The 144,179-nt window shown below is 41.5% G+C and overlaps 2 protein-coding genes across 5 annotated transcripts; one reads left to right on the top strand and one right to left on the bottom strand.

The window, feature by feature from the left end:
* The first annotated feature begins 37,592 nt into the window (after positions 1-37,592).
* Positions 37,593-92,478, top strand: SLC2A12 (solute carrier family 2 member 12). Its single transcript, XM_036248579.1, is given in 6 exon segments — positions 37,593-37,854; positions 57,945-59,285; positions 76,595-76,717; positions 84,838-84,970; positions 92,288-92,388; positions 92,391-92,478. Coding segments are annotated over 6 exon segments (1,836 nt in total). The 5' UTR covers positions 37,593-37,739; the 3' UTR covers positions 92,414-92,478.
* TBPL1 (TATA-box binding protein like 1) lies at positions 92,411-121,891 on the bottom strand. Of its 4 annotated transcripts, none has more exons than XM_036248583.1 (7): positions 107,831-107,850; positions 103,028-103,203; positions 100,976-101,058; positions 100,756-100,819; positions 98,953-99,056; positions 98,769-98,863; positions 92,411-96,521 (listed from the first exon to the last, which is right to left on the bottom strand). In XM_036248583.1, exons 2-7 carry the CDS (start codon positions 103,160-103,162, stop codon positions 96,442-96,444), a joined length of 561 nt encoding a protein of 186 aa, XP_036104476.1. In that variant the 5' UTR covers positions 103,163-103,203; positions 107,831-107,850; the 3' UTR covers positions 92,411-96,441. The 4 variants fall into 4 exon arrangements, with proteins under 4 accessions (XP_036104476.1, XP_036104475.1, XP_036104474.1 ...); XM_036248582.1 differs by lacking the exon at positions 107,831-107,850 and adding an exon at positions 104,489-104,618; XM_036248581.1 differs by lacking the exon at positions 107,831-107,850 and adding an exon at positions 104,041-104,145.
* Between the last annotated feature and the right edge of the window lie 22,288 nt (positions 121,892-144,179).

Raw genomic sequence — 144,179 nt, 5'->3', positions numbered from 1 at the left:
CATATGAGGTTGGTACTAATTTACATCAAGTGAACAGTGAATGGGTTTAGTATCTGAGCAACAGGATATTGTGACCTTGCAAATGAGTATGAAATTTCCTTCTCAGTTGTCAAGAAATACCAATTGTGTAATTAGAAATTATCTGTGGTTTAGATCAAACTGATTTATTCATCAAAGAAAATTTATTGAACACCTACTACATGCAGATACTATGCTATAAATTAGTGAAGAAATGTAAAATTAGTCTCTGTCCAAAAGGAACATGTGCTCTGGTGATATCACAGTGTTTATTTTTACTCCCTAGTTTAATATCCCATCCACTGAGGAGACTCTGACACTTCCTCTCTCTGCTTCTTATTAAAATTCTTAGGAAACAAGAAATATATTTCTATATATGAAAATACACAACACTGAAAATGAAGACTCTAGGAGAAATTTCCCTTAACTTCAATGCATAACCTGGACTAAAACCCCTAGCTCACACTATGACACAGGAAACTGAACAACCCTAATACCCCCCAAACCATCTGCCCAGAAATGTGAGGCCCAGACTGAAGAGAAAATCAGACATCCCTCCTTCTCCTCTGTGGCTGCTGCCTTTTAGACCCAGAGTGCCATTCCCACCTCCCGCCTCCATGTCCACGTTCCTCTTAGTACCTTTCTTCTTCTGCCCATGTAGGGACTGCACGTGGAGGGGACAGATGCACAGGAAGGAGGGGATGCCTGGAATCTAAGGACGTGTGATTTCCGTAACTAAAGCGTTAGAGACAGAGAGCCAGCTCTGGAGGGAATCATTTTTCATATTCTCTTTGTGACGAAGGTCAGAAAACTGGTAGAAAGGGTACAATAAAATCCCAAGGGTTTCACAGAAGAAAGCTAGACTAATGTAATTCGTTAGCTGCTAGAATTTGGACTAGATGTAACCTATTAAAATAGTTACCGATCTAAAGAGAAAATTTAGCCAGCACCCAGTTGTCAGAAAGTGAAACCAAGGGCATCTATCCCGCCCACTTGGCAACTTCTGAATCTGGCTCTGGATCATGGGACTATGAAGACACAGGCCAAGAAATGAGAAAACAAGGTATTTCCATCACCTATTAATGCATAACAACCAACCACCAAGTCTTAGTGACATAGCACCGTGAATGCTCAGTTTCATGGCTCTGTGGATCAGCTAAGGATCGGCTGATCTAGACTAAACCTGACTGAATATATTTCTCCATCGAGGTGAATATTTTTTAGCAATACTCTAATCTACTATCTACACAAGCAAAAGCATGGGGTTTTGAAAATGTATTATAGAACAAGAGACCCAGAATATCAAAGACAGGAAAAAGAAGGAGAAACCTCTAAAAATGATTTATTGAAGAAAAATGGAAACTTCCAATAAGATTCAAAATGACACGGCCTATGTGAAATAAAGCCAGAATGTTAAAGAGAAAAAGCTGAATTAAAAAACAACAACAAATGTATGCCAAGACAGTGAAACATTTTAAATGAGCTTAAAAATGCAGAAACAATGAAAACTTTACATTTGAAGTAATAAGGAAGAAACTTGATATTGAACAATATTTAACCAGCGATGTGTAAGTGCCTCTTTACAATGTAGAGAAGGTGGTAGAGAATAGACATTCATGATATAAATTTAAGGGTTCCCTGAAAAACATTCAAGTAGTTGAAACAAGAAATAAATATACACATTTTGAAAAAAATAAATGTTTCCTGGGTTGCATCAATGCCCTTCAGCCGAAGGCGCCAGGAAGACTCCTGCGGTTTGCAAGGCTGGTTCTGTGGACCTGGCCCAGCAGGGGAGAACACACACCGCGCACAACTGTGCACGGAGGATGTGACACCGGACGGAGGATGTGGGCTTGTGTTACGTGATCCTCAGGGAAGTTCAGTGAAGGAAGGTTTTACTCTGGAGATGATGCTGTCACGCACACACAAAGATTAGGCTACAGCTGGGTAGTTGTCAGTTTCTTAGGGCTGCCATAACGAAGTACCACAGACTGGATGGCTTCAACAACAGAAGAGACTTCTCACAGTTCTGGAGGCTAGAAGGTCAGGGTGAAGGTGTCAGCAGGGCTGCCCCTCTGATGGCACCAGGGAAGGCTCTGTTTAGACCTCTCTCTTGGCTTCTAGATAGTTCCTTGGCTGTGGCATTCTTGGCATACTGATCTTCACATGGCATTCTTCCTCCGTAGTTATGTCTGTGTCCAAGTTCCCCCTCTCTCTAAGGACACTGGTCACATTGACTTAGGAGTCAACCCTCCTTCAGCATGACCCCATTTCAATTTAACTATATCTGTGTGCAGTTACCCATTTCCAAACAAGGTCACGTTCTGAGGTATCGGGGCTAAGACTTCAGTATATGTATGCGTGGGGATGGGCACAATTCAATCCATAGCAGGCATCTTACGGAATCTTGTCCAGAAACAGGGACTAGAATGAAGCAGAAGTTGTCATCGGTAACGAAGCGTTGGCCACGACTCCTGGTCAGGCGAGGGAGATGGGTGGTCATTTTTGTAAGGTGGAGGACATTTATGTTTTCGTCTGTGCTCAGGCATGAACGCTGAGTGGATTTGTCGTTGTCCGCTGTCACAGTCGCAGTCGCCGATGGCCTTGTCTGGTGTAATGTTCTGTGAAGCTACTGTGATCGGCAGCTGCAAGTGTGGGCAAAAGCAAGACCTAACTGATAGTGCCAGGTCAGCTCCCTGCCACCAGCAGGCTGCCTCTCTCATGCTTGGTCTAGCACTTTGATCGAGGGCACATGAAACTAGGTCACAGGACATTAACTTGTGATTTCCAGATCTTCTCCATGGCCAAAATGTTGCTGAGTAGAAGCTTTTGCAGAGAACGTAGTCCCTATTTCTATAATTGACCTATTTTAAGACTTCAGATTGAGCTTTTACATAACTCTCCTTTGAGCAGTGCGAAGTTCTCTTTCGTTAAAAAAAAAAAGAAGAAGAAGCCAACTTTACCCTAGTTCAAGACTTGCCAATAGAAAGTCAAAGTAGAAAGTGTACTTTCAAAATATATGAAGTAGTCAATTCTCTGTTATACAGAGAAAGGCTAATTCTATTCCACAGACAGTGAGGGTAGAGAGCTGTGCTTACATGTTCCTTGGATATATGGCACTTTCGAAAGCTCCATATATTTTTATTCAAGAAGTTCTGAATTACTGTGACTGTGAGAATTGTTTCTTTTGAGAGTTTCAGCAAGGGTAAAGGAGTAAATGCTGGGTTTGGTCATAGCTGAGAAACTTTTCAATCAAAGCTGTGCCAAGATTTATCAGTAGCCAAAGGATATATAAATCTAGTCTAAATTGGAATGAGGGAATGAGGTTTTGTTTTTTGTTTTTTACTAAGTGCTGAATTAACCACTTCATTATGTTTCTGCAATAGATTGGACAAAAATATAATTTCTGATGGAAATTCTCTGGCTTGATCATGAGATATATCAACATGGAATAATGGCAACATTTAAGGATTAAAGAACATTTGCAATCAAGACATTGTTTCTAGAGTAAAGGCATTGTTTTGTTGAGTTGTACTTAGTATTTCCTTAAAATACGTACCTAGGCTGAACTTTATTAAACTCTAAAAGTCACTTATATCATATTCCTATCATATCATTGCTGATTAAAAACCTGGGATTCTTTAGTAAGATGTAGAATGATGGCTTGTCTGTTAAACCAAATCCCCTTCCTCCCTCACTCCTTACTCCCCATTCCAGTAAGAAAACTTTGTAAGGGTTTTGAGAAAACAAACTGTTTTATAATCTTCAACTATGTACTTCTATGGCTAATAAATTTAAATTCTAAAGAACAACAAAGCAAGAGTCTATAAATCCTACTCTTAATCACCCTCTTCAGGGCAAATCTTAAACATTTTATCAACATTTGATATATGATCTCAGAATTGATAGATTCATTTTGCCTTTGGTCTAAATAAAATACAATAGAGATGGTTAATATTCTGCAGTAAAAGACTTAAAATCATAACATAGTCTACAGGTTAACATATGCAGTTTGGGGCTTTATGTTGTGGATATTGAGGACAAGGATCAGGAGCACGATGCAGCCGAAAGAACAGACCCTTGGTTCAGATTAGGCTTTTATTCTTCACAGGTTCTATGGATTTAAATACTTTTCCAAATACTCAGGTTTCTCATCCATAAAGTGGGGATAAAAAGACAGCTTGTGAGGATCCAATGGGCCAGTGAAGTCCAGACATAATTTCTTCTTTTCTTCTGCGTTTATGTGAGTGTGGATTAGTTATGCTAATTTTCTAACGGAAAACACTTATGCGGTGCTCATTGCACTAGGCACTAGGAAACGTAATATATTTCATTCACGTGGTCAAAGATCGTATAAAGGAAGGTGACCAAGAGGCCCCTTCATTCTCACCTTTTCGGCCCCTTTCTGCCCTTCCCATCTGCCTCGCCAGCTTTCTGCCATAGCTCTCCTGTGTTATCTCTCCCTGTTCAGACTGAGCCTCCTCCAACTTACCAGCCCAACCCGGGTCCTGTGGAGCTCGTGTGTTCTTGGCCTTTGACTAATCGTTCTTAAATTTTGGCCCAGTAAACTTAAAAAAATAATAATAAAGTGGACCATAATAAAGCAATTTTTAGTTCAAAAAGAGGATTTCTTTTTAAAGCTACACTAGTATCAGCACCATTGATGCTTTGTGAAGTATATTTTAACACCAAAAAAAAAAAAGTTGGAAGGACATAATCTCAGAATAAAGAACCGTCCTTTAAAAATGAGTGACTTTACCTTCATGAACAACTCTCTAGATAGTTTTTATTTTGTTGTATCTGATAAAAATTTGGGTCCAGAGGCTGGCTTTAAAAATAGCTTTCTGCTTTTCTTCTCTCCCTTCTCCTTCTTCTCCATTTTTTCTTTCCTTCCACGCTGTTATAAAAATGTAACTGGCTCTTGTTATATTTCTTGAAGTCCTACCTAGTGACAGGAATTAATTTAAAAAGTCAAATTCATGGTAAAAAAAAAAAAATAGCTAAAGATGTTACCACTTCTTTTTAAATATGTCTATCTACATTTTGGCTCAAATAATAAAGATATTTTAAAGGCTCCTGAAACTCAACATTTCAGAGGTAGGAAAGGATTGGTTTGACTTACAAGTTCAAAGATGTCATTAAGAAGCCAGAATCTCTCTTATTATTTGAATTGTATAAATGTGGCTCCCCTTCACAATCACAAGATTGTGGCAAATGATACCTGGGGGAACTATTTCTTCATCCACGTTCAGAAAGAAAGCCTTCGCACAGTTTATTTATAGTCATACTTTGATTTTGGCTGTTCGATGTTTACTTTCAAAGCAGAACTCTTTTGAGAGTCATATTGAGTCAGACATTCTTACAGCAGGCAGCTGCCTGCACCACCAGAAGGTCCGCTTCAAAGGAAAACATTAAGAATTGACTGTTTCATAAAAGGCCAGAGTCCCATCTTTCCAAAAAAGACTTCTCCTGTGTCATCACAGAATCACTGAGTTCCATCTTTAATGATGCATGAGTGAAAGGAAGAGTTAAACTTTGTTACCTTTCTTCTCCTTCATCAATGCTGAATTTTAAACCACTCCACCAAAGATGCCTATTATTTGATTAACAAATGCTATTTTAACAAGGTGACAGAATAACTTTTGGGATACTCACTTGCATTTTCTTTTTATTCTGTAGGAAACCTGATGAATGAGAGTTGGTTTTTCCCCTTTCACAGCCTAAGAAACTAGGTTCTGACTGTGTGCTGGTGGCTGTAGGGATACTGCTATTGCACAACAGAAAACGAAAGGCACTCAGAATAAGCCCTCCCCTGACCACTGGCCCTTTCTTCTGGGATTACAGCCCAAGGAGGGCGAAGGCACCAGAACTGCCCAGACGAGGCTGCAGGCAATGTTAGCTCCGGAGCCCAAGGAGGAGCGGGTTGTTTGGGATTCATGAGGACTCAGAGGACATAAGACATCCTTTATGGGTGGCTCGCCCTTTACAGAGGAATTGAATACTGATGTCAAGGGGAGTGCATTTACTTCTCTTCTGGATGTTTCCCCCCATGTGGAGAGACTTCCACAGGAGTCAAATACCTGACCTCTTCCACCATAGCTCTCAGTCCTCCCAGGAGAGGAGAAGCAACGCTCTGATGAATAAGGTGGGAGAAAGACCCGCACATCCAAGGTCTTCTCCATCTTTCTCTTATTCACGCTGTCGTTGGTCTTCCAGGTTCTGCCCAGTGGAGGAGGACTGAATTTGCCTCCAGCAGCCTTGGCTGGGTGAGTGAACCCGTCTAGCTCTAGGGCTTACTGTTCGCAAACCACTCGGCAGTTCTCCCCAACATAGTTTTCATGGTATCTAAAGTGGTATTTTGATCTCCCTCTGTATTATTCCTGCATTTCACTCTCTCAGTTGGTTTTCAAATCAAGCAGAGGAAGAGAGGGGATGCTATGCATTAACCCCTTCAGATACCAACTAAGAATCATGGCCTTGGATATTGAGGTAACAGGCCTTCCTGTCTATTTTGAATAACCAGTCAAGCATTCATTCATTTATTCAACAAAGTTTAGTAACTGCCCACGATGCGCTAGGCATAGTTTTTAGCAGTGGGAATATGGCAGGTGGGAGTCTCAACCATGGTAATGATGTAGTGAACACTGGAAGTCTTTTCTATGTTTGGGGACACAGTGTGAGTCTTCAGATCCTTGATAACACCCCCAAAACATTCCTGATGTATTTAATTTAGAATAAATAATATAATCTTTTTCACATGTAAGTACTGTAGATCAAATTCATAACGGCTACTAATAATTTAAATTTCTTTTGCAAGGTTAGCTGTTATTGAGAGATTTGAAGGGTGAAATAGGAAGGGTAAAGACAGGGTCTTCCCTTGAACTATATGTCAGTTATATGGACAGTGTAAAAGTTGACAATCTTTTTGCACAAAACTACAGTATTATCTGGGGAGAAAAAAAACTTAACTTGCAATAAATTAGGTTCAAAGAGAGGAAGGCTGAATGTCTAAAAAAATAAAAATAGCCCAGCCGGTGTGGCTCAGTGGTTGAATGTCGACACACACACCAAGAGATTGCCAGTTTGATTCCCAGTCAGGGCACATGCCCAGGCTATGGGCCAAATTCCCAGTGGGGCCATGCGGGAGGCAGCCGATCGATGTTCTCTCTCACTGATGTTTCTATCTCTCTCCCTCTCCCATCCTCTCTCTCTAAGAAAAAAAAAAGTAAAAAAAATAAAAGGCAAAATGTAGTTCTTTATTCTCTCCATACAAAAATAATTTATTATTATACAGAGAAATAAATCCAAATGTGTTAATTTTATGATTGTGAATATTACTTAATATAACAGATAAAAGTGTCTTTCTCGTGGCCTTTGAAAAATGTATTGCAGATCCTATAACTTACTCATTTCAGAATCTCCAAGGAAAAAGATTTGAACTCTAAAATGTTAAATATTATTATTGTTGTCACTATTAACTCCTGTCTTTGACTAGGGCCAAATGCTAAAAGCATTTAAAAATTTTTCTATTTTCTCCATAAAGTTTGCTGAATCCAAAACTGGAATGTGAGAAATAGGTTTAGTCTAGCTTCGGTTTTTTGGTATGCGAAAGAAAAAAGATATATCACAATGCCAATTCTCTCCATGCTCTTACCACAGAGTATCAGGTTTGATTTACGTAGTAGCTGTTGCAATACTTGTTCCTTTACAAGTAGCTCTGGCTCTCAGCAAAGTCGTGAAGTGGGCAGACATCTTTTGGCCCATCCAATTCAATCTTCTAATGGCCTGGGCCCCAATTTATCCCCTGTTTCATTGTGGTCCCCCCAATTCCCTAGTGGGGAATTTCAAATTTAGGTTAGTGGCTCTTCCCAAGTAAATTTCAGTCTAAGGAAGTGCAGAAAAGAAATGCAAATGAGATAGGAAAAGACTCTCATATAATTCTGTGTCTATGTCTGTGTTATGATGGCACACTGTGCCATAGTGTGTTTGTTTACACGTCTGGTTCTCCCACCAGACTAGGAAATGTGCGGCTTAGGCTCCCTCTTATTCACATCGGTGTCCTTTGTGCCTAGCTCTGGTGGGTCACGGCACACAGCAGGTGATCGATTTGTTTTGGTTGAATTAACAATGAATGAATGTTTTCATATTTGGATAGTTAGGCAATGTATGTGCTATTTTTATTTATCTAAATTTCTCCCTCAGGACTGCATTTGAACATCAAGAGGGAAAAAATCATGACTGCAGAAGAATATGCTACTTTAACATAGATAATAAAGACACTGAACTTGTTAATGATTTTGCTTTTCTTGGTTTGATCATCAATTCAAATAGACACTGCAGCCAAGAAATTAAGAGAAGGCTGATACTCAGAAGGGCAGAAATAAAAAAATTAATAAAGGTCAAATAGAGCAAAGACTTGTCATTACAGACCAAGGCTAAGATCATCCACACCCTCGCATCCCCGTTTACCAAGGACAGATGTGAAAGTTGGACAGAGAAGAAGATAAAAGCAAAAAAATTAATTCATTTGAAATATGGTGTTGGGGGAGATCTCTACAGATACCCTGGACTGCCAGAAAGACAAACAAGAAGGTCCTAGAGCAAATTAAGCCTGAAACATCACTCAAGGCAAAAATGATCTGAAGCTGTCCTATTGTGAACACATCATGAGAAGACAGGTTCTTTGGAAAAATAGAAGGCAACAGGAATAGAGGAAAACCAAATATGAGATGGAGTGACTCCACAGAAAAAGCCATAGACATGAGTCTACAGGAGCTGGGCCGAGCTGTTGAGAACTGGACATGATGGACATCACTCGTTTATAGGGTCACTGGGAGTCAGAGCTGACTCAACAGTACATAACACACACAACTCCAATTTCACCTTTCCTCCAAAGGTACATTTGAAAATTGGATCCGAGTGAGCAAAATGGAAATGTAGCTTCCATGGGGCGCAAGCAGAAAACTTTATTCTTTCTCTTCACTGACCTTTCAAATCTGCCCCGTGGAGGTATTTCTTCTCTGCCTGTTGGATCAAATCTAGGGCAGACATCACAAATCTTGTAATAATTCTCAGGACATAAAACAGACCTCCAGTTATTTGTAGTCTTGGTAACAGCTTTATTTCAATACCAATATAGCTGGTTCCATGGATATAGTAAGAATTCCAACTCTATTAAGCAGAGGTGTCTTCCTCACTCAGCTCAGACCACCTTAGGGGAACTTGCATGGTCAGTTTCCTTTCTATTTCCTTGAGCGTCTTTCCTCTCTGGACCAGCGGATTAGGGGCTGTAACCCAGGATATGTTATGGAGGCTCCGAGATGACATTTTTCTTTGCGTGCACCTGTCCCTGACATGAGCGATGCACTCCCTAACTGAACTGTTGTGACAACTCCCACCCTTCAGCATCAGACCCAGTGGGGTTCCTCTGCCCTGAAGCTAATTGGATTACCTCGTTAAGCTGCTCTCCTGTGTGAGGTTCCTTCCAGATCCATCCAGTTACCATCCTCACTGTCCACTTGGTCCATGGTATGCTCAAGCACAAACCTTCTTTCCTTTTTTGTCTTCACTTGTGGCTTTAGCTTAGTCTTTAAGCTTTGGCTTTAGAGGCATGACTCAAACACATCCCCGAACTCCAGGAAACACTCACCAAGCTTTCCACGCGTGTCTCTGAAGTCCTTTTCACTAGGCTTCAGTAGAGAGGAAGCAGCCCTCCTGCTTTCCCGATGGAAAGAGTCTCAGCTGGTCAGCGTTTTTTCAAAGGAACTCCCTCTTCCACCTTAACCTCTTACATCCTTTGGTGAACGTTGGGATAGGACAGGAAAACAGCTCCTTTGCGGCACCTCCCTTGGGAACGTGAGAACATTTCCACCTATTATTTTCAACTCAGCCCTTTGAGGCTACAGTCAAAATTGAGAGCAAAAGTGTCCTATATTAACACCTTATAAAAACACAAAAGGCACCTATTATTTCAAACCCAGACTCCTTTTAAAATAAAGGGGTTTCTGGTTGAAGATGTTGGATGAGCCCTGGCCAGTCTGGTTCAGTGGTTAGAGCGTCGGCCTGCGGTCCAGAGAGACCCGGGTTCAGTTCCTGCTAAGGGCGTGGACCTCGTTGCAGTTTGTCCCCAGCCCTGGTTGGTTGTGCGGGTGGCAGCCACTCGATGTGTCCCTTTCATGTCAATGTCTCTCTCTCTCTCTCCCTCTCACTCTATCTGAACAAAAAATGGAAAAATGTCCTCGGGTGAGGATTAAAAAAAAGAAAAGAAAAGAAAATGTTGGATGAGCATATGTGTTACAAGTAAAGAAATACACAAGGGAAGCAACCGCACAGGCAATGCGTGGATTAGAGAGTTTGGCTGATTTCTGGAATACAGAAAGAAGACTGGGGCATATCGTACTGAATGACAAGACACGATCCAGCACCTTCAGGAGAAGCTGCCATATAGGAGGCAGCTGTCTCCTCTTAAGCTGCAGGGAGGCCCCGATCTTGGCATCGGCCCATTCATAGCAGAAGTCGCACGCATCGGAAGGCTTTCTGCGGCGCAGTGCTGCTGGTGGCTGCTTTCCCATCTGTCTGCACACTCAACTAGCAGCCGCCCCTATTGTCTTCAGTTCTGGGGAGAACGACAGAGGTGGTAGCTGGAGAAAAGGAGTGACCTATTACTCTGCATTTAGGGCTCCGAGAGTGAACACTGTCACAGCAGAGTAAAGCCTTAGCCTTTTTTGTCCACAAAATTTGCATAAGAGTTCCCTGAAGGGCTTTCACCCACATGTAAACGCTGTCATTCACACACACACACACACACACACACACACACACACGTGCTTTCCCCCAGACAGTATGCCAATTTCAGATCTTCTCTGGGAGAACAGATCTATGCAGGGGCTTTGGAAACCATGCCAACCATCCCCATTAATTAGTCTAGTCGTTCATGTAGAAACAGGAAAGGACAACCAAGACTCACTAGACCATCGCCCTAGAGATGTGGGAAAACACCAGAGGCTGCATGGGTGGAAGTTGGGAGGACCCTGGTCTCTTACATTCTGCAGAAAGATGTGCTTGGGCTGGGGAGCAGCTGACCTCATGGTTGGGTTGGGCTCCAACAGAGAAGTTCTGATTTCTGCTGCTCTTTGACAGTGAGTATGACAGTGGTCTTGAATGTGAGTATGACAGTGGTCTTGAATGTGAAAAACAAACATTTGGCCTGGAGTACCAAGGAGCCTGAGCTTGGGTGCCAGTCATTTAGGAATCTCCTGGGAAATGCCAGCTGTCCACATCTGAAAAATTTGAGGGTGCCTGCTACTGTGAGAAGTTGAATTTGGGTAGCAGCCCTCCAAAGGAGGCAGGCAGAACACTTGAGTACATAGACAGTTTCGGCTCTGCCCCCTGAGAGGCGGGGAACCATCAGTCTCAGCTAGCCTGTTGCTAGGTAACCAAAAGCAATTTCCCAAAATTAATCATCTAAAGAGAAGGACCAAGAGGAATAAACAGAATGACTAATTATGAAGACATCAAAGTTTTCCCAGGGAACCCAAGAGAATTAAAAAATAGAGAAGATAGTGTGCCCACCACACTCCCACAATATCTGTCTATCTACCTGCCTTTTTAGAGAAGAAAGGCTCACCTGTCAAAACAGACTCACTTGAATAATAGATCTCATCCAGCACCAAACTTTACTGGTAATTCAAAGACTACACGAAGAACCAGGCACAGATGTGGCCTGTCTTTTGGAAGGAGACCAAATCTGTCAAACTCAGCTTTTTGAAATGTCTTTTTCACCCGCATTAGAGTGCATTTTGTTTTCAGATTAACAATTGCTTTCTGAACAATGTTATATGTGCCAGTCACACTACATAACTCCATACATTCCAGGCTGATTTACAGTAAGCACTCTTGACCTGATACTTTTTTCTTCCTCAGATTTATTTTAAGTTGTGCTGAAGTTGATCCTCAACGTTTTTTTGTGTGTGTTTTTTTCAAGAGGGTAAAGTGTAGAAAATTTTTTGAGGTATGCATGCAGGTCTGAAAATGTCTTTATTTTGCTTTCATGTTGGAATAATGGTGTGGGTTGTTATATAACTCTAGGCTGTTTTCTCTCTCTCTCTCTCTCTCTCTCTCTCTCTCTCTCTCTCTGATCAAGGTCAACTATGGCCCCCTGTGTCCCCTCAGTGAGGCCACATTCCTGCTATTAACCTTTCCCTCCCCAGTGATCATCCTTCCTCTTTGACATCAGACCTTGTCCTTTATCTGTTAAAGATTATTATTCCAGCTATTGTCCCCTTGCTCTCCTGTATTACTTAATTTTTGCTCTTCTCTCCTAGATCACTGCCACCAGCATATAAATATGTGAAGGGACCAACGTTCAGCCACCCTGAAGCTGCTCTTTTGGAATATTGATTTTAAGCTGTTAATTAAGAAGACTCAGAAGGAAAATTTGACCCTCCCTTCTTTCTTGCCCAAGAGATTCAGACAGAGAAACCTGCTTCAGGAAGGAGTTTAAAATGTTGCCTTTGCCTAATTTGAATTAAGTATAGTACACAATAGGGTTGCAGGCAGGCCTTGTTAGCCTGATACCCCCATTCTGTTGTGTCTGAGTTGCTTAGCAAGGGTTTCCTGCCTTGTGTATGCTCCTCTTTCTCAGCTATCACCCTTTCTACTTCTGAAATCTAATACCCTATCCTGCCTCACTTTTTCTCCTTTGTCCAAAAACATTGCCTTGCCATCTTTGGAACTTTTATAGAATTAGCACACCTATGTGAATTCCATGCATGTAGTAAACTTTGATTTTCTCCTGTTCATGTCTCTGTTAATTTGGTTATTAGCCCAGCCAGAAACACTTAGAAGGTAGGAGGAAAAGAATATATATATATATTTTTTAGCTCTTCCACATATAACTTTTCACATGTTAAATAATCTTTTTCCTGATTCTGCATTCTTGTCCAATGCCTGCTCCATTCACTATTTCTCTCAATAGAAAACCTCCTCCAGTATGTCAACTATTTTTCACTAAAACTAGAAAACATTAATTAATTTTTTAAAAAACCCATGCCTCCATAGTGTTGTCTATAGTTTCTGACTCTGGTTTATCTCTACCCATTCTCTTCTGAACCCACTCTGAATGGCTTCTACTCCCATCATTCCAGCAAAATCATTCTTGCCAAGGTCACAATGTTCCCATGCTGTGAAATACAATGGGGGTGGGGCGGGAGTTGGGAGAGATTATCAGTCCTCATCTTTCTTGATTCATTAACAGATAAAATATAGTTTTAACACTGTTGACCACTCCCTCTTCTTAGAAACACATCCTTCATTAGACTTCCAGGGCATCACAACATTCTGATTTTTCTCCTACTTCACTGGTCTCTTATTCTCAGTAAGAACAAGCAAAGAAAGAAGAAAAAATCTTTCAGAGCATAGATTAAAGGGAAAAGATTATTTAATGAAAATGTGTGTAGTCAATGGAGTACTATGCAAGAAAGGAAGGTCTCTTATCCTTTGAGACGACATGGAGGGACCTGGAAAGTATTATCCTAAGTGAAGCAAGCCAAGCAGAGAAAGACAACTATCACATGATCTCACTTATTTGTGGAATATAATGAACATAACAGTTTGAGGAATAGGGTAGACCCAGAGACGTGGAAGTAGGGTACAAACTGACAACCCTCAGAAGAAGGGTTGCGGTGGGGAGGGAAGAGATAAACCACAGAACTTATATGCATGTACGCATAACCCATGGACACAGACAACAAAGCTGGGTACGGGGTGGGAGGGATGGGGAGGAAGGTGCCAATGGGAAAAAAAGGAGAAACATCTGTAACAAAAATAAATTAATAAAAAATTAAAAAATAATAATAAAATAAAATAATAAAGAATTTGGGGGGGGGGAAGAAACTGTGTTTAGAGTGTGGGTGTTATTAAGAGAGCTCAATGCAGCAGACAGATCCCCACCTTCTGGTGTTTATTCTCTGGTATAATCCCCTCCCCTTGAGTGTGGGCTGAGCTTTTGACTTCTTCTAGTGAACTGACTTTGGCAAAAGTGATGGAATGTCACTTTTGTGATTACATTACATTATAAAAGATCCTTTCTTGCCAAAGACTAATGCTAGGGATTCTCTCTCCCCAACTGTCTTAGAAGAAGAGGACAGCCATGTTGGAAGGTCCACGTGGCAAGTATCTGAGGGTGGCCTCTAGGAGCTGGGGTGGCTTCTAGCTAACAACCAATAAACCAGGGGCTCTCAGTCCTATAGCTGCAAGGAAAATAATTCTGCCAAGCTTGAAAGCAAATTCTTCCCCACTCAGCCTCCAGATGAGACTGCAGACCAGTTGACACCTTGATTGTAGCCTTTTAATACCCTGAGCAGAGGATCCAGTTGAACTGTGCCCAGATTCATGACCCGTGGAAACCATAAGATAGCAAATGTGCTTTGCTTTAAACTTCATTTGTGGTCATTCATTATGCAGCAATAGATATCTGAGCAATGGAAGTTCCAGAAACAGAAACTAGAGAAAATAAAGGGGAGGAAATAATAAATGAAACAACACAAGAATATTTCTAAAATATAAAGAAATTCAAATTGAAAACTGCTGAGAGTGAGTATTAGGTGGGGAAAAAAAATATTCATACCAAGATAAAAATTTCAGGATATCAGATTTTGGGAGAGGGGGAAGAATACCACAACTTCTCTAAAAGGAATGAAAATTAGGTGGCCATCCTCTTGCTGGATGGCTTCAGAGTTCTAAGGAAAGGTTGTTTAACCTAGAGTTATATACCAACCTACACCATTACTCCAGCATGAAAAAAAAAAAAAAAAAAAAAAACTACAGGTATTCTCAGATATGCATAGCTCAGGTTTTCTACTAGTCATCCTTCTAAAAAAATATTGAATGTATATTTTAGGAAACATTAAAAAATGAATTCAAGGAAGAAGAAAGTATGAGGTCAAGAGAGAGGAGATTAACCCATGAGGATGATTATGCAGTGAACCTGGAAAGCAACGTGTTCAACTTCAAACAAGAAGCCAAAGAAGGTCAGTGGCTTCACCTTGAGAAATATTATTAAGATGCTAATGACCTTAATGAAAGATAAAGGCATATGCTTTTTTAAGGAAAATACAAAGGCAAACAGAAACTAAAAGAAAAAACAATCATGGACTTCTGGTCAAGATAGTGGCGTAGGTAAACACGGTATCCCCTCCTCCCAAAACCACATCAAAATTACAACTAAACTGCAGAACAACCATCATTCAGAAGCACCTGAAATTGAGCTGACTGGAAGTCCTACAACTACAAAATTAAAGCAGCAGCCACATGGAGACTGGTAGGGGAGCGGAGGTGCAGATGGGCTGGTCCCACACCCACGTGTGGTGGATAAACATCAGGAGTAGACTTAGGCTGGGAAGGTCCCTCTGAGGAATGAGGGGTCCCCGTCCCACACCAGGCTTTCCATTCAGGGTTCCAGTGCCAGGAAGAGAAGTCCCCATCACTGATGGCTGTAAAACCAGTGGGAACTGAGGCTGAGGCTTCTGGAGCCCCAGGACCCTCTTAAAGGGCCCGCACACAGACTTACTCAGACTCTCACCCTCCAGGCTCCAACATGGGTGAGGCAGCTTGAAAGACAGCAGAGACATACAAGGAAGAACTGAGCTGTTCGCCATTGGGGCAAGAGCCAGAGGGGCAGCTTTCTCCTGGACAGATTTGTTGTCAGAGGCCTTTTATCATTTGGTGAGCCCTTCCCTGGGGCAGCAGACTGCCTCCATATCTGGGACCCCAGCAACCTGGCTCACATTGTTTGCCCTGCCCTGGTGATTCCCTGAGACCCTGTCACACCCAACTTTTGGGCCCACCCACACTGTTTCCAATAGCTTTACTATAGGATTGACGTGTCTTAGCTCCTGCTGCACATTTTCCTAAAATCTCTCAAACAAGCAGCATCTGGTCTCTGCAAGCCCTATATCTCTCATTAAGTGGCTTCAGGCCTGGCACTAGAAGCAGACAGCCTTGGTTCACAGCTAGGCTTTTCCTGGGTACCTCCAAGCCCAGCACAAGAAGCAGCCATCAGCTAATCGCTTTGTAGGTTATGCCTGGTGGCCCTGGGTAGAACATAGGCAGTGGCTGACCTGGGCCCAGAGCCAGCACATCCAGTGTACAACTGCAGACCATGTCGAAGCACCACCATCTAACCACCTCCACAAGTGACACACTCAATGAGAGGACTCAGTGGATACCAGAGCCCTGCTAAAGTAAGTTTTGCTCTGTGTGGTGGGCCCTGCACAGCTGATCCTCCAAGGTAGTCAAAGGCCCGTGATCAGTGGGCACAGCCAGTCCTTGCAGCTGATCAGCCTGAGTAAATCCCTCCCATTAATATGCCAACATCAATCAAGACTCAATTACAACAGAAGGGTGTACAGTCCACAGAGGGGTGCACCTCGAGGGACAAACTGGAGTGATCAGGGAGGCTGTGCCACTGGATCCTACAGGACACCTACAATAATAGGCCACCCTATGAAGCCTAGGAGACGTGGCAACTCTACCTAATACACAGAAACAAACACAGGGAGGCTGCCAAAATGAGGAGACAAAGAAACATGTCCCAAATGAAAAGAAAAAAACAAAATTCCAGGAGAAGAACTAAACAAAATGGAGATAAAATCAGATACAGGGGACAAAACACTGGTTATAAGGATGCTCAAGGAACTTAGTGAGAACTTCAAGGAACATAATGAGAACTTCAAGGTACTTAAGGAGAGCTCCAAGGAATTTGGTGAGAGCATCAACATAGAAAAGGACCAGTCGCGTCCTGGCCGGTTTGGCTCAGTGGTTAGAAAGTCGGCCTGTGGACCAAAGAGTCCTGGGTTCGGTTCCCGCTAGAGGCATATATCAAAAAAGAAAGAAAGAAAGAAAGAAAGAAAGAAAGAAAGAAAGAAAGAAAGAAAGAAAGAAAGAAAAGGACCAGTCAGAGATGAAGAATGCACTAACTGAAATTAATAATAATTTATAGAGAATCAATAGTAGAGTAAGTAAAGCCAAGAAGCAAACCATTGATTTGGAATAAAAGAAAGCAAAAAACACCCAATCAGAACAGCAAAAAGAAAAAAAAATTAAAAACTGAGGATAGTGTAAGGAGCCTCTGGGACAACTTCAAGCATGCCAACATTTGCACCATGGGGGTGCCAGAAGGAGAAGAGAGAGAGCAAGAAATTGAAAACCTATTTGGAAAAATAATGACAGAAAAACTTCTTAACTTGGTGAAGGAAACAGACATACAAGTCTAGGAAGCACAGAGCATCATAAAGAAGATGAACTCAAAGAGGTCCACACCAAGACACATCATCATCAAAATGTCAAAAGTTAAAGGCAAAGAAAGAATCTTAAAAGCAGCAAGAGAAAAGTAGTTAGTTATCTACAAAGGAGCTCCCCTAAGACTATCAGCTGATTTCTCAAAAGAAACTTTGCAGGCTAGAAAGGAGTGGCAAGAGATATTCAAAGTGATGAAAGCAACGACCTACAACCAAGATTACTCTATCCTGCAAAGCTATCATTTAAAATCGATGGACATATAAAGAATTTCCCAGACAAGATAAAGCTAAAGGAGCTTATCACCAACAAACCAGTATCACATGAAATGTTGAAGGGTCTTCTTGAAGGAGAAGAACAAAAATATGAACAATAAAATGGCAATTAATACATATGTATCAACAATTTAATCTACAAAGAAAATCAGCAAGCAGAACAGAAACAGACTCACAGATACAGAGAAATTTTTGTTGTTTTCCAGATGGGAGGGGGTTGGGGGATGAGTGAAAAAGATAAAGGAATTAAGAAGTACAAATTGGTTGTTAGACTGATGAACCAAAGAATTTATATGCAAAGAACTTATATGGACACAGACAATAGTGTAGGGAAGGCAGGAGGGGATTGGGATTGGGGAGGAGGAAGGTCACTGGGGGGGGGGGGAAGGGGGACATCTGTAATACATTCAACAATAAAATTAAAAATTTTTGAAAAAAAAGAAAAAAGAATCATGTATAAGGAAGTAAAGGTTCAAATATGAAACAATCTAAACTATGGTATAATTTTGAGTAATTGATAGAGTGTAAAACAATAAATTATTTGATATTAATATTTGGGCATTTTTTCTTCTAGTGTTGTTATCACTGTAATTGGTTAGTTATTAATATTAATAAAGGGAAGTCAGACCTTCTCTTTCCTCTCTTTCCCCCTCCCTACTGGATTGAGCGTAATGGGGAAGGGATAGAACAAAGGGGAGGCAGACACATGCTCAGTACAATGAAAATGGTTAAGGAGAAGTGCTTGCCTGTCAGTCTAACCTGAGAAAAAGATCATTGATTGGGGTTGGGGGAGGGAACCTCTGAAAGTGCACAAAATCTTGGAAAGTTAGTTGGTTAGTTCGAAGAAACTCCTGGTTAAAATCCCCAAAGTATTTCCTCTCTCTGTTCTGTCTTGCTCCATGACCTGCCTTTGTGAGTTCTCCATCCATGGTCACGTGACCTTAGCTGCCTCATGGAGGCTCCACACGCAGGACCCTGGGCTGGGCTGGACTTTAATATGGAGCAGAAACTCCGGCCAGTGGCCTTTGTTTGGCCCTGCTGAAGACACATTGGACTCTTTCCGAGGCGGGAGGAGGGAAATGGGACCTTGGAAACCCAGGGGCTTTATTTCTACTCTAATGAATATTACTCATCCGCCTATGTAAGTCTCAGGAAATTCTTTCCCTCCCGAGTGGCAAGAACTCCACGGCCCGGCTAGCAGCGAACAGGGTCAGTGACACATGGGCCCATCCCTTCATCGGATTCTGTGGTGAACAGCGCATTCACAGTCCTCCTGTTGCGAATGCGGTGCCTGAACACCAGCTGCTAAAAACAACCTATAGACAAAGCATGAGCCCATTAATTAGAGCAAGGCACTAAACACGTACGTGCTAAAATATTGAGGATGTAAAAACTAAGTGTGAAAAGCTGGGAGGTGCCGCGGTGAGCACGGGAGGCATCTGGGAAAGTCCAGTGGAAGACTTGGAAAGAGCTGTACGCACTGGGAGGAGCCCCGAAGGCCGCAGGTCTGTGCCCTGAAGGAGCCGGTGGGAAGGTAAACCCATTCTGCACTGCTCATCACCTCTCTGTGTGAGACGGACAGTCTGGGGCATCTCTTTCTAATTTCCACAAGGACTGGGTGGGGAGAGGAGTAGCCTCTCTGGGTGAACCTAGAACCAATCTCTCTCAGATTCTGCCAGCCTTGCCCCAAATGCTCAAGATACTGTGAATGTGTGTGTGTGTGTGGGGGGGTGCTTCTCTAGGTGTGGACATCACAAAGCCCCCATTCCCTCCTCATTTCTGGAGGGAGGGCTCTCAGAAACCTTCCTCCCCTACAGTTGCTGGGGTCTTTTCAGCTCAGTCCACTGGCTCTTCCTTTTAGGCAGCTTAATTCCCCTCAATCAGCCCAGGCCTCGGCAAGACAAAAGCCAGGAGGAGGGGTGTCTCTGGGTGCCTGGCAACAGCTCCTTCCTGCGGGGCCACACAAAAGCGCAGGGGCTGCTGGAAGCACAAAGGCCTGGCTATCTTCTGGGCTAGGGGAGGTAAACACACCCTAGCAGCAAGATTAAAACACAAACGGATATTTTCAAAGGACGATCTTACATCATTCTTCTCTCCCTCCCGCCACCCCACACAATGTTGAAGTCTCTGAAGACGATGTCCGACTCAGGTCTGTTTCCCGGGAGGCTGGCTCCCCACCCAAAGCCGCTCATCGGGGAGAGGGCTCTTCCCTAGATGTCCTCAGTTTTACACGCCGTGCTGCCAGGCTTAGCTGGGTCTCAGTCTGCTGAAATCCCAATTACTCTCCTCAAGTCCAGACAGCAGTGTTTGGCTCAAGGGCGGCTGGCGAGGAGGAGAGTCCATTTGTGACCAAAATGAGCTCTGATTTTGGGTTAGGGGACTGTGCCCTTTTCTTCCACACTATCCTTCCTCCCGTTTTGAGGACATTTGCCATGTGGAGTAAAAGGGGAAAGGAAAGGAAGCAGCTCCGCCCAGTTTCCTGCTGTCTGTGGTGTTTCTGTTCCCTGAACCCTCCCTGGTGGCCCAGGATCACCCATCACTGTGACCAACCTGAGTTTCCGCTGTACCGTGAGAAAAGCAAGCACAGTGTCTCTGGTCTCCCTAAACCCTCGGTGGCTCTGCATCTGCCCTGAGGCTGAGCAGGGCTCCTCGTCTTCACTGGAGCCACTGGGAGCCTCCTGCATGTTGCAATAGCTTCACCTGGGTTCCAGGCCACTCCTTGGGGGCCAACTAAGAGCCATGTCTCTTCCATGGGTACCAGACCAAAGGGTACTCTCTGTGCCTCAGCATCCAGCTCCCAGGAAGCTGGGGAAGGGGGAAGGGTACCCACATCAAGTTCCCCAAAGCCTGCAGGAGGCAGGCAAGGCTTTATGTGGTGGTGGTAAATTCCCATTGATCACAGCAGGCACAGAAGTCAACTTATCCAGGCCTGGCTCCTACACTCATTGAAGTGACCAATAGCTTCCTGGTCCCTCCCCTCCCCCCTTTCTTCACCTACTTCAATGGATGAGAGCAATTGGGGTGGGGGAGGGAATACACAGAGTTAGTGAGGGTGAGTGTGCAGCAGGGTGAGGCACACAGCTTTGCTTGTGTCCACGCCTGTTTTACATGAGCACGTTCCTAGCTGCAAGTGTCGAAACCTCCTGGGCCAGCTCCTTCTGTACCAAATACACTAATCTGAGTATAAATACAGACCCAGCCTTTTCGACATCCTTCAGTTGTGCACTTAGGGAGCAGAGGGGCCTGCAGAGTCCTCTGGTTTTCAGTGGGTCCTCAGTCCTCCTCTAAAGCTCTTGGATGTTCCGGAGTAATGTCTGAAGAAAGGTTGTTCTGAGCAGTCCCTATTGTGCCCCACCCCCGCCCCACCCCAAATTAATATATTGAAGTCCCAACCCAAGGACTTCAGAATGTGGCCTTATTGGAAACAATCTTCACAGATGTAGTTAGCTAAGAAGAGGTTATACTGGAGTAGGATGGACCCCTAATCCAATAGGATTAGTATCTTTAGAGAAAGAGGGCATTTGGACACAGTCGCACACAGGGAGAACACCATGAAGACTGGAATTATGCTGCCGCAGCCACGCACTGCCAGGAGCTGGAGAGGGGTCTGGAGAGAGCCTTCCTAGCTCTTCAGAGGAAGCATGGCCCCCTGATACCTTCATGTCTCACTTCTGACATTGAGAACTGACAATAAATGATTGTTTAAGCCACTCGGTTTGTGGTATTTTGTGAAGGCAGCCCTAAAAACTAATGCACCTGGAATATTTCATCAGTGGACATTATTTCTGGCCTTGGATATCTGTGCTGTGGCACCATCTACTTCATATTCCCACTTCTCGCAGCCTGGGACCTAGTCACTTATTTTCTGACTGATGTCTACCATAGGCTTCTTCCACCACCAATTCCAACAGTTGAGCCTGATACTCCAGCAGCATGGTCAGGTTGGAAGACATTTGGGGCTGCCCTTGTGTTTCTGGAAGAGGTTAATTTTTCAAAGAAATTCAGAATCTGAGATACAGGTCTTAAAGATCTCCATCTGTACCCTTCCCTTTCATGATGCTCTCCTGGAGTATGTTGCAAAATAAATATCTTCAATAAACTCAAACAAGGCTTTCTTTGTGTTCTCTTTCCAACATTTTTGTTGTACATCTAGCCTAATGTCTGCCCAGGAGTATTGAAGCATTTTATAGTTTGTGTGTTTTTAAAACATTATTTCAAAATTCACTGGTTTTCTCCAAGTCAATAGTGACTTTGATCAAAGTTCTCACATAGTCTTGTTGATCAATTCTCCAAAAAGGGCAAGGCCTTGTCAAAAAAATCAGTGGAATCCAATATAATGGGCTGTAATCAGCCATGGATTGTACAAGAATTCAAATGAATTCTGGAACTATTCCTCACATGTAGTTATTATGAATTTTTTTTTACATTGTGGTATGTAAGAAATGTCACATTTTTTTGAATTTCTACAAATCAAAGCCTCAGTTGGCCAGAAAAAAAAATGTTCTCAGTCATTTGGGGGCTCTTTCTTTCCCAGGTTTAGTAAATGATGTGGAGGTCACAATGTTGAAAAGGACCTTCTGCTCCCTGGTCCGCAATGGTCACTGTGGATCCCTCTACTTTACAAGCCCCATAGTCCCTTGATGGGGTGATTTTGCTGCTTTGGGGTCATACTTGAACCCAAGGGTCTTTGCTGAAGTGGTAGTCATGGGGCTTCGTACCCAAGCCCCTGTAAGTGCATCAGATAGTCATTGTGACCAGGCCCTGGGATGTCTCTGGGACCCCCTGCAAGCTCAGAATGTGGTCTTACTTGGAAATAGGCATTTGTTTGTTTTTGTTTTTTAATTATCTTTATTGTTGAGAGTATTACAGATATCCCCCATTTTCTCCCTCATTGACCCATCGGGAAATAGCTTTTTTGCAGATGTAATTAGTTAAGATGATGTCGTACTGGAGTTAGATGGGCCCTAATTCTATATCACTGGCATCCTTATAAGAAGAGCAGAAAGGATACAGACATAAAAGGAGAACACCAAGTGACAATGAAGGAAAAGGTTGACGTGATGCGTTTACAAGCCAAGGAATGCCAAGAATGGCCAGCAACCACCAGGCACTACAAAAGGCAAAGAAGAGTTCTTCCCTGGAGCCCTTACAGAGAGCATGTCAACACCTTGATTTCAGATTTCTAACCTCCAGAACTATGAGAAAATGAATGTCTATAGTTTTAAGATACTCAGATTGTGATACCTTGTTAAAGCAGCCTTCAGAAACTAATGTAAGTCCCAAGCACTCTTCCACCTTCCCACTGGCTGTTAGATAATTGAACACAAACCTCCTCCATCAGCCTGGACTTTGGCAAAACCAAAGGCAGGAGGCAGCTTGTTTTTTTAGGGTCAGGTCACTGCTGCCTTCAACCTGCTGCTCACTGGTCCAGAGGCAGTACACTTTAAGCCCTACTTCCCTGTGGGAGTCCAGGTGGGGATGGGCCGGGGTGAGGGACGCAGTCAGCATCTCCATAATTTATATATGTGGAATTCACACAGTATTTGTAAATCTGGTGGGGAAAACTGTTCTTGGGTGAGTCTTTCCATTTGAATTTTTTCATCACCAGATATATTTGGGGCCCACATATCTGGTGTCATCCCACACCCGTGAAGGGCTCAGACTCAAAATAAGCACAAAATATGGTTGCAGCCCCTCAAAAGAGCTATCGCAGGTCTGTGCGTATTGCTCACAGGAAAGGGACAGAGTTACTCCTTCTTTTCTCAGGTTCAGAGCCTGTTTCATTAGATAGATGCTTTTGGGGGTGTCTGTTTTCCTTTAGCCTGAGGTTCCTTGTTAGGTTCCAAGCAGGGAATGGAGATGTAGAGAATGTGAGGTGCAGGAAAAGAGAGGGGTGAAGAACTACAGCCTGTCAGGCTCCCTGGCACTCAGAGGGCTGCTCAGCCATCATACTTTATAAAGGAGGGGAAAGACAGCCAGGGGGACCCCAGGCAGCTGCTGCTCCCCTATCAGCTTTTGTCCTGAACACAAGCACAGATTATTGCTCCAACTCCCCACAATGTAGCTGTGACCAGCTGCAACCTTTTGCCAAATCTGCAGACAGTGTAGACACCAAGAATAACAACTCAGAGGCACAGGACTGGCCTTACATTGTCTTCATTGCCCTCCATCTGCCTGCCTCTGGGTCCAGGAGCCAACTCTTCTCTACACTTGAGCCTCCAGCTGGAATTCTCTAAGCACATATTTGCCTCTATAATCACATGTGAGCTTTAATATGACTTTTTTCTTTGATATGACTTTTTCCTTAATTCAAGCTAGTCTTGTCCAGTCTATTAGCCCCATGACCCACTTGTCTCCTTTCCACCAGACCCTTCCACCTTTGCACCTTCCTTAAGGAAGGTCCACTCCCTTCCTTAACCATTAGGCCCTTAGGACTTCAGATTCTGATCAGTATCAGTCCTAGGAACAAAGCCTCAAGCCTATTGTCCACAGAAATAGAGTTTCAGTCAAACTAAAGGTAACATCTCGACTTCAGCTGTATTTCTGCCCCAGGCCCATGAAAATGGAATGACCTTACCGACTGCAACCTCATGAAACCAGACAGAATGACGCCATTGCTGACATTAGGACCTGATGCAGTGATCAACTACTCCCTACCCTCATCCTAACCAATCAGTAGAGCCCATGACCCCAACTCCCCTAGTTACCATGATTAATAATTTTTCCTATATATGCTGGCCCATGCGGGCCATCAGAGAGCCAGGTTTTAGTATGCTATCTCACCTGTGTCTCCAGGCTTGGCACCGTTTCCTTAAATAAACCTTCGCTTTTTATGCAGGAAACTCCTGTTTGTATTTTATTGGGCTTTGATGTGTGCAGACAAATGAATGCCCTTTAATTTGGCAATACCTCTCCTCCCTGAACCTTTCTCCCCCCAAATCTAAAAAAGAAACAGATTTCCCTATCACCTCACCCAATCTCATTCCTGACCTCAATGTTTGCATATTTTGGTTTCTAGATCTGCTTTTTCTCAGGATGATTGTGGTAATTTCTACTTGCTTCTTGGAGTTGCACCTGCATTCCAGAGGGGTTAACCTTCTTTCTTAGCCTCCGAAAGAGAACGGTATCCACACAGCAGACCAGCATGGGCACAGTTCCCCAGGACAGAGGGATTTAGTCTGGCGCTATAGCACCTGCCAGACATCCCGAGACCAGTTCAGATTGAGCTTAGTCAAATGTAGTCCAGTTGTTTTTATTTTTTAGACTTTTTTTTTTAAATAGTAAGTTTAGATTCACAGTAAAGTTGAGCAGAAAGTGTAGAGATTTTCTATATTCTCCCTGCCTTTACTACCAACATCCCCCACCAGAGTGGTACAATTATTACAACTGATGAACCTACATTGACTCATCATAATCACCAGAGTCCATAGTTTACATTAAGGTTCACTCTTGGTGGTGTACATTCTACAGTTTTAGATAAATGTGTAAAGACATATATTCACCATTATCATGTACAGAGCGGTTTCACTGCCCTAAAATTCCTCTATGCTCTACATATTCATTCCTCCCATCCCCCGTCCCCAGACAACCACTGATCTTTTTACTGTCTCCATAGTTTTGCCTTTTCCAGAATGCCTACATTGGAGTCATACAGAATATAGCCTTTTAACGTTGGATTATTTTGCTGAGTTTATGTATTTAGGGTCTTTTCATGAGTTGATAACTCTAGTTGCTTTTTCACAATTTTTCCAGTATGAAATGGATATTGGGCTGCCTGCTCTCCTATAAACTTCAGGTCTCAAGTTCCAACTCTTGGCAAATCCCCTCCCTTCTTCCTATCTATCATCATTCTACTTTAGAACAAGAATTCAGAAATGAGAAGCCTGTCACAGGAGATGCACAATAATGTGGTGTTTGAAGTTAAACATGAGTTTAAATATTTCCTGGTGGAAAATAACTATTATTCAGTTGTTTGGTGTAACACTAAAGCCTATCGTGATGTGTGACAGACATTATCCACACACCAAATCTATAGTTCCTTGCCTTTAATGAATATATTTAAAGAATATATACATTATTCAGTACTCTGGAAAATGCAGACTTTGCAACCATTTAAGCTTATGGTGACACATTTAGATATCAACTTTAAAATGTGTCAAAAGATACAGAAGTTTTCAAGAGTTTTTCAAATTCTTTTAAGGTGTACTTGAACAAAAATTGTTGAGAGCCACCAGCTAGAAGCAATTTAGTGAAGGAACAAGGTCAGCTTTGTATTTTACACATCAGTTACTCTTCAGGTCCTCACTGTTCAACAACTCAGTACACTCATTACCCAGAATAATACATAAAATATTCCATCTGTTCCTACCCTATGCTAACCAAGGCAGGGAAATGTGTAATACATAGTACAATAATGGTTAAAATAAAATTTCCTTCAAAATATCCATCAAAAAATTCATGCATCATCTAATTCCCTGACCATGGCAAATATGGTCATTTATACATTTTTAATTGCTCGCTATGGTATTTAAATGTTTTAGCATGTAGAGAAGGAAATAGAATGTACCTCAGAGAATAAGGCAAGAGAAAACTACATGTACTAGAATATGATGTGAATCTTTGTCCTGTTCCTCACCCGACCTCTGACCTGGGACTTGCCAGTCCCCTGTCGGGGGTGAGGCAAAGTGAATGTGTCATTTGCAGGGCCTGGCAGCCCCACATCAGGTTCAGCAGCACAGGTAATTCGGAGTTAACAAATGTGTTTTTTAAAATCATCTTAATAATCAAAGATAACACAAAGTTAATAATTCTACCATATAATAGTTAATGGCTTCCTCTGTAGTTCAGTTATTTTACTTAATAATGAGCATGCATAGGAAAAGCACTCCTTATACACCCGGAACAAGTAAAATAATACTGAATGTTAACTGTAATTGAAAAATCAAAGACATAAATGTAAATTATTTTTTAGAAAAAGAAAAAACTCTCCTGAGCCCTAGAAATGCTTAGGGTGATAACACCTTTCCACCTGAAAAATTCCATTAAGATTTCGTCCCACACCAAATACCCTTCCATGCCCAGCGTCACTTCAAGTGCTAGATTCTGCCTCAGATCTTAGTGTAAGATGATGAAACAAGAATTTTGGAGAGGAGACCATTTATGACTGAAAAGCAAACTGTCCTCACTAAATAGGATTTGGGATTTGGGAAACTGAAAATATGGTCATTGGATATAGAAAGAAGTTTCCATCAAAGTTTCAATCTTTGAGATTCACATTCAGAAAGGAAAGATATGAGAGTCAAAGGAAGGTCAAGCACAAGTGCAATGGATGTAGTCAGACAGGACGCCTTGTTCCTTGTTCTATCCCTATCACCTTGCACTATACTAGGCACATAGTAAACATGCAATACATATTTGTATGGATGGATGGCTGAGTTTTTGAATCAATTACTCCAGGATCCAAGGACACCTGGTCAGGCATAGGCACAACACAAACAAGTATGACCAGAGCCACAAAACTGAACAGAACAGGTGACAAAAGCAACACCCAGAATTGATGTGGTGCTTTGTCCTCTCTTTTCCCCATGGACATTGGCAGCCACTTAACTGCCATCCCCTCAGTCACTTGCAACTGGGAACCTGCTCTTTCTTCTCTCTCTCAAAAGGGGGCAGCAGAGAAGAGCAAACTCAGATCTGAGGCCTGCTGTGAAATGCCACCTCATTACGCAAATACCTTAATGCAGATTCCCCAAACTGTGCCTTTCTAAAAGTGAGTGAATTTGGGAGGAGGGGATTTAAAATTTTAAAAGTTAGGAGAAATCTACATTTTCTTGGAGATTAAAATGTTTTTTGGTGACTTCAGCACAGCGTACAATAGGGAGACTTTCTCAAACTTTTTAAGTGATGAAAGAATTCTCATTTTTTAACTTCTCAGAATGCCTATCAGCATCTCAAAGAACACCAAATCTCTGTAGAACAAAAATTAGAACGTGATGTCGCAGCAAATTCGTTCTCTTCTTAATACCTAAATCAATTCTCTCAGCTTTAAGGTATCAGCTCTATTTGTCAATAGAAAGACCAGGACTGCAACATTGACCCTGCCATTTCACGAGTAGCCTCTGGTATAGAGCAAGGGCAGAACAAACTCTGGGATGACTTTGACCATCCAACGTGGAGTCACTGTCAGCCATGACAGTTGTGTCAAGAGCTATGTCAAGACTGAGGTAATGGGATGCAAGAGGAGCACTTTTAAGAGGGGCCCAGAACATCTGAAAACACAAGTTTTGGCACATGGGTAAGGACCCCATCTGAACACTAACATGAGTAGGACCTCCACCCCTTATGGGCTATGAGAACTCAGAGCTCCGACCACTCAACACTGGAGCTTGGCTGTACCACGGGTCACACTTGAAGCCCTGTCGGACTCCACTCCACCAGACATGCACGGCCACTGCAGCCACCTGGTTTGAGATGAATGTCCACCTCTCTGCTGTGAGGCCGCCAGTGACCCAGACTTGGAGCCAGAGGCTCTCTCTGCGGGGTTCTATCTCCTAAGCAACTTGTCTCTGTGTAACCTGCCTGTGATTCTACTGGCTTATTGGATGGGTCTCCCCTGATAAACTGGCATTGTGGAAAGACATAAACGTGTGTGAGTGACTCCCTTTGGGAATGCTCCCTTGCCCATGATACGTCCCTAAAGATGAAGGTTGAAAAATATATCCTTTATACTTGGAACTTTCCCTTTTCACCTCTCCTGGTAGGTAAGGCCAGCCCCCCAAGTTTTCATCTGAGAGAAAAAGATCTCACCAGGGGCCTCCAGTTGAGCATGTGGCTCTGTGAAATGCTGAGTCAGGTCATGCTATTGTAAAGGCTGGAGCCTCATGGACCTTTCTGGCTTATCACTGCTGTATCAGTTGCCAGTCTACTGTCATATGCTGCTTCCGTCCTTATTTAGAAAGAGAGAGCATGATTTCAATGGATAAACAAATAGGCTGAGCATTGATTCTGTTGTTGCCATTGCTGTCCCGATGATGAATAAATCATATTTACATAGCACCTTAACGGTTTTTAAAATGCTTTCAAATACTTTTTCTGATTTTCTTCTTAACTAAAATCCTTTAAGAGAGTTTATGTTAGGGAATGTTTGGACTCCGGCCAACACTAGCAAAAATGAACTTGTTGCTTGGCTTTGAAGTGATTTATAGAACTGAAGGAAAAAAATAAGAGCAGTCTTGGGAAGAGCAAGGAGGGTTCTGGAGAAATGGGTCATAGGATGGTATTTTCTGGGTTTTGCCATGAGGAGAGACTCACGTTCCAGAGACTGAACATCTGAATGTCATGGCAGGCAGTTATAAGCCTACCCGTTGCCCAGGAGATGGTCCACCATAAAACAGCATGTAATTTTCCTAAAAGGAAATAATAAAAATATTGCCAAAAGAAGGGAGCTTGGCTGCTTGGCCAGAAAATTAGTAGCTTTAGGCAAAGCAAATGTTAGAGATGAGGAAACTGAGGGATGATTTGAATTGTCCAAAGCCATGTGGATAATAAACAGAAAATTCAACATTAGAATTTATATTATCTTACTCTTGAATCAGTATTTTTTTCTATTATTACCTTATACTTCTATGGATTTCCTTAAATAAAGCAATAACAAAAGCTATCATTTATAGAGAATCACTGTTCTAAATATCTACTGTATTAACTCATCTAATCCTCATAAGAACCTACGAGATGGATGCTATTAGTATCCCATTTTAGACATGAAGACAGGGAGGCATAAGGAGGTTCCAGAGCTAGTAAGTGGTACAGTCAGAATTAAAATTAAGAATAATCCTAGAACCTACTTTTCAAAATCATGCTATAACAACACAAGATTAGTTTCGAGTTTGATTGCTTACATCCTCTTCTCCACCCTTTTCTCCGACATTTCTTTCAGCAAATATTTTGTGTGCTACTCAAGGTTTCAGACACCATGCTCGACTCTAGAGGAGGTGCAGAGAACAAGGTGGTCACAAAGTCCCCTCACAGAGTTTACAGTCTGGGAGGGAGAACAGGTTAGTAAATTATTACAGTGCTCTGTGCCATGGATACTTGGCCCAGCCTTGGGGAACAGAAGTCAGAGAAGGCTGAAGCACCCGGCAAGGGCAATGGATTACGAGGGGGAAGGGATGGAGAAGATCGTACAATCCAACTTCTCAAGTATCAAAGGGCAAGTATAAAACATAGTCAAGCCTCATAAACAGAAAACAAAAATCAAGACCATTCTCAGGGGGCCACAGAATTCTCCCTCTCTGCTTCGCTGTGATTTTCTGTTCTCTGCTCTCTGTATGTCTGGCTCTCTCTTGTTTCACATGCCTCCTTTGCTCCCTCTACCATAACTCTGGCTTACACACACGTTGGTCTGCCACGGCCCTGGCTGCAGGCCTCAATTCATATGTTCTGTTAACCCAGACATTCACCATGATGTAGATTCGGTGGAGTGGCCCTCTCTACCTCCATTCCACCCTCCTTCTCATTAGGGAGATGAGAAAGCTACATGTCCCAGACTTCTTGCAGTTGGGCTCTAAACATCAGTTAGATGCACCTGCAAGAAGGTGGATATGATGGGGCAGCAATTTCCTCTGCCTCTCCGGAGAGCTTCTGCTAGCCTAGGGGACTGGGCACTGAACTGTGCTACAACCAGTCAGTAACTTCATTCAGAGAAAAGGGATCCGAAAAAGATCCCTGGTCTGTCCTACTGGCTTTCTGACCAAGAGTGGTCTGCTTTAGTTAGCTGTGCTGGGGGTGAGGTTGGGCAACCACAGGGGATGAGGGTGTTCAAGTCAGGAAAGGGTAGGAGATGGGTCTGGAGAGGTCAGCTCAACCCAGACCATGCAGAGCAATTGAAAGCTGGTGAAAGGTATAAAACCACTAGAAGCCATTTAAGGGACTACAGTTAAAAAAAAAAATCTTCTTGGCTGCAGTATGGAAAATGGGCTTTAGGAAGCAAGAATGTAGGCCAGGAGTCCTGTCAGAGGCCATCGCATGTGTCCACATGGGAGGTGGGGAGGTGGGGAGGTGGCCTGAAGTTACAGTGTGGCCCTGAGGATGAAGGCAATAGATGGGCAGATTTATAGTTAGCACGGTCGTCTGGAAAGAGCTCTCATTTCCTAAACATATTCAAAGGGTCAGATCCAAGTTCTTTAGGACCCGAAGTTTGTAAAAATTCGTGGGGGCATCCATTTTAACAAATAAGAATACAAAATTAAGAATGAAAGTGAATATTTATTTAGATAAATTACAAGTGTTGAAAGCTGTCAGGTATTATAAACATTACACAATCCAGGGATGGCTTGATACACCTCTATAATATTTTTCCCCTCCCCTCTTCATACACAATGTTGTTGTGTTTTTTTAAAATAGGTGTTGATTCTAGAGTGAGAGGAAGGGAAAGGGAGAGAGTGGAAGAAACATCAACATGAAAGAGAAACATCAATCACTCTCATACACCCCAACCGGGGATTGAACCGGTGACCTGGGTATATGCCGGGAATTAAAATGGCGACCTTCTGGTGCATGAGATGATGCTCAACCAAGTAAGCCACACTGGCCAGGGTCACGTTGTTGTTTGTGTGTGTGACATTATTTTCTATAGAGAGACTAGAAAGAACCCAGTCTGTCCTTTAGCATGGCCCTCCTCCATGGTCCACGCACTCTTGGCTCTGGGAGCCACAGGATAGATTCATCCTGAGAGACAGCCTCTAGCCCTGCACCTTTTTATTATTGTGTCACGTGAGTGGTAATGTGGAACATCTGCTGCGTGAGCTAGCACAGTGGGTAGCGGGAGCATTTCTGGAAGACCTACCTTTACCAGGAGAACCAGCACCAATGAACCATGCACTGAAGTGCCTGTGAGCCATCTAAATAAAACCCAAACCGAATATTTTCCCAACGTAGCTGCTCCTTAACCAGACCCCAAGTATTTCATAACCACTCCTATGTTACCTGACACAAGGAAAATGTGACAAAGAAGATGTCAGTGTCAGGGTGCAAAGAGTTAATGGTCTTAACTGATTGCAGTAAAATATTTTGCTCTTGCAAACTTTACCAAAATGTATGATCACGTGAATGCATTGCTGGGCCCCTCCCGGGCGTTGGAAGGGCCAGTGTGAGTGAGGGGCCCTGAAGCTGAAATAGTGTTAGCTTTGCCATTAACCTGCCTCTGCACACATAAGAAGGACTCCACTAGTTGAGTTCAGAAACCAGCTCCAACTGGGAGACTTTGCAGTCAAATATAATTCCTCAAGTCCTGCTCTGAGCTGGTCCAGCCACCTCTGGGCACAGACCTCACAACATGTATCTAGTAACCTTGAACACTGGACATGGCAGCCAGAATCCGGCCACCATCGTTGCTGGAATGAGGCTCTCGAATCCTGCTACTTTGTGCTGCCAGCTCCTGGTGCAAAATCCGGGTGTGTGATCTGCTTGGCAGAGCCTGGTCCTCGGTGTAGAGGAAGACAGAAAAGAGACCTTTGCAACTTCTGTGTGGGAGACAGTCAGTCACCTATGCAGTGCCCTCATCATTGACCAGAACATAAGGAGACATGAAATGAAGGTAGATCAGAGCTCCCAAGCCAATAAAGGCTGCTGTTGTCATACAGAATTGAGCAACTCTTTCTGACATCATGGTATAAAAGAAAGAATAGGCTTGGTCACTGAATAAATTTTTTTGTGACTGCCTCCAGTCAAACAGTATGGTAATAGTATTAAAGATTAAAAAGTTAGAAGTAATTTATCTGGAAAAATAGCTGGTCAAATGGAGAAGGGTGCTCATTTCATAAAGTATAGCTAAGCAATATAAAAGCAGACTTAGAAATGATAGACAAGACAGCGCAATTTAAAGGAAGATTATAATGTGAGCAGCCCTCTTAGTCGGCCAAATGCACCTTTGTGCAAATTAGAAAAAGCTGCTCCTTCTTCATGATTTTTACTATTATTCTCTGGAAAGAGTGCTTTATAAGCACACAGACCTCTGCTGTCTCTGCATGGGGATGGCCCGCCTGTACTTGTGCAGTGGATAAATTGCACAACAGTATATAGTAGCCCTACATTTGAGGAACATTTTTTCAGAATTATATTTCAATACACAATATTATAACATTAAGAAAATTTTTCAAGAAAATACTTTTTACACATAATTAAGATTGATCTAAATTCCTTAACGTGACCTAAGATGATTATTCCAACATATTATTTATTTTTAAATTTTCAAAGTTCCCTTTTAAGTCTCTACCAATATGCACATAGATCTTAAGAAATTGTGGTAATGGCAGTCGGCACGCTATTTGCTACTCTGATTTTCCCATTTAAAATAATAGAAATAACGTGTTCTTACATTGCTGTCTTTCAGTGATGTATCATGTAGTTTTATATCAAGTGGACATATCAATGAGTTTAAGCATACTTCTGTCATCTGAGAAACTTTAATCAGTGTTATGATTGGTATTATTCTACACATGGAAGAAAAGGGTTATATTTAGAGAAAAAAAAACTTTTAGAGAAAGGAGTTATTTAGACAGTATAAACAGGTAAAATAATAAATATCCTTTCAAAAGTCATACCAGGATGAGTACATTATTGGAATATGCTTAATAAATAGTTTAATTTGTATCTGTATATTTTTGTTTAAGATCCTAGTCCCCCATTTGTGTTTATACTGTAATAAACCATTTTAGAATAAAAATTCCAGAGGTACATTTTACATAACACAGAGCAATGGGATATACCACAGAGAAGCAACAGGGAATAGCGAAAAACATATGGATTTTGGAATCAGATGGACATAGACTGCTGTGCTTTGAAATGCTACGTTCTGCAAAAAGACTTGTACAATAATGCGTATAACAGCTTTATTTATAATAGCCCAAATAAAACAGTCCAGGTGTCCATGAATAGGAAAACGGGTAAAGAAACCATGATCTATTCACTGATGGAATACTATTTAGATTTAAGTAGAATGAACTATTAATACACACAAAATCATGGCTGAATCTCAAAATTACGCTCAGTGAAAGAAGCTTACACAAGAGCACACGCTGGGATTCCATTGTATGACGAGCTAGGACAGGCAGAGGTGCCACGTGGAAACTCATCAGGACACTGGTGCTTCTAGCGGTGACGGTGAAAATTTACTCAGAAGACACATAGAGAAACTTTCTGGAATGACAGTCATATTCTGTAACTTAATAGGGATTTGGATGGTATATAGATATGTGCTTTTCTGAACCCATATCATCCCCTTTGGATTTGTGCACTTCATTGTACATAAAATGTCTCAAAGGAAAAAGAAGAACCTAAACAAATATTGAACTCCAGTTGATGATACACACACCAAAGTATTTCAATTGACTTTGACAGCATAAAAAGTAAGATGGATCAATGGATGGATAGAGGGGTTGCTGTACAGATGGCTGGGTGAAGAGCATGCATAGTAAAATGTTGATTATAGAATCTAAGTTTTCCTTAAGATTGAAAATGTTCATGCTAAACATTGGAAAGCGGATTTTGATCTGAGACATGTTCCATAAACTTCTAAGTTTCAATTTCTGCAAAATGGAAGTAACAGTATTTACTTTACAAAGTTGTGAAGTTTAAGAAAAATTGCCACCAAAATAGGCCTGGGACACAAAGGTTCACATGCTGTGTGATGCTGCTTGCTTTCTCTGTCATCCCCTCTCACCTGTCTTGTCAATTTATAAGTGATGATAGGTATTTCTGGATTTGCTAGATTGCCTATGAACAAGTGGTCTAAGATGGTATGTAGCAAAATTAACGGGGTAATGGGCAATGAACTATCTGCTGATTATATATCACTTGAGTGGAGGACTAGCTTTTTTTTTTTAATCCTCACCCGAGGGCATTTTTTCGTGTTTTGTTTTGTTCAGATAGAGTGGGAGGGAGAGAGCGCGAGAGAAAGGGAGAAATATCGACGTGAAAGGGACACCCAGGGTCGGGGACAAACTGTGACCGAGGTATGTGCCCTTAGCGGGAACCGAACCCGGGTCTCTCTGGACAGCAGGCTGACGCTCTAACCGCTGAGCCAAACCGGCCAGGGTGAGGAATACCTTTTAATGATGGTAGTGGCTCAGACTCCATGGAGGAGGGACAGCCTGTGGTGACACTTATTCTAAAGGAATTGACAGGAAGGAGAGAGAAAGAACAAAGCATCGTTAGCAATCCTCATATGGGTTTTGATATTAAAAAACTAAATAGCCCTGGCCGGTTTGGCTCAGCGGTTAGAGCGTCGGCCTGCGGTTCAGAGAGACCCGGGTTCGGTTCCCACTAAGGGCACGTACCTCGGTTGCAGTTTGTCCCCGGCCCTGGTTGGGTCGTGCGAGTGGCAACCACTCAATGTGTCCCTTTCACGTCAATGTTTCTCTCTCTCTCTCCCTCCCACTCTATCTGATCAAAAAGCAAAAAAAATGTCCTCGGAAGAAGATTTAAAAAAAACAACAACTAAATAGTTCTTCAGCTCACTAATGGCTCCATTGTGAGGGCTCATTTACTTAAATATTTATTGATGGTCTGCTACCTGCCTGGCATTGTGCTCAGAGATGGGGAGAGAGACGGATGAGTGCATGAGACAGACATGTGCCTACCCTCTCAGAGCTTACATCCTGGTAATGCGGATTTAAAGGGACCAGTTTTTTAGCCAGCAAATATTTACTGAGTATTTATTTCGTGCCCAGCACTTGGAATATCATAATAAGTCAAATAGACATAGTCCACACACTCATGAATCTTACTATCTAGCAGATCAGGCAGATTTAATAAAATCTTTGTGTGTAACTATAATAAATACATTATAAGTGTGTAAAATAATGTGAAGGGGAAGTGTAGGGTTCTTAAGCAGATTTAGGCAGGAGATTTAGGCAGGCTCTAGGCTGGGTAAAAATAATTTTCTCCCTAAACTTTTTTTCTGAGTTAAGAGAGTAAAGTCAGCACAGAGCAGAGATTGGGATGGGCAGTGGCCCATGTCAAGCCAACAATGGAACTGGTGCACCAAGAGGCGTTGTGGTCAGCCTCAGTTTGCTTAGTCCTTTGATTTCTTGTTGGCTTATGACTTAGGAGTTCCTGTATGGTTGAGCTATAAACAGTGAAGTGGGAACTGTTGAATTACTTTTAGCCATTATAAGGAATTCTGGAATTAGGTTTATCTTTTGCCTAGTCAAAGATTATAGCAAACACCCCAATAGTTCCATGGTGCCAAAAAGCTGCTGGAGACACAGAGCTGGAATTAAAAACAAAGCAATTATACAACTGATTCATTGCAAGAATATGTCCCCCTGCTGAGGTCATTGGTTCTGAACAGAAGGAAGATAGAAGCCAAGAAAATATGGAGAACTAATGAGAAATATGGCTCACAGATAAAAACTGCAACTCCTACAATCATAACAAATCCTGAACACAAATAAAAATAAAGCATCATTGCATTACACATTCTTTAGTAGGGACAAGCTGATCTGTGGGACTCTGAGCTACTCACCTCTTCATCAGGAGGGGGCTGGGCTATTTTTGGAGACTTCCATTTTTCAGTACTATTAGCAGACATACAAAAAGTGCATAATAAATACTAGTTGAATTATTCCAGGTTTGTTTTCATCTGCTACTTGATTCCCTGAAGGATAATGAAGATATAGAAATATATAGTGATGAACAAAGAAAATGCACAAATAATGAATTAATTTAGAGCTATGCTACGATCCAGCCGAAGTACTGAAAATGAGTCCTGTGAGGGTTAGCATCTGCCTCTACAAACACGAATTTGTCCAGAGGAATGACTGGTCTAAAAGCCCTACTTCATGGCATCTTCTTGAGGTCCAGGTGGGCTGAACGTGAAGGAAATCAAGAAAACTGGAGAAGGACAAAGCTGGGAATTCAGGATATAGGAGAGTTATAGTATTAGACTACCTGGCTTCATGGTCTCAGCTCCAACGCTGATGAACTGGGAGACTTTAGGCAAGTTGCTCAGCCTTCATTTCCTCTTCTGTAAGATGGTATCTACCCCACAAGTTTTTCTCGAAAGAATCACTTGAATTCATGCCCTTATCACCATTTTTGGCACATTACAGGTGCTCCATAAATTTTAGTTATCACTCCTAATGATTTTCTAAAATAATTCTAATTTCCGCACAAGATTTTTCAATAAATATGATTTGCTGAATACATAGGTGAAGGCAAACTGTCATACAACTCTGTAAGGCCTTTTCTATAAATATACTCACAAATTAGGGCAGAAAAGTTCTCTTTCTCCTGGCTTGATCTTGTTTCAGATTATATGACCATCACACTCACACCATGGGACACTTAGTCTGGCCTGAGTGGGAAATACTCTCCTCCTACAATCAGGCTATCACACAGCCTGGCAGAGATTTAGGGTTGGTTCCTCTCTTAAAGAGAACTGTGCATGAATAAACTGGATTACTTCGCTATAATCCCAGGGGATAAGACATCCAATGAATCTATGCATTCTGTCCCACAGGCCTTGGATAGGAAGAGTACATAAGGTATTCACCTAGAGTAAAATCAGGTTGAAACAATAAAGATGTTTTATGCTTTGTGTAAACTGGTCAATGTCATGACTCTTGGAATAACAACAGTCTTGCTGACAATTTGACACACTTTCCCTTCTGGTATGTGTTGGCATAAATTGTTCCTCTCTCTGCAAGATTAACTGATACCATCTGTGAGTATTCTGGGCCCTCACTCTCAGCCTGCCTTTGAATCTACTTGTTTGTTTTCTGTACCTCTTTTCAAAGATGCAGGAATCAAGCCCTACCCTTCGTTAAAGTCCAAACGCAATGTTAGGGGCTCTGTTTCTTCCCAAGCCTTTTAACCCCTCGTGCCCGGCTCTGCATCTCAACGCAAAAACAGACCTCGGGGACATGGCCCTCCCACTGCCTGTGATAGGCTGCTTGGAATAGCAACAGCCTGTGTCACCGAAAAGGGCAAAGCCTTCGGAAATAGAAACAAAGTTGGTCAGAAATCACTTTGGCTCTGCCTGAAGTTTGTTCCTCACCTTCTTTAGCATGCGACCATGGGGAAAGTGACCACTGTTGTCACGCGGGGGAGTCGGGGTGGTCTGGTGCGCAGGGAAGGGCTGTAACTTCTACCATGGTACCTGTTGAAAACGCAGAGGGCCCCAGTCCGCTGAACCCGAAGGGGAGACCCGCTCAGACTGATGGCAGCGACAGAGCCAGCGGCGGCCGGCATCCTCCCTGGGCCAGAGGTAAAGTGAGGCAGATGGGCTGAACTCACCTCTCACCCGTGTGCGTGCGTGTGTGTTTGTGTGTGTGTGTGTGTGTGTGTGTACGCGCGCGCGGAGTGCTAGGTGCGCGGAGAGACGGGGACAGGATCTGGTGGGAGGAGTGACGAGGAGCTATAATGTGAAGATCGAAGTCCCACAAATTGCTAAGCTGGGTCCCATCGATTGTGCTGACAATGTAATGCGTAAATCTTTCTTCATTTTGCGACGACTCTCCGCCGAGATAGTCACATGTGTAAACACACGTGCACACACACACTTTATCCCTTGTCACAAATGGACAATGTGTAACAAGTGGACATTATAACCACCATTTTTTAAATCATCGTTTTAAGTAGGCTTCATGAAATTATTGGTTACATAATCAATGAACACAACTTTGTTTTTAAGTTCCCAGCATGTTTGTAATGAATTGGAGCTTTATTCTATTTGGAGCCGAAAACGACTCCTTCCTTGCTCCTGTTTTCTTTAAACACAGGCTTTTGAACTGAGGTTTAATACTTTTTCTTCCGAAGGTGAAATGTGCAGAATTTTTAATTCATTTCAGTTATCTTTGCTGCATCAAGCACTTTTCATCACTTCCACATTACAAATCCCACCAACACATTGCACTTGTAGCTGCTTCTATCTATTCATTCAATTTGTTCTCAATGAATAAAGACAAATGTAATATGAAATGAGGTCAAACACAAACAATTCTCTCCTTTCTATTGCTTTCCTCAGCTCTGCTTCCCTTAACCATGTAACACATTCTCAGGTCATACATTGGAATTTCATGAATAATCCAAAACACCAAATGATACTAAAAAGCATTCATCTTGGAATGGATCTATATACTTACTTTTGCACAGTGGGTTTGCCTGTTCTTGAAATTCAATCCACAGCCTCTCTCATGGAGGCAAGGAGTGGTACCTCCTGGGGAGCTGGGAAGCTGTATTTCTTCCTTGTCCTGCTCCTTGTCCAGCCTTCTCTTGATTTCCCACTTTGTCAGGAATGAATATCTGGGGTCACCTTTCAGTATGGCCCAGCCCTCTCTTAAGCAGATCTTTCTCTAAGTGTGTTCTCTAGCTCCTGAGTCTGAGTCTAAGGGAAACTTGCATTTGAGGGTAAAGGGAAAGAGTTACAAAGTTCTCTCTGAACTTCTGCAGGATTGAGCCGAAAGGCAAGCTGAGGCAGGGACGTCACCAAAATGGTGAGCTAAAACAGTGGCGGTGATGATGCCACAAAGAAGATGAAAAGAAACTGTTTCCTGGAGGGACCTCCACGGTAACAATCAAAAATTGACTATTTAATTTTGATATGGTTTTGAAAGCCCAGTGTACTCTGAAGAGGTTAAATCACACAGGTTCACAGTTAACCCGAGGGAAGGGAAGATGTGTGTATTTGCAAAAGTTACATATATGCACAAAATTTAAAGTGCAACTGTTTATGTTGTTGAAAATAAATGATAAATGAATAAATATTATAAATTATCTCTTAAATAAAAAATTATCTCTAAAAATAAAATATTATAAGTTATGTAGAAGAAGAAGCCTAAATGATTCCCTAAAAGTTTAAGCAGATCCAGCTTTGATTTGTGCTGTATACAGTTTATATTTAGATGAATCCAAACATTTAATTATGACTTTTGTAATTTTTCCAAATTGTAAACATCTCTTGGTACCCAAAGGCAATTATACATGTGTATGTATATAGTGAATGCATAGTACAAACTCACTCTGTGGTTTTGACAAGTTATTTAACCTCGGATATTAGGATTATATTTTAGACTGATGAAGATGTTGAGGTTCAGTGAAATAATATTTGACAAATATTCCTTTGACTTTATATTTTTAAACTTCCACAGTTTCATTCAGGGCATTTAAAAATATGCTTCATAGCCCTGGCCTGTTTGGCTCAGAGGTTAGAACTTCGGCCCGCGGACCGGAGAGTCCTGGGTTCGGTTCCCGCTAAGGGCATGTACCTAGGTTGCAGTTTGTCCCCGGCCCCGGTTGGGGTCGTGTGGGTGGTAACCACTCGATGGCTCTCTCTCACGTTGATGTTTCTCTCTCTCACTTCTTCCGTCTCTCCCTCCCACTCAATTTGAAGATAAATGCAAAAAAATAAGTGTCCTCTGGTAAGGATAAAAAAAATATATGTTTCATAATTATCATATTATTCCTGCATTTGAAGGTAGCAAGTTTTTCTCTAGTTCTAGATGGAACAATTAAAGCACAAAGAGGAATGAGTTATAAGCTCAGGAGAAGGTAATTAAATCATATGAGATACTGAAAAATTAAACAAAACAGAAGTCCTAAGCTCTGTGACTGCACCCCCTTAACACTATCACACACAGTGAAAAATGTTGGCAGCTCTTCCTTGATCAACCCTCTTAAACTGGAAAGAATGCTTTGTTTCAATGACTAGAAATTAATAAACTTAAATTCATTTTCAAAAATTTATGACTCAAAGTGGGTACACTTTTAATAAAATCTTCAGTGTTCATAGAGATGTCATAATTGACTTTATAGGGCAGAGTTGAGCTCAATTTGAAATCCTGGTGCCTAGAGCCAACAACAGATATAGGTGAAGTGAGAAGCGTGGCCTATTGGAACATCTCACCCAGGAAGGTCATGAGGCCAGAAGATGTGTAGTTGGCCCAGGTTCACGGGGTAACTGGTGCAAAGCGACCCTGGCCACCTCTGGCCTAAGCCTAATGCCTGCCCCTCTATCTCAGACACTGGCTCTCCCATCTAATTTCATGATTCAAGCACTTGGCTAGGGTGAAGGTTTCCTTAAGCCCCTCTTACCCCACCAGCACTGCTTTTTCTTCTTGGATCTTTCCTAAAGTTCAGAAACCAAGAACGATATTCACTGTATAAGTGCACGTTCTCAGTACTGCAGGTCCAGCTGCCGATGTACTAGAACCCAGATCACTAGAACTGGACTCACTGATCCAGCAGAAAGGGCTGCACTTCCTGTTCTCTATGACCCTTCTAAATCCCAGATGCCACAGTCTGAGTTTTAATAAATGCACACTTCTGCTAATCCGATAAATATTCTCAGGTATTCTCAAATACTTTTAAAGCTGTGAACTTGCTACAGATGGAAGCTGAGTAGGTGGTCATTACATAGGACAGGTAGCCATGGACCACTCTAGTGTAAAGAAGGGGGTGGAGAAAGGACGGCCCTGGTTCCAGGCTCCCTTGACTGAGGGTTAATACAATTCAAGAAAGAATATCCAAAGAGACAAAAATCTACTCCCTCCCAGATCCCTCCCATTCCTTATGGCCCTGAGCAGGAAGGCTGGTTGGGGATCACTCTGAGCAAACCACAGGTCCATGACTACTCTGGTAGGCAGGTCATGATTTTATGGTTGGGGTATATTTACTGGGCCCCTACTGAGTATTGGGTTCCCAGATTCGGCTAAACCTGTCCCCCTTGAATTCGGCGAGGCCCAGCTTTCTCAGGCTTCCTTGGGCGGCCCAAGGGAAAGTCCACTGCAAGACTGAGGAGACTTTGGGGAATAAGCTTACCCCCAGGGAAGAGAGAGTCAGGCCAGCCAACTTGACCTAACAAGTGTGAGTGGAACAGTTCCAACAACAGACGGATCCCTTTGGGAAGACCCAGGTCGGGGCCATTCCCAATGGTCCAGGCTTTCCATGTGTTAAACAGGGAAGTGACAAAACCCATGACAAAAATGACTGTGTTTTAAAAATATGTATTTAGCCCAGCTGGTGTGGCTCAGTGGTTGAGCGTTGACCCATGCACCAAGAGGTTGCCGGTTTGATTCCCAGTCAGGGCACATGCCCAGATTGTGGACCAAATCCCCAGGGTGGGGCATGCAGGAGGTGGCCAGTCGATGTTCTCTCTCATCAATGTTTCTCTCTCTCTCTCCCTCTCCCGTCCTCTCTCTAAAATCAATAAAGGAAAATAATTTTTAAATGTGTATTTAGCAAATGAATGTCTGATAACAACAACAACAATTTTTGTGTAGCTAGACATTCCTGAGGACGTGACAGTATTTATAGACATGTGAATCTATGAGGGGCTCAGACTCTTTTTTTTTAAATCCTCGCCTGAGAATATTTTTTTCCATTTATCTTCAGAAAGAGTGAGAGAGGGGAGAGGGGGAGAGACATCAGTGTGAGAGAGAGACATCGATTGGTTGACTCCTGCACAGGGCCAGGGACTGAACCGCAGGTCTACGCTCTAACCCCTGAGCCAAACTGGCCAGGGCAGACTCTTTTGTGTGGAAATGAGACCAGATTTAAAGATAACCATCTCCCCTTTCACTTCAGTCACTCACCTCTCTCTGACTGTACGTTTAATCTCACTTGGAAATCACATCAAAAGTCTAAACTTGAGGCTTTTTGTGACTGTAAGGCCTGGGCTAATGGCTTCTCCAAGATCTAGGAGAGGAGAAGGCTCTAAACCAGTGGTTCTCAACCTTCCTAATGCCGCAACCCTTTAATACAGTTCTTCGTGTTGTGATGACCCCCAACCATAAAATTATTTTTGTTGCTACTTCATAACTGTAATTTTGCTACTGTTGTGTCTTAGTTGACCCCTATGAAAGGGTCGTTGCCACCCACAGTTTGAGAACCGCTGCTAAACAAACGTGGTAAGAACTGTTTCAGGACAAACTCTGGATGGTGTTTGCCTCACCCAGATCTTTCTCTCTTTCTCTCTCTGTCTCTGTGTGTGTGTGTGTGTGTCTCTCTCTCTCACCCTCTCTGAGAATGAGTGGCATTTATTTGCACGGAATTAAACCCCCAAGTTTCCAAGGTCTCCTCTCCCTCCATCCTGACATGAAAGAAACCCAGCTGTGTCCTCAGCAGGGCTGGGATTAAAGCCCTTGCCCAGCGGTTTTGTTCCATATTTGCACAGTCCAGCCCAGCATCAGGCTGGCTTAGCTTGTGTTCCCAGCTGCAGTCCATCAGCCCATTGCCTGTGGGGTCCACATGGCATGGGCCATGCAGCTTCTGGGATGAACTGCCGCTGCCTATTGCTGCCCTGGTTGCAAGCCTCATGGGATCCCTTAGAGTTTAGGAGATGCATGTCCCTAGGGGAAGGAGAGGGGGCGGGGGAGGGGACAGGCATTGGCATGCTCCTGGGAGGGAAATGTGCTGGCTCACCCAGATCTTAAGGAGCTCTTGTTCCCCTTTAAGATCATGTCACCCAAAAAGGCAGTGGGTTGCCACTTGCCAGAGATCTCTTGGCTGCCACAGCAGCAGCAGCAGACAAACATTGTTGGGAACCGGTGATGGCTGGTTCTGGCAAATGTGGGCAAAAGCAGGCCAAGGAGCCACCAAGCAGTGCTGCTGACCTGGATTGACTGAAACTAGCTGGCAGGCACCAGTGTGCACGAACTGGCTTTACAGTCAATGTCTATCCTGATAGGTCAGTGTCCCCATTCCAGTCGTTAACTATTTTAAACAGTATTCTCCTCTCAGTTTGGCTGCCAGCACAGGCTGAGTCCTGGAGATCCCAGGAACATGACTGATGGTAGCCGATAGCACCCAAACGTGAGCCCTCGAGACATATTCTTTGTAAATTCTCAAGGGATTACTTTCTAGCGGTCTAGATCTTATAGTACTGGTAAAAACAGAACTCAAAATACAATGAGTCCACCCTGGAGCTGCCTGAGGAAAGTTCAATTTACAGGTATATATCAGAGGTAAATCAGCCGATTTAAAATGCAATGTTTAATTGATATAGCTGTGCGGGATTACATTTTCCATTCAAACATAGTTAGCTCTTCAATCTGGTTTCGTGGCTAGCATTTTTTCAGCAGGAGGAACCCAAGCACTCTTCAGCATCAGGGTTGAAGGAGTTCTGAAGCCATGGACCGCCCTCCAGTGGAGTGCACTTAAGGTGGGCTTCTAAGAGCTGAGCACCTGTTCACTCAGATTATGAGCAGGAACTGGCTCTCTAAGGTTCTTAAATTGAGCAGAATCTGGGCTCCCTCATTCACTTTTGTTTCTCATGAACAGTCTTCCCCAAGAGGATGCGTCATTGAATAAAATAAGGGAGTGAAAGCCATGTAAACATACACCCCTCTGTGGTGGTGAGAAAGAGGAAACGTTGGAATGGGCTTATTTGCAAGTAATTATTTGACCTGTGGGGGCAGAAAAATAAATGTTCCTCTTACCTTTCTAAATTCGGGCTGGATTAAAAAATCAACATGAAACAGATTAACAGGAGAAAAATGATCACATTCATTACATATGTACATACAGGGGCTCCATAAAAATATGAGACTGGGGGACCCACGAGGTAGTTGAGGCTTACCTGCCATCTTCAGCTAAGGAGGGAGAGGTGTTGTGGTTTGGGACGTCTAGGCCAGGGAGGTAATTCACACGGAGATGAACAGCAAATGTTCGGTAGACACACGTTTGCCGGGCCACACTTACCGGCGCGGCACACAGAAGACTTGATCAGAGGGGTCTTGCTGGGTTCCTCCCTGTCCATCCACCTAGTTCCTATCAAGCTGTTGTCTTGAGGGCAGCTCTGGTCCAGGATCAGGTCCTCTCTCTCAGTTCGTTCAGGCAGTTAGGGAGAATGCCAAGGATTTTTTCCTGGGTGTTCCCTTTTTATTTATTTATTTAGTTAGTTTTTAATGCTCACCCAAGGATATTTTCTCATCTATCTCCAGACAGAGTGGGAGGGAGAGAGAGAGAAACACTGATGTGAGAGAGACTCATCAATTGGTTGCCTCTCACATGATCCTGATCAGGGCCGGGGGCCAAACCACAACCGACGTGTATGCCCTTGACGGGAATCAAACCTGAGACTCTCTGGTCCTTGGGAAGATGTTCAAACCACTGAGCCAAACCAGCCAGGGCCTGAGTCTTTCTTTTCTTAAAAATAACCAGCTTAAAGTAATCAATATTACAGAAGGCATACTTTGGGGCACCAAACCCCTTTCTCCCTCAAACCAAAGACCAGATAAGAATAATTTCTCATCCTGTCTTCCCTCAAAAAGTACTCAATTTCAGTTAAAGGCACACAATCTGAACCCCCCTCCAATACCTCCCAGATAAAACTTTGAGTCAAGTATATTACCTTTACAGTAAGTCATACATTTGTGTGGTTTTTTTTCTATTTTATTTTGGCTCAGTTGTATCATTTTCCTCCCTAGGTCACAGTACATTCATTTACGCGTTAGCAAACTGGCTACGTCTCAGTGATATACTGATTTTTCTATACAACTTCAGTAGAAGTAATAATAAGACTAAAGTAACTTATGTTATTCTAATTTTAGGAGGTTTGATTCTTCTTGAACAATGACTCATTTTATACTGTTCTGCCGAAATATCAGGGAGAAAAATACCGTCTTTTATTTAACTTATAAGAGTGTTTTGTTTTTTTTCTTAAGTAAATCAACTGTGATTTACCTTTAAACTGTTAAATTGTGTTTCCCTTGGAAGTAACTGTTTCTCAAAAACACTTATGACTCAGGTCTGCTTGGCATTGCTAGGCTCTGGGAGTGTTGGTAATGCTTGTATTATTTTACCCAAAATGTTTTGCTCCCGCACACACCTGCTGCCACACTTTGTGGAAGTTGGACTCAGGAGCTATGCGCAATGCTAACTTAGTAACCTGCCTGAAATGCTATCTCAGCTGGCGATGTGCATGACTTTTTAAGAATAGGGGGAAGTTTGAAATTAGAATTCATTTGTACAGTGAGAGAGTATTCCCAAGCTGATGACATGTTTCATTTCCACTGGGAAACAAAACTGTACAAACCCCAAGACAAAAATCACAGGAAAAATGTTTCATGCTGCAGGCCCAATCACGTAGGTACTGCCAAACCAAAGGAATTCAAGTACGAGAGACTATTTCACAGTTTTATTTCCGTGTTATGGAGATTTCTACCCCATCATCGCGACCAAAAAAATCTTCGCTGAGTGATTGTGGGCCAAAAACTTCCATTACTATTTTCATTTCTTATCTTTACATAATCCAGTGAGGCAAGATTACCCCCAGTTCGCATACAAGGAAACTGAGGCACAGAGGGCAACAGCTAACGTTTGTCAGGCGCTGACTACCAGGCACCAGGAACCCTTCTATCTCATCTATTCTCACCATGACTTTATAAAGTAGTTAATCTTATTACCTTTATTTTAGGAAAGAGCACACAAGGAACAGAATGATTAAGAGACACATCAGCCCAGCTGGTGTGGCTCAGGGGTCTGAGCCTCGTTCCAGGGACTGAGAGGTCCTGGTTCGATTCCCGGTCAGGGCACATGCTCGGGTTGTGGGCTGGATCCCCAGTGGGGGCATGCAGGAGGCAACCAATGGATGTTTCTCTCTCACATTGATGTTTCTCTCTCTCTCTCCCTTCCTCTCTCTCTAAAAATTCAGTAAAAATATATTTTAACAAGAGAGAGACACACACCAGAGTCTAGCTGGAAACTCATCGGGAATTCTGGTTCCAGACTGCACCTTCACCATCAAGTCCAGGTGCCTCCTAGGCAGAAGCCAAGTTACTTGCTCCAAGAAGCACAAATAACAGGTGGCAACCCAGAAATCGGAACCTCAGTATCCTAAATCCAATCTAGGGTTTTGCCCACTTGACCAACCATTTAGCACCTGATGCCTTTACCTCCTGCCCTGTTCTGTGATCTGATCTGTGAATTTGGGTACCCAGTTATACTCATTTCAGAACTTTATTGCATTCTGAAGAAGCTAGTTTCTTCACTTTGCATGTAGCATGTCTTCTTCTAAAAGTTTACAAGTTCCCAGACAGAATATGTGTTCTTGGATCTATCAGAGTTCTGATTGCATATGCTTGGAAACTACTGTTCAATCCATAAGAAGGAAGCATGATGCCCTTTCTCTGCATTTCTATCAGGTATCACATACATACAGGCCACCAACTTGTGCCACCAAATCCAGATGTAACCTAGAAAATGTCTCAACACAGTTTTCACAGTGACTACCCTGCTGATTGCCCTGTCCACCCAGATGAACCTGTCTGCCATCTGTGCCCAAGACAGTGCTGGCCCATAGTACATGCTGAATTGTTAAACGAGTAAATGAGTGAAGAAGTGTTTGCTGAGCTGAACTAAGGAGCAATTCAGCAACACTTATTGAAAGACACACTGCTGGATACTTCAGGGTAAAAAACAAAAATCTAAGCTGTTATTCATGTCTGTAGACTTTACCAACTCATCAGAAAGGTAAGAATCTAAATAACGACAAGACAATTATTTAACATATTTTGAGTGTCTACTAGGATTCAGACATGGCGCTAGACCCTGGGTCCTATGGTGAACAAGAAGCATCCATTCAATGCAGATGCTTATTAGCAATTGGTGGAGAGAAACAGGAGACCAGGACACCTACGCTGGAGGAGGTGGCCAGACACAGTACCATAGCAGTGCACAGGGGCAGCTCAGCCAGTTTTCCAAGGGTCCTGGAAGACAGTGCTGCTAAACTGAGTCAAGAAAGTATAACTGAGGCCACTAGGTTTACAGAGAGCATTCTAAGCAGGGAAATTAGCTTGTATACAAGTTTGGAGAAGAGAAAATGGCACCTTCAGGGAAATGCAAATAATTTTGTATGATGAGAGCACAGAGTTCAAAGAAGGGAAAGAAGGTGACAAAGAAATCTGAAGATGTAAGCACAGGGACAATAGCATGAACCTTTGTGTATTAAGTATGAGAGGAAGAATTCAAGTTTAAGAGAAATCAAGAAATTTTCTGAAAGTGATGGTAGTATTGACAGAATTAGAGTCTTGGAAAACCTCACTTGCATGTCTCCAAACCCTCCAGTTCTATGGGCTCAGCATTCTTTTACCATTTAAATAAAAATAGCTCCAGTCCCCCATAAGGTTAAATTCACATGCCGCCTTGCTCCCCACTCCTCCTCCTATCCTCAAACACAACCAGTATACTTCAGGGGACGTGTGGTTCTTCTGATGGCTTCTTACACCAACTTCCTGTTTCCACTGGATTCCTGCCCTTCACTTCCTGCAACTGGTCATTCCCCTGATCTGAATCCATATGTGGATCACAGTCCTTTTCCTTCATAGACTCAAATCCCATTCATGCAAGTTCTTTGTAGATTTTTACTGATGATTTAAATAGGGCTCTAGTGCAGTTAAGTATTAGCTGCCCCCCCCCCCCCCTTTTGTGATACGTGCCCCTAGCGGGAACCAAACCCGGGACTCTCTGGTCCGCAGGCCAATGCTCAACCACTGAGCCAAACTGGCCAGGGCAATCTGGGCCCATTTTTAAAAGCCTCTTGTCAAATCCACCATAAGGAATTCCTTGTAAATCAACTTTTCAAAAAATCCACAGACCTCTTGCCCTATTGTTCCTTGGTGTTCTCTCCCCATCCTCCTCCACCCCCACCCCCATCTCTGCTTGACAACCTGTCCTGACCTTTTCTCTTACTTCTGGACCTTTTTAGCCTCTCTCCCCTCAAAATTCTGCCTTTATATTGTATAAAACATCTTGTTTTTTTCTCCTTCTCTCTCCCTCTTTCCCGTAGTCTGCCGGGATATTACAACATGGGCACCCAGGTGGCCATCCAGGTTTTATTTTTAGTAGATAAAATGCTCTTCCTAAGAGCCTTACAGCCACAGGCTTTAAAATTATTTATTTCATTTTCCTACATAAAGAATTTAAAAAGGCTAAGGGTTATTCTCAACATTTTTTTAGTACATGGACTCCTTTTAAAATAGAAAAACAAAGTCAAATAATAGTCTTTGCAGTTTTATGTTTATTGATCAGAAAATATAAAATGACAGAAAGTTAGTATGTACTCACTAGCACTTTGAATTTTTTTTTTTAAAAAAGATCACATTTACATGTTTAAAATCTTCAGGTACAAATACATGTGTTACTTACTACTTTTTCCAACAGTCAATAATCACTGATGGCAAGAAGATCCTTTTTAAAGACCTTGTCAATTTACAAATGACCATAGCTCACCACATCTCTCTCATACTGAGAACTTCAACCCTAAATGTTATGTCTATAGGCAAGTGGCTGTTGGCGTGTTCTCTAGATTCATCCTTTCTATCTATCTATTGAAAATCCCCACAAGATTTGAAAAAATTACAAGAGCATTAAAGTCAGACATATCTGCCAATGAGTTCGGACATAACACTACATAAAATACAAACATGGGGGTAATGCATAAATAGGGCAGTGAACGTGAGATTTCCACTGCGCACCCCGCATTGGAAGAGTTTTCACCAGCCAGAGAAAGAGAAGATGTCTCCATTGACTCTAGAGCTGCTTCTTTAGAGGGTCGGAAGTTTTTGGTCCATAGAGCAGTTCTTCCCATCCTGTCTTGTCATCATTACTTCTCTTTCTATATCTCTTCTGGGGCTACACTTTCTAAGGGTTCAGCAACTTTGGGCTAGAAAGGAAAGACAGCACTCATTGCATTTTGGGGCATGAAATCAGTGTGAGAAGGGGCAAAGCCTAGAGGAGCCACTGGAATGGTACATTCTAGAAGTTGTAGTTTTGTATGCACTGTTTTTGACAAGCAAAGACCTATAGGCTGCTTTAAGTAATGCAGAAATAATATCCTTTATTTGTAGTCAGGGGACCAAAAAAAAAAAATTTCTTTCTGAATCTAATGAAGCCACACCAGAAAAGTAACTTACAGATGTCAGAAACTTGGCTAGCAACCGTGCACATCAATTGCTCCTCCAGGTCTAACCAAGAGGAGTTTGTGAACTGCAACTGGGTGGCTAGAATGAGGTCAGACGCCAACCTAACAGCTGTTGGGACTCCCTTCTGATTTTCTGCCTGTCCTACCTGGGAAACTAAAAGATTCAGATACTCGCTTCTCCGTCTTTCTTGCAGCCAAGTTTGACCACGGATCCTGTGGATTCTGGTCAATTAGACATTAGGGTGACTTTGCAGGAAAGAAAAAAGTTTTCTTCAGTCCACTTAAGGTCCCATGCTGGCTCTGAAAATCAACCAACAAGAACTGATTTACAGGAGAAAAGCATCTAAGCTTCATGAGTTACGGTAGTCTTCATAAGGATATGAAGACCCAAAGAAATTGTCGACCTGAGTATTTTTATTCCAGGTTTGATGTAGAACTATGATAGGTGAGGGAGTATGAGATAAGTGTAGAAAACTGGGAGAAACGTAAAAAGACCTGTTTGGATTTCTCTTGGTGTCTTTTTGGAATGAGTTGTTACTTCTCTCCTGGGATAAGGGGAGCGCTTCTCACAGGGTTTTATGACCTACTCCAGGGGTGTGTGTGAGGGAAAGGCCAGAGGGACCCTCCTGCTTCTGTCATTTCTTAAACTTCTTCAGTTTAAAATATTCATTGTGCTAAGGTGTCAGATTGTGGAGCAGTGTGTCCTGAACCTCATCATCTTCCAAGGTGCTTCTGGAAATTCTTTCCTGATAAAAGGAAAGAGGTCTTGCCCTCAGCCTTCTCCCATTGTCTGTTGCCTTTGAATCTGGTTGTGAGTGGATCTTACGCCACCCGGACACTATGCGGCCACCTGGAAGTTAGGATGGCAAGTGTGGACAAAGCCCACCCTCTGAGGAGGCAGGGACAGAAGGATGGACAGAATTCTTGGAGACACCAAACTCAACTTTGTTTTCTTGCTAATTGAACAATAAATGCCACAATGTTTTAAGCCCTTGTTCATCAGGCTGGGGGTTTCTTGCAGACAAACATTTCACCACGGACTTGTGGGGACTGGGTGAAGAGAATGCAGCAGATCTGGTTTTTGGCAAGTGTGTTTCAAATACAAAGGCAATACAGGCATTCTAAGATTTCTTTTTATGGGAAACATAAACTTTGTAAAGCCTGTGATTTCTGTTCTCTATAGTTTTAAAACATTGACTTTGTAAAAAGACATGTAGGTCAACATCTAATGATAAGAGTAAACAGAGGTGAAGCCGGAGGTAGCTAAGAACAAAAATGCAAACAGACCTATACAAGACCCACAAAGAGTGCGAGGAGGCTAAAAATGCAAGAGAAGAATTATTATCTGAAACTGTGATGTGGATGATAAACATGGGAAGTTATTCTCCATGCATATATAAAGGACAAGGAAATAGAGCGAAGAGAAGAAATATATATATATCTAACATAAGGAATTATTCTTAATTAAGTTGGGAGAAAAAATACTCCAAAATACTAGAAGAAATCTTTTTTGAGTAGAACTCAACTCATTGCAGAAAAACTTAGAAGAAACAAGCACTTTCTCCTCGTTTAAGTTCCACACTGAAGGAGGAAAAGAAGGAAGAGAAAAGAACGAGCAGAAGGGGAGAAAAGACTAGAAGTCGGAATTGTAATCAGGCAGGAGAGTTAAAAACAAAATAAAATGCAGGGCCGTGCTCATAGGCAAATTTAAACAATGTCTCCTGTTTAAGCGCCCCTAGCCAATAAAATCTGGAGAAAATTTGTTCCAGGAAAACGTGGGTGTGAACGTACGACTAAATCAAACCTAGGGTTGGAAAAATTAAAAAGAAAGAAAGCCCACTTCCTATATTTTTGTCTGAGAAAGGTCAAACAATGGTAGGTACAGAGAGACACCAAATTCTCTTGGTCTGATTTTCATTGTACGATAAAGAAAGAATTGACATACAAGGGAGGAGGGGAAAGTGGTCCAATAGAGGATCATATCCAATATTTACTATGCCACGGGGTACCACACACGCACGGGGACAGTGGCAGCATCTGGGACCTTTGCGAGCTGTTGGAAACACCACACCTCGTCTCTCCATGGGAAGTGTCCTCTGGGGGCTGTGAGGAAGCTTTCTGGCTACTTCTTCCCTCCTCCTTCCCGTGGCATCCAACACTTCTGCTGAGCTCTCGAGTCAGGTACAGTGTGGGTGCCCCCCCCCCAATGCGGTCACTTCTGCTCTCAAGGAACTCCCGAGGCAGGAAGCAGACGTAACTAAGTATAGGCCGAGGTGCTGCAAGACCGCGTGAAAAGGCAAGAGAGAGCAGAGACTGATGCTAACCAAAGACAGGGAGTCCGGGCAGGTCTTGCAGAGGAAGACCTGTCTCAGCTGGATCTTCCAAAAGAAGTCGGATTTCCCTAGACTCCGAAATAAGGGGAAGGGCACGCCGTGAGGGGGAACAACGTCAAGAGAAGCACAAGTCTGGAAAAGGTGCACAGCGTTTTCCAGAAACAGCTTGTGGTCTGGGTGGGCTGGAGGATCGGTACCTGGAGACCGCAGTGGGACCTGAACACCTGGTCCACTGAAAGGGGTCTGCTAAGCGCTAAGTCTGGGCCGATGCACTGGGCTGACATTTAATAACATACAAATATACGAGTGACAGTGAAACACTTTATGGTCTGTGCAAGCTTTTCATACTAGCAGGCTAATAATAACAGTGCTGAAGGCTTTATGGAAATGCTAACAGTGTGCTGTTTAAATGCTAGGCATTTATGTAAACATCAAGTTCTATATGCTAACCATTACATAATGGTAGGCATTAACTTAGTCTGCTGACAAGACTGTGCAGAGGAGGAGACCAAGGGGCAGGATTCTGGAGTGCCGTTAGCATTCATTTATCTATTCACGCAAACACGTATTGATCATTTACCTTGTGCCGAAGATTAGAGATGGCAATGCAGATATAACTGAAGCAGAGTTCTTGGCCTCAGGAAACATTCAGTCTAATGGGGGAGGACAAACAGCTAAATGAATGAGTGCCTTAAAAAGTGACAGGTGCCCTAAAACACACACCTTTCATGCACAGTGGAAGCACAGAGGGGCCGGGGTGGAGCAGCAGAATAAGGCAGAGCAAGGTGGTTGGCACAGAAGAGGTGGCACCTGAGATGACTCCTGAAAGATGGGTTGTTATTCAGGGAGAAGGAGCAGAGAAAGGGAAGGCCGCAAGGACATTTTGGGGCTACTGCAAGTTTTTCTCAAGCAAACCAAGAAATAAGGGGGTCTTTGAAATCTGTGAGGCATTCACAGTTGGTCAAGCTGTATAATTTCCTGGCTGCCTGCCAAAACAACCTGGGTATGCATGCTTTTCATTCTGCTGTAGGATTTAGTCAGCCGGCAAGTGTTTATTGTGTGTGCATTGTGGCCATACGTTGTAATAGACATACGGGAAGAAAGGGAAAAAGAAAGCAGGCAGAAACTCAAATATTGTGGAAAAAAAAATCTGAGTGTTTCGGTGCATTGCAGTTAGTTGTGGTTTCATCTGAGTCACCACGAGCTGGGCAGACAATGCAGCTATTGTAGTAGTGGCTGCAGTCCCATGGCCTTTGGGGGCTGCCTGTCCTTTGTGCCCTCGCTGAGGGTCTCAGTGCTCTTGTTTACAAAAAACCTCCTGGCTGCGATCGCATCTTTGAAAGGAACATTTTTATTTCATTACCTTATTAAACAATCCTCATTGCATCATCTGACTGCTGGTCCAGCAAAGCAGCAACGCAGGCAGTGGGCATGACCCAGCGGCCTCTGGGACCAGCTGGCAGCCTCCAGATAGTTGCCACTTCTGTGATGTCCACAAACGTTAAAGTTTCCTTATGGTGCTTTTGGAGAAGGCAGGGGTGTCAAAGCAGGGCCCCTGTAGAGCAAGGCTACAAGCAAGGCCTGGGAAAGCTAAACTCCACCAGGAATATTAAGTGCAGACTGTTTGACTTCAGGGTTGGGTGTTTTGTTTTTGCTTTTTGAAAAGGCACTAATTGTGATTCCTCACCCTGCTCGCTCCTTCAGCCCTGGCTGCTTCTCCTGTCCGCCCAGCGGCTCCAAACTCTCCCGTCCTGTTCAGGCAAATAGAAATCTCACCTTCCTGCCTCCTCCTTTGTCTTTCCTCTTGTTCCCTGACAGAGTTCTTGGAAAAGTTCTCTTTACTTTCTGGCGTCCATAGGATAGCATCTTGCTTTATCATCATCAACCAAAAAGTAGACATAGGGAAAAGCCCACTCTTTGCATCTCTCTTCATTGTCTTATGTGGTAAAATAGCACCAGGAAAATGTCCTGTGATGGAAGTAAGGGGGAAGAGAAAACTTTCCTCTGCTTCAAGGTTCTTTTGGCCAGTCTGATAATCAGAGACACGAGGCAGATTAGCAAGAGAAAATAACCAGATTTAGTTACGTACATCTGTACGGGAACTCCGCATACACGAAAGCAGCAGAGATAGAAAGGGAAACTGAGGCAGGTGTATACGGCATGCTGAGCTGGGGATGAGGTGAGGTGCCTGGGGCTTCCGAAGGCATTGGCAGGGAGAGGGCATGTTCACAGTCTGCCCTGACATGTAGGTGAGAAAAAAGTTATTTCTGGTGATAACTCTTATAATGGGCCAAACTCTTTATTTCAATTCTTCCGGGTAGTTAAGGGAAGAGCAGTTTCTCTTGAGCCCACAGAGTCTTGGTTGCCTTTAGCTCAAAATAATCTACATACCACTGAGTCACATCTTGGAGTGGCTCATTCTGCACTGCTGCCAAGTCCTAAGGGGTCGTAGGGCTGCACTCTTGGGAGCATTAGGGACTAGGTCTCCACGCTGAACTGGAATTAAAACCCCGAATGGCCCAGCAGCTTGAGGACTGTCATAGAAATTCAGCACTAACAAGTAGCAGTCATCAGATGAGCCGGGAAGCAAGTTTGGGGAAGTAGCCCTGAAAACATACAATGGGGAAGGTATACTCATTGATTAAAATTCAGACAGAGAAGATCTTAGCTCAATTCTGAAGCATAAAACCCACGTTGGCATGCCCTCTCATTTGCATATAGGGTACAACTGTTTAAGCTTTTAAAGGCAAATTCCCTAGACAGATTAGATAGATAAAGTGAGATGTATATACATATATATATATATACATGTATATATACACATACACACACACATACATATATATTATAATTTTGTGAAAACATTTTTAACATTTTTTTTTATTTTATTTTCTAGATAGAATGGAAGGGAGGGAGGGAGGCAGGGAGGGAGAGAGAAAGAGAGAAACATCAATGTGGGAGAGACACATCGACTGGTTGCCTCCCACAAGACCCCAACTAGGGCCAGGGATGAACCGTAACCGAGGTATGTGCCCTTGACCAGAATCGAACCTGCAACTGTTTTGTCTGAGGGCCGACACTCTAACCGCTGAGTCAAACCGGCCAGGACTAACCAATTCTTATAGAAATAATTTGTCATATCTCTGAAGAATTATACTCAATACTAGCTGCTGGCTCTCAAGAGGGACATTGACAAACTGGTTGGCTTCCGACCCTTTGCACACACCCGTTTGCCAGTGTCCTGTGAGCCCTGGCTAAGAGAATGAGGCATATGAAGTTAAATCCAGAAAGCAGAAGAAAAAGCTGGATCCTTTTCCTCTTGGAAGACATTTCCCCCAGACTATAAAAAGCTGGCTGGCCCCACCCCTCACCCCACTGGTCCCCAACCCGCCACCTCAGACTCTCTCTAAAGTAACAGAGCATCAAAGGAAGGGACTCTGGTGTTTCTCGGGGTCTTTCCTTTTGTGGGGAAGCACTGGTTCCCAACTAACAAAGGGAGAACTAGGAAGGGGAAGGGGACAATCCCGGCACCCATTGCCCTATGTCCTTGACTCAGTATCCCCATGCTGACCTCTGTCACACTGAATTCCCTTCTGGGGTGTCTCACTCAGTCTGTCTCATGAGTGTTTCATTCTCCAAATCACTTCTTTCTCCAATCTGAATATTAGAGACCAAGAGCTAAAACATATATGCTGATCAACACATCAAACATAAATAAAATGAAGAATAACAAGTAGAAATACAAAGGAATGTAAGAATATCCTTAACCAAATGTGAGAATTTGACCCAATTCTTCTTGTGGTTGAGGGATTTGTTGAGGCTTTTAAGATCACGTGGGAAAAGAATATGTGGAAACTGAGGGCATAAGTGAAGCTACCAGAGAGTACTTTAAAGTCATTTTGTATGTAAAAATCAAAACAGTACACAATAAATAGTAGATAATAGGGACTCATTAGAATGTTAAGTTTCTTCAGGGGCAAGAACCACGTCTGTTTTGTTTCATTGGTATATAGGTACCCCCAAGTACCTAGAAAATGCCTGCCGTGTAATGTTGCAAATATTCATTTGTTTTCATGATTTGCTGGTGATTGAAATCCAATTCAGTGGTTTGTGTTTGAAGTGTTCATAAATTACTTTTATGATTTAATTATGGCTTATTGCATTGTTATTTGTTCCATCTAAATAGTCAATTCTTCTAAATTTTTTGGAGTCTCCCACTTTTTTATATCCTACCAGAATCCTGGAGCTGTAAAGTACCTTGGATATTTGTGGTGGAAGAGATTTAGATCACTTGTATTTGTCCTGCTTCTTTCACTAGAGCTGAACAGCATTTTTAACCCCACACTCAACTCCTGCTTCGTCAGGGTCAAATAGCCTCAGCTCAGCCTGCGATCACTGTGCCCAAGCACACGTTTCTACTTCCTTTACACAAATCTCCTTTCTGCTTCTTCTCCATCTCCTTTACTGTTGCCTTCTCTTCTAAATGTTGCTGTACCCTAGGTCTGAGGTCTAGTCTACTTCTCCTTTTTCTCGATTCTGTCTCCCTAAGTGATCTCATTCATTCCCATGGCTCGAAATACCGGACGCATGCTCCTGAATCCCAGATACGTATTTCCAGCCTTGACCTACCTCTGAAGCTGCAAATCTGTATACTCAATCCCCAACTTGGGTAAAACAAACAAAATGTTTTTGTAAGTCTAAAATGGAACTTTCGATTTCCGCTGCTCCTCTTACCCCCACTCATAGTCAATGCTCTTTCCAGTCGCAACCAACTACTTACTCAACCCATGGAGCCATCTCGGGTTCCTCACCCTCCAACTTCAGTTCATGAGGACGTGTAATCTTTTTTTTTTTAACCTCCAAATTAACTCTTGAATCCATTTGCCTTCAGTTCCACTCCTCACACCAAAGTCTAAGCTAGATGGTCGAGGACTAAGGCAGCACCTGGTTGGTTCCCTGATGCTCTCTTTGCCCTTGAAGAACTCGTCTGCCCACAGCAGCAGAAATCAGGGTCACTGCCCTCTTACCAGTCAGTGGGCATTGACCCCATTATACTTGGGATACAAAGTTGTCACTGTGACCCGCCAGGCCTACATGAAGTGTCCCCTCTGTACTTAGTCATGCTCACTGATGCCCTGTCCCGGCTCCCTCTCCAAGTTCATACTACGCCCCACACCAGATGTATTGGCTGCCTGACAGGTGAGGAACATGACCTCAGGCCTTGGAAACTGCTGTTTCCTGTGCCTGCAATGCCCTTCCCTCAGCTACTTGTTTTGTTTGTTTCTGTTTCAGCAAGTTAGAAACATAACAAACACCTGTGTACCTACCACCAAAAATTAATAACTGTTAACATTTTGCCACTTTCCTTGGATTTTAACATAATAATAATAGAACAATTGATGTCCCTTTTGAGCTTTTGCCCTTATGTTTCATCCTTTCCTCCTTACTCACAGCCGGTAATGGACATGTTGGTTCCTTCCTCTGCGTCCATGTCTCCCTTCCTTCTTTCTGATACAGCCTTGACTTTGTTAAGGTACTCACACCTACTCCACCCGGTCCCGCGCCTTCATATGCTTCAGCAAAAGCCAATGGTGGCCCAACCGTGGCCAAGGAGACTGTGCCCCACTCCCCCCAGGGTACACAGTGGGAAGCTGGTAGCCCTTCCTGAGGCTCCCACCCTCTCAATCCGGCCCTCAAGCATTTGCCTTTAGAGAACCAGGGTGGAACCAGAAAAGCCAGGCTATCAAATTTCTGATCCAGCACCAAGGCAGGAGCTAAAGGTGTTCTTGTTCAGTCTTTGTCATCTGTCACATGCTTATGTTGCATAACTGTTGGTTCAAAACTTAAAACATTAACATCACAAATAGAAGGAACTGACTTCCGAAATGTCTCCACTCTTCTCCCAAAAACAAAAGAAAAATGGAATTTCCTTTTCTAGCTAACCATTATTTTTTGGTTAGCATATTATTGTACTGTACTTATGTGGGTGTCTATACTTAGTGCTATTAAAAATGTACTTATACAAGGTTAAGTCTCCATTCAGACATAAAATGTTGAAAATAACGATTCAGAACTGAACCCTCTGTTTCTCCTCTCTGTTTGTAGGTTGCAGCATGTTGACTGTCCTGTCATCTGTCACGGCTGCTGTCAGTGGCCTCCTCATGGGCTATGAACTTGGGATCATTTCCGGAGCTCTTCTTCAGCTAGCAACCTTGTTAGCCCTGTCGTGCCCGGAGCAGGAAATGGTTGTGAGCTCCCTCCTCATTGGAGCCTTGCTCACCTCTCTCATGGGAGGGGTCCTAATCGACAGGTATGGAAGAAAGGCTGCCATCATCTTGTCATCCTGCTTACTTGTACTTGGAAGCCTAGTCTTGATACTCAGTTTATCTTACACGGTTCTTATAGTGGGACGCATTGCTATAGGGGTTTCCATTTCGCTCTCTTCAATTGCCACTTGTGTTTACATCGCCGAGATTGCCCCACAAAACAGAAGGGGTCTTCTTGTGTCACTGAACGAGTTGATGATTGTCATTGGCATTCTTTTTGCCTATATTTCAAATTATGCATTTGCCAATGCTTCCCACGGCTGGAAGTATATGTTCGGCCTTGTTATTCCCTTGGGAGTTTTGCAAGCGACTGGAATGTACTTTCTTCCTCCAAGTCCCCGGTTTCTGGTGATGAAAGGACAGGAGGAAGCTGCTGGCAAGGTTCTCGGAAGGTTGAGAGCCACCTCAGATACAACGGAGGAACTCACTCTAATAAAATCTTCCCTGAAAGATGAATATCAGTATAGTTTTTGGGATCTGTTTCGTTCGAAGGACAACATGAGAACCAGAATAATGATAGGCCTAACACTGGTGTTTTTTGTTCAAATCACTGGCCAGCCAAACATATTATCCTATGCATCAACTGTTTTGAAATCTGTTGGCTTCCAAAGTGATGAGGCAGCTAGCCTAGCTTCCACAGGGGTTGGGGTTGTCAAGGTCATCAGCACTATCCCAGCCACGCTTCTTGTAGACCATGTTGGGGGCAAAACCTTCCTCTGTGTTGGCTCTTCTGTGATGGCAGTTTCATTGGTGACCATGGGCATTGTGAATCTCAACATCCATATGAACTTCACCAATATCTGCAGAAGCTATAGTCTTACCAACCTGTCCTTGGATGAATCTGTGTTTTATGGATCAAAAAATGTGTCAGCCAGTAACGAAACTCTTAGAGAGCCCTTTAAGGGGATCATTCCCCACAGCAGAAGCTCACTAATGCCCAGGAGAAATGATGTGGATAAAAGAGGGGAGATGACCTCAGGATCCTTCCTAAATGCTGGACTGAGCCCAACCGAATACCAGAAAGTCACAGATCTGGAGGAAGTTCCACCTTTTTGGAAATGGCTGTCCTTAGCCAGCTTGCTTGTTTATGTCGCTGCTTTTTCAATTGGTCTAGGACCAAGTAAGTATATTATTTTTTATTCTTTCCTCCTCATTCCTTATAAATGCTAGTGAATTGCTTTTGACCAGTGAGAGCATCCCACTGCTGTAGTATTTCATACATAGAACTACTACTGGGAGCAGAACAGGGATAATATTGGCAGAAAGTATGCCTGGATTACACCTGCTTAGTGAAATGTGCAGGGCCATTATTCCCCCGAAGAGTAAGTTTGCCATTATTTGTCACATGAGGATACTTTAACACTAGCTCATTGGAGATGAATCAGATCTTGAAAGATATTTATTGCTCAAGAGAATATATTGTTTTCTGAAAGCAAAGTTTACTGGGATAACATTTTTTTTTTACATATCATTCAAGAGTTTCTTCATAGGTGAAAGGAAGAAAAAGATCAAGATTTTCTTAAAGACAATAGTGGATGCATTCCAGTAATAATGAAGAAGAAGGCAATTATGAGATGAGAAAGAAGATGTATTATTTCTTTAAGTATATTTTATCACTACAGTAACCTCCCAGGGTCTTTACTCTCCTCTATTAAACAGGAGAATGGGAGTCAAGTTACTCCTATTAAACAGAGTACATACAATTTACAGAGAGTTAGCTACAGGATGCTTTATTTTATGTAGCCAGTCTACTCCAATGACAAACTTTAAACCCTTCTCTGGAGCAAACACTCTAGGGTTTGCTAGACTAGGTTGTTTGTTGAAGTTCCCTAGTCTTTTAGTCTCAGCCCAAAAGTCTAAACTTCTTTGTAGAGAAGTTGTAAAATGTCTTCTTTATATCTCCCTGGAAAATAGAGTGCTTAAGTTCTACCAGCCTCAACTCTTTCTCAATCCCCCCCCACTCTCTCAATTGGTATTAAAACCTTTGTTAAAAAGAATCAAGTTCCAAACAAACTTGCTCAAATAAAGGGCCACGTTGGAAGTTGGAAGTTAGGAATAGTAAGAAGACATGGGCTGTGTTGAAGGAAAGGAAATCTCAGGATAAATGTGGGTTTCTGGCTCCAGGAACTGGATGATGTTTCTGGAAAGAAAGTAATTTTAGAGCTGTGTTAGTCATCCACTGTTAACTCATTGACTGTTTATTCAAGTGATATGTATGGGGTAACTAATTTTTAATAAGTTTTAGTAACCAACAACTATGCTCAATGCTGGTGAACAAGACAGATAATGTCCTTTGCCTTTAAAGAGATTACAGTTGAATAGACTGACCCATGTACTTCTGCATCTTCCTTCTGGTCAGCAATCTTCCTTCGGCCTACTTAATCTCAGTTACTAATACCTCGACTTGCACATGGCTGATATGGTCTCTCCTCCAACTCTACTTCTTCATCTTTCAGTCTACACTCACTTCTAAGTAAGATCAGTCTCTAGGTACTGATTCCCTAAAATGCCAGAGTGAGAGAGGGGATCCCATTGACTCTACTTTTTGCTGCGCCAAGTACTAGGTCTAATCAGTAATGGCAAGATTGGGCCACATGGTCCAAAACACTGATGACCAGAGCTGGTCCTTTCTCTGGCACTTTAAGTAGAAAGATTTCCCCATAAGGGACTGTGCAGGGGCAGGTAGAGGAAAAGGCACATGACCATCAGCCTCAGCTCTCTGATTTGTTTCTGAACCTAGACCCTGCTTTTAAAAGACTTAACAATCATAAATGCCATTAATGAACAGTTTACAGGAAATAGGTTTCTACCATTGTTTCAGGATTTAATTATCTTAGGTATGTACCTGTTGGACACTTACCTTAGCCATTCTGGCTGCTATAACAAAGTATCAAATATTGTGTGGTTTAGACAGCAAATGTGTTGTTGTTTTTTTTTTTCTCACAGTTTGGAGGCTGGGAAGTCCACAATCAAGGGGCTGGAAAATTTTGCTTCCTAGTTTGTAGGTGCCACCTTCTTGCTGTGTCCTCACATGGTAAGGAGAAAGGAGAGAGAGAGAGAGAGAGAGAGAGAGAGAGAGAGAGAGAGAGAGAACACTAGTTCTTTTGTGTCTCTTCTTATAAGGGCTCTAATCCCATGATGGGGACTTCACTTTGATGATCTAATTACCTTCCAAAAACCCCATCTCCAAATGCCATCACATTGGGGATTCAGGTTTCAACATATAGAGGGGCATAAACATGAAGTCTATGTAAAACTTACGTATATGATTACACTGATACATAAAGCTAATGAAATCTGAGCAAGGATTTTACATTTTTATTTTCAGAAACTCTTTAAACTCTATGAGAAGGCAAGATATGAGTGCTGTCTTGTACCCAGAAACAGCTTAATCTTGTTTGTGAACTTTTCTGTATTAATTAGTACAAGAAATGTTACTCTTTTGATAAAATTACAGATAGTAACTGTTGCTTCATTGATTCCCAATGCCACATCGTTTTTCCTGTATATTCATCATAAAACTAAAAACATTTCTTTTTTGTATCAATTTTCTTGATCCAATTATTTGAAAGACCAAGAATCAACTCACAATCTAAGAAAAAGGTTAACAAAAAGAAAAGGATGCCCTCTTCGTTTTAATTCAGAGAAACTTTCAGGTTGGCAGGGACTGTGACAAGTTGCATATTATAAACGTGAGAGACACTGATCTGTAACTTCCAGAACCAAGTTATTCATGGTAAGAGTCTTTCTAAGCTCGTGCTACCCTTCTATCATTCGTTTTGGGGTAACTTTGAAAAATGTAGCAAATCCTTGATCACTAACATATCACTTGATACATTATTATATTACAGTAAGAGTTCCCTTTTTCAGAAAACGCAATCTGATTTTGAAAAAAAAATATTGAAGGCTGTTGTATTTACCCTTTAGAATTACTTAAATAGTATTCTATATGAATTTTTAAAATAAAATTTAAGCTTTAGAGTCAACTAATATGTATTGGTACCTATTATGTCAAATACTGTGTTAGAAAGTTTTCATATACTTTGGAAGCCTGTGACGGGTATTCGCCAGATTTTACAAATGATGACACTGAATCTCAGAGAAGTTAATTGACTTGCTCAAAAAATGAAAACATCTCTTGTCTTCTGAAATTCAGTGTTAATCCCCAGTCCAAGATAAGAATAGGCGGTCTTATGTTGGTCTTGATGTAAAGATTAATTATTTTTAGTTCAGTGCTCTCCATGAAGATGCATTAGACGTAAGAATGAATGAAAATAGTATATCACTGTCCATCACATGAGACTGTTCAATGGGCCACCCTGCATTTTATTCAAGATAGCAACAGTATCTCTTTTTCTGAAACTCTGCTAGGTAAGTAAGCATATAATTTTTATAAGTCTGGGCTACAGAAAAAAGAGAAGGATAATGATAAGAAGTTTTGGATGTGCATTTACTTGAATAACTGAACTTGATTAAAATAATGTTTAATGTGTATATTGGTTAGAATTCAAACTCCACTATAACAAAGACCAAAAAACAGTGGTTTAAGCAACATAGGAGTTTCTTTCTGTCTCTCACTTAAAACTGAAGATGGGTAGTTCTGGGTTCTATGGGGGGTCCCAGGGTCAGGCACTTAAATCCTGTAGATAATGTCCCCAGATATCATTGTAGCTAGTGTTTTAATACTGTTCTCAGTCTATCAAGATGGCTATTTAAAATATGAATATGCATTTTAAAATTTCATCATCCTTTTCTGACAGCTAATGGTCCCTTGAGAACAAGTGAAATGTACAAAGTACAGTCAATTAAAGGAAAGCTGGGTGTAGAAAGGCCTGGACAATAAGACCATGTGAGCAATTCTATCAGGGAAGCGAAAGCAATGTGAGTGATACTGGATAAGGAATTTCTTTCAGGGCTTAGACCTAACATGGTTGTAGGAGATGCTGAGAAAGCAAAGGTCTGGAAGGGACGATTAGAGGAAAAGGAGAAAGACACTACTCGGGGCCACGAAGGGAAGCTGGTGAAGATGTCTGTGGAAGGCTGTTGCTTCTGCATCAGGCTGCAGCCTGAAGTCTCCGTAGGTCAGCAGGGCAGACGGGAGGAAAAGCTGGATTCCCAGCAGGGGGGCAAGGACAACAGACCTTGCTAGGACAAAATGGAATCCATGAGATGAAACTGGAGCCCACATTTGTCTCTCATCACCTCAACTCCGATGATGCAGGCCACCTGTAGAAAAACTGGTGTCCTTCTCCACAGGGACCTGACAGTGTGGCTAGCCTAGCAGTTGAAGAAGCTGGAGGAGATCTGGTCACACTAGCTGTCCCCTCACACCAACAAGGAGAACCAGCAGCTCACTACAATGTGCACAAGCTGCAGTGATGTCTAGGGCCCTGTCCCACCCTCCCCCCTCTCCCCAACATAGGGCTGAAGTGTCACTTGGGCCTTTCAAGCCTCATGCAAATTTCTCTTCCTGCCAACCCTAACCCAGGACTATACAGGGAAGGGGATTCTGGGAAATGTAGTACCAGCTTGGCTAAGTTGATACAATACAAAACTGCCAGAGTGAATATGGAAAGAAGTATTTCAGAAGGTCAAGGGCCCTGTGTTCTGTCTTCAATTGCTGTGACAGACATTTCTTTCTTCTCATGAAAACATCAGTTATTAAAATATATGGTTAACTTACATTCCATCTAATTCTAAAACAGAGGTGAGGTCATTTTGTTAATGTCTCTTGGCTTTTCTTTAGCTATAAGACCAAAAAACAAAACAAAACAACAACACTCTTGTGCTAATGCATTATGAAAGCTTTCATATTTATTTTCTCAGGAATGTTAATTATCTCCTTTGAGCTGATGACTCTCACTTATCTCCAGTTCTGTCAGCTCCCATGACTTCTAGTTCCTTTTTCCCAATGAGCACTGGACTTTTCCATTTTGATGCTTCAATGTCAGCCAGACACATGAAGCCCAATGCTGAATTCTGATTCCCCTCTCACCGGGGGAACTTCCTTTCCTTTTCTTGGGGCTGTCACGCACTCAGGTTTGATGCTCTAGGACCTTTTCCTAATCCAGTCAATGACCAAATGCTCTTGGATTTTCTCTCACAAATGGCTCCGGTGTTTATCTTTTCCTCCCCATTTCTGCTCTCCTTCCCTGTCCCTTATGGTCATTCTTAGATGCTAGGAGATTATGGTTCTCTCCTGTTCCAGGCCTTTCTCACGTCCATCCATCCTCCATGCTAGTATTTTTTAAATATAATTTTCCCCAGTGTTCACACACCCTCCATGGTGTCCTACTTTCCACTACATCAGAGAAGGCAAATGTTTTGAAGATCAAAAGGAGATTAGAAATGATCTAGTCCAACATTTTCCTTTTATCGAAAAGAAACAAGAAACACCAGGAGATTGAGATCACACAGATTTAGAAATATAACCCCAGGCTTTGGAAACCTAATTTCATGCTTTCTGTAATACTATGTCAACCAGCTTTGAGAAAAAAAAATGCATGATTTTCAAGACTCTCGGTCATCTCACCCAACTATTTGCACAACTCCAGGGGACACCATTTACACGGTAGTTTATGGAGTTGGCCCCAGGGCCACCATTCATACAGAAGTACATGTAGACTCCACATAGACTACAGAATGAATGATGGCCCGGATGTCGTGCAGTGAGGCGTTGGTACCTTACTGTTCGGGCTTCTTTATTTCCCACTACCTGTATTTCCTCTACTCTACCCAAATCCTTCATGTCTTTAAACCTCATTGAAATTCTTCTCTCCTTTATGAATTCATTTCATTTCTTAGAGGTCCTTATTTATATGAACCACTAGTTCTTTCCAGTGTAGAGTAAGTCAGTTCTGGGCTATAAGAAGCCTGAATTTAAAATAAAATAAAAACTTGGGTTCTAATTCCAGGTCTTCTACCTACTGGCTGTGTGATCTTTAAATCATTTATCTTTCCAGTGTAGAGTAAGTCAGTTCTGGGCTCTAAGAAGCCTGAATTTAAAATAAAAAAAAAAACTTGGGTTCTAATTCCAGGTCTTCTACCTACTGGCTGTGTGATCTTTAAATCATTTATCTTCATGAAACTGCTTCTAATCTATGAACTGGGCATAATAATACCTGTCTTATCTCACAGAGTGAGCGTCACTTGAGCAAATGCAGTGTTTTGGGTGCTGAAGAGTATGATATAAATGGAAGTTACAGTGTAATACATATGCAGTGTAATGCACTGTGTAATATAACTTAGTCCTTACTGATACAGGCATTGCTTCAGTATGTTTGTTTTGGTTTAGCCAGAATATGGTTACTAGGTTATAAGCCACTTGAGGAATGAAATTACATTTTATATATTTTTTCTTCTCTTCCTTTAAGTGAGCACTGCATAAATCTATTTGAAAACCATGCAGGAATACATTTATGTTTCTAAAGGGGGTGGACTTTAAAAAGAAGGTGCAGATATAGAAAAAATCTCAAAGTGTGCTTCTTTACATGTGCCAAACTATCTTCGGGGCAAACTAAACAGCACATAAATTAGAAATGGTAAGCTGCCAACCACTCCTGCCTCTGCCAAACGCCATCACGAGTTGGTGTGTGTTTGCAGAATAATTTGTCACGTGGGCATGGGTTCTAAAAATCTTTCTGGTTTTGATCATAGGAAAAGATTCAGGGGAGTTAGTAGTGCTTGGAAACAAGTAGTGGGTGGCATTTAGGGCTTTTCTTTGTTAAGTCTTAGTTACTGGGAATTTCAGACACCAAGGACCTAAAAGTAGACCCCAATTTTTTTTTTTTTGACACCTCTGCCTTTTGCTACAACATGGAGAAAAAAGTCCTTTTGGGAATTTCTTAGACTGAAACCAACACTAGTGAGATAGAGAACCTCAGAGTTGAAGGAGGTTTGAATATGGGAAAGGGAAATAACACTTCATTGCGTGGTTTCTCCAATTTATAAGTGAGGTTCCGAGGACTGAGCTGGGTATTCATGCCTGAGGCTGGGAAGCATGCAGCCCGCACAGAATTCCGAATCAGCAGCTCTCTCTAAGCAGAACAGCAGTTATTCCCTGGCTGTGGTTTAGGGCTATTGATTCTCCTGGCGCTTTTAGATGGGATTTGAATAATTCTCCTTTTTTTTTTTTTTCTCTTGCTGAGAGTCAAATCATTTTTGTCCATATTCATGTTGTAGTTTGTTTTTCTTTTCTAAAGAAAACATACCACAGGAATTCCAAATCAATCACCAAAATTGTATTCTAGAGCATTGGTATAAACTGCAAAAACCAGTTGGAGTTTAAAGAAGATTTTTCTTAGGAGTAAGATTTTCATACCGGATCTTGAATGCATTCTAAAGCTTATTAACCTAATGTGATTATTGCACAGGTCTTTCATTTAGAGAAGTGATTGCTGTTAATAAAAGCAAATCCTTTCTGTAAATAGAGGTACAAGAGAAAAAGTACTTGAGGCTCTAAAGTAGAATTGAAAGCAAGATTACACCAGCTTCATTAAACCTTCTTAAATAGGGGTTGGCTTAGAACAACATTCCTTAATTGCATTAAATCATACCGTAATTTCTTCTGCCAAAGAAGTGTTTCTGTTTTTAGGTTAAAGTGTATGTCCTACATCATTTTACTTTCTGGTCCTCTGTTTCCCAAAGTGTCAAAAAATAGGGTTGCCCTAGAATCTGGAATTCAGGAGAGGACACCAATTTGATGCCAAGTAACCTTATGTGTTGTTGTTTTTTTTTTTATCCTCACCAGAGGACACTTTTGCATTTACCTTCAGACAGAGCGGGAGGGACAGAAAGAGGAAGAGAGAGAGAGAAACATGGATGTGTGAGAGACATATCAAGTGGTCGCCACCCACACGTGAACCGTGGCCAGGGACAAACTGCAACTGAGGTATGAGCCCTTAGTGGGAACCAAACCCAGTCCTCTCTGGTCCATGGGCCGACGCTCTAACTGCTGAGCCAAACTGGCCAGGGCTGTATTGTATTTTATGCATTTAAAATATTGTTCTAAGGAATTCACAAGCTTCAGCAGCCTGCTGAATGGGTTCACGGCCCAAAGACATTAGGAACCTTTTACCTGCATTTCTCTATGACTAATACTGAAATTCTTTCATCAAATAAAATCAGGATATATACTCCATTGCTTTTACTGGAGCCTTAGTGAACACTTTGTTTTCCATACCTGACTTTTCACTTTAAAATATGTTCAAAATCTTAACCTGATTCTCCACGGTGTTTCTGGGGTGGTCCTCATCATTATTTTAGCTTCTTTTAATACCTGAGCATTTTATATCATGGTTTCAGCTTCTGGGTAGAGTCTTGGAGTCCTGACATTGTGAGGACTCACAGCGACATGCCTTAAAAGTAAAACCGAGATGAGCCCGAACACAAGGCCTACAGTTATTATCTCATGAGTTCATCTGAGGTGACACTTGTGTCGAAACCCAGCACTTCTTAAAATAGCCACTGTAACTCAGAAAATGTGTGTGGCTGTTCTGTTCACAGTAATTACCAGGGCTTTTATTTATTTATCTATTTTATTTATTTATTTATTTATTTATTTATTTATTTTTAAATCCTCACCGAGGATATTTTTCCATTTATCTTCAGATAGAGTGGGAGGGAGGTGAGAGAGAGAGACATCAACATGAGAGGGACACATCGATTGTTTGCCTCCCGCACAACTTGACCAGGGCCGGGGACCAATTCGCAACCGAGGTACACGCCCTTGACCACAATAGAACCTGAGACTCTTTGGTCGGCAGGCCGATGCTCTAACTGCTGAGCCATATTGGTCAGGGCACCAGGGATTTTTTTTTTAATCTGCAAATTCCTGCATCTGTAAATTAATTAACTTGCTCTTCGATCTCATGATTAATATATTTTTGTTATGAACCAAGGAAAGGAATTTGTCCAAGGTCATATAGTAAGTTCAGTTATGAGACTGCGACTGTCATCCTTTAACTACCTTTGTATTCACACATTCAAATAGAATCTTATACTGAAGACTCAGTGACAGGTGACACCCCATCACTGCCCCAGTCTCTTCTATCAGATGAGTAGGACTTCCAGCAAGAATCATCTTGGAATGACCAACAGGAGGAGAAGGAGGAAGCCCGGGGGACCACTGACCCCCTCACTCATCCGGCACACGACCATTGCTCACCCAGGGCGTGGCAGGCATGTGCCAGGTGCTGGAGATGCGGGATGGCCGAGAGAGAGCCGCACCTGCCCTCACACCCTCACACCGCTAGTGCGGGACAGGCAGCGAGCAAGAAAATGAAGAAGATGCGTGTAATACCACATCAGGAAAAGAGAGGTGTTAACATTTAGGTGGAGAAGAGTGATAAAGAAAAATGAAGAAGGATAAATGAAACAGAAGGCTTGGAGGAGGGTTGTTTCAGATAGGATGTCCACGAAAGGTCTTTCTGAGATGGTGACACTTGGACCGTAGCTTGTATGAAGAAAGTAGTGTGAAACTTTGGGAAGAGGGAGTTCTAGGCAGGGAGAAAGGAGGTCACATGGCCTTGAGGGGCACAGGTTGAAGGGTTAGGAGAACAGCAAGAAAACCTATTGAGGCTGTATAACAGGGCGTTTGAATTTAGCATCCTTTTGTGTCCCTGCTCCACAAGGTATGACTTTGGGCAAGTCAATTAACCTCTGTAGGCATCAGTTTCCCTATCTAGGAAATGGAGCAATATTCTCTATTTTACAGTGTCATTGTGGGGCTCAATGAAGCAATCTGTATAAAGTGGACCTAGCTTACTGTCTGGTTTGCAGCACGGACTCAATACATTTAGTTCTTGGTACTGTTGAGGACCTGCTCAAACGGAGGTAATGCCAGCACTGACCTCAGCAGGCATCTTGCCTAGGTCGTGTCCGGACACACGGGAAGCACTCCAGAGCCTCACCCTGAACTATGATGCCATGGTCCCGCTGGCCCCCCTTCTATAAAGCATTCTAATTGTGTCAAGAATTTAAAAAGTCCATTTGTGGCTTGAGGTATGGTTCATTCTGGATTGCTCACAGTCAGAGAGCTTCCTAGAAAAACAGATAGGTTGTACAGAAAACCCCAAGGCTTTGGTAAAAGGTGAAAGATGTGATATAGGCTGAAACACCCAAAAGTCTACTCTTATAAGTTGATGAAACTAATTTAGACTGTTGTGCTGTGTGCCCAAAACCTGTCTTGTTCACTGTTGTTTCCTAGGGCCTGCACCACAATAGCGGTTCAATAAATATTTGTTAGATGAGTCAAAAACATCTAAAAAAAGAAAGAGATGTTTCTTGACCTCTCAGCTTCTGTGATTAAAAGGGAGTTCGCTCTCTGCTCTGGGGTTGGTACACCCTGATCTCCTCTGGCATGAATTTGAGTGAATATCTAGGGAATAAGAGACACACATGGTTTGGGTGGAACTCTATGATCATTTGATCAAAAATCATATCTGAGTAAAGCTACTCAATTAAGAATTCAGGGCCATCTCCAATTCAACTGATTACTAAAGAAAATTAAGGCCATTTAAATTTTTATGGTGTGAGACAAAATATTCATTTCCAAATATCTATTGTTTTCTCCAAATATGAGACCCAGCCCTTCCCCTGGAAAAACAAAAAGGATTGAGATTAGCCATATAATGGAGGTGGTTATTCTTCTCTGGTTTAATAATTAAATGTTTTAAAACTTGACTCTTTATCAAAAGCAATTTAAGGTAATTCTTTCATGGTTTTCCTAAGAGAAATATGTGAAAATCTGAACCTGGAATTTGGGGGTTGTTTTTGCTTACTTAATTAGCAAAATATTTCAATGGATTATTTCAAGCTTAAGAATCACATTAAATCCCTCAGATATGAATGGGCAGTCCAAAGTTAATAATAGTAATAAAAGATCTTTGTAGAAAAATTACACCATAGCCACAAGTAGTCAAACTCTCAAGAACTGCAAACTGGATGGTATTTCAGCAAATTGTCCTGTCACGGTTTCATGGATATTGGCAAGAGATTGCTTGGTCAGAGACAAAGAACCATTTATTACTCCCAGCAACAACAATAGCCAGAATGTCAGCATCTGCACCAGCTCCCCAAGCCCAATCCTCACAGGCCCACATGAAGAGGGCCAGATGACACTTACACACATAATGGGCTATTTAAAAGAGAGGAACCCCAAGTTTAGGGAACCCGAATCTTTTATAATAGACTGTAAGCCAGCTCGATTCCTTTCCAACAAAGACTTTATCTTTAAGTTACTAGATGGTAAAAACACCTTTGCTCTAGATAAGACACTCTGCCTATCTTTCAAGGCTGTTTGTATAACTAACATCCTTGCAAAGACAGCCTGGAACAAAGACAGTCAGAGTCAGTGTCTTTGCTTGTAAGATATGCAGAAATGCGAGAGATGCGTGAAGAACTGTCTCTCACCTCAAATATCCTAAAAAGGCGGCTTTTCTGTTTCAAACAAGAAACTAGAATGTTTAAGGTTCAAAGATTATAGAGCCTAGCTTTGTTTGGTTTGGTTTTATAGAATTTAACCAGTCTTTTGGAGGATGGGTATCAATAAAAAGGATAAGACCCATATGCCATATCACTTAAATTTGGATGTTATACCTAAATAGCTCTTCAAAAAGAAATTTTTCATGTGACGTTTGCACAGTTAAAGATTATGACAAGTCCAGGGATAAGGAAAAGTAGGTTCTAATTTAGAAGTTTAATTAGCTGCTTCACTCCAAAATATATCGGGTTTAGAGCAGAAAGGTTAACAGACCAGAAGGACATTAAATGTTTCAAAAGAGATTTTAATATTCTTCCTATTTCTCCCTAGAGCCCAGGCCCCTGATATTCAGAACCATCCCAGTCAAAGGCTTTGTTAGTGTTTATTATCCTTTTCAAATTCTTATGATAATTACATGTCTTTAGAGAAAAGTTATGTTGCACAAATTATTATTCTTTAAACAGGAGAGTTTTGTTATCAAATGTAGCCATTACACAATCATATTCACACCCTTGGTTTGTGTTAAGTCTAAGCATCTACTTTTAAGATCTTGCAAACCTGACCCCCCTTTAAATCTTAGTTTTCACTTATTACCACTATTCACACTGATACTAACTACTCCTTTAAAAAAAATTTCTTTATTGATTTTAGAGAGAGAGGAAGGGAGAGGGAGAGAGAGATAGAAACATCGATGAGAAAGAACATTGACTGGCCGCCTCCTGCATGCCCCCCACCGGGGATCAGGCCCACAACCTGGGCATGTGTCCTGACCGGGGATTGAACCGGCGACCTCTAAGTGCATGGGTCGACGCTCAACCATTGAGCCACACACCAGCCGGGCTCCTTTTTTTTTAGTTAATTATGTTAAAAGTCATTTTGACTGATTAAAGTGGTGAGTTATTTGGTCCTCTGGTGTTAATCATTAAAATAATGCAAAGTAAACAAAGAATAGTATCTGAATAGTTTTACACTAAATTTGCACCCAAGCAAAAGAGGAAAAACTTAAAGAAATAATGTGCTCTTAGCTAATTAAATCCCATTTTCCTCTTGGGAGTTAGATGATGGAGCAGTGGTACTAGCAGAACCAAAGGGTCTAAAAGTGTGTTTGTGGCATCAGCACAGCAAAGCACACAGCTGAAGGCCACCAGCAGAGCTGTGACATCAGCAACTGTTTACGTAATACATCAGTGCTGAACTTGATTTTCAGCCCAGCACAACCGCAGTCCTGTGCCCTTGAAATTTATGAATATTGGACAGTAAAGATGTTCAAGAAGCAGACTAAGGTTCTAACACTATTTTAATAAACACAAGCACACACTGGTTTACTTTACTATTTTTCAGAACATTAGATTAGGACTTTTTCCAAAGAAATTTGCAACATTAAAAACTATAATACTTTTCTGATCTAAGTCCAAAGCATTCATCATGAAAAATGCACAATCTAAAAATGTTACCTCTAAAACATGACATTTAAGTTGTAGTTTAAACCAGAAAAGATTAATTTCTTATAGTTTTTTTTTTTGTATTTTGAACTCTAGTTCAATGGTTTGCAAATTAGGACATGCATATTTGCATGCTCCTGGGGGTTCACTTTCCAAAGGAGTCCTTTAATGATACTTCAAAGGAAACTAGTTGCAATTTCAGAAGAATCTGTTTCCTAACATTTCCCCTTCCCCTTTCGCATCTATGTGTTCTTCCAGGTATGTGTTCCGGGCAAAAGGAAACACACCTATTACCCATCAGAGATCTTATGATACATGTCAAACATTATAAAACCCTCAGAAACACTCATTAAAAAGACAACTGGAACTGTTGGTATAGGTGGGGGGTGGAAAAATGGCTCTAATAACTAGATAATAATCTTTTCATAAGCCTACATGTTTTCAATAATTTGCTTTCAACAAAACTGAAGTATGGCCTATTCAAGTTATTAGCTGATATTACAAATCACTTTGGTTGTTAACTGGAAGAATGGAATGACTCTACTGTTATAAGGTTTCTTCAACTCCCCACCCATTTTCATTATTCTTCAGAACAATAAATTTCATCTACTTAAAGAGTAGAAAAGAATCATGTTATTCTAGAAGTAAGTGACAGTCATCCTGGAATGTCTTGGTTTGTTATTTAAGAAATTCAGGATTATATTCTTGAAGCATTTTATTTTATTTTTGTACAGGGCCAGTAGTCGACAACACTCAAAGAGACTCAGAGAAGAGAGAATACAAAATAATCAAAATAAATTAAAGCTACTAACACATTGCTGATGTGGGAGATGGTGGCCTATGGTGGAGTATATTTTTTAACTAATATAATTTTCCCACTTAGGGAACTTATGAGGCCAGAATCTACACATCTGATTGGGAGGAAGTGGACATATTCTCTTTCAAGTGCACACTAAGTAGCCCTTGGCAATGAGAGAGACGGGTGTCCCACGTGCCACTTGCAAAGGCCGTGGAAGCCATAGAAGTTGGCTTCACTCCTACAAAAGTCCAGGACCCCGGCTCCCAGGCTAATCAAGCTGTTGGAAACTCTGCAGCCTAAGTGTAGAATGCCCTCCACAGTTAGTAGAAGAAGTTTTCTGGTAAGGGTTTTTAAATTTCCATGAGACTTTTAAACCTGAGCTACCATGCCAGGTGGTTCAGGATAAGCTCAAGCCAAAAGGAAAGTGCCTGGAGAGCTGGAAGGTTTAAATCTGAAAGCACAGGGCATGAAATGACAGCCTCAGTGTGAAAAATGGTGTCTGTGGCAGAAACGTGGAGGAGGGAAGAGACACGCATGGTGGTTTACATGTGGTAAGGCTCAGACATTTCCATAGATGCCCCGGTTAATCCAAGTCCATGTCATCCACTGCACACAGAGACACTTCAGGTTACTTCTCATCATGGTCTTTTTATGACACTCTGTGCAGCCATAAACACGGTCTGCAGATTTCATTAGGCCCAGGCAAGTTCTGACCGGCAGCCTGATTTAATGCCCTGTGAAACATGCGTTACAGTATCTGTGCAGTTATCTCCCAGCAAATCCTTGCAGCCTAGAGAAAGCCTTAAAGACATGTGCAGATGCTGACATTTATGGAGACAGATAGTAGAGGTAGCCCTGGGATGATGGGGCTAAAGGTGGAATAATAAGGGTCAAGAACTGTTGCAGGACCTGCTAAACTGCAATCACGCTCAGCGTGCACGATGTCCCTGAATACTCTGTGGACTCCTCACAAGCAAATAGCCCACAGCGTGTCCTGTGGGCCTATCATCAGGGAAGGGGATAATGAGGACAGCCAGAGACAATCACTTTACTGTGGCACCTGGCAAAAACTTGATTTTCCTTAGGGGAGAAATTAGGCCAACTCATTAGACAAAACATCAGTGATTTTAAGAAACTTGACACTTGTCATTATAGATATCAACATGTCAAATCCTCAGTTGATGGTTTATACCTTTGTGTAAACAAAGCTTCTCTGTGTCTTTGGTTTGGAGTATTCACAGCCCATTTCCAGGGAACACAGAGGCCTATCAGCCTCCAACCCCGTCTGCCCTCAAGTCTCCATGAAAGACTCCGGCCCTTTCGGTCAGTTCTATCTTGCCGCAAGCGGCATTCTGATTTTTATTGCACTCTCTCTGGATCTGAAAACCTGTGATTTTATGGTTCTGAAATCATAGTAAAATATTATTCTCCTGATTTTTGACTTGACAGGCTTCGCATCAAGAGGTGAACTATCCTTGTCGAAACACTGGTCAATTGTTGCAACATCCAGTCTGTTAGATAAAGCAAGGCATCGCTTCTTGAATTCTTTCTATCGAAGTAGAATTTAGAAAGAATTTAGAATTCCTAAAAAAAATGTAGAAGCTGTCAGCAATGGTACATTATCTTCAGACTGTCGAGTGCAAGGTTTGCCTGACAAGTTTCCACGAGAGACTGAATGGAGTCTCCCTTTCAATATTCAGGTCATTGCTCGCTGACTGGTCCAACCACCCAAGGACTTGGCTCGGGGCTGCATTGCATACATGCCTGGGAAAGGCTCTCACGGTGTTCTCAGCAGGCCCTTGGCAGTTCAGACTGAGCACCCATAACTAGCACTTAATACATCTGTCCCATCTTGCTGGTGAGATGCACTGCTTTCTGGAGCCAACATGGTGCTGATGACCGCAGCAATGATTTTCTCAAAACCCCACCAAATGATTCCAAGAGGTCATCGTAATAAAAGGGGGGAGGGGGTTTGCAGAGGTGAAGAGTTGGAGATGGAAGGAGATCAAGAAAACCTGTGCTAATGCCTCCAGTGAAAGAAAATGAGAGCATCCCTTCCTCCCTTCCTCATGGCTGCTGGAGCAAAAGGCGATGAGGACCCTCTGCTCCACCCTGAGCCATGTTGAACACCAGTCGCAGGAAAAGCCACAGTGGGATTGTTTAGCTTAAAAAAATTTGATTTACATAATTTTATCTTGTATTTGCCCAAGGACAGGTTATTACAAAGGCCTCACCAGAATTCTGCAGGTATCATTCTACTCAGAGCCAGAGCCCAGCCTTGCAAAGCTCAAGGCAAGGTTACCTGAGCATTGCACTGATCTCCAAGGTAGAATCTGCAAGAGCCCAGTGAAGGTCTTTTGGGGCAGGAAGTGGAGGGGAGGGATATGGAATTTTGTTTCTGAATTCACTGTTAATTAGAACAATAATAATCATGTTCCTTTTCTTACAGTTTTCTTCCAGGCCCTAAAGGTAACCCTACATAGATTTACTTGGAGAAGATAATCAAGAAAAAAAAAATGTTTTTCCTGCCTCTTCTATTATTTCTTTTTCTTACTTTAGAACAGCAAATTTCTTGTCAGCAGATGTCTTGTCTACAGAGAAACCCAACATCCTAGCTATCGAGTAGGTAGGAAGGACAGTGTCGTGAAAGACATAGTTAAATTAGGGGCACAGCTGACTGTGTGATTCTGGCTCTGGGATAGGATGGTGCATTTGGTTGGCATATAATCGCTGGCTTTCCAACACAAGGTGACTTAGTCAGCAGTGAGCTGGGGCCGGGGCAGGTCCCAGATCCTTCTTTCAAATGTGTTTGTACTCTGCATTTAATTATTCATTAACAAATATTTATGGAGCCACCAGCAAGAGAGCACCGTGATTAAAAAGCATGAGTTCCAGAGACTGACCACCAGGGCTCAACGCCACCTGTGCCACTTATAGCACTGTGACCTTGGCTGATTATGAATTCCTCAAGCCTCAGTTTCCTCCTCTATAAAAGAGGGAGTTCTTTTCCTGTAGGATTTGTGAGGATCAAATGAGATAAGGTCTGTACAGTGCTCAGCCCATTGTAGGAACTCGCAGCCAGTTTATTAGGCAAACCGGGTTTGATCGGCTGTGAGCAGGAGACACGTTAAGTTGCTCCTCTATTCCCTTTCTAATTCCGTCGGGTAGGTTCTGTTAGGTTCCCTGTCACTCTCAGATAATAAAAAGTCCTCTGATCAGTTTTCATGCCAAGGAGAGTCTCCTTTCAGAAATTCAACTGTTTAGCCTGGTATACTAATTGAATCCTGGAGCTCTAGTTAATTTAGAGGTTCTAGCTACCTGGCTTGCCCCAGGTCAGGAAGCCCAAATAGAAGTGAGAGTAGCCACCTCCTACCTACTCGATAACTATGATGTCGGGTTTCTCCAAGGTCAGGGTCAAAGGAGATTACAAGAAAGAGCCCAGAGGTATAGCAGGTAGAGCTGGGGCTGACATTGAGGTTCTGTGCTTGGTAGGTGGCCCCACCCTCTGCCCCTCCCATTGGCATTTGTCAAATCCCTGCCCCTACTTTGGGGACCTTTGTCAGGCTCGGTGGGGGAGGAAAGAGCACGTGACCCGCTCTCCAACCACAAATCACACCGGACTAGGGTGGAGATCCGTGGGCTGACCCTCAGGTTCAATGGCGTTTTGATCATTCTCCTGTCCCCACACTCTCTGCCTTTTCCTCCAGTGCCCTGGCTGGTGCTGAGCGAGATTTTTCCCGGTGGAATCAGAGGACGAGCCATGGCTTTAACTTCGAGCATGAACTGGAGCATCAACCTTCTCATCTCGATGACGTTTTTGACTGTGACGGGTAAGGACGCATCCTCTTCCTCTAGTCTAACACCTTTGTGTTCTTAGGACGAAAGTAAGGGAAGCACACTCAACTGAAAAACATTTCATTGTGGACATTTGCAGACACATTCCAAATTAAGAAAGGGGCAAGGAACCTGATGTACCCACCACCCAACTTAAAGGGTTGTCAACCTTAATGCATTATAACCCACTTGTCCCCCCTCCCCACACACACATTGTTTTAAAACACATCTCAGACAACTGTCATTTGTCTATAAAATTTTAGTATGGATCTCTAAAAGATAAGACATTTAAAAACCATAACAACAATATCATTATCAACCTAAAAATATTATTAAGAGTCCTTGGTATCACTATCCAGTCTGCATTCACATTCTTCAAAGTCCCTTACAATTATGTTTTATATTTTGTTTGTTTGAATCATAACCCAAATACAGGGTGTCCCCCCGAAAAATGTATACACACTTAACAGCTGATAGCTCAGTTGATACTTCTTTCTTTTCAGAATTTAACCCATTGGAATTTATCATTCAAAATATGCATACATTTTGGGGGGACACCCTAGATATAACTTACAGCTGATTGATATGACTCTTGCATTTTGTAGGTTTCATCTTCTTTTTCCTCCCTGCCCCCAATTTTATATTTCTAATGAAGAAACTGGGTCTCTAGTTTCATAGCTTTCCCCAGGTGGGATTTTGCTGATGTTGTCATATCGCGTGAACTTCCGTCCTGTTTCCTGTGAACAGCTGTTTAGATCTGCAGGCTTGAGGAGACGCTCTCGTCTCTGTTTATAAACGCCCTCGGCGGCGATGGCCCAGGTCCATTTTCATTGCTTCCACACTTTATCTCTAGTACTTCTCTGAAAGAATTTTCTTCTATGACTATTAGAAGGAATTTCTAATAATCATTAGTTATTTGCCTACCCTGAAGTAGGGGTCATCTAAGGAAGGAAAGATAAATACTTTAAACTTTTCTCCTATTTTGGTTCTTGAAATAATGAGGTGGTTCTCCAGGACCCTCCAAAATTGACCGAGGAGTTGAGTTTGCTTTCTTTCCTTTTTTCCCTTTACGTATAGATACACATGTATCTATCGAGGCTGCAAACAAAGAAACCAGATCATCTAAATCTCCACAAGCCTCCAGGGCAGTGATGTTCAGCCCGTGTGCGGAGAGAATTTTGAAAACACGCAGTGCCTGACTATGTAGCCCGGGCACTGGCCTCTTTTCCCTTAGGCTGTCAAGTGAAAAAGGACAGCAGCCAACACAACGATAGCCATCCAGTGTGAATGAATCAAAATTATACGTATTTTCTGTCAGATCAGCAAAATGTATAATCTGTTTTTTGGAGTGCCACAGAATTTTAGTGACTAGTTTAGGTGTGCCATGAGATGAGAAAGGTTGAAAATCGCTGCTCCAGATCTAAACAGCAGTTCACAGGAAACATGAAGGACAGAAAGTCATGTGATATCACGACAATCAGCAAAATCCCGCCTGGGGAAGATTGTGCAACAAATGACCCAGTTTCTTTATTAGAAATATAAAGTGAGGGGGAGGAGGAAAGGAGAAGTGGAGATAAAACCTACCGATTTTTAGAGACATGTCAATTAATTGTAAGTTATGTATTTGGGTTGTGATTCAAAGAATAAAAGGTGATGATAAAACCATAAAGAGAATGTGAATAATATGTATATATTACATATAAATTCTCAAAAGTGGATGTATACTCAAAAATGTATATATCTGAATTTTGTCAACCACTTTTGTTTTTCTTTTTTTCTTTACTAGGCAGCAGCTTTTTAATTTGAACACACCTTCAGTACAGTTCAAACATCAACCACCTTTTTTGAGTACATCTACTTTTGGAGTTGTTAAATAAGCATGGTTTGAGTTTTTATATAAAATGTAAAAATGTTTGTATCCTTCCTACTTTTTTAGAAATAGCCCAAGAGTATCTTCATTTTCATTGGTTTGCAGGAAGATTTTAATTTTTTCCTTGATCTCCTCGGTAACCCATTCATTGTTTAATAACATGCTATTTAGCTTCCATGTGTTCAAATGTCTTTGTGTGGTCTTCTTGCAATTGATTTCTAGTTTCATGCCATTGCGATCTGAGAAGATGCTTGATATGATTTCAGTCTTCTTGAACTTGTAGAGACTTAGTTTGTGCCCTAACATGTGGTCTATCTTTGAGAATGTCCCATGTGCACTTGAGAAGAATGTGAATTCTGTAGTTTTGGGGTGTAATTCTCTGTAGATATCTATTAAATCTATTTGGTCTAGTGCTTCATTTAGAGTCTCTGTTTCCTTGCTAATTTTTTTGTCTAGAGGATCTATCCAGTGATGTCAGCGGGGTGTTGAAGTCCCCTGCTATGATTGTATTGCTATTGATTTCTCCTTTGAAGTTCTCCAGAAGATTTTTAATATATTTTGGTGCTCCTATATTGGGTGCATATATGTTTATCAAGGTTATATCTTCCTGTTGGATAAATCCTTTCAATATTATGTAGTGGTCTTCTTTGTCTCTAGTTATGGCCTTCGTTTTGAAATCTATTTTATCAGATATGAGTATTGATACCCCAGCTTTTTTTTTTTTCTTTCCATTTGCTTGGAAGATTTTTTTCCATCCCTTCACTTTCAACCTATGTGAGTCTTTTGTTGTGAGGTGGGTCTTGTAAACAACATATATGTGAGTCATGTTTTCTTATCCAATCAGCTACTCTGTGTCTTTTTATGGGAGCATTCAATCCATTTACATTTAAGGTGATTATTGATATGTACTTATTGCCATTTTTGTTTAGTGTGGTTCTATTTTTCTTCCCATTTCTCCTGCTAATTACAGCAGTCTTTTTAACATTACTTGCAGTGCTGGTTTGGTGCTAATGTATTCCCTTAGCCTTTTTTTTTGTCTGGGAAGCTCTTTATTTGACCTTCTATTTTGAATGATAGCCTTGCTGGGTAGAGTAGTCTTGGATTCAGATCCTTGTTTTTCATGACCTTGATTACTTCATGCCATTCCCTTCTGGCCTATAGTGTTTCTTGTGAGAAGTCAGCTGAGAGCCTTATGGGGTTTCCTTTGTAGGTAACCTGTTGTTTATCTCTTGCTGCTTTTAGGATTCTTTGTCTTTAATTTTTGGCAGTTTGATTACTATGTGTCTTGGTGTGGCCCTGTTTGGGTTCTTCTTACTTGGGGCTCTCTGTGCTTCTTGAACTTGAATGCCTTCTTCCTTCACCAAATTAGGGAAGTTTTCTGTCACTTTTCTTTGAATATATTCTCTAACCCTTGCTCATTTTCTTCTTCTTTGGGGACTCATATGATGCGAATATTATTACGTTTCCAGTTGTCCCACAGTTCTCTTAAGCTGTCTTCCTGTTTTTTAATCGTTTTTTTCCTTTTGGTTTTCTCATTGGTTGATTTTTTTCTACCCTGTCTTCTAATTCACTGATCTGGTCCTCAGCTTCCTCTACTCTGCTTTTTTAGACCTTCCAATGTGTTTTTCATTTCTGATATGTCATTCTTCATTTCTTCTTGGTGGTTTTTAATTTCCAACTGGTTGATTTTCAACATTTCTATGTCTTTACTCATGGTGCTCATGTCCTTACACATGCTGTTGAGCTTCCTCAAGATCATGGCTCTGAATTCTAGTTCTGTTAACTTGCTTAACTGCACCTCATTTATCTCATCTTCGGTAGAGGTTTCTTGTTCTTTCATTTGGCTTTTGCTTCTGTTTTTCACCATTTTGGCTATCACAGTGGACTTTGGAGTCTGCCAAATTTTCCCTGTGGGTGTTGGTGTTCTGCTGTTTGTGGCTCCCTCTCCTGGGTTTGGATGAGGCAGGGAAACACCACTGTGAAGTCTTAACTGTCCTGGTTAGAGTTGCTAGCCCAGGGAATGGTAGTTAACCTCTGGCTTTTGTGCCTGGAGGCTATTAGTAGTGGTCACCTGAAGAACCTTGGTTTCTGAGTTGACTGAAAAACTCCCTCAGGTGCTCAGTGTAAGAGGATTCCCGAGGGTGGGGCAGATGCTGGTTGTTCATGGGCCTCTATTAGCATTTCAATGGCCACTGGGTGGGGTTGAATCTCCGAGGGAGGGGCTGCCCCCTCTCCCCAGGGCCCTGGGAAGGAGTAAGATGACCACAGTCCTGCGTGGCTGCACTCAGCAGAAGCTCTGAGCACCCTCCAAATCCCGAGTTTCCCCCACAGTTCCAGTCCAGTCTGCCCTCCCTTTGCCAGAGCCCAAGGTGAGTGGCTGCTGCCAATTTAGTCTCTGTCCGGGCTCTGCGTCGTGGAGCCGCCTGGGACTTTAACCTGAGGGTGCTGCTCCCAGCTGAGGGTGGCACCAACCTAGGGTGTAGCACCCAGCCAAGGCTGCAGGACCCAGCCGAGGGCGTAGCACCCAGCCGAGGTGGCTGCAGGACCCAACTGAGGCGGCCGCTGGTCCCAGCCGAGGCCGCAGGTCCCAGCCGAGGGCGCAGCTTCCAGCCGAGGGCGCAGGTCCCAGCCGAGGGCGCAGGTCCCAGCCGAGGGCGCAGGTCCCAGCCGAGGTGCCCGCTGGTCCCAGCCGAGGGCGCAGGTCCCAGCCGAGGGCGCAGGACCCAGCCGAGGGCCCAGCTTCCAGCCGAGTCTGCAGGTCCCAGCCCAGGCCGCTGCGGACCGTGGGCTCCCGGCCCCTCTCACGTCCTCGCAAGCCTGCCAGGATGGAGTCAGTGTCCCTGGTTATGTGGTCCTTCAAGTTGTCTTTCGGTTGCCCCTTCCTGACGATTTGTCTTTATTTTCGCTGTAATTCCAGTTTGGTCCTGGGAGACGGTCTGTGCAGCTCCATTCACGCCGCCGCCATTTTTTTCTCTCCCCAGAAATAGCCCAAGAGTGAAGGAAACAAAGGAACTGGTCATTAACACCAACATTCTCTCCTACCCAGGTCACACCCAGAGGCTGTGCCCTTCACCTTCACACACACACACACACACACCTCGTCTGCTGTTTGATGTAGAAAAGGGAAATATAAAAGGTGGAATGGAAATGATGAGGGACAAGAACAGATGACATAAACCTCTGGGAAGGACAGAGAATATGTAGGATAAGCTGAAGAAGATTCCGAAGTTCTTCATGGGCTTTTGGAACAAATGTCCCGGGATAGCCCTGGCCAGTTTGGCTCAGCGGTTAGAGTGTCGGCCCGTGGTCCAGAAAGACTCGGGTTTGGTTCCTGCTAAGGGCACGTACCTCGGTTGCAGTTTGTCCCCACCCCAGATGGGGTCGTGTGAGGGGCAGCCACTCGATGTGTCTCTCTCACATCGATGTTTCTCTCTCTCTCTTCCCCCCTTTCTCCCTCCTGCTCTATCTGAAGATATATGCAAAAATGTCCTCGGGTGAGGAAATAAATAAATAAATAAATAAATAAATAAATAAATAAATGTATGTCCTGGGATAATCTGAAATCGGTAGATGACATTTAACTGAGCTAAATTTGAAATTCTATACTTAGCCCTGGCCAGTTTGGCTCTTCGGTTGGAGCGTCAGCCTGTGGACTAGAGAGTCCTGGGTTCAATTTCCGCTAGGGGCACGTACTAAAAAAAAGAAAAGAAATTCTATACTTACTTTTAAAAAATCAATTTTCCAAGTAGCAGATAAAAGGGCAGCGAGCCCTTGGACACCACCAACCTTTTTAGTGGAAATTAGACTATGTCAATAAACGCAGAGTGTCCAGAGAGACAGACTTCCGCGCAGTGGTCATGTCATAGCTGCAGTATTGTGCTCCACCCCGAGTCAAACATTTTGAGAAGGTTGCAATATGTCCACTAAGCAAGTGCAATCTGGGTGACATGGGCATGTGACCTCTTGTTACAGAACTCAAGGGGTTCGCTGCTTGGGTGTTCTATTCAAGAATGAGATGTGGTAGGTAGTTTTGTTTGCAGCAATTAAAGGAGACAGGGGATTAATGTCCAACGCTCAGCCTCCCTGGAGGGAGGCTTAGCCATTGCTTATATGCACTATTTGGTCAGTTACATGTTCTTACACTTATTAGGTTGTGTTCCTGTCAAGTGTATCCTCCTTACAGCTGGTCTGCAAAATACTGTGCTACATTTTAACATTTAGTAAGAATCGCATTCAGTAAGAATGACCCACACCTTGAGATGCTTGTCCTATCTAACATTATGGTTTGGAAAGAATAGCTGAGGATATTTGACTTGGAGGAGAAATAGTTGAGCACTGTCTTAAGGAGGAATGGGGAGAGCTGGTCCAGAGGACAAAGCAGAACCTCTGAACAGGCTTCCTGGAAGGCAGACGTGCATTTAGGAATTGGCAAGGAGTCCCTTTTTAACAGGTAGGGCCTCTCACCTTGCAGAGAGAATCTTTGTAAATGGCCGAGCCCCGTTACTAAAGGTGTTAGAACAGAAAAGGGGACAAGTCTTTTTTTTTTTTTTTTTTTAATCCTCACCCGAGGATATTTTTCCATTTTTTGTACAGATAGAGTGGGAGGGAGAGAGAGGAAAGGAGAGAGAGACAGAAACATCGACGTGAAGGGACACATCGAGTGGCTGCCACCCGCACGACCAACCAGGGCCGGGGACAAACTGCAACCGAGGTACATGCCCTTAGCGGCAACCGAACCCGGGTCTCTCCGGACCGCAGGCCGACACTCTAACCGCTGAGCCAAACCGGCCAGGGCTAAAAAAGGGGACAAGTTTGATGAGACAAGCTTTGAGGGTTTTTAATTTTCTATATTGTGGTTTTATGCCCCAGAAGGGAAGAAGGAGCAATTGTACACGCACTTTGTTAAGCACTCACTTGGGCAGAACCCTGTACCAGCAGCCAGAAGGACACAGAGGCAACAGTTTAACTAAAATGCCGGAAGAACAGCAGTGCGTTCCTCCTTCGGGCCTCCCCCTCCTCGGCACAACTGACTGCCTAGTGGTTAATACGCTTCACTGCTGCCACACTGCGTTTACGAAACTGCCTCGTACGTACCTGTTTGGTCAGTTTTCCAGGCTGACCAGTCGTGATCTGTGGCTGCAGCTGTGAAGGGCTATGTGCACGCTTCTAGGCTGTGGTTGGTCTGAGCCTTTGTTCAAAAGGAGCCAGCTCCCTTCTCACTGCTCCCTGCCACTCTGAGCGACATCCTGCTGAGCCGGGGGCGCCCGAGGAACGCAGGCTCGGGTGCACTGGGGCCATCTCTGACCAGTCAGCGCACCTTGACCTTGGTCAGTAACTACAAAAGGACTGCACCTTCGCCTAGAGGTGGTCAGAGGCTGGCAGGTGAGACCCATCCCGCTTCTTGCTGTTGCGTCTGAGTAAGCGAATGCCTTTCATTAGAATTATCACCTTTTTTTCTGTAAATCCAGGAAGAAGCATTGCAAATACACTAGCTACTAAATGATAAATATTGCCAACATGAAATGATGTATTCAAATCAGAGTAAAGAAGAGTGAGTTTGTTCCAAGAAAACCCATCTGTATCAATGTCTTTTTTTTAAAATCCTCACCGGAGGACATTTTTTCATTTTTTTGTTCAGATAGAGTGGGAGGGAGAGAGAAACATCGACGTGAAAGAGACACATCGAGTGGCTGCCTCCCGCATGACTCAACCAGGGCCGGGGGCAAACTACATCCGAGGTATGCGCCCTTAGCAGGAACCGAACCGGGCTCTCTCTGGACCGCAGGCCAATGCTCTAACCACTGAGCAAAACTGGCCAGGGCTCAATATGTCTTTTTAAATGTCCATTAAGAGAAACCAAACGGCTACAGCTGTGATTCCCAGAGAGAAATTTTGGAGAGCGAGGAGAGACAGATATTTGACCTGCTTCATATGCTTCTGTGTTCTTTCAGGTTCTCTTTTTTGCAATGAGCAAAAAGAAAAGTGTGCTCACCAAAAAGATAGCATTGGGTTTAAATTCTGATGGTTACGAGACTGCTATGTATTCTCCCAGAGAAAGCTGGGGTGGCTGGTAAACAGGAAACTTTCAGAGGCTGGCTACGGTTCTAATCTGTATTGCTATTTCCCAGGATACTACCTGCGTGTTTGGAAATGCGATTTTGTATGTGCTCTAAGAAGCAGCTGTCCATCAGTGGCATCAAAGCAACACGAAACACATTGCTAACCAGTTCCTTTCGCCCTTCGTAGATCTCATTGGCCTGTCATGGGTGTTCTTCACGTACGCAATCATGAGTCTCGCAGCCCTGGGGTTTGTGATCATGTTTATACCTGAGACAAAGGGATACTCGTTGGAACAAATATCGATGGAAATGGCAAAAGCGTAAGTATAATGTGCATTACTGCTCTCTGAACAGCACTCTTTGGTCAAAAATGCAGCTTTTATATACAACTAAATCATGATAATATCTGAAATTATTTGAGGACATTCCTTTTGGTGTGGAACCATATCTCAAAGCATACTTCCAGTTTCTCTGCCATGTATTTAGTTTGGGTGACTCAGCTAAGGGATTAGAATAGCCAGCGCTTTCTAACAAGTGAGTCTTTCAAAGCTCCTTTCAGCAATGATGAAAGAACCTCTCCCATCCCCCTTGCTTCCCCAGATGCAGGGGTTTCGGTTGTTTGTTTGGGGTTCAGGGTAGATCCTGGAACATTAGGTTCAGCATGGCTTCAATTCTTCCATCTCTACGTACTTGCCGACAAGCCCTTATTAAGGCTGAGATTATCAGGACAATTCAGGCTTAAATGTTTACAGTTATTCCAAATATGGCACAAAGTTTAAGAAAGATTAAGAGTTTCTTAGGTGAAAAGGCATTTAGAAAACCAGTTGAATAAATTTCCCACGGAGACATAGCTTTAACAATTTAACTTCGAAGTGGGCTGTAAGAAGCTTTTCTCTGCACAGCAGAACTCGCAGCTCTAACCGCTGAGACAGCCTGGGGCAGGGGGCATTCAGCGGGGCGGGAATGTAGGGGAGCTGCCCACTCTTCCTAGGGGTCAATCCTTGTACTTGAAAATGGACAGTTGTTCTTGGGTTTTAATATAATGGGAGGAAACTACATATTTATAGTTTGTTACTTTCTTTCTTTCTTTCTTTTTTTAATCCTCACCCGAGGACATTTTTCCATTTTTTGTTCAGGTAGAGTGGGAGGGAGAGAGAGGAACAGAGAGAGAGAGAAACATCGATGTGAAGGGACACATCGAGGGGCTGCCACCCGCACAACCGACCAGGGCCGGGGACAAACTGCAACCGAGGTACGTGCCCTTAGCGGGAACCGAACCCGGGTCTCTCAGGACCGCAGGCCGACGCTCTAATCGCTGAGCCAAACCGGCCAGGGCAGTTTGTTACTTTCTTTAAAGAGACTTTCTTTTTTATTTTTTTTTATTTTATTTTTATCCTCACCCGAGGACATTTTTTCATTTTTTGTTCAGGTAGAGTGGGGTGGGGAGAGAGAGGAACAGAGAGAGAGAAACATCGATGTGAAAGGGACACATCGAGTGGCTGCCACCCGCACAACCGACCAGGGCCGGGGACAAACTGCAACCGAGGTACATGCCCTTAGCGGGAACCGAACCCGGGTCTCTCAGGACCGCAGGCCGATGCTCTAACCGCTGAGCCAAACCGGCCAGGGCAGTTTGTTACTTTCTTTAAAGAGACTTTCAATACAGAAAGAGGAATGTATGATTGCTACAGAAATTGTGGGCACAGTGATCCTTCAGCTTTTACCTGCAGGGAGAATGAACCTGAAATGAAGGTAGGCGTGTATGTTCATAGACCACACTATTCACCCTGGTCTATTAGGGTGTATAGTAAGCAGGACTGTGGAACATTTTTTACTTTGTACTTTTTGCACGTTTAAATGGTTCACATTTTAGAAACGCATCACTTTAGTAAGCAGAAAAACTTTTCTCTGAATTCAAGCCCTAAGTAAAATGTCAACCTGTAGGGCTAAGTTTTGATAAAGACAAGACCCTGTTTTTAAACACTGAAATGAAAATGACACATTCACTTACAAAGAGAAATACAATGTCAGGAAGGCAGCTACTCTGGGGGTCCCAGGATGTGACTTCGTCTATGGTCTGAGCAGGGGAGGAGGACGAGGTCTGTGTCCAGGTAAGGGAGCCACGCTGGCGGTCCTGTAGCACGCCCTCCTCCCCCACTTCAGATTTTATTTATTAACTGTCTGTTGACCACCTCCCATGGACCCAGCACTGCACTAGGAAAGAACTGAAGATATAGGAGACAAAGAGTCCATTGCTTCTTTGAGAGGCAGACAAGAAAACAGACCATTGTAACACATTGCGTGGAAGGCACAGTGTATTGGAGGATTTTGCCAGAGTGGAGCCTTGAAAGAGTTTCTGGGCACAGAGGAAGGCGGGGGAGTCGGAGAGGGGTCCCACGCAGAGGCCTAGAGGCCGGTGCACTTAGGGGTGTGGGATGAAGAACGCAGATCCTGAGTGGGATCCAGAGATGAGCCAGGGCACAGGGCCGAGAGCGGGCCGGAAGGATCTTACTCGTCTTGGGAAAGAATTTGGACTCTATCCTGAAAGTAATGGGATGTGATTAAAACAACGGGGCAGAGGGGAAAAGTAACTGGATTTTTGAAGAAGCACTCCAGGGAAATCTGGGCAATGGAAAGGGGACAGGCCGAATGAGGAGACCTTTGAGGAGTGTGTGGAGGAATCAGACGGGAATCTGTGGGGCTGGTCTGGGTGCGGGGATAGAACCTACACAGCTCGGGGTTGGACTGGAAAAGGCAGCGGAGGGAACAGAGGGAACTGGGATCTCTCTCCGGCTTGGAGAATAACCCGGTATACAGTGGGGCATTCACTGAAGGAAGACGCAGAGCAGGAGAAAGAGCAGGTTTGGGAGGCAAGACTGTGGTGTCTGGTCGGGACAACAGAGCCCAGTTTGTACACTGCCTGTGAGGCCCTGTGGGACACGCCAGGAAGAGTTCACCGGGAGCTATACCTACATTGGAGAAATCGATTTGGTCCTCAACACGTAGCGTCACAAGCAGGGGCAGATCCACATTTTGTGGAGCTTAAGCTTTTGAGGGCCCAGTTTAAGAAAAATATTACAAGTTATGAATGCAAACTTATACATGACAGTGTAGCTCATGGAAGGAGCTATGCTGGTAATGGGTCCAGGGCTTGTTTCATTGGCTTTAGGGAAACACACCTTGTGTGTATGCACTTTTTAGCTACCCATCTACTAGCTGGGGGAGCAAAATCCCTTTAAAAATAAAGCTTTGTTAATCCACTCATCTACTGATGGACACTTGGGTTGTTTCCAGATCTTAGCTATTGTAAATAGTGCTGCTATGAACATGGGGGTACATATATTCTTTCTGATTGGTGTTTCAGGCTTCTTAGGGTATATTCCTAAAAGTGTGATCACTGGGTCAAATGGAAGTTCAATTTTTAACTTTTCGAGGTAACACCATAGTGTTTTCCACAGTGGCTGCAACAGTCTGCATTCCCACCAGCAGTGGATTAAAAAGCTGTGGTACATGTACACAATGGAGTACTATGCAGCTGTAAGAAAGAAAGATCTCTTATCCTTTGAGATGGCATGGAAGGACCTGGAGAGTATTATGCTAAGTGAAACAAGCCAAGCAGAGAAAGACAAATATCACATGATCTCACTTATTTGTGGAATATAATGAACTAAACAAATTGCTGAACAAAATTAACCCAGAGACATAGAGGTGGGGTACAGACTGACAAGCCTCAGAGGAGGAGGGGTTGGGGGGAAAGAGATAAACCACAGAACTTACATGCATGTATGCATGACCAATGAACACAGACAACAAAGCTGGGGATGGGGGGGGGGAAGGGGGGAGGAGGGTGTCAATGGAGGAAAAATGAGAAACATCTGTAACAAAAACAAACTAATAAAAAAAATAAAAATAAAGCTTTGTTAAAATCCTTGCGAGCAATGCTAGCTATAAAATCGAGCAGGGAGAAGGAGCAATGCATCAGTGGAAGGAAGCTGCCCTATTATCACTCTTTATCGCACTCTTTCTTACAAAATTTAACTTGAAAGCAGAATGTTCTGGATAAGTTAAGGTGAAAAAACTTTTAGATCTGTTTTTCACAGGGGGCTGTCAGATTGTAGCAAACTGCAAATGAAAAACTAAAGACAAAACTTAAGGAAGGTCCGTTTTCCCATCTAGTGGATCTCCAGAACAAGACATTCCCTAAGAACATACGATCTAAAACTGAACAAAACTGTTCAGAGTCTGGGGTGGGGAAGGAATCTCTAAATTAGTAAGACTGAATTAGGCCATGTTTTTGAAAGAAACATATTTCTGTTACTTTCGAGTCATGCAATCACTCAAACGTAAATCCAGACCCCCTCCAAGAAAAGTATAAATTGCAAAGTAGGATAGAACCAAAAGCCTAGGTCCTGTCGACCTCTAGTCAGACCACACGAGTTCTGGGAGGCTGGTATTGAAGATCAAAATCAGGTATGGGCACGGGTGCAGAGAACTATGGAAGATGAGGTGGCAAAATAATTCTGCATTTTAAACTCACGTATAGCAGCAGGAACAGCATCTGCTGGGGTGTGTGTATGCACGTGGCGGAGCCCAGTACTGATGGCAGCAAGAATCCGAGTTGCAGAAATCTTGGAGGACTCCTATTTACGCAACACTAAAGGCTGGGGCTTGTCTTAGCTTGAAGCAGCAGGTTGGCAAAGGCTTTAAAAATGAAAATGTAAGCAGCCCGAATTGTGTAGATTGATCAAAGTATGTATGAAATGTGCATGTTAAACAAGGTTCCCTGGAGGGGAATGTCAGAGACAGAAATAAAAACAAAATACGTAATGGTACTGAAAAGTTATCAAGCTAGGGAGGTAATGTGGGTGGCAGGAAGCCTGGGGAACTTGCGAGGGGCACGGAAGCTGAAGTGAACTTGAAGGCTGAGGAAGGACACCATTGAGTCAAGGGAGTCCACGCATTTAGGAGTGAAGGAAACAATGAATTAACGTTTGTCACCAGGGAAACTGATAGCCCCGATGTGATTTGCTAAGGGGTGAGAAAGGAAACTATAATATCAGTCAATTTCTAACCTGATACTACACATTGCTTAACATTTTCCTCTCTGGTATTTGGAGTTGGGTTTTTACTCCTATTCCCACCAGCCTGAGAAAACAAATATTCTTCCAAGGTTGTTAATATTTCTTATAAAATAAAGTAACTCAGCTGGGAGGTCAGGAAAGATTTCAGCAATAATGTAGTATGACAGGACTTTATTTTGAACTTCTGCCTTACATGTTACAAACTCAAAATGGGACGTGGCAACGTGTGCTATTTCAGCTGTGACTTTTCTCCAACTTAAATGGAAACATGTAGAGAAACACAAGTTCTTCTTTGGTAAATATTTTAGTTCTGGGGCCTATTTTTCACTTTTTAAAAAAATCCTCACCTGAGGATATTTTTCCATTTATCTTCAGATAGAATGGGAAGGAAGGAAGGAGGGAGAGAGAGAGGGAGAATGAGAGAGACATTGATGTGAGAGAGACACACCGATTGGTTGCCTCTCGCATGACCCGACCAGGGCCGGGGACTGAACTGCAACTGAGGTACGTGCCTTTACTGGTGTGACCATTCCTTCCTTCCTTCATCCAAATTCATTTGCTGAGCAACTATTATGTGCCAGGCATCGTTCTAGGTGCTACAATTAATCAGTGAGCAAAAATGCACTGATAAAATAGTGATGGGGGGGGCGACTTTTGATTGAGTGAGCTGAGAAATTATTCTGGGAGGTAACATTACAGATAAAATCTGGGTCCCAGCCAGCGTGGCTCAGTGATTAAAGTCCGCCCTCTCAGTGGAGGGTCTCGGGTTCAATTCCCGGTCAAGGGCACATGCCTGGTTTGCAGGTTTGATTCCCACCCTGGTTGGGGCAAGTGTGGAAGGCAACCAATCAATGTCTCTCTCTCTCTCTTTCTCCCCCCTCGCCTCCCTTCCTTCCACTATCTAAAAAACAAAAACAAAAATCAGTGGAAAAAATACCCTCAGGGGAGGATTAACCAAAAAGAAAAAGATAAAAGATAAAATCTGGATGATAACTAACAATTAAGAGCCAACCCTGCAAAGACAGGGGAGAGGAGCGTGGAGGCCCCGAGAACAGTCAGTGCAAAGGATAAAGCAGAAAGTCGGTCCAGCTGGTGTGCAGGGGTGTAAGCCGAGCGAGTTTGGGTTCATCCTAAGTGTAATGGGCGCTGCTAAAACAGTCCGAGCAGAGGAATGGCATGATCTAGTTTAGTGTCAGGCCTCCACGTGCTCCTCTGCAGTCACACAGACGAACCTGGCCGAGAAGGCACACAAGCATAGGCCTGGGTCTCATTTAAAATCGCAGACACTGACTTCAAGTGGCCCTCAGTGCTGCCTGGCCATCACACACGTCCCCTCCATTACCGGCCTCTCTGCTAGACAGCTGCTCAGTAACACCTCTCCGGACACCTCCCCCCTCCTGAGCTCTCCTGACTCCCGCTGGTGGCCTTGCTCCTGACACAGAGGGAACATCCATAACCGTCCACATCACCCCCTACGTTGGTATTTGTATCCAACACACCACCATCCCTCCCGGCTGTCTCGGCCCACGACTCCTGCTTGGGGCCGACACCTCACCTTGCCCTTCTCCAGGACATTCCCCAAGTTCTCCCTGCTCACCCCGCATCACCCAGATCTGACCTCCCGCTGGATCTCTACATCTCATTAGCATAGAAACCTGGTGTGCTTTTTTTACCCACCCTAAAAAGAAAGGTATTTTGATTCCATTTTCTTTCATGTACTAGCCATATTGGTCTTTCTGTAAGTACTTTACTTGCAATTCTTCCCTTGGTTCCCTCCCTAACTTCATTCCAGTTTCTGATCAAATGTTAACTCTTTAGAGATGCCAGCAGTATGATATAGCCTTCCACCCCCACCCGCAAATTCATTCTTTCCCCTTTTCCTGTTTTTCTCATTAGCATTTTCACTACTTGAAATTATATGCTTATGACCTTTCTCCTCTATTAAATGCAGCTCCTTGAAAGCAGGAGTCTTTTTCTTCTCTATCTACAGCACCTCCTCTAGTAGCAGGCATGTTGCAATCACTTGAATAACTGGTAAAATTCCAAAAAAAAAAAAATGTGTAATAGGGTAGAGAGGTTCAAAGGTGGACTTGTCTGTCCTTTTAAATAAATGTAAAATACTAGAGCATATTTTTCATACTGAGGGGGATAATCCTGTAGAAAAGAATTTGTTCATGCAGGAGCTAGGGAACAATGTAAAACAGATTAAGCAAATTTTATAGGCAGATTGGCACAGTTAGAGAAATGGAAAAAAAGGAGAGGATCTGGGATGGTACCTCCATAGTACTTTGCAACTCTCTCCTTGGAATTCCTCTCTGCACACAGGACTGCCCCGTGTCCTGAGAAGACACCCCACATCTTACCCTCCGCGTGAGACTGGCCAGAGTTCTGTGGTATGCTGGATTCTATGACACATCAAGGCTGCAATTAAAACATTTTTTGCAAAGCTAAAACATTAAAGCCCAGGGGGAATTTAAAAACTAATAGCCTGCACCATTTTTTTCAAGTACTGGAAACTAAGAATGACATTTTCATTCGTGCCTTTTTCTCTTTCAGGAACTATGTGAAAAACAACATTTGTTTTATGAGTCATCACGGAGACAAATTATCACCAAAACAGCTCCAAGAAGGGAAACCCCAAGAGCAGCTCTTGGAGTGCAAAAGCTGTGTGGCAGGGGATAACTTGGGCAGCTTGGTCCAGAGAACAAATAGCCTCAAAACCTTATAAATGCTGATACAGTGTAAGGACATTTATTTAGTACGGTGTCTTCATACCAACACGTTGGCCACTCCCATGTTTTGTCTTTAGTGTCATGAAGCTAATTTATAAAGATACCGTTAATCTCCACCCACAATAGGTAAATGAGGTATAAGGTCCCAAGCCTCTCTTTATTACTCCAAGCAGGATACCAGGTCAAAAAAAATACAGGCTGGTTCAACACTTTCACCTTTCAGAGAGCAGCTCTGACTGACTGACCTAGTGATGCGATCACCTTTGGCCTTCAGGTACGTACGTGTGTATAGAGGCCAGCTGCAGCTTTGCTGTTCAGACTCGTAAGTGGTCTAAACACAAGCTTAGTTGTTTGCCCACTAAGACACTGCTTGCGTTGGGTGTTATGTAAAAAAAGAACCAGGACACAATGTGGACAAGTGCACATATGTTCTAGATTAGGATAGGGTCCTGGCTAGGATTGTAGTGACAATTCCTAATTAGTTTAACAGGTACAAACATTATGCATTTTATTTTATGATCTATAATGTAATGCAAAATCTTTTATGAATTTCATATTAGTATTACAAAATAATGCAAGAAACAATTCTGTGCTGCCTGAGAAACATCATATTCCCATCCATTTAAAACATATGAATAGAAAGGACAATTTGAAAATCCTGGGACCATATTTATTTAGCTGTTAGTGAAACATTAGGAATCAGGCTATTAGGTTATTCATCCAAATCTCTAAGCAATTAGATTAGACTTTTCAAGCCAAGGTTATAAATTCTTTGCAAGGCATTCATGATACTTGAGTGACCCACAGTTGCCTGCGGTTCTTTGCACTCCTCAGGGTCATCACTACCTCTATCACCATCACTATGGCCCTCAGGCTATGACCGACGCTGACTTCCAGGTGACTACAGACATAATCAATGACATTCTGACATCAGGACAATTCCCTTACTATGTTCTTCTCTATGATGAGAGATTGCCAACTGCATCAGAACTTGGGTTTTCACCCACACAATGGGTTGCTCTCTTACGCATTTCTCCAGTTGAATTTTAAAACTTGGTGAAGCATTTTACCCAAAGAATTTTGATATGATAGAAAATCTACAGTGAAGAATCTCAAAACCACTTAAGTAGTAATTTATTACATTACTAGTGTTATAAACTATGGAAGACACTCAAAAAATATAATGAGCAACCTAACTTTAAAATGAATCCAAAAATATGATTAACCTGAAGAAAAGAGAATCCTTAGACTCAAAAACGAAAACCCTTTTTATTCAGCCCGCATCTTCCCGCTGGCTGGCATGTAACAGCCAGTTCCAAGTTTGGTACAAGGGTATATGATCCACTACATTCCCCTGCGACAAAGTGGAAGACTACCTGATGTAGGAAATGGTAACACTGTACTGTCAGAGTCTCAGAATGACTGTCGGTCCTGGTCCTGAAAGGTCCTATCTCGATGAACACGGCAGGGGAAGGTAGGGGGGCGATGGGAGACCTCATTCCGCCACGGTACATTTCACAGCAAGGTGGAGCGTGCAGTTCCCCCCATTTGTTTGTTTTGGAACAGAAAGTGTGTTCTGTAGAGGATCAATTTAAGAAATTCATTACGAATCTTCAGTGGAATTATACTGAGATTTAAAAAATATCAAGATAGGTCATCAATATAAAAGTTTGTTCTTTGCCAAACATCACAGAATATGGTAAGATATTTAACAAAATTGTTACATGCTTTCTTTGAAGTTCAAATGCTACTTTAGATATTTCTTGGTTTAGCCATTCATTGGTAATGGGCAGAAAATTGTATATAAACCTATTAGTTTATTAATAATGATTTCAACTTCAGTATCTTAAAATACTTTGTTATATTTTTCTTTTTCTATCCTGAGTTTATAACTAAACAATTCTATCTTCAAACTAATTTTTACCTGATACACCGCCAATCAGAGCTTTTAGATTTTCAAAAATAAAAAAGGGGAAATGCTTATAATTTGTATGTACATATTCACAGTTTTTATTTATAAAAACAGCACTTGTGAAAAGCCAGCGGGAGACCTCAGACCGCTCCTTCCGCACCAGCTTGGTAGGTGTGCGGGTGGGTCACGGACAGTCTGCCAGGTGACGCTCCAGGTGACGCTCCTGGCAATGGCCCTGCAACCGGACCCGTCAGATTGTCTTTCCTCCTCTTTTCTGAGAAAGCATTTTGTCGGGCTGCTCACTGATCTACCTGGTTTTCAAGTCACTCAAATACTGAAAATGCTATGACTCTGGTTACGTACCTTGGCCATATAATGGTTTTTTCTCCTTTTCCGTATTTTTTTAAGAACGCAGCAAAACAGGTCACTTATTACTATTAATTAAAACTAAGTGGAAATCTCAAATTTTTAAAACAGTCTTCACAGAACCTCTAACTTCTTCATTGAATTTTATTCTCTATTTTATGATGCTATCTATCCTACTGGAACTTTAAATGAAGCAAATAAATGTGAAAAAAAGAGAAGTCTGAAAATCACAAGTTTTTCACAAGAAAATAAAAAGTTAGCCTTTGTCCCCTGCTTATGAGGGGGAGACGGTAGGGGAAGGCATTAAGAAGATAAAACTAAAATAACATGTGCAGTGCTTAAACTGAGTTTTCAATGTTTTATAATATGGTGAGGAAAATACTAGAATATGGAGGTTAAGATGTTACAATTTTTCATGGGTTCAAATCATTTGGGAAATTCAGGCTGTAGGGGAAAATTATGTTGGAATATTCTCTACTGGAGAAGTAATTTGTTTCTGGACTAAGTTTTATTTCTAAGTGAAAATCTGCTGATTATACTAAAGCCCTGAACACATGTGGCAGAGCACAGGGAGGCGTGCTTCTGCCGTACCATCCCAGGTTCACAAATACACACATATTATAACCTGAAGGGTAGCCATCCTGTACACTCAGTAGGTACTCTTCAATCCATTACATAAGACACGGCAAGGGGAAAGACATATCTTGCGAAACGGTTTCAAGTTCAAGGTGAACTAGATGATGATGATACTGTGACACAGAGGCAGCTTGTGGACACTTCTTGTTAAAACAGCAAGACTCAGCTGCCTTGAGCGCCAGCCTGAGGTGACCACCTTCCTACAGCTACAGGTGAGTCTTTCCGAATCCAAAGGTACATCTGAGGCACAACCCATCGCAGCTTCTTTTTCATATCCATCTTGTAAGAAGTTTCTCTTCTCGAAACTACAATTTTATAACTTTTCAAATATTTAACATTATCATATTAAATTAGCAACATAAAACATTATGCTTAATCTATTAAGTTCTACTGTGGTTCCCTAGAATTTGTATTTCTAATTTGAAAAAAAAATTCCTGTTTGATATTTGGTAACACAGCATTAAAAGATACCATATACATGTGGCATATATATATATATATTTACAAAACATACTTCACACTTTAGCAAAAGTTAAGCTTGCATAGATTTAAAAAACGTATGAATACAATTTTTATTAAAATAGAAAATGGGGAATAAAGTTATAGAATGGATATGAAGAGAGACCTTTTCCAAACTTTATTTATGCACATTCAATTGAAAAAGATAACTTTTACAGGTTCTTTGGTGCCCATATTCAGCATACAAAAATGTAAAAGACTATTCACAAATAAAACACATTAGCTCAAACTGGAAAAAAATAACAAAACTAAGGTCGTGCACACTGTGACAGCTCTGCTTATGGGGACACGAGAATCACTGCGAAAATAAATAGAATGTCCTTCTGTGAAAGCAGCAATGTCATGTCTTGTAAACTTCCTTTTCGTATTACAGCAAAGATTGAAATAAAATCCAAAGAGACTGGAGCTTACACTGTCGTCGTGAATGAATAAAAGAGTCTATTTCCTCAATTACGGTTGGTCCAGTTTTCCTTTTGTTTTGAGTCCAATGTGCAGCAGGTTTTAAAAGGTGCTCAGTTAGGGATTCTAACCAATGAAGTGATGAATTATAAAATTTCTTTCCTGCTTTCAAACACAAATGGGTAAATCTGTTCCACAGCAGTAGCAACAGCCTTTACGTTGGGCCCTGTAACGAACACAGTGGAGGAAGAGGTGAGAGGAGGCAAAGAAAGCTCATTCCTCACACGTCAAAACATCCAAGTAGTTTAGGGATTATTGTTTTTAAAAAATCTACACACACAATTATACACAGAGTCATAATAAAAACCGAGAGAATACATTTTTGCCTGGACAATGAAAAGCTGAAACAAAAATGATGTCATTCATCTTGTGTCAGGGCACCAATGTGAAGAGAGTGTGTATAAAAACTGCACACGAACTATCACAGAGGAGAATGAAAAGTGCTATAGTCTGCTCAGTAAAGGAAGAAATGACAAGTGGCCTAGAAAACGATTATCCCTGTCACTGCAGTCTGGCTTTTGGTTAGGCTACGACGGAAGCTCGAAGGAGTAGCGAGAACCCAGCAGAGTAACAAAGCTGCTTCCAAAGTGTTGGGAAACCAGAGGTATCAACTGCATGGTCTAAAATGCCCAGACTGACTACTACTTGGCAACAACGTGTTTACTACCAATCTGGCCATCTCACCCTCACAGCTTAGGCAACAGAAAACAAAAAAGCACGTGGAATGAGGCGACTATACATATTAATTATGTAACACCAGGAATAACTTTAAAAATATAATCTTTCATTTAAATATCTCAAAAGAAACATAAAAGTGGACCATAAAAATATTTTCATAAAATTTATTTTGAATAAAAATGGTTTCACTAACTCTACTAACCTCCTTTGAAGGACCCTAAAAAATATACATACGTACCTGCTGTGCATTCTGACGGTACTGACTATGTCTTATGCTGGTCCACTCCTTCCTGACTCAGTTCACCCCCTAAACATAGTACAGTGTTTTTCCCATGGGAACCACTGGGTATTCACTGAATTGTTATAACAGCTCATAAAATATTCCAGATGTAAATATATAATTAGCCAGGTCAATTGTCTTCAGCTTGCTATTGTGCTGTTTAATTATCTACAAACTCAATAAAAGATAGATTTTCTATATGCCTTGTTTTATTCTATCCTTAGCACAGACCTATCAGTAGACTCTGGGGCCCCTCGGAAGTCTGGGTTCCAAGTATAGAAAGAGCTGAAAGAAGGGAAAAACAGACTTGTTCCTCACCACTCCATCTCGAAGATTCAGGCACAGCTCTGGCAATCAGCTTTAAAAGTTTCGAGGTAGGTGTGAAAACCCATGGCATGAGTCAAAACCAAAACTTACTTGTTAGGCATTTAAAGATGTTAATAATTTTTATTCTCCTTTAAAGATTGAGGGAATAAAAAGAAAAACTTAAGGACACTAAAGAACTTTCCCTTAACACAAGCAGGCCAAAAGTTGGGCCTGATTCCCAAGTAATGTCTATGTATAATTTGTAACTGTAGTACCTGTAAAAATCATCCTGCATGGCTAATCCTACCTTTGACACCTAGGCCTAGTGTTCTGAAACCATCCCTTCCAAATACTTGACTCAATAGATACAACAAGTACACATAATATGTAACAGATAGATACCAATTATACTTATATATTTTGCTTATGTAAAACCATTATAAAGTTCATATTATGGGAGTCTCTTATTTTAAATGCAAGATATCATAAATTAAAAAATCATATTACGAAAATCAATACTAGAATATTCTTAATAGCTCCAAACTGGCAACTGTCCAAATGCCTGCAGACAGTATATTCCCTCACTGGGCACTGCACAGCCATGAGAATGAATGACCTACAACTACATGGAACAATATGGATGGATCTCACTAGGGTAGTAATCAGTGAAAGAAGAGACACAAAATAGTATATTGTAAGATTTTAAAACAGTACATAAAAGCAGGTAAACTAATCAACGGTGTTAAATGTCAGGAGATGAGAATGGTTCCCCTTGAAGGGCAAGTGACTGATGGGGACAAATTAGACAGAATTTCTACTTTGGTATGGGCACCACGTATCTCATTCAATATGTAACTGACAAGTTTTGTTTTGTTTTTCTTTTATCCTCACCCGAGGACATTTTTTGATATTTTGTTCAGATAGAGTGGGAGGGAGGGAGGGAGAGAGAGAGAGAGAAACATCGATGTGAAACGGACACATCGAGTAGTTGCCACCCCTACAACCCAACCAGGGCCGGGGACAAACTGCAACTGAGGTACGTGCCCTTAGCGGGAACCGAACCCGGGTCTCTCGGGACCACAGGCTGACGCTCTAACCGTAAGCCAAACCGGCCAGGGCGACAAGTTTGGTTTTAATGTCATAAAATACCTGTTACTGTGATACTTCCTGTTGAAAAAATCTGTAATGTAGCTCGTAGAGATTTTATCCGATAGCACACAGCAGGATGAAGTTCAGGTTCATAACTAAACAAAGAGAGTCACAATATAAATATTTATAGCCTGACAAGTATTTTCACATTTGGTAAATTAATCTTGATTTTTCAAAGACCCACCTGGCATGAGGTCTATTGTTCTTTGTGAATTCTGGCAAACGGATTTCAAATGGCATGTTACACACCGCTAAAACGTTAACAACCTTAAAATCTGTAAATATTACCTTCAGGAGAGAAATAAAACTCAATGAATTATTTTGAAACAAACAAAAAAATCTGCTCATCAGAGAAATCTTAAATAATTAATAAGTTTCAATCCCTAAAAATAAAAGCAAATAAATAAAACAAATATCTTAAGCATGGACCCAGTACTTTAAGTTATCAGTGACTCATTAAATGCTATAATTCAAGAAAAAAAAAATCTCAAAAACTTCATTAAGAAAATATTGAGATATTTGCATGATAACAGTTCATCTTCGGTCTTTTGAATCTCATGTTTAGTTTAAATTTTTGATACTTTAAATGGGATATTTAGTCTAATGGGATAGGAGAGCAAACAGAAAAACAAAACAAAACACAGACTTCACGAGTCAAAATGGAAAAGCACCGAACTCCAAAGTTCAGACTTTTTCTTATACGCAGTAAGGTAAAATGATATTTCTGTGAGCTTAGATGTTTGTTTTCTTTAGAGGGACAGAGTGAGGGATAAAGTGATAAAACTGTGCTTTTCACTCACTGGGCTTTCTCTCAACATTTCTAATTGTATGCTAGGACAAGAAGTTCTAAGGCTAAAAATAATGTCCTCTCAAATTAATAACTTCAGCAACTGCTATGAATGTCCTGAATGGTTTTATCTTATCATCTTTTCAAATGTTCCTGGTAAAACCACAGTTCTGGATAAACTAACCACGCTGCAACTCAGTACCCACACGAGACCATTGTCGAAAGCCATACAGCGGTGCAAAGTGGCAGCAGCACTAATGGCCTCCCCACTGCCACGGGCCGGGCACCGACACTCCCGCGCCCCTCACCGATCGACTCCCCGTCACTGCCCATCCAAATTCCCAACCGCCTAGGCTCCCCTCTTCATGGACTGTAGCTCATCTTTATCTTTCTTTCATTTCTTCATTATTTGCAAGTGACCTAGCAAGTCCATAATATATATGTTAATTTTTTCAAATTTATGCCTCTACAAAATTATATTTGATGAGGTTAACCTGCCAGTGATGGTCACTGTACAAGTGTGAGAGCCTGCCGACCAGTGTATACAGTATAAGTATAAGCTCTACTTATCCTGACACACACACACACACACACACGCAAAAGCAGGTTTACAGTTGTCATATAGAAAAAGACATACAGGTCATCATTATGATAACAGTTACAAACTCAAAAGAATGTCACAATGGCACAGCGCACTTAGGTACAATCTCTTAAGTGCTCAAACTGCTGGCCTTCATTTACACATTCTTGTAGTGTACCTGCCACACTCACACACACTCAGGCACAGTGTTCTTCACGGTCATCAATGTCCTGATATACTGTAAACCTACTTTTGCCAACCCCTGCATACATACAACACTCTTGAAATAATCAGAAACATGAATATGTGTTTTTTATTTTGGGGGGTGGTTGATTAAAAGTGAAAAACTAAAGAGTTAAAAAGTCGTTAACTTGTAAGAATACAAGTCTGTGTCTCTCTTCAAGAAAGAATTTGAGAAAAAGCCAGGATCCTTTAAAAATACCCACATGGACAAGTGTTACTACTAAATTTTACATTGAAGAACAGTATAAAAAACCTAGAATAGATCAATCATGAGTAGTTTCTGTAGTGATTTCTTTAGTCTACTAAGTCCAAAATTTTAACTTTACAAAAATAATTCCTTGAATATTTGCAGTTTGGATATTTTTTGAAAATGTTACCTGAAAACCTAGTTTCTGCAGACTGCGGGCTAAACGTCTGGCACCAAATTTAGCTTCTTCTTCACTACGGTTTTAAGGAAAGAAAAAGATTATTATACAGGAAATCAATTTTATACTGAGGAACATGACAAACTGTACATATAATTTTGTTTCTATGTCTACAAATGTTCCTGCTATGAGGGAGGGGAAAACTAAAATTAAAAACCCAACTAAAATTCACCTTGTTGCTCCAGTGCAAATAATTTTTCCTGAGGACCAAATTGTAGCTGTAATTCTAGGTTTTCTAAGTTTCATTAATACTTTCTGGAAAAAAAAAAAAAGAGTACATAATAAGGATTAATTTTCATACATTCTTCTACTCTATGTGGCTACTTTATGTTTAAATACTACTCCAAGATTACCCAAGATCAAAATAATGGTTCTCTAAATCAAGTACCATACTGAACAAAAGAATCTATTCATCCAAAAGGACATTCAATTAATTAAAAATACATGGGCTGTATAAATTCCACCAATATTTGAAATCAATGAACTACCAAGTATGTAAACATGTCATCTCTCATTCCACTCCACTGATGTAACTAACTGCAATTTATAATTAGTCTGGATCCTCAAATATGGCAAATGTGTTCACATCTCAGAAGCTTTGCCGTAGCAGTTACTTTCATCCGGAATGTTTTACCTTCATATTTTCATTTCATTCAAGTTTCTCACCAGATTTCACCTCCAGAGAGGCGTCCCTGACTATTCCACCAAACAATCATCTCCATCATCGCTCTGTAAATTCGAACCCTGCTTTATTTTGCTTCATGGTATACATCACTCCTTTATATTGTCCTACATTTAAAAATTACATATTCTACTTCCATATGAAAATTTTGAAAGCAGGAGAAAAGCTGGAGCCAGAGATGTAATTTCAGATTTCTCGGATATGAGAGGCATGTAAAGCCATGGGTCTGAATAAAACCACAGTGAATACAAATAGGTCAAGAACTAAGATCCAACATAACACGTGAATTTTAATTTTCATTGTAACTTTTCATTTATGGAAATATTTATCATATGTCCATTATGTATAAGAGATAAATGTTTACTGAATAATGTAGCACAAACAAATCAGACATTTCTCCTTAAACCTCTTGTTACATTCTGAGGTCTGCCTTTTCTCTGTCATGTGCCATATTTTCAAACTTGAAAGCTATTCAATTTGAGAAGACAAAATTTAATGAAGATCCAGAATGAAATTTGAGCTAAAACGTGTTATAAAATTCAAACACTAGTGGCTGCAAAGCACTAGACTGAGTTTATTCCACATCATTTGTCTTTACCAGCAGTTTGTCCGTCAATCAGCTCTTCTAGTTAACCTTCCTAGGCACACTGACTTCTCTGCCACGTGGTAATGGTGAAAGTTTCAAAGTAGCATTAGGCAATTTCCTCTCTAAACTTTTAAGCAGACATATTTATTCCTTTTTTAAAATGAAGATAGTATTATTGATGAACTTGAAAATCTTTGTGAGTCACTGAAAATTTTAATTGATTTTAATTAACCTTTACTTAGTTTCTAGTACTAAGAACTAATAATAATTTACCTAGCTATACTGGCATCTAATTTTTAGAGCTTAAATAAAGTCTTCATATATATATTCTTAATTTTCATAAAAAATATATAAGATATATATCTCATCATTCTTTGGTTTATAAAAGCCAAATGAACACCTGTCATTTATAATGTTAATCTCAAAACACTATGGTTAAAAGCAAGTTATCCACTTTTATTTTCAATATTATGGGTTTAACAAAAACTACAATTTGGAATGTACAGGTTAAAATATGAACCATATTTTCAGCAATTTGTTACTACAGAATACCAACTATCTTGGCTAATTAAAGAGGGCTACGACAACAAACTACACAATTTACTACTTACCTATATCTATCTATCTTAGGGCATAATTCAAACATAATTATATTTAAATAAATATACACAAAAGTATAAAAGTCTCCTTCTTCAGTCAAAAAAAGACCTAAGACAACAATATCAAATGTCTAGTAGCCAGTGAGCTCTTTGGTAAGGCTTGGGGACAAGTGTCTCTGAAAGCTGCTGCTTCATGAGAGGAGGGGCCACTTCCACAGGGTTCACTGTTGTCTCCAGCACAACTAGCACATGGTTCGGTGCTCAGAAACTATCTTAGAATTAATACATTCCAGTACAGCACTCATAGCACCATACAATTAGGCTATGTGGCATACATAACAAAGTTCCGATACTTACTCCAACATCACGCTTATATATTACATTTGCTCCCTCCAAAGCAATCTTCCTCAAGTTCAAATGGCATCTTGTTCTAAAAACACAGACTACATTTGTAATTAGAATGTCCAATGCAACATCACTGTCTGCATCCATTGGAGTAGTTTAAAACAGCTTCCCACCACGAAGATCACATCCTGAGAAATAAAACAAAATAAAGTAATTAAACTTCAATGGTTTCTGAATTTTTCACAAATAATCTTCCAAACTGAAATGCAAAAAATAAATCTGTATTATTTATTTTTAAATGTTATTCAAATCATGTCCCTTCTTTTCCCCACTAAAAATGCCATTTTATAAAAGATACCCATATCATATAAAATCTAACTTTCATTCTATAAATTTAATAAGTAACTCTGTCATGCCAGGAGGCTGCCAGACTTATCTCCTGCTACCTGTCTATACAACCACTATGTTCCAGGTGTATCTCAGTTACGGCAAGTCTCCAAACATACCAAGTTCAAGGGCTGGACTTTGTGGTTTCAATGTCTAATCATTAATGGTACTTAATGGTACTACAACCCATCTCTTACTTGCTAGGGCTATAAAAAGGATGACCCATTTTTCCTTTATTTTGAGTAATTGACAAATTTAAAGAAGCAAAAATATTATTTATAACATCTATAAACAAATTTCTCTCATTTACCTGTCATTCATTCATCATTTACTTACTGAACACCTACTATACACTGAGGATACTGGAAAAATAAATGAGTAAGGCCAAGTCTTTTGTCCTAAAGGGCGCGTGTGTATAAGGAGGAGCTCTAACAAAGAGTTAGCACAACACCATTTTTATCGGGATTGCAATCTTCCAAAATATATATCTTTTCAAAACTACTAATAGGAGCATTTCCATAAACAAACAAACAAAATGAGTCCTAGTTGTTCTAAGCATAAGGCCCATATTTCAGCTAAAAAAAATCTGAGTTACTTTCCACATCTTAAAGAAATAAGTAAATGATAAATCAGCTTACCTAATTTACAAAGAGAAAACCAGAAAACAGCAACAGATTCAAATCATATGATTAAAACAATGAAGATGCCAAGAGTCCAAATAAAGAAAATTCCATTTTGTTCTCCTGCCTGTCTCGGTACATTAGAATACAATGACAAGTCAGACCAAGGCTTCTAGCACCTCCACAGGATCACACCACATCCAATTCTGGGTATCAACTGCACCTCAATTTCGTTGTAGTAGTATTTTCTCTCCTTTATGCTCCCTTCAATCTGCTTATTTTCTTGTTTTTCTGTTCTTTGTGTATATTTAGGCAACCTTGAATAATTCTTATGTATAAAGTGTGGGGTAGGGGGTGGAAGTTGGCCCTCATTAATAGCTATCTAGATAGATTAATAAGCAGAGGATAGAGGCAGTTATCAATACTGAACTTAAGCAGCAGGCTCAGTATCTGATGAACTACTTACTAGTTTTGAGAACTTGGGCAAGTTATGCAATCTCATTGTGCCTTGGTTTCCTCATCTGTGACATGTAATAATAGACAGTGCCTAGGAAATAGTGTTGTGGAGATTATACAAAATGTATGAAATGTACTTAGCACACATATCTGGGAAAAAAATAACACAAAAACAACAGTGATTATGAATAAAATAAGTTCAAATCAACGGGCAGCACAGAGATTTTTTAGCATCAGTTCCCATGATTATAAATGTGAGGTAGAGACTCCTACTTGCTCACCCCAAGACATTCCATCCTTCCTTCACAAGGAACAGAACCCAGATGTCTAGCTGCACACATTGTGGCAGAAATAAAATACTATATTTTTCAGGCTCCAGGGCAAGAGGTACAGCCAAAAAGCCACATGACTCTGCCTGGCCAATAAAATGTACAATGAAATGGTTTTGTGTCTTTTGGAAAGTCTGCTTAGAGGGACTGATCTAAGCCAGCAAAAAATCCCCTTTGCCTTTCTGTCCTTCTTCATTCTTGCTGCCTGGAGTCTAGATCATGAGATTATGAGGTAAGGATGGTAGAGCAGTTAAAACAAAATAAGTCTGAGTCCCTGATGCTGTGAAAAACTCCTTATTACCCCTGTACAAAGTTAATTCAGATTTCATGAATATGAGAGAAAAATCAATTTCTATGTTAAGCTTCTCATGTTGGATTTCTGTTCAGAGTTGTATGCAGCCAAACCTAATCCTAATTGACAGGCATCCCATGAGAATAAACTACAAAAAAAACAAAAACAAACACTATCTAAGGAGAAACTACATATAAAGAAACTGTCAAATTTACTGCTTCACAGTTTTTTATACCCTACAGGCTCAAACAAATTCACTCAGATCTACTTCTCTGAGTATTAAACTAGTGAACTGAGGAGAAAATTCAAGAATAATACACAGGGTGAAAATAAGTCAAGATAGAAGGGGTAAAGCAAATCTTTGTGAATGCAAAGAAGCCTTGAAATTCAAAATAGATGACTATTTTTATACTTTAGCAACTTAAATTCTAAAAATGAGGTCACAGACATAGTTCATGGTAAGTATGTACTTATATATCGATACAGCCAAAATGTTAACAATTATTCTGTTTAAGAAAGTTGGCATCTGAGTGACTTAAAATTTTTTTTTTCCCTGGTGGGTTTGGCTCATTAGTTAGAGCAACGGCCTGCAGACTGAAAGGTGGTGGGTTTGATTTCCGGTCAAGGGCATGTACCTGGGTTGTGCGTTCGATCCCCAGTTCCTGTTGGAGGCAGGAGGCAGCCAATCAATGTATCTCTCTTATGTCAATGTTTCTCTCTCTCTCTATCTCTCTCTCTCTCCCTCTCCCCCTCCCTCTCTCTCTCTTTTCCATGCTATCTACAATCAAATGGAAAATATCCTTGGGTGAAGATTTAACAAAAAAAAAAAAAAAGTTTTTTTCTTCTTCTCTTGTTTTTGAGTCTAGATTTTTCTTTTTTAAAATACCAAATAAATATTAGATTTACTATAAGAAAAACAAAGTCAAATATATCTTTCTAATAAAAATCCAAGTTCGCTCTGGCTGGTTTGGCTCAACGGTCAGAGCGTTGGCCTGCAGTCCAGAGAGACTCAGGTTTGGTTCCCGCTAAGGGCATGTACCTCGGTTGCAGTTTGTCCCCGGCCCTGGTTGGGTCATGTGGGTGCAACCACTCGATGTGTCCCTTTCACGTCGATGTTTCTCTCTCTGTCGCTCTCTCCCTCCCACTCTATCTGAACTGAAAATGGAAAAATGTCCTTAACTGAAAATGGAAAAATGTCCTTGGGTGAGGATAAAAAAAAAAGCCAAGTTCAAAATTGCAGCTGTCCTAACTTCAGGAAATGTTATATTTCTAGCTTTCATTAAAAGGCATTATAGAAGATGAAGCAACTTCTTCCTCGAACCATGATTTTACAGACAAGAACACATCCTGTTCTTTAGGTCCCCTGACTTTCTAGTGGTATTTAAAAACATTCCTTCAGCAACCTGTAACCTTGCTTAAAGCATCACCTGGAAAACACTGCCACCTCCTGGCTTTTAAAACAAATTGCACACAAGACTACTACATTTTAAATTCCACACCAGAAGATATTTAAATTGAAAGGCTACGAATACTGTCATAGAAACAAACAAAAATCACTCCAAACTCTAACTAAAAGCACCCCCTCAAATTAAATAAACCTGAGAATAGAAAAGTAGATTTTAGCTACTTAGAGTGTATTCAGATTGCATATAAAGATACTGAGGGAGGGGTCCGAAAAGTTTAACCGCAAAATTAGCCATGATTTAAGAAATGGCAGCCCTGGCCAGTTTTTCTCAGTGGTTAGAGCGTCAGCCAATGCACCAATGAGTCGCGGGTTTGATTCCCGCCAAGGGCACATACCTCGGTTGCGATAAGTCCTTGGCCCTGGTCGGGGTCGTGTAGGAAGCAACCAGACGATGTGTCCCTCTCACATCGATGTTTCTCTCTTTCCCTCCCTCCCACTCTATCTGAAGAAAAGCAGAAAAATATTCTTGGGTGAGAATTAAAAAAAAAGAAATGGCAGAAGAGGAACTGGATATAGGCTAATTTGCCAACACAACATGAACCCATGTGGTCTCCTAGGGATCATTCTTTTCTAAAAGTAAAACATGTCATTTAAATCCTCTTCTTTATAAAATTCCCAAAATAGCAGATTAGGAAATAGACATTTTATGTGGTGATTCCAGCTGATTACTATACTTGACATCTCTCAATACATGCCTGTGACCAGGATGGAGAAAATCAAACATTTTGCCTTTGAGAAAGAGGGTGCTCTTTCACATGTGTTTAATCGTACAGTATATACCTTACTTTTCTGGAAACTGGTAATAGTATCACTGTACCTCCCAGAGTGCTTCTAAGGACTCCATTTAATTATCTATGTTAAGTGCACAGCATGCAACATGTTTATTAAATGGCAGCTATTACTATTTGATAGATTCACATAGTTGAATATTGTAACTAAACAGTATTAAATGAATTGATATAAAGCCTGAGAACAGTCACATTAACAGAGAAAACCAAGATCTAACAGGTCAGGCAGGAGTCAGCAAACTACAGCCAAAGGGCCAGTGCTTGTTCTATAAAAAAGGTTTTATTGAAACATAACCATGCTCATGTGTTTATGTAATGGCTATGGCACAGCTGAGCAGTCTGACAATGACTAAATGACCCACAAGCCTAAAATACTTACTATCTGGTCTTTTAGGAAAACATTTGCTGATTCCTGGGCTAGCCCAATGAGGCCATATCAATAAAATAAAAATTTAATGCTGATAAATGTAAAGCTCACATTTTTATTAAAATGATCGAAACATCTGTATATCACAGTCCTTCACTGGATCCTAGGTTGAAAAGAACAGCTATAAGAGATATAGATCCTGAGTAATAAATGTTAGTAGGAAATTATTGGTAATTTTGCTAGGTGAAAGAGTGGTTATGTAAACAAATATGCTTATTTTTTTAGAAATAGGCATTGAAATATTCAAGGGGGAATGTCCTGTCTGTAATTTACTTTAAAATACAAGTATTTTTCACTATCTGACCTCAGTAATAAATAGATTTGGATAAAATTTCAGATGACTCTCTTGGTATCTGGAATCTTGCCAAAGGAACCAAAAAAATTTAGATAATCTATTCAGAATAGATATAGAGAGTGGCTTTATTGTATTTTAAGACAAAAAAAAGTCACATTACTGCTTCATGTCTTAACAACTGTTAAATCGAGGTGACAGGTAATATACGAGTGTCTGTTCCACTCCTCTCCCTACATCTGTCTGAAAATGTCCATGATGTTATAAAGAAAAAGACTTTTCTTCACAATAGGTCACACAATAAGTACTTGATGTACAAAATCATCATAAAATTAAGCAGAAAGTTATAAACTACGTTCATTACATGTCTCCAACTAATGTATCTCTGACTCACTCTAAATACCAATTCTGAAGACTGGTAAGCAAGTACCATTCAAGTGAATAACTTGCATCAATATAAAGTGTTATTTAAAAACATCTATATTAATAAAACTATAAAAAAAGTTAATGGAAATTAATTAACAACAATAACTCTGAGGGTTACCAGTAAGTATATATTTTAAAAAATAGTAAAGAGGAGTGTACTTTACGCTTCAGTCTATAAAAACATCTGTAACTGGCACCTCAGAGGTGGTGAAGAGACTGGGAGCGATGCTGATTTCTGAATGAGTGCTTAAGGAAAGAGAGGTCAGTGGTTTACACTTTCAGGAAGAAGTCCCAGTTGAAAGAGAATGAAGTGTTTGGCAATTTAACAATGCATAACCTAATACCCATCTCATATTCATAACGTTTAAGTAGCAGCCTGCTTCAGAATCTCACTCTCAGAATGTGCTCCACTGCGCCTGCGCCGGAAGAAAACCTGGGTGTGTAAGACGCGGCCCCACTGGAAGCGGTGTGACGACTCCGAACCGCTCCGCCTCACGCGGGACGCAGCCCACCACTGACTCCACGTAACTGTTCTGAGGGGTCAAGGAGCACCGCACAAATTCAGTATGCTCTATTACAGTGAGGTCATATTAATCAGTGCTAACATTAAAATATTAATTTTAACTAATGTCTAATTACAGATAACAAGAAAAAAAAAGTGTTATTTTACTGAATATAACCTGAAATTTGGGGAGTCAAACTAAAGATGAGAATTTTAACATATCAATTCCTTCTGTAAAAGCAAAATTCTGGACAGATTTAGTATTTCAAATAAATGTTTTAACATATGACTTTAAAAGAAGATAGCATGTCATTTTCTGATTTCATAAGAAATACTCAAAGAAAAAGTCACCCATAATCCCACCACAGTGATAATCAGTAAATTGGCTATGCTTCTATAGACACGTTTTGAGGCTAAGTCCACGTATTTATTTGTGCACATGACACAAGATCGGGGTCACATGTATATGCTGTCGTATCCAGTCAGCAAAGGGTTTGTAAAAATCTTTGAAAACCTGATATAAAAAACAGCAAGAATGAATTGATTGATTTTCCTTGTATGCTAAAGAGGGTACATTTTTCAATTATTGCTAACTAGTATTTATTGTGTTAACTGTCTCTTATCCTTTGTTTATTTTCCTTCTGAGATTTCTTCCTGATTTATCAAGACTCTTACATGTATAGAACATCAGTGTTTCACCTGCTTATGCTGTTCCTTCTGCTAAGAATGATCTATCCCACTTGCACACCTGGCTCACTCTTACTTGTCCTGTAGCTCAGTATCACCTGCATCCAGTCAATTCTGTAACAATGAACTGGAAATCTAAGCATTCAGTCCCATGCTGGAGGATGGGGATCCAGCAGTAAACAAGACCGGTAAAAGGAACAGCAGGTGTTCTCCGCTCTGAGATGAGTTAAAAGTATAAACTGTTCAGACCTGAAGGAGGACCAGCATGGCTAGAGTGGGAAGAGCGAATGGGAAACTGGCATAATACCGGGCTGGAGATGCAAGGAGAGGTCAAATCATACCTTCTGGGCCAAGTTAAAACTTTTCATATTTATCCCAAGAGCACAGTGAGCTAAAAGAAAAGCAAAGATGACATGATGTATTTATTTTTCTATCAGTGCCACTTCTGTAACAGGAGAATGGGCTAGGAGATAAGAGCGTGCAGAAAACTCACTCGGGGTCTGTAGTGCAGCAGTCCTGGGAGAGATGGCAGTAGTGGGTGATGACAGGTGAAGGAAGGTGGGAAGAAGCAGAGAGAAGAGAGACTTTCAGGAAACAGAATGAAAAGAGCTTTGTGGTTGATTCGAGGAAGAGGGAGATGGAGGGTAATTCATCTTCAGTTTGTGGCCTAAGATACTATTTACTGAAACAGAAACACTGGAGGGAGAGGAGGTTTGCAGGGGAGAGGGTAGGAGGAGGAGTGAGGATTCTGTGTTACGATATGATGAATTAAAGGAACTTGTGAGACATCCAAGAAGAGAGACATAATCAGGTAAGAGTCCATTGCTCAGGACAAGAATAGGTCTAGACTGGAAGTGAAAATATGGAAACTCTAGTATAGAAGGTAACCAAAACCATGATGGATAAAGTAAGAAATCAAAGAGATTAAGACACCTGATCCCCAAGACTGAGACAGAGTATGCCTACTCTGAGTCCCATTACCATGTTGCTATGCATACCACTATCACTGCATTTTCCCATAATCTTGTGAATCTTTCTATTTATGTATGTCTCCTTGGTAGACAACAAGCTTCTCAGATGTATGACCAAATCTTAACTTATTTCTGTACCCCAGCCTTAGCACAGTTCCCAGGGCACTAAACACATTCCATGCACTGTCTATGAGAGCTTAACATCATCAAAAAGCAGTATCTACACACACGTGCACACACACATTTAAGAGCTCAGACTCTGGGGCCGATTACTTGGGTTAAATCCAGACTCTATCATTTATCAGTCATGTGATCTTGGGTAAGTTACTTAATGACTCTTCGCCTCAATGTCCTCACCAGTAAAATAAGGCAAATAACACTACCTATCACAGACTGTTGTAGAAATTGAAGTTTCATGCAAAGCACATAGCAAAGTGCTTGCACAGGGTAATAAGCATTCAAATTTAACTATTCTCATTGTTACTATTATTATTCTCCTGTCTTCATTCTTCCATGGTTAGAGAAATGTTCAAAAATAAAAAGGATTTTTAGTTATTCATTCTAGTCCTCAAGCTTTGGAACACAAAAACAGGTCATGTTCTTTTAAGAATAAAAGCAAGAGGTAAAAGTAAAGAACACAATTTTCATGCATCTGGTAAATGAAATTAGTATTTTAAAAAAATAACTGAATTTAACAGTGAATTAAAACAAATTACCAGTAACAACAAAGTTATTTCAAAACAATATAAATAGTTGTTGGTTTGGTTATTAAATTGCAACAAAACTGTTTATCATGTTTTTTTCATTTAAAGTGTAAACTTATCATGTTCATTTCTCCATATGTGTCCCTATTCTCCCATATTACGGTTGATCATTTAGAAAACTAAGAGTTTGTCTTTTTCTAAAGAATTTTGATATTTGTCCCAAGTTATTGCTAAGTAACTACAATTTGTGAGATTAATGTAGCCATTATACTGATGCTAATAAAACAGCATAGTTTTGTGAAGATCATTATTTTCTTTGCAAGTATAAATGTTAATTCATCAGGTAGCTAACAAACTGAATAAACCCCCTCTCAGCTTCTGTCGGTGTCAGGGTTGGTATGCATAAAGTTCACATTTCTCTGTACCCTGTTTTTTATTTCAAGAGTGTGAATGCAGGGTTCAAACTTGAACTGCTGACAGCTCATCAAGAATTTAATCAAGAAAAAGCACGGCAAGGTGAAAACACAGGCGAAATTTCCCATTTTGACAGTTTCCTTTCAACTGCTTTCCTAGGTTTACCCTTCATATAAAGTGTCTGCACTAATGCAGACAACCAGTTAAAGGTCTATGTCATGCATGACTGCCATATGAAGAGAAGGAAGATAAAACTATGAAATTAGCTGCTTGGAAAATACTGCATAGAGTTCAAACTGTTCTAGTGAAAAGTTTTTACTATTTAGTAAAAAAAATGTAACATAAACAAACAGGATTACAGAACAAATATTCTATCCACACATAAGAATTTCTGATTTTACTTAGAACTGGTCAGATTTTAATTGACTGAGGGCTGTGTCACTCAAAAATGATAAATATGGAGAACTTGGCTAAAGATCAGAAGAAAGTCATACATTTTTTTTTATACTGAAAACTAAGTTCTATGTGAAAGACTAAAGGGCACTGATTTAAAACTAACACAATAGTAAACTGAGTATTTAACAATAACATACAAGTAAAAAAACAGATTCTTACACAGAACACATGAGTGATAAGGAAGTGTTCTGATTGGAACATTGGTTCTTAACAAGAAGATGATGAAACAAACAAAAAACTATGAAGAGGCTCAACCCCCAAAGATATTAACTTAACTTTGCGGGGCCCTGATTTTTAAAACATTTCTAAGTTGTTTCTAATGGGCACCTGGTTAAGAACCACTGGGCTGAAACACAATAGGTCATTAAAATAATGAAATTTTCCTTTCAGTAAATAGGCCTTTAAAAGAGGCTATATCCTTATATCAGGACTGTTTATCACAGAGAACATCAAGATTTCTGTAGTCTGTTCACCACACAGTTTCCTTAACTCAGATTCATCCACTAGATCTGCACGATCTGCCTCCTGCCTCGGCATGGCATGACACGTTACCAATGAATGGCTCACTGCTGAGTCCAGTATCACAGCTGAAACTCCCTCCTACTGGACCTCTCCAGAGTATAAAGCACTGGGAACCCCTGATTCTCAAAATTCTCCCGCTGGTACCACCCCACCCTTGGCTTCTGAGTCACCTTTCTTCCTAGGTTCTCCTCCCATCTTAAATACTTTTCCTTCTGCTCCTTAAACCAGAAGTTCTTAATTAAATTCCATGACAGGCCCTGAAAAGCTCAATAATAGATTCCAGAGGTGAGAAACCCCGTGAAATGATACATGTACACACAAATTGTGTATACCCGAGAAGGCCACTGTTTTCTTCATACTCTCAAATGAGTTTAAGATTCCTGAAATTTAAGATCACTGCCTTAAATCCTTAGATTTTCTTCATTAAGCTTTTAGGTTTCAATTGCTATACATAAGTTTACAGCTCCTACCATCAATCCTGACCTATCAGAGATCTGAACTCATATTCCTAACTGTTTATTAGGCATAGTCATTAAATTAAATCAACACATCCAAAATTAATCCCCTCAGAACTACTTGCTGTCTCTTGATTCTTAATTTTCATTAAGGAAGCCACCATCCAATGCTCTCACTCCTTAATCAGGAATTTCAGAATCATTGCTCATCTCTTTTTTCTCCTATACCCAGTTAACTTCTCATCTAGCTTCTTTTCTGCATCCAAGCATCAGTATTTTATCTTAGGCTTCCACGTGTCATTACGGCTACAGTCTCCTAATGGCACTCTCTGCTTGCAATCTCCACAATCTGTTCCGTCTACCAAATAGGTAACCAGAATTATCCACCTGCCTGGGCCACACCCTGCCTAAAGAAACATCTCCTGGCTTTCATATATGGACAAAATAAACTCTAACGTGCTTTGTTTGGAATGCTGTGAGCCTCATGTTTCCAATATACTTTTGGTAACCTTTTCTACATCCAATACATTTTAACAGTCTCAACTCTTTACCCATCCTCTTGCAGCATTAGACCCTTTCCTGATTTTATATATCTGTCCAGGATGCCCTTCCCTAATCCTTCAATTAAAAATTATTACTCATAATTGCATTAATTCAGTGTGCAATTAATGTGAACCCAGCACTGCAGCTAGACACTGGGACTTTAGCTCAGAACACAATAGTCAGGTAAGGGACCCTCATGGCAGTTGTATTCCAATGGAAGAAAAAGGCAACAAACAGAGAAGCAATTAAAATAGAGAATGTGATCTATGTTATACAGGAATTAAGATGACACAAGACAAACTTTAGGAGGAATAATACAGGAAGCCCTCTTAACTTCCTCAAATACGAGAAATTCTTTCTAACATTAGGTCCTGAAGGATAAGGAGCCAGCCACATGAACGACTGAGAGAAAAGACCCCAAGTACAGGGCACAGCAAATGCAAAGGTACTGTTGTATTATAACTGTCTAACAGACTGTAGGCAGACTGCATGCTCCTTGAAGAGAACTGTTTAATATAAATGTGTGTCTTTAAAATTTGGGTTAATAACTGGCACTTGGTGATCAACTCAATATATAACAGTTATGAATTAAATCAATACTTTAAGAGCAATTAAAAGAAAGAATTGTGGGGGTGGGGAAACAGTGGGAAGAGTAGACATTTTTCACTATAATAATAAGAATCTTAGTAGCCCCAAACCACTTAAGTTCTCTAACAATACCCAATTATTTCTTTATTTCACTTTCTGGTATATTATGTTTAGTGCTCCTGTACCTAACATGTTATCGGCTTTAGTTCAGATCCCCAAACACTGAAGGACAACTGTGTTCCACGAGCTTTTACAAATACAGAAATATAATACATTTCTGATGTAGAGAAATAATTATTTTAATTAAAACACATATATAGACCCTCAGCACTTTTTATATTTATTTTCTTTCTCCTTCCCTAAGAGTTTTGCTCTTCATTTCTCCCCCAAGGGTCCTAACTCATCCATACACTAAGTTCATTCCATGAGAGTTGGTTATAGACTGGCTACCCTGTCAGTTACTTTCAGCACAGCAACCATCCAACTAAACAGGGTTTGATGATAAAGCCATTATTCCTCTCTTTGCAAAGTGAGGGTAAGGACACAACACAAATTAGGAATATAATTAAGACATTTGAAACTCTTCCAATTTAACAGGCCCAAAACAAAAAGCACATATTCTTAATGTACATACAAATTAACAATTATCCAAAACCAAAAAAGAGTAGAGAAGTGAGTTAAGAAATCTAGTGTGTCTTTGAGATTAGCATATGAAGTTTGTGTTGAGAAAGGTCTAATGAACTGTGTCTATGTCTTCAACATGATTGTGCCTCCTACAACCACCTCACCTGTCACCAGTGGAGGTGCTAGGATGTGGTTAACCCATGAGCAATTATGGGATGCTCATTACAACTTCACTAGATTACACATGCATACAAATAACTGGAGATGTCCAAGAAGCTCACTGTAGCCATAAGCAGGTAAGAAGAAAAAGGCTCCATGGTTCAACAGAAATATCTGGTAAAATAAAAAGAATGAGCTGGTTCTTGTTCCACAAGTTTCAGGTTCACCACGAATCTAAACTGAGGTTCAAACAAAAATAGGTTTTATAAATGTTGACCACAGTCAACAAATACCCATCTTCATATTTGCCCTTTTAGGTTACACATTGGCTTTATTAGCTTCATATCTAAAGGACAGAAACATCTGTCCCTGAAATAGTGTGGGGGAAAGAACACCAGGGCAACATTAACAATGTGTTAGACAGATCTTTATCTCAAAACAGGCAGGCTTTATTATGGGCAATAGCACTGACACCTTGGAAACCTGTTTTTCTAAAAAACCCCTAACAGAGTGAGTATGAGTGTGTGTGTCTGGGTGTGAAATAGCCATAATCATTTCCTTGCTCATCTCAGTATTTTTTTTTTTTTTTTTATCCTCACCCGAGGACATTTTTCCATTTTTGTACAGACAGAGTGGGAGGGAGAGAGAAGAAGAGAGAGAGAGGGAAACATCGACGTGAAGGGACACATCGAGTGGCTGCCACCCGCACGACCAACCAGGGCCGGGGACAAACTGCAACCGAGGTACGTGCCCTTAGCGGGAACCGAACCCGGGTCTCTCCGGACCGCAGGCGGACGCTCTAACCGCTGAGCCAAACCGGCCAGGGCTCATCTCAGTATTTTTTAGTTCTAGAATCTATGATAGCTACGGGAATATTAACAATATTATATCAATACTAAATCTATTCTGGCCAAGACAGTTATTACTCAAATAAATCAACAGTATCAACTAGACTTTACTCTCTTTAAACAGAAAAACAAAATCCACACTGTAAATACAAGCATATTTGCCAATCTTATTTTGGGAAGGGTAGAAAAACTAACTAAAATAAATATACCAAAACAGTCCAACATGGAAGAAATAATTATAAAACCTCTGTACATTTAAAGCAAAATATACTTTTAATAATATATTTTATATAAACTTCTATAACCCATATTTTACAAAAATATTATTCCAACTAAAAACCAAGACCTGGATAGGAGATAAAATAGGGGAAAGTTTGCAATTTATTGTATTTTAGTATAAATATTTATGTTCTAGCCACCAGTTTCAAATGTACATAATAAAACTAATGTATAACATTTGGACTTAACTTTAAAGTTAGCTGGTTCAGAAGCAACCTGAAAAAGCTATAGTCTTCAAGACAGTCCCGACTAGGTAGCTCAGTATCTGGTGTTAGCTTTATTGTTAACAAGTAATTTTGCAATTTTATGCAGTTGTTCAATTGTTGGAGCAAAGCAGCAGTTTCAGCTACTGCTAAAATTACAAGGTAGCTACTATCTAGAACATTTATAGTGACACAGAAAACTCAAGTTAAATGGCTTGACAATGATACCAACAAGTTTCAAGTTTACCATCATTTAAGGTTATACAAGTAAAAAACAGTGTCTTCTAAAGAAAGACTAATTCTGCTAAATGAAACCACTGGAGTCTATTGCTTTTATTCAGAAGTACCATACAGCTAAACAAGCACTCAAGTCCACAGGGAAATAGCATTTCAATAGCTTCAACACAGTGCCAGACAAGGCTTTGTTGGCCTTCCTTTTCCAAGAAACAGAGATGTCTCTTTTTACTTAGTCCATCTGCCATGAATGATAACCAGATGCCTGTGTGACAATTCAAAATTAAAACAAAAGTGTTTCCCCCCCTTTCAAAACCTAAGAGCAGAGATGAGTCCAATAGTCAGTGATCACAAGAATTTCAATGCTTTAATAGAAAGCCTCCAAATGAAAGAAACAAAGTATTCAAGCAGTCTAATGGTTCACCCTCAGTGTACTACCAAGTATCATTATTACTAGCACCAGCTAACACTTTTCCATCTAACTATGCTGAGCGTTGTTCTAAGTGCTTCACACTTAGTAACTTGCTCGAGGCATACTAAGCAGCATAGCCACCATGCTAAACACAGGCAGGCTGCATACAGAGTCCTTACTCTTAAACTCTATACTAATTCGAATCCCGAGAAAGTATAGCTAATTTTGATCAAAAGTGTTCTGTTTCAATGAAAATACTTGAAATTTATTAGAAGGAGGAAGGTTAATGTCATTTAATTAATAAAACAAAATTTTACTTATTTTTAAAAGCTGTGAGTTAAAAAACAAAAGTACGCCATAGACCCATGTCTATAGACAGATGTTTATGGTGCTAAACACTAAGTACTAAAGTAATCCCCACAACTGAGAAAACTCAGTCATTAACACCCAATGTGGTTTTCAGTCTTCTTCCTTGATGGATGAATACTGCATAGTCCAAGTTGCCAAAAAATGTGCTGCATTTTTTTGGGTGTGAAATTTAAAGTTTCATTATTGACTCCCACATGAAAGTTGATTTGAACTGTCCCAAAATTCACTTTGGTGTGCTTGTTTGTTTTTTAACACTTTATGGGACCCCCAGAAGCATGCTTCCAGTATAAAACTAGCCATTTAAGCAAATTCTGTATTTTATCACCCTTTAGTCAAAAGATAAAATTAGATGTGTACAATTTCTCACGTGACCTGATTCCTTTAGACTGAAGATATACTTCTGGAATCTTGCTTTTTCACAATTACACACACACACACTCACAATCTCTCTTCTAAATAAAAGGTTGATTGTTTCTATGTGTTCTATGTGGCCTGAAAGATGTCCAATATGTATGTATTTTCACCCTTTTGAAATTTCCCAAACTGGGAGTCATGTGACAAGAGCAAATACTGTATCTGCTCAAGGTAGTAAACCATTATTATTATTTTTTAGAGAGAAACACTGATCGATTGCTTCCCATTCCCACCCTGACCTGGGATCGAACCCACCTCCTGGGTATGTGGCCACATTGGGAATCGAACCTGCCACCTTTTGGTGTATGGGGTGACACTTCAACCAACTGAGCCACACTGGCCGGAACAGTTAACTATTATTTTTATTGTTTGAATTGGTTAAAAAAAAAAAAAAGAGCCCTAATCATGCTTAAGAAATGTTTACTGTTTATAGCTGGCAAGCCAGTATAAAAAGTTGAAATTTTAGAGATCAAGAATTAGACTACTTATTAGATTAGATGTATAAAGTTTGCCCTCATCTACTAGATTAACTCCCTGAAGTAAAAAATATATATTCTTTTGTAAACATTAATCTACAAACTACACACACGCATGACATGAATACACAGTATCATGACGACTCATAGTCCTGAACCTTAAGAAACTCTAATTTAGCAGGCGTGATGAAATCCATACACTAGTAACTATAGCTCCAAGCAGTATGTAATAAAAGATTCAAAATTCAAATTTGTGTCTGTCATATTTTGGTATCCATGCATGTCATCTCCCTGCTATCTACAAGTATACAAAAGGCATCAGAAGATAAACACTTTTTATTCAGCTTTGCACACCTGATGTGGCATCAGGCATATAAAAGGTACAACAAATATTGGTATAAATTGCAGGAAATCTTTATTTATTAATTCAAATGTCACAATAGAGCTAAATTTTCAAAACACCACAGGCTTCAGCTCCGAGACATTGTGGAAACATTCTACTATAAATTCTTCTAAAATCATTTTAAACTTTATTTTTCACAGCAAAAATACTTTCATCACATGATCTATGATGCAACAGAAGGTAATCAATCACCAGGCCTCCTTCACCTAAAACAGCACTGATACCCACTCAACTATATTATACAACATTTGCTGATTTTTAAATAATATGCCACACCCATAAGAAATAACACTCTCCAAAAATATTCAGCTGTGTGTTTCATAAGCAGTCATTCTACTTTATAACAAATTCTGTACATGTATACATCTACAAAAATTTTCCACATGAAAAATTCGTGGGAATCACTTCAATTGTCCCCCCAAATCTGACAAATGTAATTTCAGTCTAACACTCAGATGTAAAATGATCAGAAGAAATTGTGTTAAAAGTTTTTTAGACTAAGAATTATGGAAATATAAGGTTCAATTAAAAACCCACAGCAGACTCTACAAGTCATTTATCTTTAAAAAAGGGACTATGTCTACAATTACTATATTACTTTTGAACTTCTAAAACACCTTTTATTCTAAAAGTTTAAATACTGTTCCATGTCTTATTTCAATACAATCTTTTGATTCTCAGCATAAGGCTCTTACCTGTAGTATTGCACAACCAACAGTTATTCAGAATGAATACAGAACATCTGACAAGACCACTCCAATTCTCCAAATAAAGGGGAGAGATACAGAAGGAAAATGCAACAGACAAAGTAACATTAATGAAAATGATATATAGGCCAAGGACATATGATGAAAACTCCCTAAGAAACAGAAATAATACAAAGAGCATTAAAAAAAAGTTCTGAGTAGGATACAATTAAATAAGGAGAGGAAATAAAACAACATCAAATGTTGGGAGTGTTGCAGCAGAGAGCAGGCAAGCAGAAATTGGACTGTTAATAAGGTGGAAGGTAGAGCTTGACCCCCTCCCCCCAATATGGAAGGAACAGAGGCAATAGCATACAAAGCCTAGGTGAACTGAGTGTGATGGCAGCCTTGAGACGGAGGATTGAATTCACTAGGTCTCATACGCACTATGAGAATCCTGGGGCTCACCATCCAACAGCCTCAAGTGTGTTCATCTCCCAGCACATCCTTCACAGAAGAACAGCTATATGAAAAGATTATGCAACTGTCCTTCATTCATTTACCTAAAGATGACAATATCAGGTTTTTCTTAAGAGTCTTAAAATGCAATTTTAAGTTTCCCAGTGTTTTATACTTCCCATCTTTGTTAAAGGAAACTGCCCACCTCTTCGCACATGAAATTCCTTTAACAAGAGACACTGAACCTTCATTCCATTAAAAAAAAAAAAACCGAGTTAAAAACTCTGTATTCTGGCATCAAATTCAAGAACACACAGTAGATCATTAGTTTGTGAGGCTGAATCTGAGGACAGAGAGTACAAAAAGAGAGGGAGGGCTGGGAATAAGGATTCCACCTTTCTGTTTAAGAGAAACCAGGCTTAGCAAGAAAGGTAGGGGACAAATAGAGCTGTGCTTGGCATAATTGCTTTTGTGATTTACCAGTCTTATTTTCATCCTTAATCTTCAAGTTTATGTAAAGAGCTCTGTTCCCACTGAATACAAAAATGATATTATTGTAGTATGTATATGTGGCCTTTTCAGTATGTCACAGGAAAACCTCACTTACTGACCTAGAATAGTTTTGGGAAGTATAAAACCTTTAAGTAGTTAGTGATGTAAGACTTAAAGTGGTAACACATACCACTAAGTATTTAACTGGACAGATTTAACTAAGTAATTCTTTAAACAAGACAGTGATAAAAGCCTCTTCTCGATTTGAATGAACTGCCATTTCCTTAAACTTTCAAAGAGCCTGCAGATTATAGCTGAACCTATAGATTTCTTTTTCAATTTCCCCAGGGAATCTGCCACTGTTTCTTCACACAAAAACCACACTAAGCTTGTTTCCTTTTCTTTTCATGAGCCAATTTTAAGGCACCGTTCTTAACCCTAAATACCCAAGCGCACGCTGGTTAACTGCCAGTGTGGCTTTGGAGCTGCAGGTGACAGATGCAGTCAGAGAGCTCACAGATGTGGGTGGACTGGCTGCAGCCGGGCCTCCCTGCAATGAGCACACTGACACAGCCTGCAGATGCACATCTCGGCAGAAGAAGAAGAGTTTTAAAAATCGTCATTACCAATTCAATTTACTTTTAGGATTCTTATTCATATTATTAAGTGCTTATCCCGACTCTTGTCGCTGTTCAGCCCTACCCACAATTCATTCTATCTTTCTCAGTTTCTAGATCCTTCTTCACATTTTTGCTTCAATAAAAATCATAAAATAAAGCAGGGCTCTCGACGAAGGTGATACTTGGGAGCCCTCCCGCCGCAGCAGAGGCCGCTCAAGTTTTCTGGGAAACAACGGACCCTAGCATCGCTGCACGATCCCTCCTCCCCTGGGTGCGGGCTCCAGAGACAGATGGGGAATCTCCCTTCTCCCGGCTCTCCCGGCAGTGGCTAACGCGAAAAAGAAAGCACCTCTTTTCTTATCCCACACCCCGCTGGATAACGCTCCCGGGCAGTGCGCCCCACCCCCACCTCTTACCCCAACGAGGTCCCCAAATGCCATCCTGTCCTAAGAACTGGACCCTCCCTCGGCTCCCGGACCAATCTCCCCCACCTGAGCGCCTCTCCTCCAGTCATCCGCCCGCGCACACTCCACCCGCAGCACCGCTCCGGCTCCGCACACGCCCGCCCCACGCCCAGGCGCCCCGCACCCGGCACTCAGGCCGCCCAGTCGCCCGCGCTCCCCGCGCCCAGGGTCGCCTGCGGGGTTACCGTGGGAAGAGGGGCGGCGGCAGAGGACGCGGCGGCAGCGCTGATGCCGGTTGCGTCGGACGCGAAGGATAAGCTGGAGGACAAGGATGATGATGAGGCGGGCGCGCTCCCCAGTCTCCATGGAACTCCCGCCCCGGCCCGTTGCTAGGAGCCCCCGAGGCTCGGGCTCCGTCTTTCGCGCTTTGTTGTTCCGGGTACGGGGCGGCCGCTGCTTCCCCGCGACAATAAATAGACTAGACGCGGGGGAGCATAGAGACAGGGCTCGGAGGCTAGAGCGTCACCGCACAGGGCGCCCCTGGGTGTCTCGCTAGCCACTCGTTTCCGGCTCTCACTGCTCCTCTCACTTTCCCCGCCCTTTCTCCCACTTCCGCTTCCTCCTTTCTAGTCCCGAAGTCAGGCCCCTCCTAGCCCGTGAGATTGGCTAGAGGGGGAATGGGGAGGGGAGTGGTACTGTTGGGCTAGACTTTTGCTTGAGCCGCTTTAAAAGCTCTTGAAAAAACTCTGTATCCCTTGTGCATATTTGGCTAATACCTAAACACGAGTACGTAATTTCTGGCGCAAAGTATAATATAAATGGACATAGATTTTGCCGAAACTTTAGAGCTTTCTCGTTAGCTCATTCAATGTATAGAAAAGGTCCACCAGCATTTAGCATAACTAGCAAAGCTAGATCTTAACTAAATTTATTTCCTAGGACTTTGAAAAAAAAGTCCTACTTCTCTCTCTCATTTAAGATATAGCGTTAATTAACGACGTCGCTATAAAGCGCTCAGTAAAGAATTCTAATCCCAGTCCTAAAGTAGAGCGATAGGAGTTGTAGGAATTGATAGATGACGGACGGATGGACGGATGGCTAGATAGATGATAGATAGAAGATAGATAGATAGATAGATAGATAGATAGATAGATAGATAGATAGATAGATAGATAGATAAGGACCTTAGGTCGCACTTCTGCCTCTTCGAGATTCCTTACTTATTTGGGTTTGGCCAGGACGCTGCCTTGGGGTCGGAGGCCCCTGCGAGGGTCCCGCCGCGTGGCCAGGTGCAGGAAGGCGGGCTGTGGGCGAGCGCAGCTGCAGGCTGGCCAGGCGCTGGGCAGGAAAAGCGGCAGCTCCGGCTGACTGCGTCGGGGGGCGCTCACGTGGAAGCTGGGCGCCTGGGAACTGAGACCCCTTCCACGGCTCTGCGCCCCAGTAGCCCTGAAGCGACTCGGGAACCCCGAGGGTCGCACACTCGCCGGTTTGAACGGCCGGCCGCGCTGCAGTCCGAGGGCGCCCTCGGGACCCCTCGGGAGTGGCTGGAGAGCTGCCGGCCGGAGCGAGACTCCAGTAACGGCCCCGGAGCGCCCGGGGGCCACTCCCAGGCGCGGGCCTCTGTCCCGAGCTCCGCTGCAGTCAAAAGCCTCGCCCTGGGTGAGGCCATTGGCAGCTATGGTTTAATAAAAGGCTAAGAGGCGGGCTCCTGGGTACGATGTGAATCGTAGATGAAAATGATAATGCCACTCTCCTTTTGAAAGAGAAGACAGGGGCTGACTTCTGGGAGATTTGGGTGTAGGAAACCATTTGGACATTTCATTATTTAGGGAGTCTTCAAGGATACCTCTTGATCTTTTGCTTCTCCCTCTTGAGTGTTCAGAAAAAGAGCAGAGCAGTTAGTTAAAAGCTCTGTAGAATTATGGAATTTCCGTTTTGTTTCTATTTCTGTACTAAATTATTTTTCATATAATACTAAATCATTACAGCTTGTGTTAGGTGGAGTGAAGAAAATATACAAGGGGCTGGGTTAGAGAGTAATGTCTGTGGTAGTGGGGAGACAACTTTCAGGAGGTAACATTTCAGCATTTCTCTAAAAGGGATGGGAGTGGGAGGGATATGGATAGTGTTCCAGGCAGAGGGAACAGGATAAGCTAAGAGTTTGCTGTGCTGGAGTATTATGTGCTGGAGTATTAGGATCAGAGCAAGAAGAGCAACATGAGATGAAATTGAAGAGAAGCTAAAGTCTTGAACATTCAGTGTTTTGTAGACCATAGGAGGGAGGTTGGATTTTCTTCCAAGTACTAGGGGACATGAAGGGTTGTAAGCTGTACAGTGACATAGTCTGATTCTCCAAGGAATGGCAGGGGAAAGGCCCTATTCCTGTGATTATTGGTACTGCTGACAATTCTACATCAACCGTGACCCAAGTCTAAGGTCTTTATGAGGCACCCTCCTTCCAGGGGACCAGCAGATACCTGATATCAAGCACATCAATTACTTTGGATTCCCTTTTGTTATACATCAGTCAACAATTTGTCTCCCTAAAGTGTTCCTCATTTTGGAATGGATTTGGTTGTGCTGCAATCACCATTCTCCACAGACTCATCGAATGCTTATAAACTATCACATTAGCCTAGACACCATTCCTCTGACAAAGGAATTCACTTCACCATGAAAGAAGTAAGACAATGAGATAAAGGCCATGGGTTCCACTAGACTTATTATGTGCTCCATTTTTCAGGTGCCAGTCAAGGTTAAAATATTCAGGGATGTTAAGAACCAAGACTCTCACTTAATACAGATATTGATACATAGGCTGGCCAAAGAGTGACCTTTATCAGTTAGATCAGTGCTACTTAAAATGTGACATACACACCAAAGCCAGTCTGCAAACTGTACCAATCAGCAATGAAATAGATAAAGAAATCGAGAGGAACATTTTGAAACTTTTAATAATTTGACATTACTGTGACAACTAAGTATGCAGTTTCATATTTATGAAAGCATTTGTCTGTGTTTGGTTGGTAACAAAGAACAAAAAAGTGACCCTTCACCATAGATAGTTATGCCCACTAAGGCTGTAGCTTCATGGACTTGGTTTTTAAAAAATCAGTCTATTGGAATAGGTTAGCATCTGCTTGCTGCCCTGAATACTATGAGAGAGACAAACTGGTCCAGCATGGCCTTTATGAAAGAGATAGGCAACAGTGGAGTGGTATTTACACAGCATTGTTAGGAGTCCTTTCTGCCAGTGGTTTAGTTATCTAATACTGACAGGGATCAGATAGCCCCTCTGTCCATTGAAACAAATGAAACTTCTGCCCCACATAAAGTTAATGCACCAGGAATGTGAAGACCCAGCGGAGTCAGGAATGCTCATTCCTCAGGAGTCTTCTCATACATCTTCTGCTGTGGCCCCTTACTGTAATGCCAGTTGAGTGGTGTACAGCTTACAGCATCGAGTCTGCTGCTGTAACCTGGCTTTATGACCCTATTCTGTTCCCTCCGTTTGCCCTCAGATAAAGTCTATGGCAAAGATAGTGAACTAAGATCTAGGGAGATTGACAGAGTTGCCAGGCCGGTTTCCAAGAGATAAAAACCAGAAGGGCAGAGTCCATATTCAAAGCTTATGTCTCAGTGAGATTTCTGATAACAAGCTAATGTATTTCCCTCAAATGACATTGGTTGGCAGCCAAGTAAGATTTCAGGTACTGCCAGAAGTCCTCAGCCTGGCAAAAGGCATCTACTGATGTGCTGTCTCAAAGAGAATGCCCCAGTCTCTGTATCTGTAGAAAGAAGAATTTGATTGTCAGGACAGTCCTAGGATATTTCTTCTCACTACTCCTCTAAGGCAGGGTCTTGAGGATAATAGACAAAAGAAGTCTTGACACATTGACTGACCAGAGATCTCATTTCTCTGCGGGAGAAGCGATGTCCTTCTTACTCTTTTTTTTTTATCCTCACCCAAGGACATTTTTTGATATTTTGTTCAGATAGAGTGGGAGGAGGTGAGAGAGAGAGAGAGAGAGAGAGGGAGAGAGGCATTTTTTGATATTTTGTTCAGATAGAGTGGGAGGAGGTGAGAGAGAGAGAGAGAGAGAGAGGGAGAGAGGCATCTACATAAAAGGGACACATCGAGTGGTTGCCACCCACACAATCCAACCAGGGCCAGGGACAAACTGCAACCGAAGTACGTGCCCTTAGCGGGAACCGAACCCGGATCTCTCTGGACCGCAGGCCGACGCTTTAACCGCTCAGCCAAACCGGCCAGGGCACCCTTCTTACTCTTGTCCAGCAGGATATGGTATGTGGCCTCAACCATTGCATATTGAATCTACTTCTTGCCCTTTCTCAGTTGTTTTTATCTCACCACCCCCCTTATTATATATTTGTGCAATAGGGACATTTTTATTATTCATCATTTAGCTATATCTGGACCTGGTTGAGATTGACTGCACTCAAAGATCCTGAATTTGGACAGGATGTGACATTGAGTTTCTCCTCCTACTGGGTAGGGATTGAGTACCTTTTCAATTGTATATGTGATGTTGCTTTACGGTAAGAGAAACTATAGATAATGGCAACAACAGTGTGTGTGTGTGGGGGGGGGGGGGCCCTGAGCAGCCACAGAAGGATGGGTAAGGTACATTTATTGTTTTGTCAGCCCAGAACTTTTCTTTTGGGAATAGTCTTCTCTCTTATTTGGGGGAACTATTTCTACTTTTTGCCTGCCTCCAATCTCATGAGGGTCCAAAAGGGAGGTGCAGTAGCCACAGCGGTGCCTGGAGAGGTGTGTTTCGGAGGTTAGCTGGGGCGGCTGTATAGCACCTGTTCTGTTCTTGCTCTCGGTTCCAATTCGCTCTTGATCCCTGCTCTGTGAAGGTGGATCTGAACCCTTCCATGTCTCCTTTTGCTCGCCATCACAGTGTTAAACTTTGTCACTGAAAGCACTGGAGAGACACTGAGACAGGAAAGGGTTTCGCCTCTTGGTTCCAGGCTCCTGAAGCATGGAAATCTTTAGAGTCTACCTCCTGCAGCACAGGTGGCTCTCCCAGCCCCGTTTAGGGGTGAATGAAAATCTTCCAAGTGGGCCCTGGCCAGTTTGGCTCAGCTGTTAGAGCGTCGGCCTGCGGTCCGGAGAGACCCGGGTTCGGTTCCCGCTAAGGGTACGTACTTCGGTTGCAGTTTGTCCCCGGCCCTGGTTGGTCCTGCGGTGGCAGCCACTCGATGTGTCCCTTCACGTCGATGTTTCTCTCTCTCTATCTCTTCCTCTCTCTCCCTCCCACTGTATCTGTACAAAAAAAATGGAAAAATGTCCTTGGGTGAGGAAAATCTTCCAAGTGGGCATAACGCAAGCAGTATATTTCTTTGTTTTCCATGTCTGGAGTGAAGGATAACCAGAGTGAACAGTTATGGTTTTTCTAGATGGACAGGGACTTGGAAGGAATCGGATTGGAAGATTGGTGACAAGGAAGGGTGGGAAGAAGTATATGGATAGTTGGATTTCTGTGAATGAGTACAAGCTCTGACCCAGCCACCCCAGTGCTTGGTCAATAGCCCCAGGAACAAAGTGGCCGTGGTGGTAGGGATGCACACTATGCATTGATTCAACAACCTGGCTTTCTCCTTACCAAGGCTCATTTTGCTGATATTATTGCCAAGTGCCTAACTTGTCAAGAGCAAAGAATGATATTGAATCCCTGGTATGGCCCTGTTTCCCAAGGTGATGAATAAGTCATCTTGTGACAGGTGGATTACACTGGAACTCTTTCATTGTTGAGGGAGCATTAAAATAATAATTTTAAATAAAATAATTTATTAATAATAAAGATTCGTCCTCATTAAAATAATCACATATTCTGGAAATGGATTGGCCTTTCCTGCTCATGCTCCTGCCAGCACCACTATCTGTGCACTCACAGAATGGTTCATCTCACATGCATCTGAGCAGGGAACTCATTTCACAGCAAAGGAAGTACAGCAACGGGTCCGTGTCTGTGGGATTAACTGATCTGACCACCATCACTTGGAAGCATCCAGCTTAACTGAACAGTGAAATGACTTACTGAAGACTTAGTTAAGGCCCAGTTGGGAGGCAACACCCTGGAAAAATGGGATTCTCTCTCACGGGGTGTATTTTAATCAGAGACCATTGCATGGTGCTCGTTCTTCCATTGCCAGCTACATTTGAGTCAAAGCGTGGTAGTGTAAGTGGCTCTTCTCACAGTGTCACCTAGTAATCCACTTTCAGAATGTCTCCTCCCTTACCTGGAAACTTGAACTGCTGCTGATGGGAAAACTTTAGTCCCCATGGAGAGAGTGCTTCTTCTCGAGAGCTGGACTGATGGTTTCACTAACTGGGAAGATGAGATTACCACCTGGCCATTTGGGGTTCCTTATACCCCTGAAACAAAAGGTAAAAGCAAGGGCTAATGTACTGGTTGGAGTGATTTTCTTTTCTTCTACAAGTATTCAGTGCATGAATAACTCATACAGATTGATCAACCATCAATACATTTATTCATATAAAGTATACAGCAAAGTTACACACAAGCAAATTATAGCAGTTTTGAATTTTCTCTTGTGCTTACTAAATTAATAACAATAAATGAAGCCCCTACTCAAAGGCATAAACTTTTAGTGAACTGATACACTCCAGTGATGGCACTAATAGGGAGACCGGTTTGCTTGTACACAGTGGAGGCAAAGAAGACAGCCTGGAGCCTAGGAGATTCTCTGGGGATCCTCTTAGTACTTCCATGTCTGATATTAAGGTTAATAAATAATTATAGCAACCAAAAATAAAAGGTAGGGTGCTTGAGGACTCAGACCCTTTGCAAATGAAAGTTCAGGTCCCTCCACTAAGCAAAGCAACAAGCCGAGGTTCCCGCTGTGGGTAGGGGAAATACAGGTTGGGTAGAGGAACATGAAACACCATAGATATTAATTATGATCTTAATATTATTACAGAAATGGGGACTTTAGCATCTTTGCATATTTTCTCTTGGCCTATTATATCATTTTATTCCTTTCTCTCCTCCCATTTTTATTTTACATTCAAGTTGTCAAAAATTCTGTTAGTCGGCTAGAGCTGTCATAACAAAGACCACAAACCCGGTGGCTTCAAACAACAGAAATGTACTTGCTCACAGTTCTGGAGGCCAGAACTCAGGAATCAAGGTGTTGGCAGCACTGATGCTTTGGGAGTCTCTGAGGAAGAATGTGTTCCGTGTCTTTTAGTTAGTCTCTGGTGGCTGCCTGGTATTCCTTGGCATTTCTTGGCTTGTGACACATCATTCCAATCTCTGCCTCCATTTCATGTCATCTTCTCTGTGTGTCTCTCTGTCTCAGATCCCCGCTTCTTTCTCTAATAAGGACGCCAGTCATTGATTTAGGGCTTACTCTAAATCCAGGATGATCTCAAGATCCTTAATTTAATGACACCTGCAAAAACCCTATTTCCAAATAAGGTCACATTCACAGGTACTGGGGGCTAGGACTTAGACATATATTTCTGAGGTCACAATGCAACCCACTACAGAAGTTAACTTGACAGTTAATCTTTAGGTAAGAGAATACTTAGAGCTGTGACTGAGTTTGAGGATTAATGTAGCCAACAATGGATACAGTGACTCCTAGGACTCTGTGCCTCTTTATTTTGGGGACAATTGAGAACTTCACTTGTAAGATGATAACAGTATCTTATTACATAGAAATAGAGCATTGTTTCCTCTCAGAAAGGTGCATAGGAAGCTCGGTAGTTGGGCAGGTTCCTGCAGTGCATGGAGCTCCTAGGATGCGCGCAGCTTCTCAGGTGTCTGCCTCTGGCAGCACACGCAGGTCTCAGGGCCCCACTCCTGCAGCTCATCCCCCAGACCTTCCGTTGTGTGGTTTCCTAGGAGTGTGCCTCCAGCGAGGCACCACCCTCTGAACTGCTTTCCCTGCACCTGGCGGGCGGGCGTGTTTCCAGCGGCTTCTGTCCGTGAAGCATCACACTAAGTTCTGTGTTATTCAGTGAGCCTTGGCCAGAACCTCTCCAACCAGGTCTGGAGCTCAGCCATGTTAGAGGGGTGGGCTCTTCACTGGGTGCTGCATCTCAACTCCAGGGGTAGTGACTGTTCCTTTTATGTGCTAGTCCTGTATTCTTTAGAGTTTTTCTTTCCAGCCAATTCCTCGACACTCCAATCCCTTGTTACAGTTAATTTTTTTAAATATTGTACTGCCTCTTCTGATTGAACCCATTACCCCCACTTTCCTGGCTCCCATGATTGGTTCGGAAGAGGGTACATGACCAAGCCAGGTCAAAGAGTGTCCTACCCCAGGATTTGTTGAATTGCCTCTGGGAAAAAAAACAATTTTCCTTTTTGTTAGTGAAACTGGGAAGGTGTGGACTGAGGGCAACAGGCCGACATATCCTCTTCTGTAGGAAGAGGAGGTGCTCACCGGGAGATACCGAAGCTCACGGAGAGAGACCCAGACAGAAGATGGGGAGAAGAGAGAAGCAAGGCTAAAACTCTTGGGGGAAAGGATCGATGGGAAAAGAAGGAAATTCTCTTCAGATGTATCTATAAATTTAATGTTACCCAGTCAATAAAGATAATTTTTAATGAAACTAATCAGATTCTAAATTTCATCTGAAAAAGAATATGCAAGGGTGTAACACAGACAATTTTGCCAAAGAAAAATATTAAACTGCCAGATATAAAAACATCTTAAAAATCAATAAGGCCCTGGCCGATTTGGCTCAGTGGTTAGAGCGTCGGCCTGCGGTCCAGAGAGACCGGGTTTGGTTCCTGCTAAGGGCATGTACCTTGGTTGCAGTTTGTCCCCGGCCCTGGTTGGGTCGTGCGGGTGGCAACCACTCGATGTGTCCCTATCATGTCGATGTTTCTCTCTTTCTCTCTCCCTCCCACTCTATCTGAACAAAATATCGAAAAATGTCCTCGGGTGTTGATACAGATTAAATTTGGGCAAGGATGGACAAAAATATGAGTGGAAATGAATAGAAAATATAGATTATGTATTTAAAGGAATTTAGTAAATGATAAAGGTGGCATTTCCACTCTGTTGGAAGAGGGCAAATAATAAAGGCAGTATTGAGATGGTTGGCTATCCACTTAAAAAAAGCGTATATAGTCAGATCTTTATTTCATAACAAAAATAAATTCCACATGGATTAAAGATCTCCATTGTCTCTTACTTTAGCAAGAGTTTTGAAAGAGTTAGTATGACATTTGTCAAATGTATAGGTTTCAAAGACCCACAGCTCTGTTAGGTTATATGATCTAATCTCTAGCCATATAGTTTATTTATAAATGACTAACCCTTTTCTACATAAATAATACATGAATACATTTTCTTTGTAGGTATTCAGACAATACAAGCAAACACACACAAAATGGAGTTTCCTTTCATCCCCTGCCTTCAGCACCCCCGTCCCCTGCTCAGAATTAACACCACAGGGCAACATTTATCTATACGGTTCAGAAATTCTCCACTGTTCTGGTAGCACCCTGATTCGTTTTTAGTGTTGCTATGAATTAATTTTTATGTTTGTATTTCTCTGTTAGTTGACTCTTGAAAGGTTGAAAAGATAAATATGTGTTTTTATGCCACCTTCTTGAAACAAAACTCCCACTGGTCATTCGATAAATAATTAAATTCACAACTAAGATATATAATATTATTTGGAAATGTATACAACAAAATCATTTTGAAAATGCATCTCATTTAGTGGCAAGGAAATTGTCTACTTTATTTCTGCTTTGGAAATTTTATCATGCGTACTTAGCAACTCAATTAAATTGGGGGAGTGGGGTGGAGGTTGATGCGAGAGAGTGTTCTTAGACTTGTATTGTTTGAAGGAGGAGCTAAGGTGATTAATTTTAGATCTTGCTGTGTTACTGAATAAGATTACCAAAATACTACTATTATATAGAGAATATAAAAAGGTGTATAAATTCCCATCTAGTAGAAAGCAAAAAATAAATGATAAATATAAAGAAAGCTAAGAGAGGAAAACAATAAACAGAAAAAGTAGAGCAAAAAAATGTATAAGATAGTGGAAACAACTTATACATTTCAAGTAAATACAATACATGTAAATGAATTAAACTGACATGCAAAAAAACCCAGAAAATATAATAATGGATTAAAAATAATTTACCTTTATTTGTGTATAAATATATTGAGTTCACCAGTTTAAAAACAGAGAGTATTCTGGTAGATTAAAAAAAATAATAAACAAACAGAAAATATATTGTTTCCAATTTTTTTTATGTTTAAAGAATAGAAAACATGAAAGATTAGAAAATAATGCAAAAGATTCCAGAAAATACTAACCATAACCTCTAGTAGCCATATTAACATCAGGAAAATAAATGCAAAAATTAATATATAAGACATTGACAAAATTAATCAGAGTAGACATGCCAATAAATTTCTCTGAGTTATTGATAGATAAAGTAAATGAAAATTAGTATATAGAGGATTTAACTAACACAAGTAATAAAGAATTTATTTGCTTTTTTAAAAACTTGAAAATTCATGAATTAATCCAATTTGAGTAGTTAGAGAAAGAATATCAGAAGAAACTCCAAGAAAGTAGAAAAATAGATGATGAAGATAAAGACAGAGTTTAATGAAATGAAAATAAGAGGATTCTATTGATGTTTCAAAAGAGTAGTACAATAGATAACCCTTGAATGAGTCTGACCAGAAAAACAAGAGATAAAGCCCAAAGATACACAATTAGGAATGAATAAGAGAGTCTTAATTTCAGTTATGGCCAAGACTGAAAAAATAAAAAGAGAACACTATGGACAACTTTATGCTAACAAATTTGAACATTTTAAATAAATGCACAACTTACTAAAAAACATAACAAAAATCACTCAGGAAGAAAGGACTGGACCTTGGGATCTGGTAACTGACCATTGCTCTTGCTGAAAATGCTGGGAGAAAAATCTAGAAGACTTTCTTAAAAGCAAATGCTGAAAAGAGAATATAAAACAATGGGATCAAAAGAACGAACAAAGAAGAACCAAGAAAGGTAAATGAGCATTAGAATGTGTTTTGCTTTGGGAGCATTGGCCAACCTGAGAATTAGACATTTCGTCTTGATGTCCTCACCATGTGAAGGGTACAGCAATAGCCCAGGGATTGCACAAAGTGGAAAGTTAAACAGGAGATTCTCCGGATACTAAGGTGGGACACAGAAGCGCTATATCCTGAGGGCAAGAATATACCTGAAGTCAACAAGTTCTCTTGTGGTTGCTTCCACCTCCTCAGTAGTCTAGGGAACATCAAGCTTTGAGCTTATATCAACTGATCTCAGATTGAGAGTGTCCATAGGAGCCTAGAAGAAACACAGACCTCTGTAAGAAGGTAGATTTCTATCAGGTTTCAAATTATTCCTACAAAGACGTTTTCAAATGCTATTTCCAGTACATACATGGACTTAAGCAGGCACATAAGGTGAGAAGACAAATTCAGCAAGAAACTACAGACTACAGAATAGAGCCACAAATACCTAGTATTTATAGAAGTTGACCATGCACATAATAAAATAACCATGCTTATTATTTAATAAAACAAAAGATAAATTTGAAATATCTGAGGAAAAAATGCATAGATATGACAAGGACAAGATGGAATTTCTAGAACCAAAAAATATAATAACAATATAAAAATTTCATGGGCTTTAACAGCAGAGCAAATACAGCTAAAAAGAGAACTGGTTAACCATAAGTTAAGTCTGAAAAATATTTTAAAAATGAAACCCAAAAAATGAAAATACAGAAGATAAGGGAAGAGACATAACAGACAGAGGAGAAAAGATTAATGTACATTTAATCACAAACCAGAAAATAGAGAGAGAAATGAAAATGGTAAAACCACTTTAGAAAAATATTTGACAGTATGTTAAAAGTTTAATGTCTAGCCCTGGCCGGTTTGGCTCAGCGGTTAGAGCATCGGCCTGTGGTCTAGAGAGACCCGGGTTCAGTTCCCGCTAAGGGCACGTACCTCGGTTGCAGTTTGTCCCCGGCCCTGGTCGGTCGTGCAGGTGGCAGCCACTCGATGTGTTCCTTCACGTTGATGTTTCTCTCTCTCTCTCTGTTCCTCTCTCTCCCTCCCACTCTACCTGAACAAAAGTTGGAAAGGTGTCCTCGGATGAGGTTAAAAAAAAAAAAGTTTAATGTCTAACTACCATATGATTCAGCCATCCTACTCCTAGACATGAAAGCATATGTTTATACAAAGACTTTAGCACATGTGTTCTTGGCAGCTTTACTTGTAACAGTCCAAAACAAGAAGCAATGCAAATTTCCATCAACAGGTGGGTGGGTAAACAAATGGTGGTATGTCCTTAAAATGAAGTACTTTGGAAAAATAAAAAGGAATGAATTATTGATGCAGGCAATGGCAACATTGAATGAATCAGAATAATTACACTGAAAAAAAGGTAAAACTGAGTATGTACTGTATGATTTCATTTATATAAAATTTCAGGAAATACACCTAAGGTATAGTGATAGAAATCAGATCAGTGGTTCTCTAGGGATGAGAGAGAGGGATGAGAATCTGTGCTATTTGTTGGGTATTTAGTTTGTGCCAGAAACCGCTCAACATGTTACATTCATTACCTCAAATTAACCTGCACAAGCAACACTCTGAGGTATGTTGGTGTATCTCTACAATGATGAGGAAACTGTGTAGACTGAGTAATTGGCTAAAGGGGCAGGACTTGCTCTGTCTGATTCCAAAGCTTGTTCCCTAAAATACTTTATTATATTGTCTCCAAATAAATATAGAAAATAAAATATTTTTTAAAAAATAGATACTCCCTCTATAACAGAGATAACTGGTGATCAGAAAATTTGTCAAAAAAAATATCCTGCCCTGGCCGGTTTGGCTCAGCAGGTGGAGCATCAGCCTGTGGAGCAGAGAGTCCGGGGTTCAGTTCCCACTAGGGGCATGTACCAAAAAAAAAAAAAAAAAAAAAAAAATTGTGTGTGTGTATATATATATATCTCCTTAGATACTTTAAGAGACAAGCATTATCAAACTAGGATAGCATCTTTTATTTAAAAGTACACTCACCTCAAATAGACAAAATAAATATGTAGTATGATTAAGACTTTCTCTCCTGAACAATGCTGGAGAAGACTTTAAATTCTTTGTACCCCCTTTTTCAGACACCATAGATAAAAGCAGGTATCGACTGCTGTCTTTCTGTTAAATTATTTTTTCTTTAGAAGAGTTACAATATTATTGATCAGGTATTGTTTTTTTCCCCTTCTGAAACTATGCCTTGATTGGATTGTGTGGTATTGTATTTCTCCTTCAGGAAGCTGTTAGAATGACTTTCGTTAGAAATTGATTTTTTTTTTCTAGTTTTCCTCTGAGATGGTAATTTTATACATAAGGATGATTTTAGCCCGTTTTCTAGGGTATGGAAATTAAACACTTATCACAAATGTTTTCTAGCTCATTTGTAACTTCCATCAAAATTTTCCTTAATTTATTTTGTCCTGGGGACCCTCAACCCTTCAGGAGGTTTGCAGGGCTTGCTTTCCTGCCTTCCACTTAGAAAAGGCTGGGAACATCCTCAATTCCTGCCCTCCTTCACTACTTCCCTCCCCTCTGCGCGTGCTGGCTCAGTTTGCTCGGAAGGCTTGGTCCCTCCATCCTCTTCCCACAATCTCTTCAGTGCCCGGTTGGTTTCGGAATCGTACGTTAGAGCTAGGAGGGACTTTGGAGACCTATTCAGTTTTATAAATAAGGAAACAAAGGCCCACATTACTTTTCTTACTAGTTTCCTCCAGGACATGGTTCTGGGTCCATAACCCAACACCAGTTCAACAATGAGATTCTCCCTCTAAAATACAGAAGAGGAAACAAGAAACAAGGCTGCCACCTTGTGGCGATGTAATAGAAAAGGAGTGTGAGGATTGGGGAAAGCATGTAAGGCGAATTTCCATTCATTAGAACAGCAATGACCAACTTTTGTAATTGTTGTTATGAATCATTTAGTGAGATTCCCAGTAATGAGACGCCCTCTTTAGGCCACATCAGGGAATCCAGGCACAGCCTTTAGACCTAGCCCGGGAGCTGCCTTACCTCCCAGGAAGACTTAACTGACAGACATCCAGGACTGAGCCATCTATAAAAGGCCCTTCGGAATATGTTTTTTTAATCTTAAAAAATAGGTCTAGATATGCACAATTTTATTTATTTTTTATTTTTTTAATCTTTATTGTTGAATGTAAAATGTATTACAGATGTTCCACATTTTTCCCCCATTGACCCCCTCCTCCCCACTCCCGCCCCCCTCCCGCCTTTTCCCACACTATTGTCTATGTCCATTGCTTATGCATATAAGTTCTTTGGTTTATTTCTTCCCACCCCTCCAACCCCTTTCCCTTTGAGGTTTGTCAGTCTAGCAATGACTTTGTACTTCTTAATCTCTTCACCTTTTTCACCCATTCCCCCAACCCTCCTCCCATCTGGCAACCAACAAAATGTTCTCTGTATCTATGAGAATGTTTCTGTTCTACCTGTTCATTTTGTTTGTAGATTCCATTGTCGATAGATAAGTATTCATTGCCCTTTTGTTTGTTCATACATTTTATCTTTTTCTTCAAAAAGACCCTTCATCATTTCATATAATAATGGTTTGGTGGTGATGAACTCCTTTAACTTTTTCTTGTCTGGGAAAGTTTTTATATGTCCATCGATTCTAAATGACAGCTTTGCGGGATAGAGTAATCTTGGTTGTAGGTTCTTGGTTTTCATCACTCTGAATATTTCTTGCCACTCCCTTCTGGCCTGCAAAGTTTCTTTTGAGAAATCAGCTGACAGCCTTATGGGAACTCCCTTGTAGGTAACTAGCTGCCTTTCTCTTGCTGCTTTTAAGATTCTCTCTTTGTCTTGAACCTTTTGCATTTTGATGATGATGTGTCTTGATGTGGGCCTCTTGGTGCTCATCTTGTGTGGGACTCTGTGCTTCCTGGACTTGTATGTCTGTTTCCTTCACCAGGTTCGGAAAGTTTTTGCCATTATTGTTTCAAACAGGTTTTCAATTTCTTGTTCTCTCTCTTCTCCTTCTGGCACCCCCAAGATGCGAATGTTGGCACGCTTGAAGTTGTCCCAGAGGCTCCTTACACTATCCTCATTTTTTTTTATTCCTTTTTATTTTTGCTGTTCTGATTGGGCGTTTTTTTGCTTCCTTATAATCCAAATTGATGGTTTGGTTCTTGGATTTATGAACTCTACTATTGAAGCTGTGTAAATTATTCTTTATTTCAGTTAATGCCTCCTTCAATTCTGACTGTGCATCCATAATTTCTGACTGGTCCTTTTTTATGCTCTTGAGGCCCTCCTTAATTTCATTGAGGTTCTCACTAAGTTCATTGAGTATCCTTATAAGCAGTATTTTGAACTCAGCATCTGTTAGGTTGCTTATCTCCATTTTGCTTAGTTCTTTTTTGGGGGGTTTGTTCTGTTCTTTCATTTGGGACCTATTTCTTTGTGTCCTCATTTTGGCTGCCTCCCTGTGTTTTTTTTCTGTGTATTACTTAAGGAGAAGTTTGGGGCTCGCTGAGACCAGATGCTGCTCATTTGAAAGAATTTAGGAAAAACCTCAAGCAGGATCCAAGACAGGCCAATCCTATGGTTAAGCAACTGGCAACAGCTTGGGTGGGCCTTAAAGTTGGGTGGGGCGGGGCGGGGCCTCAGGGAGTCAGCAGGGCGGGGCTACCAGTGTGAGCCAGGTTGCTGGAGTCCCAGATATGGCTTCTGTCTGCCGCCCCGGGAAGGGCTCACCAAAGGAACAAAGGCCTCTGACAGCACGTTTGTCCCGGAGAAAGCCCCCTCTCCAGCCCTGGCTCCAGTGCCAAACAGCTCAGTTCTTCCCTGTATGTCTCTGGCGCCCCTCGAGCTGCCTCCCCTCCAAGCTCAGAGGGAGAGAGTCCGATAAGTCCGTGCGCGGGCCCTTTAAGGAGCTGCCTGGGGCTCCAGCCGCTTCAGCCTCCCTGAGCCTCAGTTCCCGCTGGTTTTTCCAGCCAGAAGTTATGGGGATTCTCTTCCTGGCGCTGGAACCCTGAGCGGGGCACCTGGTGTGGGACGGGGACCCCTCAGTCCTCAGGAAGGACCTTCCCAGCCGAGGTGTCCTCCTGATTTTTATCCGCCACACGTGGGTGTGGGACCAGCCCGTCCGCCTCCGCCCCTCCTACCAGTCTGGATGCGGCTGCTGCTTTAATTTCGTAGTTGTAGGACTTCCATTCAGCTTGATTTCAGGCGGTTTTGAATGATGGTTGTTCAGTAGTTTAGTTGTAACTTTGATGTGGTTGTGGGAGGACGCGATCCCGTGTTTACCTACCCGCCATCTTGACCGGAAGTCTCTGCACAATTTCATTTTAGAAAATAAAGTAAAATAATATATTAAATTCTTAAAATTCTCTTTATTCCTACTTTTTCACAATCAGATACTTTTGGTATGATAGTCATGTTATATAAATGACATTAAATATAATTTAATGAGTAGTAAGTGAAGCAAATATTTAAATGTTAAATAGATTTTCTTTCAGTAATTACGTAAGTTCTGCTCTAGTTTGAGTGTCACAGAAATGTGCACTGAGATCTATTTTTGGTTAAATGTAAGTGGAGGCCCAAGAGGACACACTGCTTGGGACACACTGTGGATGTGAGCTTCCAACAGCACACTCAGGGTAAGAAGCAAGACCATGAAAACGAAGTCCTCCAAAAATATTTACTCTATCAGCCACTATCCTCAACTTAGACAACTGCAAATTGCTCATGTGAGGTTCCCAGGGGTCTGCGGTACCTCATCTGGAATTCATGAGAATACACAAGGGGCACTAACTATATCAGCAACTTTCCCCTGCTAATCTGACAGAGTTAGTGATGGGTTGTTCCCCTAAAGACAGATTACTATTCCTAATGGAGCCTAATAATCTCAAAGGAGCAATCTCTGTTGTTAATTGAAAGAAGCTGGAAAGTATATTAACCTCAATTTATATTTTTAAAACTTAGAAATCTAGATAGTTTGAAATAAAGGTGTACAGCAGAGGACCTAAACAGACACCTCTCCAAACAGGACATACAAATGGCCAAGAGACATATGAAAAAATGCTCAACATCACTAATCATCAGAGAGATGCAAATTAAAACAACTATGAGATATCACCGCACACCTGTCAGAATGGCCGCCATCAACAAATCATCAAACAACAAGTGCTGGTGAGGGTGTGGAGAAAAGGGGACGCTAGTGCACTGCTGGTGGGAATGCAGACTGGTGCAGCCACTGTGGAAAACACTATGGTGTTACCTCAAAAAGTTAAAAATTGAACTTCCATTTAACCCAGTGATCCCACTTCTAGGAATATACCCTAAGAAGCCTGAAACACCAATCAGAAAGAATATATGTACCCCTATGTTCATAGCAGCACCATTTACAATAGCTAAGATCTGGAAACAACTCAAGTGTCCATCAGTACATGAGTGGATTAAAAAGCTATGGTACATGTACACAGTGGAGTACTATGCAGCTGTAAGAAAGAAAGATCTCTTATTCTTTGAGATGGCATGGAGGGACCTGGAGAGTATTTTGCTAAGAGAAACAAGCCAAGCAGAGAAAGACAAATATCACATGATCTCACTTATTTGTGGAATATAATGAACTAAACAAACTGCTGAATAAAATTAATCCAGAGACATAGAGGTGGGGTACAGACTGACAAGCCTCAGAGGGGGGGTTGTGAGGGAAGAGATAAACCACACACCTTACATGCATGTAATGCATGACCAATGAACATAGACAACAAAGCTGGGGATGAGGGGGGAGGGTGTCAATGGGGGAAAAATGAGAAACATCTGTAACAAAAACAAATAAAAAATTAAAATAAAAACTAAATTAATTAAATAAAAAGATATAAAGGTATACAACAGAAGACGACTGGATGGTGTCATGGTATGATTATGAACTTGAGCTCTCAGTCAGACCTAGTTAGAGTCAAATTCCAGTGCCACCACTTAGGGGATGACTTTGGCAGGTATTTAACCTCTTTAGTCTTCAGTTTCCTCATCTGAAAAATGGGGTAGTAACATCTGCCCACTGGGCTGTGCGCAGGATCACTCAGAAAAAGCCATGCACAGAGCTTAGCCCAGTGCCTAGCACTCGCTTGGTGCTCCATAAACGTAGGCTGGGAGAATCGCCCCGACGTGCAGATGTGTGTACAACTAGACTTTCAGTGTGCTCACTATGAAGCTATCAAATTGCATAGAGAAAATTGTAACTTCTACTGCCTTTTTTAGACATTCATCTGAATGTGTCATCCAGAAAGTAACAATTGGTTGCCAGCAGAATTTCTCAAAGGCCTTAGTTAAGACAACATGTTTTCAGCCCAGCACCTGAAATTTCTTACCACATCACTCACAAAAAATTAGTCTCTTGGCAAGAAATTAGGCTGAGTAGTGAACCTATTTCCCCAGGTTCAGATTTGTACACCCATCACTTACTATATGTTCTTAAGCCTCAGTTTCCTCAGATGTTAAAGTAAAAAGAGTGGTAGCATGAACTTACATGTTGCTTACTATATAATATAGTGCATATTACATTATCATACATCAGGGAGATCATGTATATAAGCATCTATTCTAGAGCAAGTGTCAATAATGTTTTTTTGTTCCCTTGGGATTCTTTGATGATGGTGGTGTCTACAGAAATCCTGAGATTCAGATGCCTGGGAAGTTGATTCACAAATCCATTTTTTCTGTTGAATGGAAAATAAAGCACAGTGTTCCTGTTGTCCGTGTATTGCCTCTCTGCTCTAAACCCACTGTTCTGGAGCTTGATTTTCTAAGCATCATTCCTTTGCAGGCGGCACAGTGTTATGATTTGTCAGTAGAGGGCGCTGCAGGGACACTGCAAGAGGAAAGTGTGACTCTCCTGGTTCGCCCATTGTGCTCCCGCCAGCGGTCTCCTTCCTGTGGTCCAGCCTCTGCAGGCCAGGCTCCTACAGCACATGTGGCAGCCAGCATCGGCTGGTGGCCAGTGGCACACAGCACTTCCCTGGGGGGACCTCTACCTAAGATCTCCTCTGGTGACATCTCTTGTGGATGGCTTTCCCTTGCAAAATTCCCGGCTGGGTTTCCCAGTTTGCCAGTCTCCGTTCGCTTGCCTGGATCCCAGAAGAGTATCTGCTGTATACTAGTCCCTGCTTAAATGCCTTGCTTGCCAGCTTCTGCTCAGACCAGCTGTGGACCAGCTCTGGCCCAGAACAATCCAGGCATCTTCTGTCCAGTGGACTTCTCCGGGAAGGCCTGGGCCCTAGCCTTGCGAAGGAGGCTTCTCTTCCAAGTTTGTTCCCTCTGTGGGGTTACTCCTTCAGCCCCAGGATTCCCCCTTTCTGGTTAATCCACTGCTGTAGTTATAACTTTTTAAATTAAACTTCACCTGTTTAGATTACTACAGGGTTTTGGCCCTGTAACTGGACATGGCTATCAAAGTGGGTCCTTGATCCAATCTCCATGAAAACCCAATAGACTTGATTTTACCAAAACGGTACCTTTCTGGTGACAAACTTTCTTCTGTTCCTCATATCTTTTTGAGATGTTCTGAATACGGAATAGAGATTTTGCTTCTTTATGTCAATCATGTCCCTTTCATCAACCCATCCTTGGGTCAGATGTAGAAATTTTATTAAGTAGTCAAATCAATATTGTGATAAACTGCAAATGTTGTGCCTTTTCCAGTTATTAGTTGGTGTAATTAGGTCAATTTTATCCAGCTTCATGGAAGAGGTGGCATTTGAGTTGGACTTTGAAGGAAGGATAGGATTTCACAAAACTGGTATATAGCCACAATCATGGGCTATTTCTGACATAAGGAGAAGACACAGAGGCATATTTGTTTACCCAGAAAAAAAACACTGGACAGGGAGAGGTGGGAATAGAGTTGGGACAAAAGTAGAGTCAGATCATGAACGGCCTTGAATGGTAGGCAAGGAAACATAGAAAGATACTATGTTTTCAGGAAGAGTTTGTGTCAATGTGCTATAGATTCAACTGGACAGTAATCCTAAGACTGACTCAAAGACACTAATGGGGAACTGTTATATTAACCAAGATATGAGGCAGTCTGGACTTATAATGGAGCAATGGAGGGTAGGGGAAATAGGAATAGATGTAGAAAATGTACAGAGAGAATACAGTTTTGGGTGGATATAAGACAGGAAATCTTGATGGTTTTAGGTGCTCAGTTTGTGTGTGGCACAGAAACGGGAGGGGGAGAAAGAGTTGGTGTTAATTTTTCACCTTGGATGGAATGTGCTGAGAGGAAAAGTCCCTGTAATAAATACAACCGCCTTGCTGACGCTTCCCAAACCCTTCTTTACGTATTTATGTATCCATTCTCCTATTGCCTCTTTTTTTCCTGAATGAAAATTTGGCAAGTCCTATACCTTTTGTGCTAATTCTTGAATAGTACACAGTTCTATATGTCATGGAATCACAACGGAGTCATTCGAATGTTTAACCTAAGATATTAATAGAAATTCTGAACCATATTATGCGTTAAACCTGAACTCCCCAGTAAAAGACCTACCTGAGGCTGGAAGTGGAGAAGGAAAATACCGCTGGGCTCCTGTCAGTCCCCTCCCCCTCCTCCTCCTCTTCCTCTACTCCTAGCATTGCCAGTTTCCACTGCCAAAAGTTGAAACAGGAAACAGTGGTCCAGAGACTCGTAAAAGATCTTAAAAGAACAGAGCATCATTGTAACGTTCTCTGGCCCCGGCAGATGTTCGGAGCCGAGCTTTCTCGTATGGATACACTCCTCTGTCTCGGGCAGACACGTCTGGAGGCCACATGAGGCTCTGCCTGGGGATTTTAACTTACTGCTTGGGTACCCCTGCCTCTCCAGGTGGTCTGCTTGGACTGGGCCAGGACGATCTCGTCTGTTCTTTCTCTCTTACTGGGGACAAGCTCTGGGTATATAGATCCCAGCACAGAATCCCAGTCCTGGCTCTGTCCCCAAAGAAGTTAACCTCTGTGACCTCAGGAGGGAGCCATCCCTCCATCCCCAAAGAACTCACAAGCTGTCTAAGTAGGCCTAGGCAGTCTCCACAACCCGACGGGATGGCAGGCTCCTCCTTTTCCCTTGGGGTTGGGGTGGAGCGGAGCCACCTTAGCCCCGTCCCACATACAACATCTTCTTCCTCTAGGAGCAGTGGTGCAATGTTTTCCAACTCAGTATTTACGATGGCGTATAGGACATAACTACCACAAATAAGGAGACTTGACTGTATCAACAGATGCCTTCAGGTATCTCCCGTGTATTCTTTTTAAATTCCATTTGTGTAGTACAACCCAATTACCTTTTTAATCAGAACAAATCACGCCAGCCAACAGAGAAACACTTGTTTGCCGGTTGACTCAGAGGCATCGGGACTGGATGACAGCCTCACCTCCCAGTCCTGGTCTCCTATTCTTCCCTTCAAGGACTCTGATAAGACAAACATCAGATCTTCTGTTACAACCCCAAAGGACCAAAGACCTAATACACTTTTTTCAGTGTGTTTTCTCTATTTGTTCAGATTAAGTAATTTCTATGGTCCTGTATTCCAGTTCACGGATTCTTTCCTCTGTGCCTTCACTCTGCCTTTGGGTCTGGCCACTGAGCTTCTTATTTTGGTTAGTGTATTTTTCAGTTCTAAAATTTTTTGTTTTGTTTTTTATGCCTTCTTTCCCTCCTTTTTTTTTCTCTTCTCCTTCTTCTTCTTCTTCTTCTTCTCCTTATTCTTCTTGGTTGAGATTTTCTATTTCTTTTCAGAGGGTTTATATTTTAACATTGGTTTCAAGCATATATATATATGTATATATATATATATATATCCTCACCCGAGGACATTTTTTGTTCAGATAGAGTGGGAGGGAGAGAGAGAAAGAGAGAGAGAGAAACTGATGTGAAAGAGACACATCAAGTGGCTGCCACCCACACGACCCAACCAGGGCCAGGGACAAACCCCAACCGAGGCCCATGCCCTTAGCGGGAACTGAACCCGGGTCTCTTCGGACCTCAGACCGATGCTCTAACCCCTGAGCCAAACTGGCCAGGGTGGTCTCAAGCATATTTGTAATTACTCATTGAAGAAGTAATTCTAACATCTCTGTCATCTTAGTATTGGCGTCTATTGATTATCTTTTTAAAAGATTTTATTTTTTAGAGCAGTTTTAGGTTCAGAGGAACCAAAATTTAGAGGAAGGTACAGAGATTTCCTATATACCTCTCTCCTGCAGCTTCCTCCATTGTCAACTCCTCACACCAGAGTGATACAATCTATGAGCCTACGTCATTTACCTTCCAGTGTCCACAGTTCACATTAGAGTTCCCTCTTGGTGTTGTATGCTCTGTGGGTTTGGACAAATGTATAATGAAATCTATCCACCATTATAGTATTTTCACTGCTCTAAAAATCCTCTGTGCTCCACCTACTTATCCCTCCATGACCTACACCCAACCCTTGGCAACTACTGAAATTATATGCAGTCACTTTTTTTTTTTTTTTAAATCTTTATTGTTGGATGTAAAATGTATTACAGATGTTCCACATTTTTCCCCCATTGACCCCCTCCTCCCCACTCCCGCCCCCCTCCCACCTTTTCCCACACTATTGTCCATGTCCATTGGTTATGCATATAAGTTCTTTGGTTTATTTCTTCCCACCCCCTAACCCC

Source organism: Molossus molossus, unplaced genomic scaffold (assembly GCF_014108415.1).
Source record: "Molossus molossus isolate mMolMol1 unplaced genomic scaffold, mMolMol1.p scaffold_m16_p_8, whole genome shotgun sequence".
NCBI lineage: Eukaryota > Metazoa > Chordata > Mammalia > Chiroptera > Molossidae > Molossus > Molossus molossus.
The sequence above is the reverse complement of the archived record's forward strand: the minus strand, read 5'-3'. Positions and strand labels throughout refer to the sequence as shown.

What these genes read in the sequence shown, in the direction of transcription:
- TBPL1 (XM_036248580.1), bottom strand. Translation starts at nt 103,162, where the DNA reads ATGGATGCAGACAGTGATGTTGCATTGGACATTCTAATTACAAATGTA. An exon ending in TGCAGAAACTAGGTTTTCAG is followed by an intron (nt 99,057 to 100,755) that starts GTAACATTTTCA and finishes TCTCTCCTGAAG; the next exon opens with GTAATATTTACAGATTTTAA. An exon ending in AACAATAGACCTCATGCCAG is followed by an intron (nt 98,864 to 98,952) that starts GTGGGTCTTTGA and finishes CTCTTTGTTTAG; the next exon opens with TTATGAACCTGAACTTCATC.